This window comes from Coregonus clupeaformis, unplaced genomic scaffold (genome assembly GCF_020615455.1).
Source record: "Coregonus clupeaformis isolate EN_2021a unplaced genomic scaffold, ASM2061545v1 scaf0348, whole genome shotgun sequence".
Lineage (NCBI taxonomy): Eukaryota > Metazoa > Chordata > Actinopteri > Salmoniformes > Salmonidae > Coregonus > Coregonus clupeaformis.
In genome coordinates this window covers 61775-174317 of record NW_025533803.1, presented here as the reverse complement: position 1 = coordinate 174317, position 112543 = coordinate 61775, and the positions used below count along the sequence as shown (strand labels likewise).

Here is a 112543-nt window from a genome sequence, read left to right as displayed (position 1 = left end):
CATTCTGAGTTTTTTACACCACTGGTTTAAGCTGGTCTCAGGAAGAAATGTAAGAGTCGTCGTTGTCCGAGACCGAGACAAGACCGAGACACTCAATATGTGGTCTCGAGACCGGACTCATCTCGAGTTCAACACTGGATAGTGGTAATGGTAGTTTAATAAGAGGTTCGATTCAGATTCAGAAAACGTTAATGTCCTCAAGAGGCAATTCATTTTGCAGCGGTCAAAGTGCATACAAAGGAGATCACATATTAAAATTGAAAAACACAACAACAGAAAAAAAAGCTACGGATATTTACACAATATTTACTAACAAGTACTTGTTTGAGTGGAGCTGGTTAATGCTTTGCATGTATTTTTCTGGACAGATTTATAACCATTTCTTTTTTTCTAGCCTACTTTGTGGTGGGACTTCTGTTCTTTCTTGCCGTTCCTCTCACCATGGCGTTTGTAAGTAAGACCACAAAATTAGAATACTAGAACGGACATGAACCTTCTTATGATGGGATAAAGGTCAGCCATTTTGGTCAGGGAGTTGTTCAACCATGGTGATAAGATAATGTGTAAAGAAATTGAAGCATTTATCTACACTGTATGTTTGTTAGCTAGCTAGCCAGACAATTTTAGAGGAATGATTCCATAAATTTTTCAGATTAACTGCCAATATGCCAACATTCCATTCAAACAATGCAGTCAAACCACAGCCATACATTGGCTGAAATCAGTTGATGATACTGTAGGACTTAGACAAGTTGTAAATGCAACAAAGTACTGATATTGTGTCATATAAAAGCACTCACAGCTTTCTGAGAAAACCAACAATGTTGACATTTATGGTTGTTTACATATAATTTGGAGGCTACTTATACAGAACATTTGCATAAAACCAGTATAAACTGTAGTTAGAATTACTAGTGGCAGCCATCCATATGGACTGTATGTACATCATTTAAATTATTAATTTGATTTAATGCAATCCCCCCTCCTGCAAATCCTAAATGTGTTTATCTGTTTAGCTTTTTGGTCTCTGGATATACCAATATTCTCAACTCCAGAGCATTTAAAAAAAACTCCCTTAGGTCTATTTCCGTGGGATCATGTCACTTGCTTTCTCTTTAAAATGTAATGTTGGCTTTCCATGAAAAGTATTCAGACCCCTAGACTTTTTCCAAATTTTGTTAGGTTACAGGCTTATTCTAAAATGTCTTAAATTGTATTTTTTCCTTATCAATCTAAACACAATAACCCATAATGACAAAGCAAAAACAGGTATTCTTGGGTATGATGTGTGCAAGCTGTCATCAAGGCAAATGGTGGCTATTTGAAGAATCTCAAATATAAAATATATTTTGATTTGTTTAACACTTTTTTGGTTACTACATGACTCCATATGTGTTATTTCATAGTTTTGATGTCTTCACTATTATTCTACAATGTAAAAAATAGTAAAAATAAAGAAAACCCTTGAATGAGTAGCTGTGTCCAAACCTTTGACTGGTACTGTATATATTTTTAAAACGGTATAGGAGGGCTCAGTACTTAAATGTATTCAATAAATTAATTGTTTAATCTAAGATGTACAAGCAGGAATGCATGATACATATATTTTGATTTGCAGTAGGCCTACCTAAACCAGGGATTGGCATGAACTTTGGGTTGACAATTAGGCTAATGTTGCTAAAATTCTACTGTCAAAATAGGGCTCCAGAATTGCAGATGTATTTTGTTCCATAAAGATTAATTTGCGTAGGTGTACATCTTTTTGTGTTCAAATAGGCTATCACATAGGCTTATTCACTTGGGGCTAATCACCGAGGAAAGGGAAACCAAAACCACAACAGTAAATTTGCCTACTGTTTTTTTTTCGCAGGATTATATTTTGAAATGTTGCGTAGGCTAGCTAATTACTGAATCTTTCTCTTTCTTCGCTTCTCTCCAGCTAGGCTACTCCGAGCGCGCAGGGAGAAACAGGGGCAGGCAGGGCAAACACTTTCATCCAGGAATCAGGAACTAACTGTTCGACCAAATTATGGTTTTAGCTGACCCCAAAATAGAAAGTGTTGAGTGAAGTGACCAGCCAAAATTTGTAGCTCGCACGGATGCGAGCACATCCAAGCGTGGAAGTAGGGCCCAATTTCCACCTCTCCACTTTATCTACCAGCTCACGTTTGTTTCCTATGTTTTAGGCCTAGTGCTTAGGCTATATGACGCATTATATATACCTTGCTTTGTTTGACAACATTATTTGAAAGGAGTTGAGGGTTATAAGAGTTGGGTAAAACAGGGCAGCGGGTCATAAGATATGTTGAATATTTTACGCATGTTACCGCCCTAGACTATAAGCGCAGCAGCGCAGTTAATACTGTAGACCAGGGTTCTTCAATTCCGGTCCTGGAGGGCCGAAACACTTCTGTTTTTTATTTCTACCTGGTAGTTAATTGTACTCACCTGGTGTCCCAGGTCTGAATTAGCCCCTGATTAGAAGGAGAGGATGAAAAACAGAGGTGTTTCGGCCCTCCAGGACCGGAATTGAAGAACCCTGCTGTAGACCTATGTGGATTGCGGCATGTTGCAAAATTAATATGACTATTGTGATGCATAATTGCCATGGTAATTTGGAATGTCCAGTCAATGAGCATTATGATTAATAGGCCTAGTCATTCTACAGATCAGATGCTTTATGACAGAAAAAAAAAGTAGTTAAAGTTAGTTAGAAGCGCTAATTTTTCTTTAGAAGACTTTGCAGCCCAAAGGACACTTACATAACCCGGTATGTGAGGGACCTAACGTATCCCTTTGCCAACTCTACTCTTGCGCCTAACGGTTGAAGAATATCGGTATATCCAGAGACCAAAAAGCTGAACAGATAAAAACATTTTTGATTTGCAGGAGGAAGGAATTGCATTGAATCAAGTGTTGGGTTCTATTTTTCTCATAATTGGATCTGTATGTGATGAATAACTTAGAAGGAATGCATTAATGAGGAGCATAGGTTTGTACTATACTGATATAAATTCTTTCACATAACAGGCTGTGATTCATGTAAGGAACGTTAGGGGTAGGACAGATAAGACTTGTATTTCTTACAGATACGAACACTCTCTCTTTGTTGTCTGTGAAACCGTCCTTGAATGTGGGTACATGGAGTACAGATTGGAGGGGTGTCTTTTGGGTGCTGACTCCACAGGTTATTATGATAGCAACTTATGCCTGGGAACGGTGGAGCGCCAAGGGGTGAAGCGCCAAGGGGTGGGACTAACCCGTGCACCAACGGATTGGCTGAGTAAAGTCTAAACCACACTCAGTCCTTTACTCTGATTGGCCAGCAGGGAGCGGGAACTCTCTGTCAGAGTATTTGAGAAAGTACCTGTAAACAATAGTTTAGTTCTCTGTGTGCCCTGCGTGGTATCTCAGCGGACCCGTATATACGAACCTTCATACTTATCATACATACATTTTGCATATAATAAATTAAGCTTGGATTGAAGATCTCTTGATTCTTATTCCAATACCAGATTTGAATTACGCAATTTCTAACAGACCTAACAAATGTAGGCTATTTATTTAAAACATTGATACACATTGGATCCCTTACGGAAGTAATTAATAACTTGTGTTAGAAATTGCGTAATTCAAATCTGGTATTGGAATAAGAATCAAGAGATCTTCAATCCAAGCTTAATTTATTATATGCAAAATGTATGTATGATAAGTATGAAGGTTCGTATATACGGGTCCGCTGAGATACCACGCAGGGCACACAGAGAACTAAACTATTGTTTACAGGTACTTTCTCAAATACTCTGACAGAGAGTTCCCGCTCCCTGCTGGCCAATCAGAGTAAAGGACTGAGTGTGGTTTAGACTTTACTCAGCCAATCCGTTGGTGCACGGGTTAGTCCCACCCCTTGGCGCTTCACCCCTTGGCGCTCCACCGTTCCCAGGCATAAGTTGCTATCATAATAACCTGTGGAGTCAGCACCCAAAAGACACCCCTCCAATCTGTACTCCATGTACCCACATTCAAGGACGGTTTCACAGACAACAAAGAGAGAGTGTTCGTATCTGTAAGAAATACAAGTCTTATCTGTCCTACCCCTAACGTTCCTTACATGAATCACAGCCTGTTATGTGAAAGAATTTATATCAGTATAGTACAAACCTATGCTCCTCATTAATGCATTCCTTCTAAGTTATTCATCACATACAGATCCAATTATGAGAAAAATAGAACCCAACAATCCCCCTTTTGACACCCTCTAGGGTGTCACTCATTAAAATACAATACAAACAAAAATAAACACTTTCATTAATAGACAATTTGATAATAAAAGGCCTTCAGTCCTTCCATCTACACCCAACTTGCAAACGGTTGGCTACAAGTCACCCAGGCACTTCAAACATTTTGGCCCCCTTTAGACACCCTCTAGAGTGTCACTCCACCAAGCCTGGTTTCATTCCTTAGGTCGGAGTCCGGGATTCCAGAGTTCTCAACCAGTTCGTTCGCCAGCGTGGTGAGTCCCTGAAGCGCTTTGGTCACGGACCCGTCCGGTGCTGTGTTGTTGGAGATTAAAGTACAGCACATATATCCAAACAGAACACAAACCCCGTCCCGCTCAGCCAAAAGCATATCTAAAGCTATTCTATTCTGCCATGTCATTAAGCTAGTTGCCGCTGTCTGCTCAGCTAATCCCTTTATTGCATCACGAGTGTGGTTTATAAATCTTTATAATTTATCCAATCTACGTTTTTATTAATTGTTGACCACCAAAAAAGACTTGATTCAAACTCAGCTGCAATCTGATTCCTAGCTTTGAATTGTTCTGGAACCCCTCGAGGTACTGCTATCCCATCAAAGGATCCTTTCATCAAAGGATCCCGGGAGGAGGTCCTACTTTCTATGTGACAACTCACCAGTCTCTGACACGTTTGATTGTTTACATATGTAGGTGAGTTCACAATCAGTTATCACCACACAACCATCAGATGTCAGCACGGGCCTGGTTTTGGTTCCTAAAATCCTCTGGCTGCAACAAAGAGGAGAGATTAGTCATGGTCTCTTTAGTTGTGATATTCTCTGTGTGGGAGCAGGAGCTAAGATGCCCTACCCTGTATCCTATCTTATTAGTCCTAGAAAAACAATAAGACTCCCCTGTGACTTCAAATTGAGGCAACCCAGGTCGGGATGACTTTGTTATGGGGGGATACAGATAGTGCAAGTTACTACAAGACTCTTTCACCACATTCCCAGGTGGCTTGCATGGAGGATAAACCTGACAGAGAGTTAAAGCCTGTCAAGGGGAACGGAGTAGTTGTCAACCTTGGTTTGGCTGTCCTACAGGCATAACAGTCCTCTTTAGACCGTATACTGAATCCATTCCAACCACAGGTTAAAATCTATTTACTCCATCTCCATCTGTACTACTTCCTTCAGGTCTATAGTTTGCACTGTCTCACTACCTCCCTCAGAGAGGTTTACTCTATAGGGTGCCCCAGTTGAAGAAGATATCTCACTTGTCAGGTCTGTAATCTGTTTTAGCATAATTCAGACTTTCAGACAGTACCTACCCTCATATGGGTCGCACTGCCATTTCTGATAATTCCCTACTTTCACAATACTACACCTGTCCCTAAACTGTGTATGGAGATTGACATATCCCCCCCCGCTTGGTATAAGCAACTACATAGTCCCAGGATGTACATGGTGACATACATATGGTGATGTCCTTCCCTAAAGTCCCTAGTACTTCCCCTTTCCCTACTACTTCTGGCTGATCAGGAGGGTCTGTGTGTTAGGAATATGGCCCCCACAATCAGACAGCTACCTACCGGTCGGGAGACCTGTGAATCCCCACCCTCGCCCTGAGAACATGTCAGACGCCAGAGGCCAACCCATTGCTTCACCTTCTATCGAACTCACACAGGGATGATCAGACAGGGTAAGGGAATCTTCGTTAAGGAGCCAACCCCCGAGCCCTAGTGGTGATCGGTTCTTTCTCCTAACTCTGTGTTTGTTCGTCAGGTGTAGCTGGGTTTACCTTTTTGCAGTGAGTGACATGCACCCAGATGGATCTCTCAGCTATTCTGCTGGCAAAGGCAGTACTTGGTAGGGCCCTTCCTGCCAGGCCTGCTTCAGTCTCCTGGTTAGATAGAGTGGGTCACCTTCTCCTTTAGTTCACCTGTGGGGCACAAAACCTCTGACATACGGGTGTGGTTAATAAACTATCTTCACACATACATGTTCAGCTCTCAATTTCGAATCTTTTTTTAAAAAGTATTTTGTCCTCTCCTTCGTATACATTTATTATTTAATCCTACCATCTCCTACCATACCATCCATCCCCCATTTGACACATGATTTGCCCATGTGTCTATTACATTTTAATATTATTTACCTACCTAAACAATCACTTAGGTAATATTGGTAATTCATTATCCAATTGCCATCCCTCCACTCTGTCTTCTGTTATTTAATGGTTCAAATCAAATATATTATTACCAAATTATAATCTTCTTCACAATTTTCACAGTACTATAAATTACCCTCAACTTAGTAAAATAAACGATCTTAAAGTCCTCCTCTCATGCCTTTAGAATTTACTAGTGTGGCCAGCCTCAGTTAATTTGGTAGCTCACTTTTATGACCTAAATACTGCCTAACTTCACTACTGCTCCCCTAGCCCTTGGCAACATTCCAACAAGATGAGCTAATCTCTTTCTCCTGGTTATAATCTAAAGATGGGAGTACACACAAAACATGATACAGATATCCCCAGTCTTAACCCATCAATAATTGTTTGTATCAATCTAATTCCTCATAACTAATCTATAAAACCACTCAAAATTCCTTGAGTATACAATGATTATTTAATTGATTACCCTAACTCAGCTACATGTGATCTCATCTCAAATTATCCATTATCAATTATTTGTTCAACCCCCTAGGAAAATCTGTCTCCCCTTCTATTGTTCCTGTCCCCCCTGTAAATGTCATATTTGAGTTTTTAGCCAATACAATCACGGTTACATCAAATGTTCCCTCATTTAATGGTATTTTCTTCCTAATATAACTTCCCTAAATGAGATTAAATCCCCTGCCTTCCTCTACTATCCTTATATCATTACTGGATCAATGATAATAATTGTAATAACTATTTCACATTAAATTGTGCCTTTTTTCTGATAATGTTATAATTGTAGCCTACTCCATCACTTTAGTTTAAAATATAAGTTTGTTTTATGTAACAATTCCAGAACCCACCACAGGCTGGCGCTATTCCCCCATCTGCGATTCTCTCAAAGTAAATACTTTATTTTCTCACAACCAGCCACGTCATCACGCCACGTCATCACCCCTCCGTCTAGCCAGCCCTTCCGTCTCAAACACCCTAGTAGCAAAAATAAAACACACTCTCTAACATTGTTCTGCATTTACCTCTATCATCGGGTTTAAGAACTAACGTAACAACCTTAACCATTCTCTATTGCTGTAGTAACGTCTTGTTTGGTTCAGTTTATTTATTACGGAGTGTCCATAATACTATAATAACACATAATCGAATTCCCCTCATGCATACAGATTTCACCTTATGCCATTGAAATGCCAAATAAACCATAATAGTTCAATGGAGCCCCCTATTGGCTCTCCCCTACCTATACATTACTTCCATAACCACATTAGTCATGGTCCGATTAGCCATTAAACCTTATCACATGATCAAACAACGCCACAACCTTAAACTCATATGGGGCGGCAGGCAGCTTAGTGATCAATAGCGCCGCACCAACAACCGAGAGGTCGCCGGTTCCAATCCCCGAGCCGACCAGGCGAAAAATCTGCCGATGTGCCCTCGAGCAAGGCACTCAACCCCAATCGCTCCTGCAAGTCGCTCTGGACAAGAGCGTCTGCCAAATTACCGCAAATGTACATATTCTCTACTTTCCCACCCATGACGTACGTCTACGTTCGGATGAGCAAGTTCAGAATATCCATCGTCAGAAACCCCCAGGCACCTCTCAAATAAACACAAGTGGTGTTCCCAGCCAACTCCCAGTCTTTTCTGGCTCCAAAAGCCACACTTTCGCTCTCTCCAGCCCCTCCCCTCGCAACTCTCTCTTCAGCTTTCGGTGGGAGCAGGCTCTTTTGAAGAGCTGTTTTTCGTTTTAGTGTTCCCAATATTCTGCCGTTATTTAAAGTACTTTAGTCTATTTATTTAAATCAAATCATTTCCACCTAATTAGTTAAAGTTGGTGCATATTTATATTTCAACGATAAACCGAATTATTTCAGTCTAATTGTTTAACCAGTATTTTGCAGGGTCAAACATCAAACGCCACAGTTCAATCATATCAGCTCAAACGTTTCAGTTCAGTCACACTAGTCATTCATCACTTTAGCTTTATGTTCCCAATTGTTATTAACGGGTTATATGGTTTAAGCAACCACAAACCCAACAGTTATTCCCAAATTATACAGTTTGGACAGCCACAGATGTTTTAATTCCCAATTAGTTTTCTATCAAGGTATACAGGTTTATCATTCACACGTCACCCCTGTCTTAAAGAATTTTAAGTGTCTCCTTTGAACCTAGTCATATCTAGTCTGAACTGATATGTGCCATAGCGTCGCACTGCCTATTTATTTAAAGTACCTCCTATGGGTGTCTTTTGTTAACGTTTGCACAATTTAAACTTTATTTCCTAATTGTAATTCTCATTATTTACCGTTTTAAAATATTGTTTGTATTCTCAGCCAAAATGATACACAGTTATTACACAGTTAAACGTAGTATACAGTTATCACACTCACTCACAATACACAGTCATAATCCTATCACACAGTCATAAATGACACACTTACACTCGACACACAATCGTAATTCTTTGTCACACAACTAAAGTTTCTTAGGACACACAGATAACAAAGGTATACAATGGGGCACACAGCCTCCTCTACTATGGGGCACACAGCCACCTCTACTATGGGGCACACAGCCTCCTCTACTATGGGGCACACAGCCACCTCTACTATGGGGCACACAGCCACCTCTACTATGGGGCACACAGCCACCTCTACTATGGGGCACACAGCCACCTCTACTATGGGGCACACAGCCACCTCTACTATGGGGCACACAGCCACCTCTATTTCCCATGGGTTTAACCATCACAATTATCAAACATTTGCATAGTACATTATGAAATCGAAGTAGTATACTGTAATTGTTATTTATAGTAGAATAGGGTTCACTTACATCAAACAGGTGCTTCACAAAATTAATTTGGATAAAGCCATTATGCAGAACTTTAGTTATATAAACAATAGGTGTCTGCTTACCAGTGTTTTTAGAAGCCCGGGCACTTTGTGAAACACACAGTTCGATAACAGTGATGTCCAATAGGCTGGGTGAATTCCAGCGAAGTTCCGCTACCAGATCACGTCGGGGTCACCAATTGTTAGAAATTGCGTAATTCAAATCTGGTATTGGAATAAGAATCAAGAGATCTTCAATCCAAGCTTAATTTATTATATGCAAAATGTATGTATGATAAGTATGAAGGTTCGTATATACGGGTCCGCTGAGATACCACGCAGGGCACACAGAGAACTAAACTATTGTTTACAGGTACTTTCTCAAATACTCTGACAGAGAGTTCCCGCTCCCTGCTGGCCAATCAGAGTAAAGGACTGAGTGTGGTTTAGACTTTACTCAGCCAATCCGTTGGTGCACGGGTTAGTCCCACCCCTTGGCGCTTCACCCCTTGGCGCTCCACCGTTCCCAGGCATAAGTTGCTATCATAATAACCTGTGGAGTCAGCACCCAAAAGACACCCCTCCAATCTGTACTCCATGTACCCACGTTCAAGGACGGTTTCACAGACAACAAAGAGAGAGTGTTCGTATCTGTAAGAAATACAAGTCTTATCTGTCCTACCCCTAACGTTCCTTACATGAATCACAGCCTGTTATGTGAAAGAATTTATATCAGTATAGTACAAACCTATGCTCCTCATTAATGCATTCCTTCTAAGTTATTCATCACATACAGATCCAATTATGAGAAAAATAGAACCCAACAGGTCTACATTTAATTGTCAGGGACCGATACAATGTACACAATGTTTTGTTATCCTATCCTACTTATTCAACTCTATACTGACTAAAACAAACTCTAAACCATCTAATAATAAAAATACAAAGTAGTAACTGTTTTAGTTAAATGCCCATTTTTATTTAAGCAGACTTTTAACACCTCTGCGCTACCAGGGGTCGGGTCTGGAAGGAGAACCGGGAGGGGGTGGTTAGGTCAGGTAGGTTACCCGGCCTGTCTAACGCCTCCTGCGGCCTCCTCTCCTGCGACGCTGGGACATCCTGGGGCGACGGCGCCTGCGGACACGGCGGCTGGCTCTGCGTCTTCTGGGCATACTGATTGATAGATAAGACTATTAATGATTTTGAGATGGACCAGGGGTCCATTATATAGGGCTGGAGGGGGCAGGAGTTACGTCATCATGGGATAAATGATGATGCAATAATTATTAATGACAATTAGAATTTTGAAAACTCCTGTCTTACGTGATGTCATAGTAGCATTGGCAGGATGATGAATAGTAACCGTGCCATTCCAAACACAAAAAACGGGAAAATAATCAAAAATACAAAACACAGTGGAATAATCAGATGTGGGTAAATTACAAGCTTCTTTTAAGCCTAAAATTAAGAAAATCAGCCCTAAATTGTAGGAGGAGACATTCCTGCAGCTTAGAATCCTTAGCATAGGCCTATTATAATATAGATATGACAATATGAGGTTGACAATAATTATATTACACAATGTCTGATATATATATAAATTATATATAAAATATTAAAGAAGAAGTTACAGGTCTGTGAGAGCCAGAAATCTTGCTTGTTTGTAGGTGACCAAATACTTATTTTCCACCATAATTTGCAAATAAATTCATTAAAAATCCTACAATGTGATTTTCTGGATTTTTTTTCCTCATTTTGTCTGTCATAGTTTACGTGTACCTATGATGAAAATTACAGGCCTATCTCATCTTTTTAAGTGGGAGAACTTGCACAATTGGTGGCTGACTAAATACTATTTTCCCCCACTGTATATGGGTCAATATCACCATAAGGTGCCTTTGAGACTTCCCCATTTCCCCCCAAAAAAGCTGAGATTTTCCATTGAACTTCATATTCATTGTATTAAGTATATGTTATGCTGTTAGAAATGCATATTGGTCAAGCTCCCACACTTTTTATAAATTAACTGCAAGCAGACAATTTACATGCAAACAGCAAAATATGTCCACCCTGTCATGGACAATTTCAAAGCAGAATAAATACATTGTAATTACATAGTGATTATAAAACGTACATTTTCAGAAAACTATTTAGTCACTTTCTCAACAATATATTTTAGTTTATGGGAAAAGTATTTGGATAATAATGAAATTATGGCAAACTATTTGTTTCTCTATAAAATCTCGAGAGTTGCACTTTCTTTTCTAAATAAAATCTAACAAAAAGATATCTGGTCAAACTTTCAAACAATACTATTTGGCCCTCATTTGTTTATAAAGGAATCACACAAAAGATTTTGCTAACTTGTGAAAATAATTTGTTTATTTTCATAGAACATGAAAATAACAGGGTGGACAGTGACATGACAGGGTGGACCCTGGGCATGACAGGGTGGACACATTGTGAAATGTCATTGAATGGCCTCATAAATGCAAGGAACAATGCAAGAAAATGATGTAAAAAATGCCTTTTCCCATGTAGGGGGAAATTACAAGTTGAACAGACTGTTTTTGATCCACTCTACCTGCATGCAGCCACTGAATAAAGATGCCCAAAATGAGACATTCATGTGGCCTTCTAGCGTTAAACTCTGTACATCATTCTGCACAGTGAAAGTCAAACATTCAACTGTAGAACAAGAAGAAAAATGTTTTTTAAGTGGAGAACAGTTGATTTGAAAAAAACAGAATATTACAGAAAGATCACTTGGACGCATCTCCAAAGAGTCTCTCCCTTTCTGCAGAGACATGGCTCAGTTCTGCAGTTGCTGTTCCACATACTTCCATGCAGACACTTCAATCTGTACAGAGCGCTTGTTCAGAGCCTGTGGTTCTGGTATTAGGCAAAGTACCTGCCAGTCATGGTACCAACAGATGTCGTCCCGAAGACTTGGCCATTTGAACTTGTTTATGCCATGGCGTTGCATACACTTAACTTTCACACTGTGCCCTTCTGCATCCATGATGATACCTGGGTATGCTTCATTGTCATAATTAACGACGCACCACTCTCCAATGTGCTTTACCTCAATCATTTCTGGTCTCCTAGGATTATCTGGTGTCTTTCCACATGCTGGGGACTTGTCAGATGAAACAGGAACATTAGCTAGAGTGACCTCTTGAAGGTTAAAGCAGGGGCAGTCCAAAACACCTTCCTCCCTTTTACACAGACATGAAATGTCTCTGTATTTCATTTGGCCGGGTGTCAGACTGATAGCTTGGTGGATTCTCATAGTGCCTTTTATGGCAGCTATTGCAGGTACCTCAGGCTTTGATTCAATATCCCTCTCTGGGATGAAGAACAGCACGATAGATGTGTCCAGGCTTTTCAGCTTGTTATACAAGCTCTGGGCATCAGGAATGTCTCCTCCATGGGCTACAATCCGGTCTGCTGACCTCTTGAGGGCCCCACCCACACCGTCTGGTGCCCCCTTCCCATGATTAGCCTCAAAGAAATTCCACGTTATTTCTTTGAAGCCATACTTGTAGGGTTCCGTTGAGAGGTAGAAGAAATTTCCCTTTTGTCGATACTGCGTTGCAGGCCCATCGCTGAAAAAATGAAGTGTGCTGACTTGAGGGTGTCGTTCTCTCACTACCTTCAGAACTGGATCAAGGTGGGCCCAGATGGCCACAGGGTCATGTCTTCTGGAGGGTGATATGGAGCAGAAGGTGTGTGGCGCTTGTTCACCAGTGGTGTAGAGCACTCCAGTGTGCAGACTGGCCTGCTTGTGTGAGCCTCCAAAATGCAGAGATTGTATTTCTTCGCTGTACTTACATGAGTAATTTTCGCTAAAATCTATATGCAAGAGGGACTCATTGTGCTTCAGACTCCTCCTGAGCTCCCTGTAGGCATCAAACTGCCATTTAATGTTGAAGACATGGCTCCTAAAATGGAGAAGCCTCTCCTGGAAATCTGTGTTAAGCCAATGATCTAACCTGGAGGGCCCTGGCTCATGCTGATTTTCAGGAGTTTCAGCAGGGGAGTTGGGTGGTGTCTCTGACTGTAGCAAAGCACTGGCCCTGTTTCTGGCTCTGGCTTGACTTTTTGCCTCTCTCCATTTCTTTCTTTTGCCCTCTTCTCTCTCTCACTGAGCTCATTGACACCCTTCTTCTTTCCAGTCTCTCTGTCTTTTTCCATTTGACCCTTTCTTTCTCAAGGTACTTTCTTCTTCTGTCTGGGTCAGCATCACGACGTTCCCGATATCTCCTTGCTATCTCAGCTCCTTTTGATCTCATTCCTTGAAAAAGACGATTCAAAATGTTCCCTTACACACTTTAATTGGCAGTCCCGGTAAACTAGGCTTGCATTATCAAACTAGGTTTGCTGATACCGATATCGCCAAAAAAATTGTCCATATTGTCCATTCTTACTATGTATAGCATGTACTGTTATAAAATGTGTGTAATAGCTGTTGTAATATGTGTAACATTATCAGTATGTGGCCTAAACTATGCACATGTCCTTCCTGTCATGAACCATGTCCACCCTGTCATGGAAGGCTTGCTGACAGGGTGGACAATGACAGGGTGGACATTTTTGGCTAATGTTAGCATTTAATGAGCACATGGTGGACCTTCACTTAGCAACATACTACAGTTAGCAAGCTGACTGTGTACTGTTTTACAAATATATTTCAAAGTTCTGATAGGTTTTTCTATCAATTGATATTTCACTATGACAGAGTGGACATGTTAAGCTTGACAACATCCAACTACACACATAATATGATGAAAATTATGAAACATAAGTGTAAATACTTACTCTGCAACTAGACACTGCTTCAGCCTTCATTGAAGAAAGACAAAATGCTCGTAGTGATGTCACTGAAAACATCAGTGGGTTTCTTAAAGGGGCAGTTACCCCATAATGACAGGGTGGACAGCAATTGCAGGGACACATGCAAAATGTTCAATATGATTATGAAAATACAATATACATGATCAAAATTACTGTTTTATCAAATAACTTATTGTGGACAGTAAAACCATGTAAAAATTTTTTTGATTTAGTATCATTTAACCACTTATTACACACACTGTAGTTAGCAGAGCAGTGTGTGGGACATGCCAAAATCACGTACATCCAATGAATTTTTTAAAATAAAATTAAGGAAACACTTTTTTAGAGACTTATCATTCTACTGATATGTGTGCAAATGTTTGGCCACTTATAATAAGACCTCAGACTTGCATTATTCTGCTACATTTTCATGATGACTGAGTGAGTCTGATGAGGACACCAAAGGCACCTCATAGTGATATTGACTCATATATATATCACATGCCTTACTTTTATTGTCCTGCATAAGTAAAATCAGGATTCTGCCTCTACTGCCATTCATTCCAATTAGACTGGTTTGGATTTCTCCATGACCAGGATGGCTGCCATTTTCAACCCATTCTGGAATTTTCAGGGTTTATGACATACAGTGCATTTGGAAAGTATTCAGACCCCTTGACTTTTTCGACATTTTGTTACATTACAGCCTTATTCTAAAATTGATTAAATAGTTTTTCTCCCTCATCAATCAACACACAATACCCCATAATAACAAAGCAAAAACTGGCTTTTAGAAATGTTTGCAAATATATATATTTTTAATGGAAATATCACATTTACCTAAGTAAATGGGGCGGCAGGTAGTTTAGTGGTTAAGAGCGTTGTGCCAGTAACCGAAAGGTCGCTGGTTCTAATCCCCGAGCCGACTAGGTGAAAAATCTGTCGATGTGCCCTTGAGCAAGGCACTTAACCCTAATTGCTCCTGTAAGTCGCTCTGGATAAGAGCGTCTGCTAAATGACTAAAATGTACAAATATTCAGACCCTTTACTCAGTACTTTGTTGAAACACCTTTGGCAGCGATTACATCTCACGTCTTCTTAGGTATGAATACTTGGCACACCTGTATTTGGGGAGTTTCTCCCATTCTTCTCTGCAGATCCTCTCAAGCTCTGTCAGGTTGGATAGTGAGTGTCGCTGCACAGCTATTTTCAGACATTAAGAGACTTGTCACGAAGCCACTCCTGTGTTGTCTTGGCTGTGTGCTTAGGGTTGTTGTCCTGTTGGAAGGTGAACCTTCGCCCCGATTGCTCAGTTTGGCCGGGTTGCCAGCTCTAGGAAGAGTCTTGGTGGTTCCAAACTTCTTCCATTTAAGAATGATGGAGGCCACTGTGTTCTTGGGGACCTTCAATGCTGCAGAAATGTTTTGGTACCCTTCCCCAGATCTGTGCCTCGACACAATCCTATCTCGGAGCTCTAAGGACAATTCCTTCGACGTTATGGCTTGGTTTTTGCTCTGACATGCACTGTCAACTCTGGGACCTTATATAGACAGACAGGTGTGTGCATTTCCAAATCAAGTCCAATCAATTGAATTTACCACAGGTGGAGTCCAATCAAGTTGTAGAAACATCTCAAGGATGATCAATGGAAACAGGTTGAACCTGAGCTCAATTTCGAGTCTCATAGCAAAGGGTCTGAATAATGATGTTAATAAGGTATCTGTTTTTTGTTTTTAATAAATTTGCAAAGATTTCTAAAAACCTGTTTTTGCTTTGGCATTATGGGATATTGTGTGTAGATTGATGAGGATTTTTAAATATATTTTTTATCCATTTTAGAATAAGGCTGTAATGTAACAAAATTTGGAAAAGGTCTGAATACTTTCCGAATGCACTGTAGACGGAGGGGGGGAGAGAGAGGGAGAGAGAGAGGGGGGGGGGGAGAAGAAAGAGAGAGAGAGAGAGAGAGAGAGAGAGAGAGAGAGGGAGAGAGAGAGAGAGAGAGAGAGAGAGAGAGAGAGAGAGAGAGAGAAAGAGAGAGAGAGAGAGAGAGAGAGAGAGAGAGAGAGAGAGAGAGAGAGAGAGAGAGAGAGAGAGAGAGAGAGAGAGAGAGAGAGAGAGAGAGAGAGAGAGAGAGAGAGAGAGAGAGAGAGAGAGAGAGAGAGAGAGAGAGAGAGAGAGAGAGAGAGAGAGAGAGAACCAGATATGACAGGAAAATTACACCAGATAGGACAGACTGACCCTAGCCCCCCGGCGCATAGATACAGGAGACTGAGACAGGTGGGGTTTGGGGAGATGCAGGTATTGGTTTTGGTACAGTATTGGTTCTATCTAGTTATGTTGGCAAACTAATAGACTATTGATGATGTTTTCCCCTGCAGGTGTGAAGTCTATAGACGACTGCCCTGTTCAGCCAACGATTCCTCTCTACCTGCTGGTGGGTGGGGTTGTTGGCAGCGTAAAGGTAATGTCTGCGTTCCAGATCATAGGTTGTAATGTGTCAGCAGGGTAGTTGAACAGGTTCCAAACACTTCCAGGCTGTAAAAATGGTTGAAAGTGCACAACAATATGTAAGGAAGCCAGGCAATGTCACTCTAGTGTTCACCCCAATCTGACCCGTGACCTCAGACCCTGAACCTTCCAGGTCACGCTGCTCGTGTATGACACCACCCGCATGAGGTCGCTCATCTCCAAGTCGGTCGTCATCGGCGACGACGATGCCGACGAGTATCCGTGGCGACAGAACGCAAACAAGTACTACGTGCACATCGCCCTCAGCCTGTTCCTGTTCGTCTGGTTCCTCCTGGGGAACTACTGGGTGTTCTCTGTGTTCCAGCCCAACTTCATCACACCCTTCCACCAGCCACAGGACTACTGCAGGAAGTCTCTGTACCTGTTTGCTGTGTTTGTGTTGGCGCTCAGCCACACCGTGCTGGTCCTACTGCTCTGCTGTGGGGTCTGTCTACGCGTCTGCTCTCAGACCAGCACCAGGGACGACTATGGGGATAGTGATGACGACTGAGTGACTGACTGGCTGGCTGGATGATTGATTCAGAGAAGCATACAGATGTAGGATCTTAATTTGATCATCCTGTTGTTGCAGGAATTGTCCTGCACAGCAGGAAATGCAAGCTTGTAGTGAATTTGAGGTTTAAAAAGACTTCTGAAGTTTGTCATTTCCACTTTGAAATTTCAGACTTGATTTTCCCTTACAAAAAATGTACTGTATTAACCCCCAAAAAATTTCCATTAATTATAATCCACATAATAATTTACAATTCCTGTTGCTGCAGGATTATTTTCCTGCTGTAGCAGACTGGCTCAAATTAAGATCCTACATCTTTACAGAAGGATTGTATAGCACTGGGGCATTGCAGTTAGATGGTTCTGTAGTTAGTAGAGTAGTAGGGCGTTGCAGTTAGATGGTTCTGTAGTTATTACAACAGTGGGGCGTTGCAGTTAGATGGTTCTATAGTTAGTAGAACAGTGGGGCGTTGCAGTTTGATGGTTCTGTAGTTAGAAGAGCAGAACCACAGGTGAGGTTGAGTGTGCAACGTTGGGGAGATATGAGCGCAGCGAAAGACTCTCACCTTAGCGTATCTAACAGAAGTTATAGGCCTGTATAGGTGACCTAGACACATTAGTCATTCTGATGGCAGCTCCAAAACAAATCTGTGAGTGCTACATGTATCATATGCAACCACACAGGTGGGCCTAGGAGCCTATTGATAACCTGATTGCAACATGTGTGGGTGTTTTTGTGCAATGTAATTGTCATTTTAGATATTATGTTACACAAATGATGCATGTACTACAATTCTACAACTGTTTCATGTATTTTGTAGGGTCTGAAATGCATTTACAAAGCATGTTTTATATACAGTTCCAGATCAACATTTGGGGACAGATGTGAGCATGTACAGTATATTGTGTTTAACTCAATGTAGGATTTTTGCACTAATATTTATTAATTCATGTTTGCACTTTCTGTAATATGTTCAATCATTTTGTTTGTCAGGAGCCAATGTGCACTGTTACATTAGGCTATTGACTTGAGGAAGATCAGTACAGCAGTTCTACTGCACCATCTAGTGGTCAGATCAAGTACTATGAAAGCGTAATCTCATGACAGCTCTTTATTTAGTGTAATTATAATCTTTAGTGGGTGTGATTAATAATCTCTCAATTGAATTGGTATTCAATTTTTATCATAAGGACATTTTAATGCAAATAAATAATACATTTTTCGGAAGTCTTAAATAGTCATTCATTCGTTACATTTATCTTGGAGCGCAGTAGCTAAACATTGATATGTCCACCCAAATTAGTTTTGGACGTGCCTCTAAATCTGATTGGTCAATTCGAAGACGCCTTCTGACGAGCTGTCAAAAGAAACGCCAATCCTTCACGCCATTGGCTATGCGCGCCCCATCTCTGCCCGGGTTGGTCTGTGCTATCTGGGATCCTTGGGACGTCCCTACCCGGTAAGGTAAATGTTATGATTAGGGTTAAGGGTAGGGACGACCCAAGGATCCCCGATAGAAATGGTTGGTTGGTGCTGCTACGTCATCAGAGGCGGTCTCACGCATGTGTGTCTGTGAGCTTGAGCGGTCGAAGTGTCAGCAGCGCCCGTGCCGAAGAACCGTAGCTAGCCACAGGCAGCGGCAAAAGAAAACCAGCTACAGTCCAGTGCTAGTCCCGACCACCGCAAGGACACAGGGCACATGAACAGTAGAATGGCTGCGTCTTCGAACAGGGTAATGCTGGGGCCTCTCGTTGCTGCCATCGACCAGGGAACGAGCTCGACGCGGTTCCTGGTGAGTTACAACCCGCGCAGTCGCATTGAATGGTTCTTCTCGCCTAACGGTGAATGTCCTTTAAATAACCTAGTTAGACACCCGGTTGATTCCGTTATAACTCTCCGATCTCCTTTTATAATGTCGCCTATATAGTCGTACACATTCTATTCTAGTCCTATCGACGGAATGTTTGTGCTTTCTGGATATTTATTGTTTAGTAATCGTTCATTCATGCACGGACACGCAGGCCTGTAGTGGGACTAGTTAAGTGACAGTTCACTCAGTTTTCCTAGCTAATTGATAAATTCTATAAGGGTGGTGTCCAATCTCGGTTGTTGCAGCCACTAGGCCTAAATCCGCAACTGGCTGGTGTGGTTGCAGGCTTTTTCTCCAGCCGAAATACTTGATTAAACACTAAGAATGGTTGAATCTGATGTCAATGTTTTGGCTGGAGCGAAAGCCTGCAACCACACACACCAGCCCTTTGTGGATAGGACCACCCTGTTCTAATGTGTAGCCTATAGAAGTGCTGAGTCTGTCATTCATTCATTGTGCAGACCAGCACATCCTCCAGTACCAGAGGTTTGTGTAACAGTAGGCTTGGAGGGACTCTCTCCCTCTCTCTGTCCCAGTCTTCCTCCCCTGCTGCTATTCCCCTATGGCATCTTCTCACCCCACATTGAAACCAGCTGTTGTCCTACGGAAGCCAGTTTGGACCAGAGTGGACACGTTTTGACAGGTCACCCCTAAAATCTCAAAATGTTACACTAGCACTCTGAAGGGAAGGCAGGAAAGGAGGGGTGTGTGTATCATAGGGAGGAGCCACCCGTGAAAGCTAATGACTAACAAGGACACTTTGATTTGTTAATGAGCTATCAGTGTTATTGTTGTCACATTTCCTGGAGAGGTATCTGCTGTTGAGGATACTACTGTGATGGGCAATGGAGCTGTCTGCCTGTCTGTCTCTCTCGTCTCCCTTAGTGCTGTCCCCTCTTCTCTACTCTCCCACAACTGATACATGATAACTCTGTGTGCTGTCTCTCCTGTCTTTGTCCGTCTCTCCTGTCTTTGTCCGTCTCTCCCGTCTTTGTCCGTCTCTCCCGTCTTTGTCCGTCTCTCCCGTCTTTGTCCGTCTCTCCCGTCTTTGTCCGTCTCTCCCGTCTTTGTCCGTCTCTCCCGTCTTTGTCCGTCTCTCCCGTCTTTGTCCGTCTCTCCGTCTTTGTCCGTCTCTCCGTCTTTGTCCGTCTCTCCCGTCTTTGTCCGTCTCTCCCGTCTTTGTCCGTCTCTCCCGTCTTTGTCCGTCTCTCCCGTCTTTGTCCGTCTCTCCCGTCTTTGTCCGTCTCTCCCGTCTTCGTCCGTCTCTCCCGTCTTCAGCTGTGTTTACATTCGTCATGAGTTCTTTTTCAGTTTCACTCTGCGGTCTAGGTAGCAGAGATACTTTTGTCCAGATGTTCACTCCTGTTCTCTCGTCTCATCCCCAGGTGTTCAATGCTAAAACAGCCGAGCTCCTCAGTCACCACCAGGTTGAGATCAACCAGAGTTTCCCCAAGGAAGGGTCAGTACATGCAGCTGTGTTGCCTCTACAAATCCCCTATTAGTTCCATTCAAACTGGATGACCTGTAACCTCTGAGATCTATTAACCTCTGACCTTTAACCCTCTTATCAGGTGGGTGGAGGAGGATCCCAAAGAGATCCTGCAGTCTGTGTACGAGTGTATGGAGAGAACCTGTGAGAAACTCACCCAGCTCAACATCGACATCTCCAACATCAAAGGTAAGACACACAACACACCCACACACACAAACACTTCCTCATAAAACATACTACAGACTGTCACTTTAACTCATCAAATTTGAACCTTTCTAGCCATTGGAGTGACCAATCAGAGAGAGACCACGCTGGTTTGGGACAAAGAGACAGGCGAGCCCCTCTACAATGCTATCGGTGAGTTATGAATATGTGCCTGTGTTCACATCTCCTTCCTCATGACCTAAAGCCGTTATCTAAGGCCTGGAAGGATTTTAAAGACACAGGTTGTGTTGGTTGTGTGCAGTGTGGCTGGACCTGCGGACCCAGTCGACCGTGGAGCGACTGATCAACAAGACACCTGGGAGAAACAAGAACCATTTGAAGGTGAGACGCCGGGGAACACAGACTGCAGATAACCATGTTTTCATCAGGCCCAGCTTACCCGGAGATAACCATGTTTTCATCAGGCCCAGCATACCCGGAGATAACCATGTTTTCATCAGGCCCAGCATACCCGGAGATAACCATGTTTTCATCAGGCCCAGCTTACCCGGAGATTACCATGTTTTCATCAGGCCCAGCTTACCCGGACGTTAAAGACAAATGTGTCAAAGAAACAATCAAACTATCTGAAGTAAAACAAAAAAACAAAAAAAGTTCCACCTCTCTGAAGTATATGTCCTAATTGTCCCCCCTCTCTGCTCAGCACAAGACGGGTCTCCCCATCAGTACGTACTTCAGTGCTGTGAAGCTTCGCTGGATGATGGATAATGTGGACGAGGTCGCTGAGGCAGTCCGGACACACAGAGCCATGTTTGGCACCGTCGACTCCTGGCTTATCTGGGTAAGACGCAGACACCTCTTTAGATATGGTTTATGATGTCTGTGTGTGAGTGTTAAGGATAGGAAAGGCCCACAATGGCCGTCTGTATACTCCAAGCCAAGTTGTCCTCTGTTGTGTTTCTGAGGAAATCTTACGTGTCCAGTATTTTCTCTGTTTGCCCCCCACAGTGTCTGAGAGGTGTCTGTGTTTGCCCCCCACAATGTCTGAGAGGTGTCTGTGTTTGTCTCCCACAGTGTCTGAGAGGTGTCTGTGTTTGTCTCCCACAGTGTCTGAGAGGTTTCTGTGTTTGTCTCCCACAGTGTCTGAGAGGTGTCTGTGTTTGCCCCCCACAGTGTCTGAGAGGTGTCTGTGTTTGTCTCCCACAGTGTCTGAGAGGTGTCTGTGTTTGTCTCCCACAGTGTCTGAGAGGTGTCTGTGTTTGTCTCCCACAGTGTCTGAGAGGTGTCTGTGTTTACCCCCCACAGTGTCTGACAGGTTTCTGTGTTTACCCCCCACAGTGTCTGACAGGGGGGAAGAGTGGGGGAGTCCACTGCACAGACGTGACCAACGCCAGCAGGACCATGCTCTTCAACATCCACACCCTGGAATGGGACCCAGAGCTCTGCAAGTAGGTGGACATCTAATACGTACTGTGTACACCCTCATGCATACTGGACATATCCATTCAGTGAGACAAACCATATCTTCTGTTTACACTTGTTCCTGTTTTGACACGTTCTTTCAGATATTTTGATATTCCAATGGAGATTCTCCCAAAAGTGAGGAGTTCCTCAGAAATCTACGGCTTAATGGTAAGTCCCCATTGTCTTTGTCTGAATGTCTGTGGGTTGGGAGGAAGGTGAATTATGAAGTGTTGCACTGTCTATTAAACATGCTTATAATGACTATGGAACTGAATCTGTGCTTAGGTGTGCTTCTATCCAGTCATAACCATTTATTCATCATATTCGGAGAGCATTTAGTCTGTTTTTCCTAGTCTGTACTTGTTTGAGGTGTTGTCACAAGCATTATTTTGTGTGCTCCCCCTGTTGTCTATAGAAAATATGTTCTAGCCTGGTGAGTATTGGGGTCTTCATCGACGTCCTCATCACTGTTATCGCTATGTCAGATCATGATCCCCAGTCATCTTGCTTCTCTGTGTCAAAGTGACTGAACCATCCAAAGGTGCATTTCCAAGCCATTGATTGAGATAAGACAATGGTTAGATGTGTTGAGCAAGACTTTTAAAGGCTTTGAGACTGATATATCTATTTTCAGGGAGTTAGGCCTCACCCTAAAATTGACCTATATTGGCTTTTCCCCCCTTTATTGTATAGGATATTAAACATTTAAAGAGATGAAACAGATTTTCATGGTACACTATATATATATATATATATATATATATATATATATATATATATATATATATATATATATATATATATATATAAGACACAAAAGTATGTGGACACCCCCTTCAAATTAGTGTATCCGGCTATCTCCATAGCCAAACATTAGCAGTAGAATGGCCGTACTGAAGAGATCAGTGACTTTCAACGTGGCACCGTCATAGGATGGGACCTTTCCAACAAGTCAGTTCATCTAATTTCTGCCCTGCTAGAGCTGCCCCGGTCAACTGTAAGTGTTGTTATTGCTAAGAGGAACCGTCTAGGAGCAATAACGGCTCAGTCGCGAAGTGGTAGACCACACAAGCTCACAGAATGGGACTGCAGAGTGCTGAAGCGCCTAGCACGTAAAAATTGTCTGTCCTCGGTTGCAACACTCACTACCGAGTTCCAAACTGCCTCTGGAAGCAACGTCAGCACAATAACTGTTTGTCGGGAGCTTCATGAAATAGGTTTCCATGGCCGAGCAGCCGCACACAAGTCTAAGATCACCATGCGCAATGCCAAGCGTTGGCTGGAGTAGTTTAAAGCTCGCCCCCATTGGACTCTGGAGCAGTGGAAACGCGTTCTCTGGAGTGATGAATCACGCTTCACCATCTAGCAGTCCGACGGACGAATCTGGGTTTGGCGGATGCCAGGAGAACGCTACCTGCCCCAATGCATAGTACCAACTGTAAAGTTTGGTGGAGGAGGAATAATGGTCTAGGGCTGTTTTTCATGGTTCAGGCTAGGCTCCTTAGTTCCAGTGAAGGGAAATCTTAACACTACAGCATACAATGACATTCTAGACGATTCTGTGTTTCCAACTTTGTGGCAACAGTTTGGGGAAGGCCCTTTCCTGTTTCAGCATGACAATGCCCCCATGCACAAAGCGAGATCCATACAGAAATGGTTTGTCGAGATCGGTGTGGAAGAACTTGACTGGCCTGCACAGAGCCCTGACCTCAACCCAATCGAACACCTTTGGGATGTGCCTGACCTCGCTAATGCTCTTGTGGCTGAATGGAAGCAAATCCCCATAGCAATGTTCCAACATCTAGTGGAAAGCCTTCCCAGAAGAGTGGAGGCTGTTATAGCAGCAAAGGGGGGGACCTACTCCATATCAATGCCCTTGATTTTGGAATGAGATACTCGATGAGCAGGTGTCCACATACTTCTGGTCATGTAGTGTATTTGTAAAACATATCTTGAGTAGTCAGGTCAGACTGAAACTGATACAGACATTCACAAAACCCTCCTGGATAAGCTTGGAATTGTACAGGATGGGCGTGTGCTTCCTTCTCTGCTCTTGTCGTGGCATGCGCGCCGCTCTGCTACTGTGGATGATGCCGGCATACGCCCTACACCTTATTGCAATGCCACACACCTTGCCCAGGTGTTCAGTGGGCTGCTGTCTACTTCCTGTCTGGCTACTCCTCTTCCTGTTGACGTGTTTCTACAAGCTGTTCGGTAAATCTCTTCACTCTTCTACTCAGTTCCATTTCGGTCGGCTCAGTTCCATTTCGATCCCTAGCCCCTTTTGGTGATTTGTGGGTTATATTGAGTTCAATGGGAGTGAAGATATTTGACTTGTGTGCCTTAAACCATTTGATTGTCTCCAAGACAACTGCATTCCTGTCTCCTTCATGCTCTTTGATTGGCTGTATTGAGAATTTATGTTATTTTTTTTAGACTGTGGTTTGAGAAAAGATGCAATTTGCTGTTGGCTATAGCACCATACTGTATAGTAAAACACTTCTACAGTCTGTCTGTACACAAGCAACACTTCTACGACAGCTTGAAACATCAAACTGGTATGGCGTTTTATACAGTGAAGGGTCTTGCTTTGCTGGGTCTTGTGGTTACGGAGTTGGCCAGAATTAAAGCTGTGAAGCTGTTTCATATTGCTAACATGTTTTGTTTCTTTGACAGAAATCGGGCTCTCTTAGTGGCATACCCATCTCAGGGGTAGGTTTTGAAACATCCTGTCTTACTCAACTCAAGGTCACCTTATTACATTTCTGGATGTTATGAGAAGTGATTGGCACCTGTTCCCACCAATCTGAAGGGTCTTTGTTTGTTTACAGTGTCTTGGGGACCAATCGGCTGCTCTTGTTGGACAGATGTGCTTTAAGGAAGGGCAGGCCAAAAACACGTAAGACTTCTCTCCATAGGTTTGCCATAGCTGGTGATACAGTGCCTTGCAAAAGTATTCATCCCCCTTCGTGTTTTTCCTATTTTGTTGCATTACAACCTATAATTTAAATGGATTTTTATTTGGATTTCATGTAATGGACATACACAAAATAGTCCAAATTGGTGAAGTGAAATGAAAAAAAAACATGTTTCAAAAAATTCAAACAAATAATTAACGGAAAAGTGGTGCGTGCATATGTATTCACCCCCTTTGCTATGAAGCCCCTAAATAAGATCTGGTGCAACCAATTACCTTCAGAAGTCACATAATTAGTTGGATTGCAAGTTTCTAATGATCTCAGTATATATACCCCTGTTCTGAAAGGCCCCAGAGTCTGCAACACCACTAAGCAAGGGTCATCACCAAGCAAGCGGCACCATGAAGACCAAGGAGCTCGCCAAACAGGTCAGGGACAAAGTTGTGGAGAAGTACAGATCAGGGTTGGGTTATAAAAAAAAAATATCCGAAACGTTGAACATCCCACGGAGCACCATTTAAATCCATTATTATTATATATGGCACCACAACAAACCTGCCAAGAGAGGGCCGCCCACCAAATCTCATGGACCAGGCAAGGAGGGCATTAATCAGAGGCAACAAAGAGACCAAAGATAACCCTGAAGGAGCTGCAAAGCTCCACAGCGGAGATTGGAGTATCTGTCCATAGGACCACTTTAAGCCGTACACTCCACAGAGCTGGGCTTTACGGAAGAGTGGCCAGAAAAAAGCCATTGCTTAAAGAAAAAAATAAGCAAACACGTTTGGTGTTCGCCAAAAGGCATGTGGGAGACTCCCCAAACATATGGAAGAAGGTACTCTGGTCAGATGAGACTAAAATTGAGCTTTTTGGCATGAAGTAAAACGCTATGTCTGGCGCAAACCCAACACCTCATCACCCCGAGAACACCATCCCCACAGTGAAGCATGGTGGTGGCAGCAACATGCTCTGGGGATGTTTTTCATCGGCAGGGACTGGGAAACTGGTCAGAATTGAAGGAATGATGGATGGCACTAAATACAGGGAAATTCTTGAGGGAAACCTGTTTCAGTCTTCCAGAGATTTGAGACTGGGACGGAGGTTCACCTTCCAGCAGGACAATGACCCTAAGCATATTGCTAAAGCAACACTCGAGTGGTTTAAAGGGAAACATTTAAATGTCTTGGAATGGCCTAGTCAAAGCCCAGACTTCAATCCAATTGAGAATCTGTGGTATGACTTAAAGATTGCTGTATACCAGCGGAACCCATCCAACTGGAGCTGGAGCAGTTTTGACTTGAAGAATGGGCAAAAATCCCAGTGACTAGATGTGCCAAGCTTATAGAGACATACCCCAAGAGACTTGCAGCTGTAATTGCTGCAAAAGGTGGCTCTACAAAGTATTGACTTTGGGGGGGTGTATAGTTATGCACGCTCAAGTTTTCTGTTTTTTTGTCTTATTTCTTGTTTTTCACAATAAAAAACATTTTGCATCTTCAAAGTGGTAGGCATGTTGTGTAAATCAAATGATACAAACCCCCAAAAAATCAATTTTAATTCCAGGTTGTAAGGCAACAAAATAGGAAAAATGCCAAGGGGGGGTGAATACTTTCACAAACCACTGTACTGTAAGATAATTTTGAGATATTCAAACGTCAGTGACTATCTTTCAGATATGGAACTGGCTGCTTTCTACTCAGAAACACTGGAGCCAAGGTAATTTTGTTCCCTTATTATTTTATTTTTTTAAAGATGTGGAACATTCCTCTGTGACATCACCCGGCCTAGAAAGGCATTTCTTAACATTTGCCTGTCTCTTGAAATTTCCGTTTTAGCTTATCTGTTTAACTGCTTTAACTGTTATCTCTTCGATCTCTTGCAGCCTGTCATGTCGGACCATGGCCTACTAACCACGGTGGCGTACAAACTGGGTCGAGACAAACCTGCCTGCTACGCACTAGAGGTAGCCATGGATCATGGATTCAACTTGTACAGCACTGTTATGCAGTCATTTCTGACCTGCTTGGTCTGATCCTGTCAAGTTGTTGTCAGTTCTATTTTTCTTGATTGGTCCTTTATTCCCCTACTGATGTATGATTGGTCGTTTCCAGGGCTCGGTGGCCATAGCGGGGGCTGTGGTTCGCTGGCTGAAGGACAACCTGGGGATCATTCAGACTTCCACAGAGCTGGGTAAGGAGGAAGTCCTGTCCTTCACAACACTAGTAGAGGGGTGTGTTCCAGAACACCTCTCCTCCATACCTCTCTCTCTTCTACATACCTCTCTCTCTCTCTCTCTCTCTCTCTCTCTCTCTCTCTCTCTCTCTCTCTCTCTCTCTCTTCTACATACCTCTCTCTCTCTCTCTTCTACATACCTCTCTCTCTCTCTTCTACATACCTCTCTCTCTCTCTCTCTCTCTCTTCTCCATAACTCTCTCTCTCTCTTCTCCATAACTCTCTCTCTCTCTCTTCTCCATACCTCTCTCTCTCTTCTCCATACCTCTCTCTCTGTCTCTCTCTCTCTCTCTCTCTCCCTCTCTCTCTTCTCCATACCTCTCTCTCTTCTCCATACCTCTCTCTCTTCTCCATACCTCTCTCTCTCTCTCTCTCTCTCTCTCTCTCTCTCTCTCTCTCTCTCTCTCTCTCTCTCTTCTCCATACCTCTCTCTCTCTCTCTCTCCTCCATACCTCTCTCTCTCTCTCCTCCATACCTCTCGCTCTCTTCTCCATACCTCTCGCTCTCTTCTCCATACCTCTCTCGCTCTCTTCTCCATACCTCTCTCGCTCTCTTCTACATACCTCTCTCGCTCTCTTCTACATACCTCTCTCGCTCTCTTCTCCATACCTCTCTCGCTCTCTTCTCCATACCTCTCTCGCTCTCTTCTCCATACCTTTCTCTTCTCCATACCTCTCGCTCTCTTCTCCATACCTCTCTCGCTCTCTTCTCCATACCTCTCTCGCTCTCTTCTCCATACCTCTCTCGCTCTCTTCTCCATACCTCTCTCTCTCTCTCTCTTCTCCATACCTCTCTTTCCCTCTTCTCTATTTATCTCCTTGGTTTCTCCATCCTCAGAGAAACTGGCGGCTTCAGTGGGCACGTCTTACGGTTGTTACTTTGTCCCGGCGTTCTCTGGTCTGTACGCCCCCTACTGGGAGCCCAGTGCACGAGGGTGAGTACTAGAACAACTTGAATTCAGCATAGTTTTACTTTAAATCAGCTCATTCTCTGTCTCTTACATTTGGTAAAGAAGGAACGGTAAGTCAAGAAGTGTAAAATAAAGTTTCTCTCTCTCTCATACACAGGATAATCTGTGGTCTGACTCAGTTCACTAACAAGAGTCACCTGGCCTTCGCTGCGTTGGAAGCTGTCTGTTTCCAGACTCGAGAGATCCTGGATGCGATGAACCAGGACAGTGGCATCCCTCTGACCCAGCTCCAGGTAGACGGGGGCATGACCTCCAACAGACTACTGATGCAGCTGCAAGCTGATATACTCTGCATCCCCGTTGGTAAGATACTCTCTCTCTCTCTCTCTCTCTCTCTCTCTCTCTCTCTCTCTCTCTCTCTCTCTCTCTCTCTCTCTCTCTCTCTCTCTCTCTCTCTCTCTCTCTCTCTCTCTCTCTCTCTCTCTCTCTCTCTCTCTCTCTCTCTCTCTCTCTCTCTCTCTCTCTCTCTCTCTCTCTCTCTTACACACTATGTTTATGATAATGTCCACGATGATGGTGATGAGGACAATGAGGAAGATTGTGTTGTTTGTAGTGAAGCCCTCCATGCCTGAGACCACTGCCCTGGGGGCGGCCATGGCTGCGGGGTCAGCAGAGGGGGTCAGTGTCTGGAGCCTGTGTCCTGAGGACCTCAGTGAGGTCACCTCTGAGAAGTTTGAGCCACAAATCAACCCTGAAGGTAAGGGACATGTAAAGCACTGTTACCTTATCTCAATGCTAGCAGTTCCTTTTTGTTTGAACACAGACATAGGTCAAAAGTATTTGTCTCTATCAACTCTGAAGGTAAGGGACATGTAAAGCACTGTTACCTTATCTCAATGCTAGCAGTTCCTTTTTGTTTGAACACAGACATACAGTACCAGTCAAAAGTTTGGACACTGCACTTGAAGAAACTTTCAAAGTTCTTGACATTTTCTGTATTGACTGACCTTCATGTCTTAAAGTAATGATGGACTGTCGTTTCTCTTTGCTTATTTGAGCTGTTATTGCCGTAATATGGACTTGGTCTTTTACCAAATAGGGCTATCTTCTGTATACCACCCCTACCTTGTCACAACACAACTGTTTGGCTGAAACGCATTAAGAAGGAAATACATTTCACAAATTAACTTTTAAGAAGGCACACCTGTTAATTGAAATGCATTCCATGTGACTACCTCATGAAGCTGGTTGAGTGAATGCCAAGAGTGTGCAAAGCTGTCATCAAGGCAAAGGGTGGCTACTTTGAAGAATCTAAAATATATTTTGATTTGTTTAACACTTTTTTGGTTACTACATGATTCCATATGTGCTATTTCATAGTTTTGATGTCTTCACTATTATTCTACAATGTAGAACATAGTAAAAAGGAAGAAAACCCCTTGAATGAGTAGGTGTGTCCACACTTTTGACAAGTACTGTAGGTCAAAAATATTTGTCTGTCTCTCTATCAACCCTTGAGGTAAGGGACATGTAAAGCACTGTTACCTTATCTCATTGCTAGCAGTTCATATTTGTTTGAACACAGACATAGGTAAATATATCTGTATGTCTGTCTCTCTATCTCTCTATGAACCCTGGAGGTCAGGGAGCCTATGGTAAGGACAATATAATGAACCCAGCAAACAACTCTGCAAAATGTTTGCTGTTGTTTCCATGTAAATAAATGGGATGATGTATTTATTTCTGTCTTGCTTTCTCTCCCCTTGTATTCCTCTCTCCTTCTCTCTCTTTCTCTCTCCTTCTCTCTCCCTCTCTCCTTCTCTCTCTCTCTATTGTGCTCTGTAGAGAGTGAGTTTCGATATGCTCGCTGGAAGAAGGCCGTACAGAGAGCCATGAACTGGGAAACCACCAGTGGCGGCTGGCCGATAGAGGGCGCTAGGGCGCCGCCCCTTAAATAAAATTATTTTAAAAAATAAAAAAATAAAAAAAATAATAATAATAATAATAAAAACATCAGTATGTCAATATTTGTGTGTTTGAAATATGGAATGCACACAGTAATATGTGTAAGATATGATAGAAAATCATATTCGCAACCTTTCCTCTGCCTGTCAAACGCCTCGTCAGCTCTGGGCGATACAGAAAGTGCCCCGAGGAGGCGGGTCTACGTAGCAGTTAAGCCAATTGCTAATTTAAGATATGAATGTATGACATAAAATGTAGTCAATAAGCGATCTTAAATCGAATCCAAGGAGGGCGATTATTTTACCGCCCCAAGCTCGCCCCTGATAAAATAAGGACCGGGGGTCCAGTGACGCCATTTTTACTAGACAACAATGGCGAACGCAAAGCGTTACTCCTCCAAGACCCAACCCTAACTCGGTGAAATCTCTCCTCCAAGATCCGTTTGAGAGGAGAACTTTGTCAGAGAAAGTTCGGGTGAAAGAGCTGGGCCCAGATCAACCTGACCTCTCAATCAGACAGCAGGCTAGCGAGAAAGGGAAGCAGTATATGCGCGGCTTCTCCCGTAGCTGGTACACCAGGAAGGCTTGGCTAGCTGGGTGCACTGATGCTAATGCTTTATTTTGCTTTCCGTGCTTGCTTTTTAAAACACGAGGGTCAGATTCAGCATGGACAGGTACCGGAGTGAGGGATATGAAGCACCTGTCAGAGAAGGTAAAGAAACATGAGAACACCAGGGCACACATGGACAACTCTGTAAAGCTAGCTGTATTAGGAAGGGTGAACATTGCTACGCAGCTGGATGACGGCCACAGGATTGCGGTGAGGAAACACAATGAGGAGGTGGATAAAAACAGGCACATTCTATCCAAAATTATCGATTGTGTGAAGTTCTGTGGGGCTTTTGAGTTGGCCTTGCGTGGGCACGAGGAGACTGACTCCTCAGACAACCCCGGCATTTTCCGGGGCTTAGTGGATTTTGTTGCCTCCCTCGACAGTGTGCTGGAGGAGCACCTGAAGACAGCTACCGTTTTTAAGGGCACGTCAAAGACGATACAGAACGAGCTGTTGGACTGTATGCTGTCAATGCTTAAGGATTACATCCTGGAGGAAGTAAAGAGTGCTGATTTTATCGCCATTCAAGCTGACGAGACGACTGACGTTTCCACCCACTGCCAGTTGGTGCTTGTGTGAGTGATTATCATAGAGCCGTCACAATTATATTTGTTTTAGTATTTTAAAAGGAAAGAGAAGACACAATCAGACGTTGATAATAATGCAGGAAAGTACTACACAGTTTGTAATAATTATTCAGGTGTCCACCAGGTCAATTTCTAGAAGAGGCCTAGTTGTTATTGAATATTAACTTTATTGCTAAGTGAACAGCAGAACAAAATTATGTTGCATCCCTCTCACAAATGTAATAGAAAAAGGCTTTAAAACGTAATAACATCAGTTAATTATGTACATCACAGGTTAAAAGCAGTTACTAGACATAGTTTGTGTGTATATACACACTGTCTGTCTGTCTGTCTGTCTGTCTGTCTGTCTATATATATATATATAAGTCACTGGTTGTGTGTTGAGGGGGAATTACAGTGAGTTAAGAAGTCTGATTGCAAGTTATCAAATTAAACTTTATTTTTTGGACCCAGGGCCTCAATTCCCTCTTTGTGTGGGGACAGCGCATCTGACGAGCAGCAACAGCCCATCAAGCGACGGAGGATGCTGGGACCAGGAGAACAACAGAGGTTGGCTATAGAGGTAAGTTGTGATGTAATTGTCAGTGTTTCCCACCTAGAACTTTTTTCAGGCCTGGTAGTATGTAGCCAAAACCCTGAACAATCAGCACCTTGGTAATCATATACTTGAGTTGGACATAGGCATGTGTCAGTCAGGATCACTTGCATCAAAATAGCTTAATTGCAAATTAAAGCTGATGATGTATCTTTTACAGGTATGTGATACCATCCTGAGTCATGCCAAAGAGAGGTTCTCCTTCACCCAGCACCTCATCAGCGCAACACTATTGCACGGAGAGTTGTTCCCACAACACAGTGTGAAGTTCCCCGATACAGCGCTTGAAACAACCGTGGAGGCGTACCCCATGTTGAACAAGGCCAAGCTCAAAACCAAACTGTCCCTCATCTATGAGAACAGTGAGTTCAAGGCTTGTAGTGGTGCAGTGCCCCTGTACCAGTTCTTCATGGAGAACAACCTTCAGAGCACTTTCACAGAGACTGCCAGCCTCCTCAAGATCCTCATCACCACACCCATGACAACTGCTGAGTCAGAAAGGTGCTTCTCTACACTGAAAAGGATCAAGACCTTCCTGAGAAACAGCATGACACAGGATCGCCTGAACGCTCTGGCCATGCTCTCCATGGAGAAGAAACTTGTCAGGGACATTCCTGACTTTAATCAAAGGGTCATTGAGAGGTTTGCCACTCAGAAGGACAGACGGGCAAAATTCCTGTACAAATAAGATGACAGACACACACACACAGAGCAGCTCTGGCCGCATGTTTCTTTGTATATAGTTGACCTTAGCATAAAAAATCCAGTTATATATGGTACTCTAGAAAGTCTTAATAGTGTCTTTGCTAATATTACTGTATATATGTTGTTTTGTATCAATTAATTGTTGCAGTTCTGGAGCACATTAACAATTAGTCACATTTAGTATGATCATAAAATACTGTATGCTATTCTTCCAGTCAAAGGTTTGAGTTCATCCACTTGATATCCATTTCTATATTATACATCCTTTCATACAGTGTAAGATTTCCTATAAACTTTATAATAATTTCATGTTATTGTCCACTTTCCACTCTGTTCTGACAGCATGCCTGTTGCGTTGCCTGTTTACTACCAATGGTGAAAAGTTCACTTTAAATGCAAATGAAAGGCTTGGGTTTGTGTAATATGTTTTTGTGTAAGAATGCCTCAACTTTTTAATATTGGCATTAAATAATTACTGAATGTTTCACTGAGCACTGCTGTCCTGCAGTTTGTGTTAAAATATATCGCGATGGTTACAGGAAAAAAAAAGTATGGCACAGCCCCACCGAGAATATTTTTCACCAGCCGCCACTGCATTCCACCTATTCCGCTCCAGCCATTATCACAAGCCTGTTCTCCCCAATTAAGGTGCCACCAACCTCCCGTGATTTTAACCTTTCAAAGTCCTATATCTATGTTCCATGTAAATATAATTAATTTATCTTACTTCCCTCTACACTTCTCAACTTTCTGTTGCAGGTTTTGCTCAACACCAATGATGCAGTTCACTTCAATCCACTTTATTGTAGTGTTAGCATAATTATATCCTTTTTTAAATATTGCTCAAGGCTTTACAGAATACACCATTGTATGTAATGATACAAGCACCACTCTGACTTAAGTGTGTGCCATGTTGTATAATGCTATGTGGGTCAATGTAAAGGCCATCTGTTCCTTGTTTGGTGATGTGTTCTTTGTGCAGCCCATTTCCTATTATTTGTCTGATGGAGATTCTAATGATGATGCATCGCCACACAATCAGCCATTGATCTGAATGGGGAGCCATTTCTGCCAGGCAAAATTGCCATGAAAATTGCTGTCATCAGTTGTTTCTGTACAGCTACATGAGCTGGTTCTGCTTGATCTGCTATGGGCAGTTTCCAGACATAGTCAGACGCAGGAGGATGGGATTGGACACTGCATGATGGCTTTTTCAGTGCATTACATTCAGAGATTTTCAGTTGTTATAGCCACATTGAAGCAGAACAGATTCATGTTCTTTAAAGAGGCACAGTATTCAAAACCTCTCTCTCTACTGAGTGGAATGATCGCCAGGCCGAGGTAAAATATAAACTAAAATATTCACCAGCCTACAACAGTGACAGTGGACTTTCTCAGCAAGCAGCCTGATACATTATCTTTCCCAAGGGGGTTAGCACAATGCTCTCTCAAGCTGAGGTACTCTGTTATGATTAAGTGAATCACTAGAGGGAAACAGACAACATGAATACATAGAGGAGCTTTTCAATTCCACCACCGTCACCTCACCTGTCATCACCCCTCCCTCACTCCTCTCTCCTTTCTCCTCTGTCCCAGTTTTCAGTTAGAATGTGACTACTTTGAAAAGTGTGTATATTTAGATGTTTATACTCCTATTCCCAAAAGACAGGGCCTTGCAAAAGTATTCATCCCCCTTGGCGTTTTTCCTATTTTGTTGCATTACAACCTGTAATTTAAATGGATTTTTATTTGGATTTCATGTAATGGACAAACACAAAATAGTCAAAATTGGTGAAGTGGAATGAAAAAAACGGAAAAGTGGTGCATGTGTATGTATTCACCCCCTTTGCTATGAAGCCCCTAAATAAGATCTGGTGCAACCAATTACCTTCAGAAGTCACATAATTAGTTAAATAAAGTCCACCTGTGTACAATCTAGGTGTAACATGATCTGTCACATGATCTCAGTATATATACACCTGTTCTGAAAGGCCCCAGAGTCTGCAACACCACTAAGCAAGGGGCACTACCAAGCAAGCGGCACCATGAAGACCAAGGAGCTCTCCAAACAGGTCAGTGAGTACAGATCAGGGTTGGGTTATAAAAAAATATCAGAAACTTTGAACGTCCCACGGAGCACCATTAAATCCATTATTAAAAATGGGAAGAATATGGCACCACAACAAACCTGCCAAGAGAGGGCCGCCCACCAAAACTCACGGACCAGGCAAGGAGGGCATTAATCAGAGGCAACAAAGACACCAAAGATAACCCTGAAGGAGCTGCAAAGCTCCACAGCGGAGTTTGGAGTATCTGTCCATAGGACCACTTTAAGCCTTACACTCCACAGAGCTGGGCTTTACGGAAGAGTGGCCAGAAAAAAGCCATTGCTTAAAGAAAAAAATAAGCAAACACGTTTGGTGTTCGCCAAAAGGCATGTGGGAGACTCCCCAAACATATGGAAGAAGGTAGTCTGGTCAGATGAGACTAAAAATGAGCTATTTGGCCATCAAGGAAAACGCTATGTCTGGCGCAAAACCAACACCTCTCATCACCCCGAGAACACCATCCCCACAGTGAAGCAATGTGGTGGCAGCATCATGCTGTGGGGAGGTTTTTCATCGGCAGGGACTGGGAAACTGGTCAGAATTGAAGGAATGATGGATGGCGCTAAATAAAGGGAAATTCTTGAGGGAAATCTGTTTCAGTCTTCCAGAGATTTGAGACTGGGACGGAGGTTCACCTTCCAGCAGGACAATGACCCTAAGCATACTGCTAAAGCAACACTCGAGTGGTTTAAGGGGAAACATTTAAATGTCTTGGAATGGCCTAGTCAAAGCCCAGACCAATTGAGAATCTGTGGTATGACTTAAAGATTGCTGTACACCAGCGGAACCCATCCAACTTGAAGGAGCTGGAGCAGTTTTGCTTTGAAGAATGGGCAAAAATCCCAGTGGCTAGATGTGCCAATGTAATACCCCAAGAGACTAATTGCTGCAAAAGGTGGCTCTACAAAGTATTGACTTTGGGGGGGTGAATAGTTATGCACGCTCAACTTGTCTTATTTCTTGTTTGTTTCACAACATTTTTTATTTTGCATCTTCAAAGTGGTAGGCATGTTGTGTAAATCAAATGATACAACCCCCCCCAAAAAATCTATTTTAATCCCAGGTTGTAAGGTAACAAAATATGAAAAATGCCAAGGGGGGTGAATACTTTCGCAAGCCACTGTAGCTCAGACATTAATTGATATAGGCTAGTCTAACTAGTAAAACTAAAGCACTATGCTTATGCATATTGGTAAACATTAATAGCCTATTATGCTAATATGCACCCCCCCATGATCAGTGGTGATTTTAGCATGTAAATCTTGGTGGGGCAAACTCCCCCCCAAAATTGGGGGATGCATGCCAGCAAAGCCACTACACAACACAACACTAAACAATTAATTGCACTCTAACGGTGACAAACGGTACCTACAAACTGTTAGGGCCTACATAAAGCTGTCCCAACTGCAGAGTTTTCTTTTCAGCACCATGGAGTGAATCCTTACTACTGATATACCTGGCTATCAGCGGAGCCTTGTCTGGCAGTGAAACAGTTCATTCAGCCTCATTTACTGCCTTTTTAAAAAACATAGCTGATATGGCTGACTTGCTTAAACAAATGTGGTTTCTACAGACAATTGAGATGTACAAACTATGGCATAAGGGAATGATGAGCGGATAAGAGGCAATCCGCAATTTTGATCAAGACATTAATGAGTGAGCTAAGACGGACTTAGTCAATATAACTATTGGTTCAGCACTTTTGAAATGTACAGCGACAGAATTCAGAACAAGGGCCGTTCTTACAGTATTCTCCCTGTATACCAAGTCAGAACTGTAGGATAAATAAAGGGGGCATATAAGCAGACAATGAAAGCTCTTACAATATTCGATGAGGACATTTCTCTAAAACAGGCTATAGGCTACATGTGCACCACCAAGTCAGAACAGTAGGCTAAGTTATGAGGGGGGAAAGGGACCAAATTATTAGGGTGAGGCACATGGGCTACTAACAGCTTACTACACAACATAGACTTAGCATTACTTTCTTAGCTACAGTATACATATCTCCCTGGCATATTACATCATTTATGCAGCAGCATACAATACCTTTTTAGACTCACCTTGTTGTGCTGTGCTCACTTCTTGTGGGCAAATTTTGTCATCAAACTTTGTCATCAAAGTCTGGCATTCTCTGGATTTATGGTGCTTTCAAGACAACTGGGAACTCTGAAAAAAACAAGGTTGAATCATGACGTCAGTTATCTTCAGAACGGAGCTCTAGAAAGAGGCCCTAGTTCCCGACTTGGAATTCTGAGTTGGATGAACGTTCAAAACGTATTTTCCCAGTCGGAGCTAGTTTTTTTCCAAGTTCCCAGTTGTCTTGAACTCACTGATGTCTAAGATTTCCCTGTTCCAAATTTCCAGTTGTTTTGAACGCTGCAGAAGTCATGGCCAATGTATTCAACCTTTTCTGGACCATGGTGTTGCATGTGAATGTTTATCATTTTAAGCTTGGAAAAGAGACCCTTAAACCCAGACTTGGTCCACACACGCTTTCCACTGAATAGCAGGCTGGTGATTGCTTTGCAAAGCTTGCAGTTAGCCACTGATTCCTTCCAAACCACTCATTGTTGAATTTGCGATTTCCAACTCGTTGTGTAATGTTTATGTTCAATGGCCGATGAGCACCAATATGTTTTATCTATAATTTCTCTTCATAAGACAAGGATTGAAAAGGATTTGCCAGTAGATTGTTTACTTGATTCATGATGATGACTGATTGTCTAGTGTGCTAGCTAATATTTTGAAAGTATGATGTTGACATGATCAGTCCAATCAAAGCTACGGTAGATATAACGTGATTTGACATCATTTTATCTGTGGCCAATGACCTTGAGCCTTCATGGATGGGCACGTCTAATATAAATCTATGGCAGCACCCAAGGGGCTTGAATTTTCGAGCTCACCCTGTAGATTTTGCAGTGACGTAGTGTCCCCATGAGTGACAGAACACTGAGCCAACCACGGCGCAACTAGAGAACATTACCAACCCCTACGCTCTGTATTTTTCGCTGGCTGCCCCACCACCACAGAAAGCACTGAGCTAGGCTGAAACACCTGCATTTTGGAGCTGCCTTACTCAAGAAAGCAAAAAAGAGACGATGTTTGCATGCGGCTTTATTAACCTCTTAAGGATCGGACCCTTTTTTCCAATTTCGCCTAAAATTACATACCCAAATCTAACTGCCTGTAGCTCAGGAATGAAGCAAGGACATGCATATTCTTGATACCATTTGAAAGGAAACACTTTGACGTTTGTGGAAATGTGAAATGAATGTAGGAGAATATAACACATTAGATCTGGTAAAAGATAATACAAACAAAAAAACATGCGTTTTCTATTTATTAATTTTTTCATCATCTTTGAAATGCAAGAGAAAGGCCACAATATAATATTGCAGTTTAGGCGCAATTTAGATTTTGGCCTTTAGATGGCAGCAGTGTGTGTGCAAAGTTTCAGATTGATCCAGTGAAGCATTGCAATACTGGACTATTTTGTATCAAGTCTGCCCAAATGTGCCGAATTGGTCAATTGAAACATTTTCAAGTACATACAGTGGGGAAAAAAGTATTTAGTCAGCCACCAATTGTGCAAGTTCTCCCACTTAAAAAGATGAGAGAGGCCTGTAATTTTCATCATAGGTACACGTCAACTATGACAGACAAATTGAGAAAAAGAAATCCAGAAAATCACATTGTAGGATTTTTAATGAATTTATTTGCAAATTATGGTGGAAAATAAGTATTTGGTCACCTACAAACAAGCAAGATTTCTGGCTCTCACAGACGTGTAACTTCTTCTTTAAGAGGCTCCTCTGTCCTCCACTCGTTACCTGTATTAATGGCACCTGTTTGAACTTGTTATCAGTATAAAAGACACCTGTCCACAACCTCAAACAGTCACACTCCAAACTCCACTATGGCCAAGACCAAAGAGCTGTCAAAGGACACCAGAAACAAAATTGTAGACCTGCACCAGGCTGGGAAGACTGAATCTGCAATAGGTAAGCAGCTTGGTTTGAAGAAATCAACTGTGGGAGCAATTATTAGGAAATGGAAGACATACAAGACCACTGATAATCTCCCTCGATCTGGGGCTCCACGCAAGATCTCACCCCGTGGGGTCAAAATGATCACAAGAACGGTGAGCAAAAATCCCAGAACCACACGGGGGGACCTAGTGAATGACCTGCAGAGAGCTGGGACCAAAGTAACAAAGCCTACCATCAGTAACACACTACGCCGCCAGGGACTCAAATGCTGCAGTGACAGACGTGTCCCCCTGCTTAAGCCAGTACATGTCCAGGCCCGTCTGAAGTTTGCTAGAGTGCATTTGGATGATCCAGAAGAGGATTGGGAGAATGTCATATGGTCAGATGAAACCAAAATAGAACTTTTTGGTAAAAACTCAACTCGTCGTGTTTGGAGGACAAAGAATGCTGAGTTGCATCCAAAGAACACTATACCTACTGTGAAGCATGGGGGTGGAAACATCATGCTTTGGGGCTGTTTTTCTGCAAAGGGACCAGGACGACTGATCCGTGTAAAGGAAAGAATGAATGGGGCCATGTATCGTGAGATTTTGAGTGAAAACCTCCTTCCATCAGCAAGGGCATTGAAGATGAAACGTGGCTGGGTCTTTCAGCATGACAATGATCCCAAACACGCCGCCCGGGCAACGAAGGAGTGGCTTTGTAAGAAGCATTTCAAGGTCCTGGAGTGGCCTAGCCAGTCTCCAGATCTCAACCCCATAGAAAATCTTTGGAGGGAGTTGAAAGTCTGTGTTGCCCAGCGACAGCCCCAAAACATCACTGCTCTAGAGGAGATCTGCATGGAGGAATGGGCCAAAATACCAGCAACAGTGTCTGAAAACCTTGTGAAGACTTACAGAAAACGTTTGACCTGTGTCATTGCCAACAAAGGGTATATAACAAAGTATTGAGAAACTTTTTTTATTGACCAAATACTTATTTTCCACCATAATTTGCAAATAAATTCATTAAAAATCCTACAATGTGATTTTTAGGATTTTTTTTCTCTCATTTTGTCTGTCATAGTTGACGTGTACCTATGATGAAAATTACAGGCCTCTCTCATCTTTTTAAGTGGGAGAACTTGCACAATTGGTGGCTGACTAAATACTTTTTTTCCCCACTGTACCTATAGAGAACATACAAAAATGATGTGATAATTACAAAATGTAAGTTTACACACTCCCAGGAATGTCATACATGATGGATCATTAGCTTATACACTAACTTTCACACATCTAGATGGCCGGGCGGGGTGGGTGTGGAGCCAGAGACAGCAGGGGTTCCAACTGTACAGTCGTGGTCAAAAGTTTTGAGAATGACACAAGTATTGGTCTTCACAAAGTTTGCTGCTTCAGTGTTTTCAGATATTTTTGTCAGATGTTACTACTGAAGTATAATTACAAGCATTCCATAAGTGTCAAAGGCTTTCATTGACAATTACATTAAGTTTATGCAAAGAGTCAATATTTGCAGTGTTGACCCTTCTTTTTCAAGACCTCTGCAATCCGCCCTGGCATGCTGTCAATTAACTTCTGGGCCACATCCTGACTGATGGCAGCCCATTCTTGCATAATCAATGCTTGGAGTTTGTCAGAATTTGTGGGTTTTTGTTTGTCCACCCGAGGCTTGAGGATTGACCACAAGTTCTCAATGGGATTAAGGTCTGGGGAGTTTCCTGACCATGGACCCAAAATGTCGATGTTTTGTTCCCCGAGCCCCTTAGTTATCACTTTTGTCTTATGGCAAGGTGCTCCATCATGCTGGAAAAGGCATTGTTCGTCACCAAACTGTCCTTGGGTGGTTGGGAGAAGTTGCTCTCGGAGGATGTGTTGGTACCATTCTTTATTCATGGCTGTGTTCTTAGGCAAAATTGTGAGTGAGCCCACTCCCTTGGCTGAGAAGCAACTCCACATATGAATGGTCTCAGGATGCTTTACTGTTGGCATGACACAGGACTGATGGTAGCGCTCACCTTGTCTTCTCCGGACAAGATTTTTTCCGGATGCCCCAAACAATCGGAAAGGGGATTCATCAGAGAAAATGACTTTACCCCAGTCCTCAGCAGTCCAATCCCTGTACCTTTTGCAGAATATCAGTCTGTCCCTGATGTTTTTCCTGGAGAGAAGTGGCTTCCTCGCTGCCCTTCTTGACACCAGGCCATCCTACAAATGTCTTCGTCTCACTGTGCGTGCAGATGCACTCACACCTGCCTGCTGCCATTCCTGAGCAAGCTCTGCACTGGTGGTGCCCCGATCCCGCAGCTGAATCAACTTTAGGAGACGGTCCTGGCGCTTGCTGGACTTTCTTGGGCGCCCTGAAGCCTTCTTCACAACAATTGAACCTCTCTCCTTGAAGTTCTTGATGATCCGATAAATGGTTGATTTAGGTACTATCTTACTAGCAGCAATATCCTTGCCTGTGAAGCCCTTTTTGTGCAAAGCAATGATGACGGCATGTGTTTCTTTGCAGGTAACCATGGTTAACAGAGGAAGAACAATGATTTCAAGCACCACCCTCCTTTTAAAGCTTCCAGTCTGTTATTCTAACTCAATCAGCATGACAGAGTGATCTCCAGCCTTGTCCTCGTCAACACTCTCACCTGTGTTAACGAGAGAATCACTGACATGATGTCAGCTGGTCCTTTTGTGGCAGGGCTGAAATGCAGTGGAAATGTTTTTTGGGGATTAAGTTCATTTTCATGGCAAAGAGGGACTTTGCAATTAATTGCAATTCATCTGATCACTCTTCATAACATTCTGGAGTATATGCAAATTGCCATCATTAAAATTGAGGCAGCAGAAAAAACTCAAAACTTTTGACCACGACTGTAGAACCCAGTTCCTACATTTGAATATAAAAATGGATTTTATCAAACAAAACTATGCTACATTGATCTCTGGGACCCTTAGGATGACAAATCAGAGCAACATTACTGAATGTAATTACCTTATTTACCTTCAGAGGTGAATGTATCAAATCAGTTGCCGTGATACGTTTTTTTGTTGTTGTGCACTCTCCTCAGACAATAGCATGGTATTTTTTCACTGTAATAGCTACTGTAAATTGGACAGTGCAGTTAGATTAACAAGAATTTAAGCTTTCTGCCCATATAAGACATGTCTATATCCTGGAAAGTTTGCTGTTACTTACAACAGTCATACTAATCACATTAGCGCACGTTAGCTCAACCACCCCATAGAGTTTAACTCAATTATATATATATTTTTTAACCTTGTTTGCAAACTGATATGTGACATGTATTAATGCCAAAATAACATGCAAAACAGGCAACAACAACAACAACAAAAATATGTATATATACATTACCGGTCAAAAGTTTTAGAACACCTACTCATTCAAGGGTTTTTCTTAATTTTTTATATTGTAGAATAATAGTGAAGACATCAACTATGAAATAACACATATGGAATCATTCACTATGAAAATGTATGCACTCACTAACTGTAAGTTGCTCTGGATAAGAGCGTCTGCTAAATGACAACAACAAAAAAATGAATAATGTAGTAACCAAAAAAGTGTTAAACAAATCAAAATATATTTTATATTTGAGATTCTTCAAATAGCCACCCTTTGCCTTGATGACAGCTTTGCACACTCTTGGCATTCTGTATCATGTGATGTTTTTTAAAATCACATTTCTATTGATAGTGGTCCTCTGTAGCTCAGCTGGTAGAGCACGGCGCTTTTAACGCCAAGGTAGTGGGTTCGATCCCCGGGACCACCCATACACAAAAATGTATGCACGCATGACTGTAAGTCGCTTTGGATAAAAGCGTCTGCTAAATGGCATATTATATTAAAAGTTAATTTTCACAAAAGTATTTTTTTGCCTTAGAGAGAGATTTGACTACAATAGATTATCTTCTAATATCAAAGGATATGCTCAGTTTCAGTTTTAATCCCACACGATTTTTCATGATATAATGTTATGTGCTTGGTCAGTTTAAATGGCAGACTGTTCTTCTTCTTCTTCGATGAGGTTTAACGGCGGTAGGCATCTGGCTCAATTGAAGCGTTTTTTTAAATACTTGGGTTGACGTCACTAAACTTTTCAAGAAGCGGTGCGCGCTGCTGGCGTTTGTGAAGAAACGACGGAACAGAGCGGTTGATGAACCAGAGAGAGCGGCGGGACACAAGGAGACCATAAGAAACAACAAGGAATCTTTCACTTCATTCGGTGGGTTAATGTTTTCTCTCTCTCTTTTTCTCTGCAGTCTGTTATGAAAAGGGGGAATGTATAGGCTACTTTTTGTAAACATCGTTAGTTATAGGCTATGGCAATTTGGTTGCATTGAATTGTTGGTTCGATTAAACTGAGCACCATGTCTGCTGTTTTTGACAGCGCTACGTTAATCTACTCACGATTTTTATTATGCCGGGATTTATTGCTGAATGGATTCTACTGGAATAGGCTACATTTGCGTTTTTGTTTTCCTTATTTGTCCAACTATGTATGGTAGGTGTCGTTAAAGCGATTTTTCATGACTGATTTGAGACATGTTCTTAGAAGAGCTACACACGTCCTTATTTTTAATGTTTTTTTAAATACACAGTATTTACACATTAGTTAACAGCCAGAGTTCAAAGAAACAACTTTGTACTGTACAGTGAGGGAAAAAAGTATTTGATCCCCTGCTGATTTTGTACGTTTGCCCACTAACAAAGACATGATCAGTCTATAATTTTAATGGTAGGTTTATTTGAACAGTGAGAGACAGAATAACAACAAAAAATCCAGAAAAACACAATGTTATAAATTGATTTGCATTTTAATGAGGGAAATAAGTATTTGACCCCTTTGCAAAACATAACTTAGTACTTGGTGGCAAAACTCTTGTTGGCAATCACAGAGGTCAGACGTTTCTTGTAGTTGGCCACCAGGTTTGCACACATCTTAGGAGGGATTTTGTCCCACTCCTCTTTGCAGATCTTCTCCAAGTCATTAAGGTTTCGAGGCTGACGTTTGGCAACTCAAACGTTCAGCTCCCTCCACAGATTTTCTATGGGAATAAGGTCTGGAGACTGGCTAGGCCACTCCAGGACCTTAATGTGCCACTCCTTTGTTGCCTTGGCCGTGTGTTTTGGGTCATTGTCATGCTGGAATACCCATCCACAACCCATTTTCAATGTCCTGGCTGAGGGAAGGAGGTTCTCACCCAAGATTTGACGGTACATGGCCCCATCCATCGTCCCTTTGATGTGGTGAAGTTGTCCTGTCCCCTTAGCAGAAAAACACCCCCAAAGCATAATGTTTCCACCTCCATGTTTGACGGTGGGGATGGTGTTCTTGGGATCATAGGCAGCATTCCTCCTCCTCTAAACACGGCGAGTTGAGTTGATGCCAAAGAGCTCGATTTTGGTCTCATCTGACCACAACACTTTCACCCAGTTCTCCTCTGTATCATTCAGATGTTCATTGGCAAACTTCAGATGGCCCTGTTTATGTGCTTTCTTGAGCAGGGGGACCTTGCGGGCGCTGCAGGATTTCAGTCCTTCACGGCGTAGTGTGTTACCAATTGTTTTCTTGGTGACTATGGTCCCAGCTGCCTTGAGATCATTGACAAGATCCTCCCGTGTAGTTCTGGGCTGATTCCTCACCGTTCTCATGATCATTGCAACTCCACGAGGTGAGATCTGGCATGGAGCCCCAGGCCGAGGGAGATTGACAGTTATTTTGTGTTTCTTCCATTTGCGAATAATCGCACCAACTGTTGTCACCTTCTCACCAAGCTGCTTGGCGATGGTCTTGTAGACCATTCCAGCCTTGTGTAGGTCTACAATCTTGTCCCTGACATCCTCTTTGGTCTTGGCCATGGTGGAGAGTTTGGAATCGGATTGATTGATCATTAAGAGTGTGCTCCTAATCTCAGCTCGTTACGTGTATAAAAGACACCTGGGAGCCAGAAATCTTTCTGATTGAGAGGGGGTCAAATACTTATTTCCCTCATTAAAATGCAAATCAATTTATAAAATTTTTGACATGTGTTTTTCTAGATTTTGTTGTTGTTATTCTGTCTCTCACTGTTCAAATAAACCTACCATTAAAATAATAGACGGATCATTTCTTTGTCAGTGGGCAAACGTACAAAATCAGCAGGGGATCAAATACTTTTTTCCCTCACTGTATATCAAGTAGTGAAAAATGGGGTTCATTTGTAGAAGGGGTGAGAAATTAATGTAGGGTCACATGTAATGTTTGACTAGCCCTAGGCTATGTTGAATTTAGAGTTTGGTTTTTAAGACCTTCATGTATTTCTTAGGGAGCATCTTCCTTTTAGCAAGGTTTGTCATGTGTAGCACTGTGAGCAGATCTGGCCATTCTAGGTCACTGTGGGTTATTATGTTACACAACATTTTAATAGAGCAAAACTTTGTATTTTAAGTATGTCTCTCTTTCCCATTGTTTGACTGAAGCAGAGCTGGCCCTTGATGATAAAAGTTCTACTTGAGGCAAGAACTTGAATGAGAAGATGTTCCCTTAACTGTATTCACCCAATGATAATGTTCTCTTTAACCCCAAGAACAAGGCTTTATAGCAGAAGTTAGAACAGCTATCAGGAAAAATGCAAAAATAGGAAATATAATTAAGAGTTTCACTGCCATATACATGCTATGATAGCTGATATCTGCAACAGTCCTGCATTCTATTCACACTAATAGACAGAGTGCTGCTTCTTGAATTTCAAACCTAACCACATTTAATGCTCCCGTCTCTAAAGCTGCTGAATTTCACTTTGTTGATGCAACCCACACGGATGACACGTATGCAGCCAGGAGTGCTTTGCTAGAGTCCACATGGACCACACTTGTTCATCTATCAATCAATCAATTAAATGTATTTATAAAGCCCTTTTTACATCAGCAGATGTCACAAAGTGCTTATACAGAAGCCCATCCTAAAACCCCAAAGAGCAAGCAATGCAGATGTAGAAGCACGGTGGCTAAGTCTAGTTCTTACCTTTTAATCAGCAACTGGTTCAGAATAAACTTAGCTGAGTGGGCTGGCTCTATGGCCAATCGATCAGACAATTAGGCTACAAGGAGTTACTGTTACCAGCAGAAAACCCAGACAGTCAGTCTGTAAGCAAGCACTGGAGTTGATTTCTTTACAGATATTGTATGCTGTTACTCTTAGTACAGTTCCTCACTGTCACATGGAATCAGTGCTCTGCTTTGAGTTGTGCTGAGGATGACACTTGCTGCTGGATCCCTGTTTCTCCTTGCTTTAATCAGTAGCAGTACTCTAAGGCTCAAGTGAACCTGCAGCGTTGGCCAGGACAATCCTACGCCTCACTGTTAAATTAAACCCCTCATTTGCTTTGAGGTCTGTCCTGACCACGGAGACGTCAATCCACCTCCGCTCTACAAACAGACATTTCCAGGCATCTCCCAGGGGATGTAGTGACCTTTTTCTGAGGCCCTTCCTACAGGGCTTCTGATGCTGCTGGATCTACCTGCTACCCTCTAGGAGAAGGACCATCACCATCACACCACTCCGTCTGTCTGACAGCAGCACCCTACTCGGCTGTCAGAACACATTGATTCTCAAAGCAGGAGGAAGCTTCAGCAACCTGTGAAGAAGTTGCAACTCCAGTGGATCCATAGTAATACCGACTTGCTAGTTATGGTTCTATACTTTTATGTAACAGCATTAATTTGTGCTTCATAGAACAGTAAATTGAGGCTGTCTTGTTTGGACACAGCAATACACCACATAGCTCCATAATATTTGTCTGGACTTGCAGGCTGTTGAGGGTTTTGCTATACTATAGTTTTGCTGTTCTCGTTAGAAGGATAGCGGTTTAATTTGCTGAGCTTGATTTAAGTGTTATTTCATAAATTGCCATTCATTACGGGACGCGGCACAGTTTGGAGATCAATGCTCTATAATGAAGATGCTTAGGCTAATTAGCTGGTCATATTGACTGGTGAGAGACTCGTCCTGAAATGAATGATAGTAATAGAGTGATGCTCGATGGTGTCTGGCCGGCAGCCAATATGAGCACCCGTATTAAATGACTTTCTCGCTGAAAAGTATTTTGTCCCTCAGCCCAGAGAAAATGGAATCAGATCAGTTTGTATTGAGACTGTTTGCTCATGTAGACTTAGATGGCCTATATGTGTGTGTGCTTAAATCAGTTTTTTTCCTGATTGGTGCAATGTGGCTAGTGGCACACAGTCTGCAGTACCTCTATCTCTGAGTGATTGTTTGAACATTTTGAAGTAAAAAAAGATTGAATTAACAGCCCTGTGTGATGTCATCAGACTCATACTCGAGTTCTAATATTTAATTATATGCTCATATAGAACGATTTGTGACGGGCCATAGAAATATACTGAACAAAACTATAAACGCAACATGCAACAATTTCAAAGATTTTACTGAGTTACACTTCATATGAGGAAATCAGTCAATTAAAATAAATTCATTAGGCCCTAATCTATGGATTTCACATGACTGGGAATACAGATATGCATCTGTTGGTCACAGATACCTTTAAAAAAAATGGGCCTTACAGTGGGCCTCAGGATTTCGTCACTGTATTTTTGTGCATTCAAATTGCCATCGATAAAATGCAATGGTGTTCGTTGTCCATAGCTTATGCCTGCCCATACCATAACCCCACCGTATAGAATCTCTAGATTATATTTCTATGTGATTGGCTCTCTTTCTAGAGTCTGGAGAGAAATATGCTTATGCATATAAATTAAAGGCATTTATTCATCTCCATTTTCCACTTGATTGGAAAGCTTTATTGATTAAAAAAACTAGCAGCACAAAATGGGCAATTTTTCATTTGATATGAATTGACTTGTTTAATGGCATCTAATTAAAAACATCTCAACTGCCTTCAGACTAATGTATTATGGAGACTGCTGCAAGGTTTTGGAAAATGGTCCGTTTAAAGAGTTATTCATATGGTCTGTGGATTAGACATTCACGCAGTCACAGCCTAGTTAAAGGAATCAAATTAAATCAAAGTTTGAAACAAATCAAATACACTTTTTATTTTTTAAAGTGCACAAAAAAGTTCCTCCAGGTTCAAGTTCATTGTCTTTATTTTTTATTCATTTTATTTTAGTACTTTTTAACCATTTTTCTCCCCAATTTCGTGATATCCAATTGGTAGTTACAGTCTTGTCCCATCGCTGCAACTCCCGTGTCGGACTTGGGAGAGGCGACGGTTCGAGAGCCGTGCATCCTCCGAAACACGACCCCGCCAAGCTGCACTGCTTTTTGACACACTGCTCACTTAACCCGGAAGCCAGCCACACCAATGTGTCGGAGGAAACTGTACAGCTGGAGACCTAAATCAGCTTGCCGGCGCCCGGCTGCCACAAGGAGTCGCTAGAGCGAGATGGGACAAGGACATCCCAGCCGGCCAAACCCTGCCCTAACTCGGACGACGCTGGGCCAATTGTGCGCCGCCTCATGGGTCTCCCGGTCGCAGCCGGCTGCGACACAGCCCGGGATCGAACCCGGATCTGTAGTGACGCCTCTAGCACTGATCAGTGCCTTAGACTGCTGCGCCACTCGGGAGGTAAGTTCATTGCCTTTAAAACTAATTCCGTAAATAAAGTGATTTGATTGAATGAGTCTCCTGAACCCTGTGGCTCCACATTGACCCTGCTTTAGGGGAAATACAAGGAGTTTTTACACTTGACTTGTTCACCATCCATGCATGAACGCAATTCGATGTCGTTTGCCAATTTAGCTTGTGCGACTATGTTGGGTTTCCCAGTGAGTGCTTTGAATTAGATTTGATTCCGGCTTGAAATCCACAGTGGGTCAACTTCACTGTTATGCACATATTTCACTGTCTGGGAGACATATACAGTGGGGAAAAAAAGTATTTAGTCAGCCACCAATTGTACAAGTTCTCCCACTTAAAAAGATGAGAGAGGCCTGTAATTTTCATCATAGGTACACGTCAACTATGACAGACAAATTGAGAAAAAAATCCAGAAAATCACATTGTAGGATTTTTAATGAATTTATTTGCAAATTATGGTGGAAAATAAGTATTTGGTCACCTACAAACAAGCAAGATTTCTGGCTCTCACAGACCTGTAACTTATTCTTTAAGAGGCTCCTATGTCCTCCACTCGTTACCTGTATTAATGGCACCTGTTTGAACTTGTTATCAGTATAAAAGACAGCTGTCCACAACCTCAAACAGTCACACTCCAAACTCCACTATGGCCAAGACCAAAGAGCTGTCAAAGGACACCAGAAACAAAATTGTAGACCTGCACCAGGCTGGGAAGACTGAATCTGCAATAGGTAAGTAGCTTGGTTTGAAGAAATCAACTGTGGGAGCAATTATTAGGAAATGGAAGACATACAAGACCACTGATAATCTCCCTCGATCTGGGGCTCCACGCAAGATCTCACCCCGTGGGGTCAAAATGATCACAAGAAAGCTGAGAAAAATCCCAGAACCACACAGGGGGATCTAGTGAATGACCTGCAGAGAGTTGGGACCAAAGTAACAAAGCCTACCATCAGTAACACAATATGCCGCCAGGGACTCAAATCCTGCAGTGCCAGACGTGTCCCCCTGCTTAAGCCAGTACATGTCCAGGCCCGTCTGAAGTTTGCTAGAGTGCATTTGGATGATCCAGAAGAGGATTGGGAGAATGTCATATGGTCAGATGAAACCAAAATAGAACTTTTTTGGTAAAAACTCAACTCGTCGTGTTTGGAGGACAAAGAATGCTGAGTTGCATCCAAAGAACACCATACCTACTGTGAAGCATGGGGGTGGAAACATCATGCTTTGGGGCTGTTTTTCTGCAAAGGGACCAGGACGACTGATCCGTGTAAAGGAAAGAATGAATGGGGCCATGTATCGTGAGATTTTGAGTGAAAACCTCCTTCCATCAGCAAGGGCATTGAAGATGAAACGTGGCTGGGTCTTTCAGCATGACAATGATCCCAAACACACCGCCCGGGCAACGAAGGAGTGGCTTCGTAAGAAGCATTTCAAGGTCCTGGAGTGGCCTACCCAGTCTCCAGATCTCAACTCCATAGAAAATCTTTGGAGGGAGTTGGAAAGTCTGTGTTGCCCAGCGACAGCCCCAAAACATCACTGCTCTAGAGGAGATCTGCCTGGAGGAATGGGCCAAAATACCAGCAACAGTGTGTGAAAACCTTGTGAAGACTTACAGAAAACGTTTGACCTGTGTCATTGCCAACAAAGGGTATATAACAAAGTAGTGAGGAACTTTTGTTATTGACCAAATACTTATTTTCCACCATAATTTGCAAATAAATTCATAAAAAATCCTACAATGTGATTTTCTGGATTTTGTTTCCTCATTTTGTCTGTCATAGTTGACGTGTACCTATGATGAAAATTACAGGCCTCTCTCATCTTTTTAAGTGGGAGAACTTGCACAATTGGTGGCTGACTAAATACTTTTTTTCCCCACTGTAGATTGATGTGCTCCAGAAGTCAGAAGTGTAACCTTTATGCAATGGATAATGAGGGACTGTGTATGTGGCATGTGTATAGTGTGTTCAGCCTGTCTGTGTTTTCTTACACATACTTTTGATACAGAAACATTGTATCGATCATAAAAGATAAGCTATATATCGGCGGAACCAACATGCAGTAATTAAGCAATAAGGCACGAGGGGGGTGTGGTATGTGGCCAATATACCACGGCTAAGGGTGGTTCTTAGGCACGGCGAAACACAAACCCCTGAGTTGCCTTATTGCTATTATAAACTGTTACCGACGTAATTACAGCAGTAAAAATAAATGTTTTGTCATATCCGTGGTATACGGTCTGATATACCACGGCTGTCAGCCAATCAGCATTCAGGGCTCGATCCACCCAGTTTATAATGGTGAATAATGTCGCTTTCTCTCAGTCTCGACCATAGTTGTCATTGAGGTATGAGCACAATACTATTGTTCTACTGCTCTATCCCTAATCAATCAAATCAAGAGAGTGAATAAAATAAAATCTTTATTTTAAGTGCATTTTAAAATGCAACACTTCACAGTAAACCAACCAAATGAAGGAGAAATGAGCTCTTTATTATCGGTTGTTTCCAGTCACCAGTGTAATGATCTAATTAATCCTCATGGTACAGTCAGTCCCTGTACGCTGCTCAGTCATAATTCTCCCCTGAGACAGAAACACATCACCTCATTGCTTTGGTTTGGCAGGTGTCCTTCCTATGACACACACAGATTAATGATTTAAATAACTCCATTTATTTGCGTAGAGTTGGCTAAAAAGACCACGTGTCCCAAAGTAGGCAGAGAAAATAAATCAAATGGAAATGTTGACTGAGAGAAAAATCTGTTAAAACATTAAACTGGCTATTTGAATCTTGTTTTATCTTGTTGCGAAGAACAGTTGCTAATTGTTTTGTTAGTGAGAGTATTGAGAGTCTGTGGTCCCACTGGGCTGTAATCCACTTAGTTTTTCTTTTAAATAGGCCGACCATATTGTTTGAGTGGAAAAGCCTGAAACCCCAAATCCTGCCCTCCTTTGACTCATTCTTTGACTCATATCATTCTAACCAGACTGTGCCTCTAGTTTCTTCAGTATCAAGATGATCCTAACCAGAGTAATATTGCTCTAGTTTCTTCAGTATCATGATGATCCTAACCAGAGTAATATTGCTCTAGTTTCTTCAGTATCAAGATGATCCTAACCAGAGTAATATTGCTCTAGTTTCTTCAGTATCATGATGATCCTAACCAGAGTAATATTGCTCTAGTTTCTTCAGTATCATGATGATCCTAACCAGAGTAATATTGCTCTAGTTTCTTCAGTATCATGATGATCCTAACCAGAGTAATATTGCTCTAGTTTCTTCAGTATCATGATGATCCTAACCAGAGTAATATTGCTCTAGTTTCTTCAGTATCAAGATGATCCTAACCAGAGTAATATTGCTCTAGTTTCTTCAGTATCAAGATGATCCTAACCAGAGTAATATTGCTCTAGTTTCTTCAGTATCATGATGATCCTAACCAGAGTAATATTGCTCTAGTTTCTTCAGTATCAAGATTATCCTAACCAGAGTAATATTGCTCTAGTTTCTTCAGTATCAAGATGATCCTAACCAGAGTAATATTTCTCTAGTTTCTTCAGTATCAAGATGATCCTAACCAGAGTAATATTTATCTAGTTTCTTCAGTATCAAGATGATCCTAACCAGAGTAATATTTATCTAGTTTCTTCAGTATCAAGATGATCCTAACCAGACTGTTACTCTAGTTTCTTCAGTATCATGATGAATACCTACTTTTTCTTTGAAACACTCTCTACCCCTGCATCAGATAGTGAAGAGGTTCTTCAAATGGAGATATGGCCAGCAAGATGGATGGCAGAGCACTATGGATCACTTCTCTAGGGCACTCAGGGAAGAGGAACAAAATAAGTTCACCCCTTGAGCTGAGTCATGTGAATATGATGTACTAGTGTTCCAAAAAGGAACCCTAAGGGACCAGACATTGTACTTCAGACTCCCAAGTACTATGATATTTCATCCAGTGTTGCAGTAGTTCTCCAGGGATAGGCTATATTTAGATTTAGCCCCCAGTGGTTGAAGGTAGGATCTCGGCAGGGGGGGCTCTGATCCAAGACCAGTGCATTAGCGTGCAACTTCTCTTTGAAGCACATATGACGACCTAGGAATGTTGAACTTTTAAGGATTGGGAAAAAGCTGACCTTAGACCAGAGTGCACTGATTGGATTCCCCTCTGCCTGAGGAGCGAGGAGGGCTTAAGGTTGGGATCTGGGTAGAGAAAAATGATCAAGGATCAGTTCAATGTGTTGTTCTCTCTCTGAAGAATGAGATGGGCCAGGAGTGTTCAGTCTTATGACTTTAGAGTCACATTCCCCTCATGACACAGGCACATGCACTACATGACCAAAAGTGTGTGGACACCTGCTCATAAAACATCTCATTCCAAAATCATGGGCATTAATATGTACCTCGGTTTGCTTTGCAACACTGGGTGGGGACCACTGCACCACAGAAAACCACTGAGGGTGCACTTCAATAGCCATAGCTTGGCAGTGTGTGGACACAGACCAGGGTAATGTTGAGGTATGGGCAGGTCTAAAATAGATCAAATGACTCCGCAGTGCTGTATTTGTATTAACGAATGATTAGATCTGTTATTCTGTTAATAAAATAGGACATTACGTGATACACCAGATCAGTATCTCAGCAATTACAATGCTTGTTTTAGACTGGGCGGTGAGCGTGTTGTGCAATTTCCTTTTGTGTTGGAGAAACAGGAAGGGATTTCCGGGGATGGAGGCTGACAGAAATGGGACTTGGGTCTGATTTCCACCAATATCCCATACGCCTGTCTACAGCAGGATATAAAATCTATCTTATCATGCATGGTCTGTCTGTGTGCTTGATCCAGTTAATGGTCAACATCAAGGGCTCACACTTGGATATTGGATATCAGTGGCTTGGTAATGTTTCACAATGATTTAGTAGTCTCATACTGCTTTCACATAGGATTTAAGGTATTTTATCTGTAGAACGTAATTGGGCAAGGTTTATATGAACCTCTTACAAACAGGCCCATTTTTACCACATTCTTATCTGCATACACCTTTTATACCTCGGGTGCAGTAACGACTGGTGTAGTGCTGTGCAGATGTGAGTGGGCATCTATTTTAATAAATCCATTGAATATACACCATCAAAAAGAAATCCATTATGAATTTGTTTAGGCAGATCCTAAGAAACATAAGACTAATAAAATGTATTTTCAAAACAATAGAATGGCATATTTTGAGTTTGTAACGTCCAAATGAATGAAATCAATAGTTCATTATTTTGTTCATTAAATAGACAAGACACACCTACCCGATCACAGTCAACACACATATATTTTGTAGTAAGAATATAATGAAATATAACTGAATAAAACACAAATAATATTTTTCCCACGCAACTTGCGTCACTGCGACGTGTGGAACCGCTGTCATATAAAAAATGGTTGATATTTTGAACAAAGCCCAAGGCAAGCACATGCTTTTTTGATCCATGTTCCCTACCCTCAATCCGCTTTTTTTAGGGAGTAGGCGTAGGGTCTTACATTTGGTGGGATGCTAAATTGGCAGAAAAACGTGTAGGCTAATGGACACATACAGTACCAGAATGCCAAGAGTGTGCAAAGCTGTCATCAAGGGAAAGGATGGCTATTTAAAGAATCTCAAATATAAAATATATTTAGATTTGTTTAACCCTGTTTTGGTTACTACATGATTCCATATGTGTTGTTTCATAGTTTTGATGTCTTCACTATTATTCTACAATGTAAAAAAGAGTACAAATAAAGAAAAACCCTTGAATGAGTAGGTGTGTCCAAACTTTTGCCTGGTAGTGTAGTTAGTCATCACTTCTTGTAGGCTATTTGCTCTTGCTCTTGGTTTTCACTAAATGAACATGAACATGACATCCACTGCCCACTACTAACTGTACCATCGAATGGGCTGATGGAAATAGTGTGTGTTTTCAGTGCATGGACACTACATGTGGTACAGTATGTCCAACAGAAAACACAGAACACTGCTCAGACAGAGCCCTTCTCCTTTGATCTCATTGGCTGTTGTCTGTCAGTGGATTCTAGCGTGGAATCCGCAGGGTTCTAAGGCATTGTTGGATTTGGAATGTGTGACTGTTCAGGCCAGTGGAAGCCTTGTTTATGGAATCTGCTGTGTGATTGTAGTGGTAACGGGTTTGGTTGAGCTTGGTGTTTGTGCAGAAGCTAGATAGCAGGGGCTGGAATAGGGCTATAGTTGGAGCCTTGGCATCCATTAGGAGTTCAATGTTGCAGTCCTTCCCACTCTGGGTTTCTGTCTTGTTCCTACTGCTGCATTGTAAATGTCTACACTACAGTAAAACTGTAGCATACGTACAGGCCAGTAGGGGATTCTCTCTCGCTCCTGCTTTTCAATCGTTTGTATTTACCTGTCGTCTCGCTGACCAGTGTGGTGAGTTTATGCATGATCGATATTCGGCTGGAGCGGGAAGGACCTGCATTACCGAGATATGATGGAATAATAAAGCTGTCATCTCTGTGGTAAATGTGCCCTGGAAATGCATTGTGGCTGGAGAAGACAAAGGAAGCAACCAACGCTGTATTATGTAGGCACAGAGATAAACTGTAGCTTCACCAGGTCATTTATCTTACAGTGAGTTTATAAGGAAAATAGAAGTATATTGTGTGGAGAAATACAGAGCTATACAGTGGGGAAAAAAAGTATTTAGTCAGCCACCAATTGTGCAAGTTCTCCCACTTAAAAAGATGAGAGAGGCCTGTAATTTTCATCATAGGTACATGTCAACTATGACAGACAAATTGAGGAAAAAAAATCCAGAAAATCCCATTGTAGGATTTTTAATGAATTTATTTGCAAATTATGGTGGAAAATAAGTATTTGGTCATCTACAAACAAGCAAGATTTCTGGCTCTCACAGACCTGTAACTTCTTCTTTAAGAGGCTCCTCTGTCCTCCACTCGTTACCTGTATTAATGGCACCTGTTTGAACTTGTTATCAGTATAAAATACACCTGTCCACAACCTCAAACAGTCACACTCCAAACTTCACAATGGCCAAGACCAAAGAGCTGTCAAAGGACACCAAAAACAAAATTGTAGACCTGCACCAGGCTGGGAAGACTGAATCTGCAATAGGTAAGCAGCTTGGTTTGAAGAAATCAACTGTGGGAGCAATTATTAGGAAATGGAAGACATACAAGACCACTGATAATCTCCCTCGATCTGGGGCTCCACGCAAGATCTCACCCCATGGGGTCAAAATGATCACAAGAACGGTGAGCAAAAATCCCAGAACCACACGGGGGGACCTAGTGAATGACCTGCAGAGAGCTGGGACCAAAGTAACAAAGCCAACCATCAGTAACACACTACGCCGCCAGGGACTCAAATCCTGCAGTGCGAGACGTGTCCCCCTGCTTAAGCCAGTACATGTCCAGGCCCGTCTGAAGTGCATTTGGATGATCCAGAAGAGGATTGGGAGAATGTCATATGGTCAGATGAAACCAAAATATAACTTTTTGGTAAAAACTCAACTCGTCATGTTTGGAGGACAAAGAATGCTGAGTTGCATCCAAAGAACACCATACCTACTGTGAAGCATGGGGTTGGAAACATCATGCTTTGGGGCTGTTTTTCTGCAAAGGGACCAGGACGACTGATCCGTGTAAAGGAAAGAATGAATGGGGCCATGTATCGTGAGATTTTGAGTGAAACCCTCCTTCCATCAGCAAGGGCATTGAAGATGAAACGTGGCTGGGTCTTTCAGCATGACAATGATCCCAAACACACCGCCCGGGCAACGAAGGAGTGGCTTCGTAAGAAGCATTTCACGGTCCTGGAGTGGCCTAGCCAGTCTCCAGATCTCAACCCCATAGAAAATCTTTGGAGGGAGTTGAAAGTCTGTGTTGCCCAGCGACAGCCCCAAAACATCACTGCTCTAGAGGAGATCTGCATGGAGGAATGGGCCAAAATACCAGCAACAGTGTGTGAAAACCTTGTGAAGACTTACAGAAAACGTTTGACCTGTGTCATTGCCAACAAAGGGTATATAACAAAGTATTGAGAAACTTTTGTTATTGACCAAATACTTATTTTCCACCATCATATGCCAATAAATTCATTAAAAATCCTACAATGTGATTTTCTGGATTTTTTTTCTCATTTTGTCTGTCATAGTTGACGTGTACCTATGATGAAAATTACAGGCCTCTCTCATCTTTTTTAAGTGGGAGAACTTGCACAATTGGTGGCTGACTAAATACTTTTTTTTCCCCACTGTATATATCCCAAGTTTACCCTCACAGTTCTACCTTACTCTAGAGTCCTTTTTATTGTTCATCTAGACAAGACAGGTATGATACGTCTGGCATATTGAGTTGTCTCCTCAAAGCTTAAATCAGAATTGAATATTAATGAGGAAATATTACAGTTTGGATAATAAACATGTAATAGAATCCCCCTAAATAGGCTACATACAATACAACAATACAAGTACTATATATTCACGTATAACAACAGAAATAACAGCATCCGTCAAGATAATGGACCTATATTTGTAAACAAAGGCAAGAAAAACATTGTTTTCATTGTTTGGTGTGTCCCCCCCACTGTGCTCAGTGTGCTTACTGTGTTATTAACAGTGCTTCACAGTGGAAATATAGGTCAGTCTCTACATATCCAGACACTTTTTCTGACACTCTTGACATGATCACAAATCCTGTTTTGAATAGCTTACTTATCATTTGTCAATGTTTAAGGTGGCTTATGAATCAATGCACAATCATTGTAAGAGAAAGGGATCATTGAGGAAAGGAAAGTTGAAGCTAGGGTTAGGGTTGAGCTGGGGTGTGGACATGAAGCTAGGGTTAGGGTTAGGGTTGAGCTGGGGTGTGGACATTAAGCTAGGGTTAGGGTTGAACTGGGATGTTGACATGAAGCTAGGGTTAGGGTTGAGCTGGGGTGTGGACATGAAGCTAGGGTTAGGGTTAGGGCTGAGCTGGGGTGTGAAAATGAAGCTAGGGTTAGGGTTAGGGTTGAGCTGGGTGTGTGGACATGAAGCTAGGGTTAGGGTTAGGGTTGAGCTGGGATGTTGGCTCCCTCCCTCCCTCCCTCCCTCCCTCCCTCCCTCCCTCCCTCCCTCTCTCTGTTCCTCATCCCTCCCTCCCTCCCTCCCTCTCTCTGTTCCTCATCTCTCTTTCTCTCCCCCTGCTCTCTCATATCTCCCTCTTCTCCTCTTATTCTCCCCCCTCCATCTTCAAGTTCTGTCCTATTTGTTTCTGTATGTTCATTGGTTGAATATCTATCTATAAGGGAAAATGGTTAAGCCATTTACTGTTGTATTATGGGATGTCAGGTTGCTGTGGTGATGCACATTAGATTCTAATGGAAGGAAAAATGTTCCAGGAGCCAAATCTCAGCTGGGATTTCATGGGTGTTATTTTCCCTGGGAGAGAAAGGGAGAAAATACTATTACTCCATCTGTATTGTTTATAGAAAAATGTGACAATGGCTGTCAGGGGGCTTTATACTCTCTACTCTATATTATACTATAATACACTACTGTATATATAAATATTGCATAACCTATTATACTTCATGTTTGAATCCGTGGAGCAATTTACAGTTGAAGTCGGAAGTTTACATACACCTTAGCCAAATACAATTAAACTCAGTTTTTCACAATTCCTGACATTTAATCCTAGTAAAAATTCCTTGTCTTAGGTCAGTTAGGATCACCACTTTATTTTAAGAATGTGAATTGTCAGATTAATAGTAGAGAGAATGATTTATTTCAGCTTTTATTTCTTTCATCACATTCCCAGTGGGTCAGAAGTTTACATACACTCAATTTGTATTTGGTAGCATTGCCTTTAAATTGTTTAACTTGGGTCAAACGTTTCAGGTAGCCTTCCATAAGCTTCCCACAATAAGTTGGGTGAATTTTGGCCCATTCCTCCTGACAGAGCTGGTGTAACTGAGTCAGGTTTGTAGGCCTCCTTGCTCGCACACACTTTTTCAGTTCTGCCCACACATTTTCTGTAGGATTGAGGTCAGGGCTTTGTGATGGCCACTCCAATACCTTGACTTTGTTGTCCTTATGCCATTTTGCCACAACTTTGGAAGTATGCTTGGGGTCATTGTCCATTTGGAAGACCCATTTGCGACCAAGCTTTAACTTCCTGACTGATGTCTTGAGATGTTGCTTCAATATATCCACATAATTTTCCTTCCTCATGATGCCATCTTTTTTGTGAAGTGCAGCAGTCCCTCCTGCAGCAAAGCACCCCCACAGCATGATGATGCCACCCCCGTGCTTCACGGTTGGAATGGTGTTCTTCGGCTTGCAAGCTATCCCCTTTTTCCTCCAAACATAATGATGGTCATTATGGCCAAACAGTTCTATTTTTGTTTCATCAGACCAGAGGACATTTCTCCAAAAAGTAAGATCTTTGTCCCCATGTGCAGTTGCAAACCGTAGTCTGGCTTTTTTATGGCGGTTTAGAAGCAGTGTCTTCTTCCTTGCTGAGCTGCCTTTCAGGTTATGTCGATATAGGACTCTTTTTACTGTGGATATAGATACTTTTGTACCTTTTTCCTCAAGCATCTTCACAAGGTCCTTTGCTGTTGTTCTGGGATTGATTTGCACTTTTCGCACTAACGCACGTTCATCTCTAGGACACAGAACGCGTCTTCTTCCTGAGCGGTATGACGGCTGCGTGGTTCCATGGTGTTTATACTTGCGTACTATTGTTTGTACAGATGAAAGTGGTACCTTCAGGCGTTTGGAAATTGCTCCCAAGGATGAACCAGACTTGTGGAGGTCTACAATTTCTTTTCTGAGGTCTTGGCTGATTTCTTTTGATTTTCCCACGATGTCAAGCAAAGAGGCACTGAGTTTGACGGTAGGCCTTGAAATACATCCACTGGTACACCTCCAATTGACTCAAATGATGTCAATTAGCCTATCAGAAGCTTCTAAAGCCATGACATCATTTTCTGGAATTTTCCAAGCTGTTTAAAGGCACAGTCATCTTAGTGTATGTAAACTTCTGACCCACTGTAATTGTGATACAGTGAATTATAAGTGAAATAATCTGTCTGTAAACAATTGTTGGAAAAATTACTTGTGTCATGCACAAAGTAGATATCCTAACCGACTTGCCAAAACTATAGTTTGGTAACAAGAAATTTGTGGAGTGGTTGAAAAATTAGTTTTAATGACTCCAACCTAAGTGTACGTAAACTTCCGACTTCAACTGTAGATGCAAATGATTAGATCCTAGCTTATCCAATATAAAAATGTGTTCCATGCACACAAACCCAAATCAGTAAGGTCCACTATTCTTCCTCTCGGCACAACATGTTTTTCCCTGAACATTTCATGAAGGTACAGAACCACTCCTGTTCTTCTACATGAAATTGAAACCATATTGCGTGTGTAAAGGACAGGTAACACAGTATTGTTATTCCAAATGGAGCTCTGAGTCTTGAGTGCATCCGTTAGTATGTATTCTTTAGTCCTGTAATTTTCAATGATTGTTCACATAGCGCAGTATGTACTACAGATGCAGGATCGTAATTTTATCACCCCTTTCCTCCAATGCAGCGTATTTGAGGTTTTTAAAGGCTTCTGAAGTTAGTAATTTCCCCTTTGAAATTTCAGACTTTAAATTGATCAAACCCTACAAATATATCCATGAATTATAATCCACAATATAATTCACATTTCCTCTTGCTGCAGGATTATTTTTCCTGCTTTAGCAAACGCGCTCAAATGTAAGATCCTACATACAGGTCTTTATTTAATGGCAGTCTGGTACAGTATGTGCTACATTCATACCAAGTTCAAGGAGCAGAATACGTCTTATAGTAATGGCATAGCTGGGATATCTTCTCCCTCAGTTAGAAAAATAAGGACTCATTCTTAACAGTGCCATCTTCTTTGGCTTTGACAAATGTTTCTCAGAGAGTACTGAACTTGCAAAGTTCTTTCATTTTTTCCATCTCCTTTCTTTCTTTCTTTCATTTTTTCCATCTTCTTTGTTTGTTTCTTTCTTTCTTTCTTTCTTTGTTTGTGTGTTTTGTTTTCTTTCTTTCTTTCTTTCTTTCTTTCTTTCTTTCTTTCTTTCTTTCTTTCTTTCTTTCTTTCTTTCTTTCTTTCTTTCTTTCTTTCTTTCTTTCTTTCTTTCTTTCTTTCTTTCTTTCTTTCTTTCTTTCTTTCTTTCTTTCTTTCTTTCTTTCTTTCTTTCTTTCTTTCTTTCTTTCTTTCTTTCTTTCTTTCTTTCTTTCTTTCTTTCTTTCTTTCTTTCTTTCTTTCTTTCTTTCTTTCTTTCTTTCTTTCTTTCTTTCTTTCTTTCTTTCTTTCTTTCTTTCTTTCTTTCTTTCTTTCTTTCTTTCTTTCTTTCTTTCTTTCTTTCTTTCTTTCTTTCTTTCTTTCTTTCTTCTTTCTTTCTTTCTTTCTTTCTTTCTTTCTTTCTTTCTTTCTTTCTTTCTTTCTTTCTTTCTTTCTTTCTTTTCTTTCTTTCTTTTCTTTCTTTGTTTGTTTGTTTGTTTGTTTGTTTGTTTGTTTGTTTGTTTGTTTGTTTGTTTGTTTGTTTGTTTGTTTGTTTGTTTGTTTGTTTGTTTGTTTGTTTGTTTGTTTGTTTGTTTGTTTGTTTGTTTGTTTGTTTGTTTGTTTGTTTGTTTGTTTTCCCTGGAAGTAAAATGCAGGACCACAGTTCTAAACTTAGTTTAGTCTGTCCTTGCCCTCGAGGGCTTGTATTTTCTCAGCCTCTGGGAGAACCAACACCTCTAGGAAATCAATGCTTGACAGTAAAATATGGTCACATTGTGAATGTCTTGGTCTGGCGTTCCGCGGATAAAAGTCCTTATCATGCAAAAACAGCCATGAAGATTAGAGTGAAATTATAAAAAAGGGTTTAAACCCTTAAACGGTTCACCGGGAATCACTCAGTGAGATTTATAGACCTGCTCATTATACTAGAGTGCTTTGTCTTGTCGTCACACACAACACACACACACACACACACAATACACACACCACACAACACACACACACACACACAACACACACACACCACACAACACACACACACAATACACACACCACACAACACACACATACACACACACACAACACACACATACACACACACAATTCTCTACAAAGCAATGAAACAACTAGCTCAAGAACTTTGAGAGCGGCAGACATCAGTCATGGCCTCAAATCAACTTCACATAGCAGGGCATAAAGGCAATATGCACAGGCTACCCCAAAACAACAGAAATACACTTCCCCTCTTCCTCCTCCCTCCTCGCCATGACAACCATTGAAAGGCAAAGGGAAAAGAAAACGGGCCGTAGAGAAGTGTTTGAAACACCCTCCTCGCCGCCTTGCGCCCGGCACTTGAAACTGCCAATCGGATTTGGAAATTCCCCATGAGTAAAGTAAGGCTGTGTCTCATAGGGCTCTGGTCAAAAGTAGTGCACTATATAAGGAATAGGGTGCCATTTGAGACGCAGTCTAAGTAAGTAGTATGAATGCTATTCTAATCTGGCTAATGAAGGAGCAGAGTAAAATAGGTTAGTTAAAGGGGCAATCAGCAGTTGCTACATCAATTTTTGGACTTATAAATTAATGATGTATACCCATTGATTGTCAAAGAATATAACTTATAAATGCCTCATCGGCTTAGTTCAACTGTTGTACCCCATAAGTAGCCAGAATATTAACTTGTTTTACTCCAAAGTTTGTAAACAATGTAAATGTTAACAAACACTGTATAGCCTCAAAACATGATTAAAACTATAATTTTTATATCATGAATGGTCAGTCCTAGCTCTATGAATTTGAGAGTGATTACATTTTTCCAGCCCTATCCCTCAGCCTTTTACCAAAACAGTGGTTGGGTAACCGCTTTGTTATTGTTTCAACAGCAGATTGCCCCTTTAAGGTGGTTCTGAGTACCTCCTTCTCTCTGGGAGTAGCTGTGAATCTAATAGCCTACATTAGTTGTAATGGGTCCCTGATGGACACACACTGTTGTTGTGTCTTCCTAGGGCACACATTAGTTTCCAGGAAGTGGATCATCATTTGGGTGGATCCTAACTTCCACATCAGCTGAATGTTCACCTAGTCATGCATTGATGTCAATGGGAGACTAAATATACATTTGACCCAAGTGGAATTTAGGATCTGTGCCTACGTGAGAACATTTTCTTGATGACTAATTGCACAAATAGGTGAAAAGTGTTTGAGAAAACCAACCAATGTCCATAAATTCTCTTCAATTCTGTCAATTGGTTTTCTAACTATGCATGTCATGGGTTTTCATGCACCACATAACACATCACATTTTACACTTCCTAGTTTTGAGAAAACGAATTCTAAGCTTGCCTTGGTTTGCAGGATTGTCTTTTGACATTTCTTGCAGTCATTGGTGCCGTGTACGGCCAATTATTTTAAACTGTAATGGTTGCTATGTGACAGCCTCAATCACCCTAGCCTCAATCACCCTGGCCCTGTTTTATTCTGACTGAGGACAGACTAAACTCAGCCACCAACAAAATAAGTTCCCTCAAATTGAAATTCCCTGTGCAGCGTGGAGATTTGATCCATGGGTCCCTATAATAGAAGACATTTAAATAAGATTGGTTCCTGAAGGAAGAAGTCACTCTTTTATTTTTTTCTCTTACCCATCCTTCATTTGTTTCTCATAACTTTAAAATGTCTTCCTGTCTGTAGTATTTTCAATTTAAATTTCTCTGGTGTTACCATGTATCTATAGAAATCTAATTACACTTCCATTATAGTCCATGTGCCGCATTAAAGTATTTTTTCTTGATAAAACCAGCATGTAAATTGAAAGTCTTGCTATCGGTATGGGAGTAATTCACTCTGTAAGGTTTTGAGAGCATGGATATTGCTACTTTGAGACAAATGTCAATGGAAGTGCATGATGAATGTCAAGTTTAATGGATCCTTATGGGTTTATATGGTGTTGGATTGTCAGTGTATGACTGACATTTTATTGAATTGATGACAATGATTTCTGAGGTTGCCTCTTTGTATGCGTGTAATGATGGTTCATTCATTTCTTCCCGTGGCCTTTAACTGAATTTCTTACGGTGTACAATTCACTCAATCTGCAATAAGTGTATTTTTGAAACTTCTGTATATGTTTTTCATGACAAGAATATCTACAATATGGCATGTTGTCTTGGCTACAGCCATTTTTACATAGGGTGTAGTCTCACCAAGAACAATCAACTGTGATGATGATGTCACCCATTGAATGAAATGACAATAACTGACCCTTGACCCTATGACAATGTATGTTCTTTAGCCGTCACTATTCTTGTTCAAAATCAATGTTTTGGCTCCTTTGTGTCCATTGTTAGACCATGCATTGATTCTAGCCCGTGGAGCTTAAGTCCATGTTGTGATTTTGATTCCAACTGTGTTGGCCTTAATTCTTCATCTCAGACCCTGTTAGATTATGTCCCTACAAGACCAAAACAAAGCTGCTTATACATAAGTAATATAACACATACATTAGACATTGTTGTTAAACCTGTCTATTTATCTGTGCCATGAAAAAAAAAAAAAGTGTAATTAAATAAAAGAATGCGGTCATATCACAGAGGTTGGTGACAGTTTTAGTTTCAGGGAGGAAATACTTTTCTCTGTCTAAGAAGATGGAGGAGAAACCATATGAACTATGAAATGTCTTAACTGCATACAGATGTAGGATGTTCATTTGATCACCCTGTTGCAGGATAACTTTCCTGCATTGTAGGACATTTTCAACTTGTAGTCTATTTGAGGTTAAAAAAGGCTTCTGAAGTTTTGTCATTTCCACTTTGATTTTCCTTTACATCAACCCCCTAGAAAATGTCCATTAATTAGGATCCACATGATACTTCACATTTCCTGTTGCTGCAGGATTATTTTCCTGCTGTAGCAAACTGGCTCAAATAAAGATCCTACAGCCATAGCTCTCAGAAATCTCCGTCCTAAGATGTGAGGAATGTGGCAGTACATTGAGAATACTCAAGCTACTTGCAGCGTTTTCAGCCTTCTAGCCTTTTATCTCCATCAGGCTAAGAAGCTGTAGTTAGTGAGGAATATAGGAAGACATTCCAGTTACAAAAGAGTTTATGGCTAGAAGGATATAGGGATTTTCCACTAAGAAGTTATACTGAACATGATAGTGGCCTTGGTTGTACCTTTGGTAACTTTGATGGTAACGTCCATGGTGTGAGAGACAGTTCAGCTTAGTCATCACCAAGCCTCACTGGTTCACGTCTCATGACTTTGTCATATAGGGAAGTGAAATCATGAAAGGTTCTAGAAACCTCTGACCTAATCTTTTGAACTGAAATGAACTGGTCTGGTGATGTGGAACAGGCTACGTCCACAAGCAGACTGTTCACTAGTGTTACTCAAGGCAACATGTTTATTATTGTAACTGTGTTAACAAAGGGATATTGTTGTTTTCCTGTGGGATGACTGGGTTTAAGGCATGACTGTTTAAGTCAAGCGCTGGCTGAAGCTTAGCATGGTTTGAATTATTTGATCCGGATAACGCTGTAGAGGAATGCATTCTAAAGGCTGAACATTTTGTTTTTGGTAGAAGCAGAAATATATTGAAAGAAATGTATTGCATATATTATTCCATCTGCTCAATAGTGTGTTTGTGTGTTTTTGTGTGTAGTTTACCACTAGGTGCATCCATGTGAATGAAGATCACAATAGTCCTCTCCTCTGTCTCCACCCCATGTTTCCTTTACCTCCCAACACCATACCAAACCTCAGTCTAGCTCCTGTTTCCTTTACCCAACACCATACCAAACCTCAATCTAGCTCCGGTCTCCAGTCATTTAGCTTCACATTGATCTCTCACTGCACCAGTTAGCCAAGACAATACAGATGGATCTCTCTGTTGCGTCCCAAATAGCCCCCTATTCCCGATGTAGTGTACTGCTTTTGACCAGGGGCTATAGGGCTCTGGTCAAAAGTAGTGCACTATATAGGGAATAGGGGGCTATTTGGGACGCTGATCACTCTCTCCCCCAGCCGTCCCCTAACCCACAGCCCCTCAATCAGTTGTTCAATGTCCTTGACCTTGACTTTGTGTTGTTGTGTTTTCTCGCTCCAGGCTCCTGATCCACTGCAGAGCCCCAGTCCCAGGACCACCATAGAAGCTACCGCAGTATGAACCGAGCTTTCAACAGGAGAAAAGGTAACAGCTCACTGTATTCATTGATTGCATCTGAAAGGGCACCATGTTTCCTATGCCTACACAGCCCTGTCTTTTGAAAGTATGTTGACCTAAAGTCAGGTTGACCTCAAGTACTTAACCACTGGGTAAGACCTGGTTGAATCAATGTTGTTTCAACGTCATTTAAATTAAATTCAATGTGATGATGTTGAATCAAAGTGGAAAACTGCATTTGCAAAAAGAAATCAACGTAAGGGAATTTCATTTTTTTTTTTGTCCAACTTTTAACCTAAATCCTGTCTGAATTTTTGGGGTTGATTTCACGTTGAAATTAGGTCTGTGTCCAGCGGGTGGAGACATTTCATGTTGTAGTTCTTTATGCAATTTAAGGGTTAATCACAGAACATAAAGTAGAGGCAATTTGTACCTACCTACAATTTCATTCCTGATTAACAAATGTCTCAATCCTCTCATCTCTTCATTAGTATCTCTTTCTCTTTCTCTGGTCGTGCCTACACTTGACACTTACATGCGACTTCTGCTATCAGAATACGAAGCTCACATTGAAAAGACGGGTCTAAATGCACAAAAATTGCTTTGTGGTCTGATTGTGTTCAGATCTGTCTGACCACTTCAGGAGGTGGTCAGGGATGCATTATGTGCAGATTTCTCCTCAGTCTGGACGCAATCAGGCTACCGAAAGCGCATAGAGTGGGCGACATCATCAGCACTCCTCCCACAAATCTCCAGAAAACGCGTGTTTAAATGTAGACGCATGACGTGTTCGGAATTCCATGATCAGAATACAAAAGCTGCATGAACTGTCAAGTCTAGACACGACCTCTCTCTCTCTCTCTCTCTCTCTCTCTCGCGCTCTCTCTCGCTCTCTCTCTCTCTCTAGGCATGGCTGGATACATCTGTCAGTGGGCTGATACAGGTGTCTCTGACCTGATGTTTTATCAGACTAGTGACTTTCCTCCTTTCCTAATATGCATGCATATATGCCGCCTCTGGCCTCCGATGCTCCACAATTACCACACCACCAACGTCTGCCCAGAGTTTATCTCACTTAGTAGACGCAGCAGTAGCTGGGTTTGGTGGTCTGAATATTTCATTAGGATGCTGTGAGGAACATTATATTCTGTTGTGTCAACCCCACTCTACAAATGCCCCCTCACTTTCCTGCTACTGCTTTTAAACATGCATAATAATGTGTATGTACTGGATCATAAAGCAGTCTCTACCCATCCATCCAGTTAGTACTCACCCCCATTGTGTTGACAGTATTTCCAGGATTAGTTAGCAGACACATTGTTACTCTCCCACAGTCTCATTTTATGTTACACGCTTTTGTTTTCTTTTATTGTTCATTTTTTCCATTTGTGATGTCTCCTATCTACATCTCAGAGACAGATTTACATGTAGACCATCTGATGCCACTATAGGCCCTGGTCAAAAGTTGTGCACTATATAGGGAATAGGGTCTCATTTGGGACGCTGTGTCTTTACAGCCTTTCCTGTTGGTCGTAAAATGTAGAGACACATTGGCACTGAATGTGATTGAATCAAGGTGAATGAAAAAAAGATAGTATTTTCTGAGAACTATTCATTAGGAGTGGCTGTTCAATCCATACCTGGTAGTTAGTGTGTGTTATCAGCGTCAAAGTGAGATAGTTAGGATCCATGGAGCTGTGGGCTATCCTCCAGAAACACACATACTGGACGTCTTTTCTCTATCTCTGAACCACAAACACCACTCTCTGGCTTCCCCATTATGTTAATTTGCATTACATTAATGAACATTCCAGATCAACTTCCAGACCCCCCCAAATACTACCTTATGCATCCCTCTATATGGAGGTTACACTAACACTACCTGATGTCTCCCTCTATATGGAGGTTACACTAATACTACCTGATGTGTCCCTCTATATGGAGGTTACACAAATACTACCTGATGTATCCCTCTATATGGAGGTTACACTAATACTACCTGATGTATCCCTCTATATGGAGGTTACACTAATACTACCTGATGTGTCCCTCTATATGGAGGTTACACTAATACTACCTGATGTATCCCTCTATATGGAGGTTACACTAATACTACCTGATGTGTCCCTCTATATGGAGGTTACACTAATACTACCTGATGTATCCCTCTATATGGAGGTTACACTAATACTACCTGATGTATCCCTCTATATGGAGGTTACACTAATACTACCTGATGTCTCCCTCTATATGGAGGTTACACTAATACTACCTGATGTATCCCTCCTATATGGACATCATGGGAAAATCTAAAGAAATCAGCCAAGACCTCAGAAATAGAATTGTAGACCTCCACAAGTCTGGTTCATCCTTGTGAGCAATTTCCAAATGCCTGAAGGTACCACTTTCATCTGTACAAACAATAGTATGCAAGTATAAACACCATGGGACTACGCAGCCGTCATACCGCTCAGGAAGGAGACGCGTTCTGTCTCCTAGAGATGAACGTACTTTGGTTCGAAAAGTGCAAATCAATCCCAGAACAACAGCAAAGGACCTTGTGAAGATGCTGGAGGAAACGGGTACAAAAGTATCTATATCCACAGGAAAACAAGTCCTATATCGACATAACCTGAAAGGCCGCTCAGCAAGGAAGAAACCACTGCTCCAAAACCGCCATAAAAAAGCTAGACTACGGTTTGCAACTGTACATGGGGACAAAGATCGTACTTTTTGGAGAAATGTCCTCTGGTCTGATGAAACAAAAATAGAACTGTTTGGCCATAATGACCAGAGTTATGTTTGGAGGAAAAAGGGGGCTGCTTTCAAGCCGAAGAACACCATTCCAACCGTGAAGCACGGGGGTGGCATCATCATGCTGTAGGGGTGCTTTGCTGCAGGAGGGACTAGTGCACTTCACAAAATAGATGGCATCATGAGGAAGGAAAATTATGTGGATATATTGAAGCAACATCTCAAGACATCAGTCAGGAAGTTAAAGCTTGGTCGCAAATGGGTCTTCCAAATGGACAGTGACCCCAAGCATACTTCCAAAGTTGTGGCAAAATGGCTTAAAGACAACAAAGTCAAGGTACTGGAGTGGCCATCACAAAGCCCTGACCTCAATCCTATAGAAAATCTGTGGGCAGAACTAAAAAAGCGTGTGCGAGCAAGGAGGCCTACAAACCTGACTCAATTACACCAGCTCTGTCAGAAGGAATGGGCCAAATTTCACCCAATTTATCGTGGGAAGCTTGTGGAAGGCTACCCGAAACGTTTGACCCAAGTTAAACAATTTAAAGGCAATGCTACCAAATACTAATTGAGTGTATGTAAACTTCTGACCCACTGGACTGTGATGAAAGAAATAAAAGCTGAAATAAATCATTCTCTCTACTATTATTCTGACATTTCACATTCTTAAAATAAAGTGGTGATCCTAACTGACCTAAAACAGGGAAGTTTTACTAGGATTAAATGTCAGGAATTGTGAAACTGAGTTTAACTGTATTTGGCTAAGGTGTATGTAAACTTCCGACTTCAACTGTATGTGTATGTATGTATGTATGCATGTATATGTGTGTATATATTTATATATATATATATATATATGTGTGTGTGTGTGTGTATATGTGTATATATGTGTATGTATATATGTGTATGTATGCGAGAGAAAAAAAACACATGGGGGATTGGAAGTGATGCAGACAATTACATTGATAGAAGTTACAATCTATCTGCACTATTAATGCTGATCTACCCCCCCCAAAAAAATAAAATAAAAATACTACCTGATGTATCCCTCTACATGGAGGTAAAATCTGTATTCTCTCTCTGGGTGACCTTTCAGTAATCCCCATGGTTCTGTATGGAATATGGAAGGAAGACTTGAGCACATGGGGAGCAATGGCCTTTGAGATGGGAACTCAACTCAGTGGGGCCACTGGTCTAATGCCAATGCTAAAAATGGCTATGTTTATGCTTACCTGTTATGTGAAGGTTAACATAGAGATAGGACTAATCATTGATGGCATGTTGATAACTCCTGATACAAGATACTAGTTCCTCTTCTTGTTGGTGCTTTAATGAAGATTAACAGAATCACAGCAAATGCATCATTGGGTTTCGATTGTCAATGTTACCTATATTTATATAATTTATTGTTTGTTGTACCATCACTTTGTTTATCTAATTATGTAGCTTGTAGATGCTGCAGACACTTTCTGGGGGAGAGGAACCCGGTGCAGAGCTGTTCTAATCCTGTATCTGTTTTAAGGCTTGGATGGCAAAGCATGTTTAAAACTGAAACAAATATGTTACTTTTTTTTCTGTGTCAAATTTCAATACATTTATGTATGGTTTTAACCTTAATTCATTTGTTGTTTGTTTCAGATAAATCTGGAGGGATGACACCCCCTGAGGCTTTGGCCAAGAATTACATAGCGTACAATGTCAAGGTAGGATCTTCTAATTAAACTTCTGTCTGCGTTGAGCTCACAGAGGTGAAGAGCACCATCTGCTGGACAGAAAATGATGTGCCTTTTTATCCTGTTGCAGTTCCTTGGAGTAACAGAGGTTGACCAACCAAAAGGCACAGATGTCGTAAGGGTGGCTGTGAGAAAGCTAAAGGTATGTTCCTAAGACATTCCCACAGTACTCAAACAATTCTATGATTTTTATAAGACCTTAGATTTGTCAATTTCATAACGTACTGTATGACGTTTCAATCCTGCAGTTCCAAAGGCATATCAAGAAATCAGAGGGACACAAAACACCGAAGGTGGAGCTGCAGGTATCCATCTACGGAGTGAAATTATTAGACCCCAAGACCAGAGTAAGTCCACTGTGAAGACGTTCAACTAAGGTCCTTATAATAGGCCAGAACCTTTGGGTCATTTGTAAAGAATAAACTCACCAAGCAGTCAGCCCTTACTAAACCTGTCCCTGTCTTTGTCTTAATGTTTTTCTTTATTAGTAGCATTAGATATAGCTCATTTATCTTCATTCATTTTAGGATGTGCAGCACAACTGTCAGCTTCATAGGATATCCTTCTGCGCGGACGACAAAACAGACAAGAGGATATTCACCTTCATCTGCACAGAGCCAGAGACCAAAAAACACATCTGTTATGTGTTCGACAGTGAAAAATGTGTAAGAAAGAAAATATAATTTAGTGTTTGTGTATTTCATTTGTTTTATATGGATTCTTTAGAGGTTATAATAACCTTATATGAACCTTAGATGTAAATGTATCAAACGTTAGTCCATAGTATGAGGTCACTGTGGTTTGGTAGCACTAATGAATTTATCCTAACTAGTTGTTTCAGGTTTAAAGAGATGTTAGAGGTTTTGTATACCTTTAAGCTAGTAGTTCTGAAAATAAGCGGTCAAGAGCGAAAAAAGGTCCCCGAAAACTGTGTACTATGTTATATATGTGCAACACGTCAAAGGGTACATTCACTAGATGTTTAAGGATACCCATGATGCACTGGATTGCAGGCAGAGGAGATCACCTTCAGCATTGGTCGAGCCTTTGACCTGGCATACAGGAAGTTCCTGGAGTCTGGCGGGAAAGACGTGGAGGTGAGGAAACAGATCATCAGTCTGCAGAAAAGAGTAAGTCTGCATTCCTTTTACAGTGTACTACTTTAGATCAGAGCCCCACGGTGCACTATTGAATCATGGGGAATGTAGTGCCACATCCTGAGATAACTAGTGCATGAAAAATGCATGACAAAATGTGACCTCTTCGATCATGCTCTTGACTTGTGTTTGTTGACTTTAGATTCTGGAACTGGAAACTGAAAATTCCAAGTTGAAAGATCGACTTCAAGATCTAGAGGATCACATGGCAGATTGTCAAGGCTCGCCGTAAATTGGAGGATTAGCTACTAATCCAACAGTCTCCATGCTTGTTCTGTTTCTGTCTCACACTAAGCGCTAGAAATGTCCGCCTTAACAATAGCTTACCTTACTTTCTGACATCAGTGATAACAAATCTCTACCCCTGTTTCTTCTTTCTCTGGCTGATTTCTCCTCAGCTTTTGCATTTGAACTCTTCTAATGAGGCCCACATGCTGCCGAGTCCCTCGTCTATGTTCTGGGGTGACAGTGTCAGCCTGAACGCCCTTTCCTTTCTAGAGATGTCCTCTGTGGCTCTAACCCCAGCCAGCTCTCCAGACTCCAGCATCTCCGCTGGTCTACTAACCCCTCCACCCACTAAACCTGCCCAGCCCAGGCTACCGCTGCATAATGGATGCTGCTTACCTCGCCCGCGAGTAAATAACTACCTCTCTCTCTTTTGCTTTTCCTTACTACAGTACACTGCTAGAAGAAATTGTGCTATATAGAAGCAAAGGGTTCTATGGCTCACTTCATATACAAAGGTTATATAGAATCACAGAAGCGCCCTTATTTTTAGAAAGTGTAGAACGTAGGTCTATGTCTCTCTTTCCCTCGCTTTATCTGTAACTCTTTGTCTCTGTCTCTCTGTCTCTCTCTGTATCTCTCTCTCGGTCTCTCTCTCTCGGTCTCTCTCTCTGTCTCTCTCTGTGTGTGTTTGGTGTTGGTTTTATAACTGTAGCCTTAGTATAACATTCAGCTGCCATTCAACATCTTTGTATTTCGTTGTTCTCTCCCCTCAGGCATGGAGCACCATATCCAGACCTCCCCCCCACGGACGTTTTCGACATGGTTCCATTCTCCTCAGGGTCTCCTATGGCAAGGAAACCTGCCATCAATGGGTCCTCTCCTCCTCCTCCTCCCTCCTTTTCCCCTCCTCCACCTCCTCCACATGTTTCCCTGAAAGAGAGAGGTGACTACTCTGCTGCACTACACTCCTTTTTACATTATGTCGTAATGAAATTGATTGATAAACTGCTGTATTGGTATTTATGCAATTACATACAAGTTGTTCAATTAACAATTGCACACATACAGTATGCTGATTCAACTCCTGTCTTCTCTCGCTCCCTCATCCTTCCATCTCTCCCCTCCATCAGGAACAGATATTTTGGGGGCGGAGTCTTTTGATCCGTTCGTCTGCAACACAACAGCCTTTCCTCCTGACGTCCAATCTAAGCTGGATGAAATGCAGGTGTGTACATTCACTGTAGGAACAGCAGTGTTTCTTGAGCTAGGCTTTGTAATGCTCATATATTTACATTAATAAGAGGCATATTACTTATAACGTCAAAGTACACAGGCATATTATGTGCTCAGTCATTGGTGTAAATAATAGCATTGCCTCTGAACAAATATAGAGCACTCTACCATTATGCTGATTTAGATCAAATACTGTATACTCTGGCTGGGATCCAATCGACATGGATTCTGCCTTTTAGAATGGGGCACAGCCTTTGTTTCTCTGGTAAATATAAATAAATAATATGCCATTTAGCAGACGCTTTTATCCAAAGCGACTTACAGTCATGCGTGCATTTTTTTTTTTGTGTATGGGATCTGGTCATCAGTAGTAGGAGTCTCTCAGAACAGTGATGACGAATTTATAGTTGATCTTACTACCATCCCTTAATAGCATATATTAAGTATATAATCTAACTAGATAATGAACCTACAGTTAATCTAGCTACATATTATAATCTAACTAGATTATAACCTACTCTAACCTACAGTATATAATCTAACTAGATGATGAACCTACAGTTAATCTAGCTATATATTATAATCTAACTAGATTATAACCTACTCTAACCTACAGTATATAATCTAACTAGATGATGAACCTACAGTTAATCTAGCTATATATTATAATCTAACTAGATTATAACCTACTCTAACCTACAGTATATAATCTAACTAGATGATGAACCTACAGTTAATCTAGCTATATATTATAATCTAACTAGATTATAACCTACTCTAACCTACAGTATATAATCTTATTCTCTCCCTCTCTCTCTTCACTGTGCAGCGTCAGCGACGGTTAGTTTACTCTCATCTATATGTATGCATCTGAATGCTTCACAATCCACAATGCCCATCACATCTTTTTTTTCCATTAAAAATGCATTCACATTTTCACTGAGGTCTGCCTCTGTTTGAATGTTTGCATCACTCATAAAAATCTATGATGTACATACAGGCAAACTGTCATACATACAGTATGATTGTAGCCTACCATGTTTGCTACCAGCCTGCTGGTGCTAGCCCTACTAATTTCCTATCAATTAGCCATCATTTTGATTTTGTCATAATATAGATGAAGTATAGTCCTGAATTGAAAAGCAAGGTTTATTGAGAATCTCAATTGAGATTGTGTCTGGGAAACTGCCCCGTAATTACAGTGTTATTCATCATTATATAGGACACACTGCTCTAGACTTCTGTAGTGTCTGGTTGGATCACTGACCTGTATGTTCATTTATTTGTTGTGTGTGTTTCTGAAGGAGGGGTTCAATATGGGACTAACCCTGGAGGGCACCATCTTCTCTCTGGACCCAGTGGACAGTCGCAGCTGACCACAATGCAACCAGAACATGGACAGTTGATGCTGACCCCAACGCAACCCTAACATGGACAGTTGATGTTGACCCCAATGCAACCCTAACATGGACAGTTGATGTTGACCCCAATGCAACCCTAACATGGACAGTTGATGCTGACCCCAACGCTTTCCTTTCCTTTTGTAGACATGAGGATTCATTGGTAAATAAGTATTTTTATGAGAAAACAATTCTGGGACTATACGTCTTTCTATATGCATTTATTTAAATGGAGACCAATGTCATGATAAATGCACTGCAGTATATTACTATTTTTGTACCCCAAAAAATAAAATCGATGTGTAATTTTTTTTGGGGATGAGTTCATTGCTTTTGCGATTTTTGTCATTCGGATTATTGTACAGTCATTAAAATGTGATTAGTGGTTGACGAGATTGGAAGAGCATTAGCTCATCATTGACTAAAATCTCATTTTATAGATGCATGCCCTGCCTCGCACTTTAACAAATATTTTTCTGTATAATTTTGCACCAGGAAGCACTTTTAAAATGACCTTTTACCCTTTCTTTTCATTGTTATTCGTCGATAAACTTTGTAGCGGTATTGTTAGAGAGGGGTACAGATATTTATTCGGGCGGCAGGCAGGTATTAAGGAAAAGAAGAGGATAGAAAGAGGACTGCTACCAGACACACACATCAGCAGAAGAGACGGCCTACCTAGAGGGTAGCCTGTTTGCCAGATATCCTTTCTCTCCACTGGCTAAGACACACCATATAAAACATATGTTACAGCACAGGACGTAACCCAACCAATAATACCTCATACAAGAATAATGGCAGAGCAATTCAAAAGGCAACTTCATAGAAACAATTGACATGAAAGAACCCAGTCATAAACCTTTAGAGAATTTTCAATATTCTGTATTACCTCTCAGTGGAGGAGTGAGGGGGTATGAATGGGTGTGTGTGGGTGTGTTCATAGACAAACAAAGGCCTTAAAATGTCCAAAAATCTTCTTGGCCTAATGTCAATAGTCCCACACAAAACCAATACAGTTCAAACAATAATAAATAAACAAATTCAAGCAACCTTCCTTTAACTAAAATGTCAAACAGTCCTACGGTGCATTAATAGTTCACCAAAGCACTGAACATAAAAGAGAGCAATTATTTCAGTGTAAAGCAAAGAGAGCAATTATTTCAGTGTAAAGCACTGAAGAAAGAGTTATGCCCTGTGTACACTAGCATGCGGTAAACTCCCGCATGCCCCTTCAGCTCCGCCTTGAGTGGCTCAATTGTTGGCGTGCTGGCAGCATTTGGCAGCATATAGCAGCTAGTTCGATTGTGCGTCAAGAAATCAGCATAGCTAGTTTGTATGAAGGTCTGGTTATTCACAGGTAAATAGTAATCTGCTCTAAATCGTTCTGGTAACAACCAAACCTTGCTGCCCTGTTTCCAATCATCCACATGGCTGGGAGAACCTTTTCAAGTAAGTGAATACATTTCAAAAATATAAAACAAACAATGTATTATTAGCTAACTAGCTACAGTGCAGGCTAACTCAAATGAGCTGCTAACGTAGCTAACTAGTTATCTAGCCAACTTTACATACTGTATAGATAGCTAGCTAAGTTCATTAAATTTTACCAGCTACCTAACTTAATATTAGCTAGCTATCTTGATATATTTATCACTGTAAAAACAAACTCCAAATGCATTTGTAGGTAGCTAGCTAACAGCCGTGGAGGAGGGTGAAAGGATAGCAGCCCCATCTGTCAAAGTGAGAGAGTAGGCTATTCTCGATAGGGCAGGTACTTTTGTGTAGTTCCAGTCCCTAGAAGTGAGGACAGTGAACATAATATTCAGTGCTGTATAATTTAGTCTGTTTCTTGTGTGGTTTTCTGTCCTCAGATACAGAGAGCTGTGAAAGCCTGTCTGCAGATGAAGAGGTCCCAATGAAAAGCAGTTGTTCTCAGTCCTGGTCCTGGGGACTCAAAGGGGGTGCACATTTTTGTTTTTGCCTTAGCACTACACAGCTGATTCAAATGATCAAGTCATCATCAAGCTTCAAGTGGTATTTATGTATTCATTTGTGACGCTATCCTTGATATGATCCTTCTATTGTCACATGCTACACATGCACATATTTATCCAATGTTATCATGATTTGTTATTATACTTTAGTAATCCACAATGACCTGGTGATGTAAAAGTCTAATAATGACATTATCTTCCATATTCCTACAGATACCTTTTAACTGGAGATTCCTTCAAAACGATTGCCTACAGTTACCGTGTATGGCACTGAAAGGCTTGTTGTTTAAAACCAGTTAAATGTAATAATAATAAATGTAACTAAGTGTGATTGAAAATGTCATTTACGTAATCCCCCAAAAATAATAATTTATCATAAGAGGGCCATAAACAAGAAAAAGTAATGCTGCAAACTCAAAGAAAGGTTAACATTTCACCTTTCTGGTAAAAATAGTTATAAATTGCTTAAGTGTAGTCCCTTTTGAGGACTTTTGTAGTTCCTATTCAACAGAACTGTATGAATAAGGCTCAAAATGACATATGCTTTCTAAATATAGCATAATCAAATTATAAAACCACTAACTATTAGATTTCACCTTATAACTGTAAAATGCATATTTGTATGTTTAGTGTTAGAGAAAATGTGAATATTTTCTAAAGGTCTCTCTTGATCAAAAAGTCTGCCCCCATCGTCTCACAGAGCTCTAGCTTGGCTTCCTGAACTCATTAGGAGCCTATCAACAACAGCCTGAACAACAAGCCTGAACAACAAGCCTATAAACAGCCTGAACAACAAGCCTATCAACAACACGCCTATAAACAGCCTGAACAACAAGCCTATAAACAACAGCCTGAACAACAAGCCTGAACAACAAGCCTATAAACAGCCTGAACAACAAGCCTATAAACAACACGCCTATAAACAGCCTGAACAACAAGCCTGAACAACAAGCCTATAAACAGCCTGAACAACAAGCCTATAAACAGCCTGAACAACAAGCCTAAACAACAAGCCTGAACAACAAGCCTATAAACAGCCTGAACAACAAGCCTATAAACAGCCTGAACAACAAGCCTGAACAACAAGCCTGAACAACAAGCCTATAAACAGCCTGAACAACAAGCCTGAACAACACACCTATAAACAGCCTGAACAACAGCTTGAACAGCCAGCCAATAAACAACAGCCTGAACAACAAGCCTATCAACAACAGCCTGAACAACAAGCCTATTGATCGAATACTGCTCCCTTCAGGGGTCAACGTCTCGGTAGGTTATTTATATTTTTGGGGGTTGTAATAGGGTTGTCTTAGACCTATGGGTTAGATAAAGTGAGCTATTTTGGGGTGTTTTTTTAAGTATATAGTTATTATAGTGGGTTATAGTGGGTTAGGATAGTAGGGTAGTATGAGTACTATAGCATCATAGTTTTAAGCTTTCAATGTTTAAGTTTGAACATTGTAATAGTTCTGCACCAGTGATTTCAATTTAGAATGTTTAAAGTCTGCGTTCAGCAATTGAAATAAATGGTGGTACAGAAAGCTCTATGGTTTTAAAAGTATAAATGGGAGCATATTGAAGCTACATAAGATGAGCCAGTATGCACATTTCAATGTTGGTTTGGTGTTTGTAGCCTAAACGCTTTTTAGAGAAGTGGTGAATCCAAAAATTTACCATTGTGGCCTATGGAGTCTTTATGCACATTTTAAATGGTTAGAGTTTAAAAAAAAGTATAAACAGTATTAAAACTCTTTTGACAAGCAACTTAAGTTGAGTCAGACTGCACCATTTAAAGTTGGTTTGGTGTTTGTAGCTTAAACAGTTGAAGACTAGGTGAATTTAAGTGAGACCATCCTTTTACTCTCTTCAAACCATTGTCTACTACACTGCTCTCATCACCCCACAGGGGATCATCGACACGGCTGATTAGCCATCCTCAGAAGACCACTTCCAGAACGAGTGAAAGTAAACAGACAGTAAACAGACGACTAAGAAGAAGGACATTGTGACCTCTTGTGGACAATCTAAGCCTTACATCTGAGCCTTACATCTAAAAGGCCATCCGAAAAGAGAAGGCCCAATCGACCCCCTTCCCAAAAGGCCAGTGTCCAACAGAGACGACAAAGACAAACACGTAAATACATGCATTACTTCTTACCAAACGGGCGGCAGTTCTGGCAAAGTATTAGGATTACTATGAGTTTAGGCCCATGTGTATCCAAGTGTTTCTCTCGCTCTCTCTTTAACTCGCCATCTTTTGTAACAAGTGTCATATTGTGTTAGTCTGCTAGGAACCCGTTTTCATTGTATTACGTTTCTAATCCCTACCTATACTGTGTATGTGTTTGTATCTTGTGTTATAATTTTTATTAGTTAGTAAATAAATAATTTAATCAATTTGTGGGGTACGGAATGATCAGTAAGACCCGGGTTCGTGCAGACTGAAAGCCTATGACTTTCAGAATGAGACTGATATGAGGTAAGGAGGAGGAGGAGAGTTGTCATGGGTTAGTTCAAGTGAGTTATTTTAGTGTGGTTTGTCGGTGTGGAATCAGGATCCACTCTGTTCAGTATGGCAAGGAGTGACATGATAACTTGTTCATGCAGGTTTTTACCTAAATATTTATCTCAAGCTATCTTCAGAGGTGTCAATCAAGGCAGACCATGTTGAACCGAACCTTTGCTTTCACTTGCTGTGACACAAAAGGCTGTCCCACAGTAGATGCTCATCATTCATGTTGTCGCCCTAACACGGAAGTGGGACATACTGTGCAGCACTACAGGCTACTACAGATCATCGGTTGAATTTACACAAGAAGCCTCACGACATCACAACAGAGAGAAAGAGCTTAAAGTAAGTTCATATTTGTCATAGGGTCAATATCAAAAGGAGGGGTATTCACAACCTGGTCTCAGAGCATTTCGTATTATTCTGTACGTATATAACCAAAACACTCAATTAGCATGATATGTTCCGTTTCGTACTGTATGTATTAAATTGTGGATATCCATCACCCATTTCGTATGATATGTTACGAATTACAATTCGTATTATATGTTCAGATTTAGCTAAATGTACAATACGTTACGTATCTGCAAAATGTAATAAATGTTACACATTTTCAAAACATATGATATGCTACGAATTCTAGCTAGGTGCCTAATGTTAGCTAGCTGGCTAATGTTAGCTAGGCTAGGACTTAGGGTTAAGGTTAGGGTTAAGTTTATGAGTTAGGTTAATGGGTTAAGGTTAACGTTAGGGGAAGGGTTAGCTAACAGTATGAAAAATGTATGCACTCACTAACTGTAAGTCGCTCTGGATAAGAGCGTCTGCTAAATGACAAAAAAATTAATAAATGCTAAGTATTTGCAAAGTAACTAAAAAGTAGTAAGTAGTTAAAGTTGCTAATTAGCTAAAACGCTAAAGTTGTACATGATGAGATTCAAACTCGCAACCTTTGGGTTGCTAGACATTCGCGTTATATGCCTACCCATCCACCTCAACCAACCACCCTACTTTTGTTATTGCCTTAAGTAACCTTCTGTCTTATGTAACCATACCAAACGTAACATATCATACTAATTTGAGTGTCCCGGATTTACATTTACTATGTTACCTCTAGTCTATGAGACCAGGCTGGTATTCAGGGTGGGTACACATTTTTTATTGGATTAAATAATTTAATTGTGATTAATTGTCAGAAATCATGAATTGATTGTGGGCAAAAGTTGTCTTGATCTTAATGTTTTGCCAAGAGAAATTGTAGTTGAATTCAATCGTTTTTAATTTGTATTCCCCAAATGGAATTGAATGCATACTTGCACTTTATGATTAAAACATTTCATGAATAGGCCTATTGCATTCAGGTTAAAATGTATATTTTAATGTAAGGCTATTAAAACAGCCTATCAAAATTATGATGAATATTAAATGTATTACATTTAATTAAATCTATTGAAAATGAAAGCATTGGTATATTACATTTGAACAGGTTTATGTTAGATATTATTAATGTTCCCTCTAATTTGGTAGTGAGCAAATTTCAGGTCTGCTGAGCGCAAAACTTGAAAGTTGTGAAAATTCTGTGCAACTTCCAGCGCACGTTTACTGTAAACACTGAGGCTGTAACCGCTTTAAGTTACAGTTTTAACAGTGGCCAAGTAGGCATTGTGCTCTTGTAGAAGGAATCACTCCCCTATTGCTGACTATAAATGATCTATAACTGGGCTAATAAGTCACTATCTAGCAAAGGATGTGAACAAAATATGCACCAGGCTACATGCCGCTCTCGCTTTGATCTCAAAACAAGCACATCTACATCAACCGCTCACGCTATCACAGATCCATATATGGCAATAGTCTATTTGCATATAGGCCTACTGCAGCTCTCATTGTTTATGCCGCTCCCATGTGTGTAGAGCGCGTGCTGAGTCGAGCCTGTCAAATCAAATCAAATCAAATCAAATCAAATGTTATTTGCCACGTGCGCCGAATACAACAGGTGTAGACATTACCATAAAATGCTTACTTACAGCCCTTAACCAACAATGCATTTATTTATTTAGTTGAGGTAGTTGAGGTAATATGTACATGTGGGTAGAGTTAAAGTGACTATGCATAGATAATAAACAGAGTAGCAGCAGCGTAAAAAGATGGGGTGGGGGTGGGGGGGCAGTGCAAATAGTCCGGGTAGCCATGATTAGCTGTTCAGGAGTCTTATGGCTTGGGGGTAGAAGCTGTTGAGAAGCCTTTTGGACCTAGACTTGGCGCTCCGGTACCGCTTGCCGTGCGGTAGCAGAGAGAACAGTCTATGACTAGGGTGGCTGGAGTCTTTGACAATTTTGAGGGCCTTCCTCTGACACCGCCTGGTATAGAGGTCCTGGATGGCAGGAAGCTTGGCCCCAGTGATGTACTGGGCCGTACGCACTACCCTCTGTAGTGCCTTGCGGTCGGAGGCCGAGCAGTTGCCATACCAGGCGGTGATGCAACCAGTCAGGACGCTCTCGATGGTGCAGCTGTATAACTTTTTGAGGATCTGTGGACCCATGCCAAATCTTTTCAGTCTCCTGAATAGAATCCTACTCCGATGCTTTCTGCCTACAACAAAATCTCTTGCATAGTTCGTTTTGTTTCGGTATGTCGCATTGAAAGTGGCTAATATTGTGTTGATTAGATCACAATTGCCACAGTAAAGGGAAACGTTGATAGATCTACCGCTCAGATTTTTTGTAAACATGACTTACATGTTTTTATATTTCAACATTTGATGTAGGCTATATGATCCCACCAGTAATAGAGCCTTTGTTGTATTACTTTTGAGGCACAGCTGAGTCAGCATACAATTAAATAATTTGCTTATTTGCATTGGACTGGGCTGATGGTGCCTGCATCTGATGGTCAGTCTCAGCGGAGGGAGACAGCAGAAAACTGCGGGTATGCCTCTCAACATCCCTCTGCTCTCCCTTTCCTCCACTGACACTGACCAAAAAGGGACACATCTTCCAGCTGATGGCGAAACTTGAGTCACACTGCATTATTTCTGCCTTGTGCACAAATGCATTTGTTACTCATATGAACAGAGAAAGTTAAATATTCCTCTATATTAAAAAAGGCCCAAGCTGCTAATAATAACAACACAAGCCTATATATACACGTTCCTACTCATTCATTACTGCGGCAATGCTTGTTGTAGCGCTGAGTGGAAAAAGGAAGAATGGACATTTTATGGTTTATAAAAGTGTTCAATACAGAGTGTTGACAGTGCTGAGTAAAACCTTAAACATGAACTCATTCATAAAAACAGCAGCTCCTTGCAGTATTTGTTGACAGTCTCTCTCTAGTCATGGTTTTAAACGTTTTGAAATATCACAGTATCAACCTCGCTGTAGATTTATTTTACGCCTGCTACATTACTGCAGACAGTAATCTAAGAAATCCGATTAGCCAGCGGTAATCTTATAGTGCATTTGATTTCCTCTCCGGGCCCGCCGGGAATGCAGAGTTTGTACCTTCAGACACATGAAATGGTTCAAAATGGCAACAGTTGCCCAACCCGGCGCGAAGGGCAGCTGAATCGGGTGCACCAAAAACTAACAGCACCAGACGAATAATACATTTTAAAAAAGGTACTCAAGGCTTTATCGTTGGGTTTTTACAGAACTGTTTGGCGATCGAACAGTGAATAGCGATCGATCAGTTGGTGACCACTGCTCTAGAAAGTTGAGTGAAGTTCAATGTCGTGCTTCTCTCTGTGGGCGAATATTTATTCTGCGCGGCAGTCCGGGGGGAGCTGCGCTGGAAGTCTCGATCCCGCAGTTTAGAGGGAACATTGGTTCTTGGTCACAGGGACTATGGTGGTCTGCTTGAAACATGTAGGTATTACAGACTGGGTCTGGGACAGATTGAAACGTCAGTGAAGACACTTATTGGCTGAAAGGGGGTCCCTCGAGGCCAGGCTTTTCTAGTGTTCAAAATGTAATGGATAGACCTATTGCATTCAGGTTACAATGTATATTTCAATGTATTAAAATAGCCTATTGAAATGATGAAGAATGGCCTATTGAAATGTATTACATTTATTGAAATATTTTGAAATATGACAGTTTTGGTATATTACATTTAAATAGTAATATGTTCGATCTTTATTATAATAATTATTATCATAATTAATAATAATAATAATATTGTATTCTTATTGTAATTATTATAATTATTATAAATATGACAATATTGGATGACATGTCACAAGGAGATAGGTTCTAAGGTCTGGGGTTGAAAAGGCAGTGTGAAGTGGGAGCACACAACTGGACAGTTTTCAAAATGTTTATGGTTTCCATTGTAGGCTACTGATTCAGCAGGTTTCAGCACATTCATAATTCCTCTTCTTTAATTCCTTATTAAATCCATATCAAACAATAAGACTAGGCCTTTTGTGTGGAGAAAAGTCAATCAACTGTCTCTGACACATCCAGTCAGTGGTTTTTGTTTGTTTTGTACTCTATTGAATCCAATCCACATCGAGGAAGCTGAAATTTAAAGGCAATGTTCCCACTTTAGCGGAGACTGCATTCACGGTAAATACTCCAGATTTCGGCTAAATCGGAAATAACCTTTACATTTCTATCACGGAATCTGTAACGCTTCAGCTTAGTTATTATTATTTTTTTTTAAATTTGGGGGGTTCTCAATCAGCTTTCTGAATGACCCTAGAGACACCAGAACATCACATTTAAGAACATTTTGAAGTTGTTCCACAAATAAGGTGCAAGAAAACTAAAAGCTGATTTACCTAACTCAGTGGGACTTTTTGTAAAAAGGCTTTAGTAACCTACTTAATTTCAGAGGGCCAACCAACTTTCTGGTAGAGAATGCAGTGATTAGTACTAAAATTGTCACAAATCGCAGTGTGCTATGATAAACGGCATCTAACGGCTTTAATGAAGTGGCAGCTGCATTCATATAGTTTGATGTCGCCATAGTCTAGGACCGATAGGAACATCGACTGAATAATCTGCTTTCTACTATTTAGTGAGAGGCAGGACCTATTTCTATAGAATAATATGCCATTTAGCAGACGCTTTTATCCAAAGCGACTTACAGTCATGCGTGCATATATATTTTTTGTGTATGGGTGGTCCCGGGGGATCGAACCCACTACCTTGGCGTTACAAGCGCCGTGCTCTACCAGCTGAGCTACAGAGGACCACGAAGAAGCCCATTTTTATTCTCAGCTTCTTAACTAACTCATCAATATGTTTTTAAAGACAACTTTTCATATATCCAGATGCCCAGATATTTGAAAGCACAGACACGATCAATATGGACACCATCCAAAGTATATGTGCTTAAATCAGACTTATTTTTTATGTGCTCTAGGGAACAACATATCCTTAGTTTTACATGCATTCAGTACTAATTTCAGGTCAATAACGTTGTTCTGTATTACAATGAAGGCAGACTGTAGTTCAGATAGAGCCTGGTCAACCGTCGGGGCAATAGCATACACAACAGAAACAACTTTATAGATTGAATGTAGCCCTTAACACTAGAACTGTTAAATTTGCTAAATTTAAACTTGCTAAATTTGCACACACTGTATATTATATGTATTTCTGTTGTATTTTTGACTTTGTTTTGTTTTACCCCATATGTAACTCTGTGTTGTTGTTTTTATCGCACTGCTTTGCTTTATCTTGGCCAGGTCGCAGTTGTAAATGAGAACTTGTTCTCAACTGGTTTACCTGGTTAAATAAAGGTTAAATAAAAAATAAAAATAAAAAAACTGCTAAAGCAGTCATTTTGACTGCTCATGTTTTATTTTTTTTGTATTACTCTGCTATGTTTTAAGTCATGCCCCACTCTGTCCTTCACTTTTCCTAAATAAGTCTATATAACACACTATCGGTGTTAGAATATTAATATCACAAACAGAACTGGAGTTATAACCAGTTTTAGGATGGCATGTAATTTTTGTTAAGGTTTTCCGCAAAGTATTCCAATTTTGAACCATTTATTGTCTGAAAAGACAAACTCAGCCTACCCCGTGGACCGGATTACTCAAATCACCGTGCCTACCCACAGCTTCCAAGACACCCGCCTCAGCAAAGATTGATACTAGCCTACCTGAGATTTCATAACTTTTAAAACCATAACCAGAGAGAGACTGTCAAATAATACAGCAAAGAGATGCTGTTTTTATGGTTGAGTTAATATATACGTTGTATTCAACACTATTACAAAACATACAACGCGCTTCTCTCTTTTTGGACGACATGGTTCCAGTAATGCCTGGCGAAAACCAAACTCTGCATTCCACAGTAAGAACATCATACCAAAGGTCAAGCGTGGTGGTGGTGTGATGGTTTGGGGATGCTTTGCTGCCTCAGGACCTGGATGACTTGCCTTAATAGAAGGAACCATGAATTCTGCTCTGTATCAGATAATTCTACAGAAGAATGTCAGACCATCCGTCTGTGAGCTGAAGCTGAAGCGCAGCTGGGTCATGCAGCAAGACAATGATCCAAAACACACAATCAAGTCTACATGAAAATTGCTAAAAAGCAACAAATTGGACGTTTTGGAATGGCCTAGTCAAAGTCCAGACCAAATTTCCAATTGAGATGTTGTGGCAGGACTTGAAACGAGCAGTTCATGCTTGAAAACCCACACGTCACTGAGTTAAAGCAGTTCTGCATGGAAGTGTGGGCCAAAATTCCTCCACAGCGATGTGAGAGACTGATCAACAACTACAGGAAGCATTTGGTTGGAGTCATTGCAGCTAAAGGTGGCACAACCAGTTATTGAGTGTAAGGGTGCAATTACTTTTTCACACAGGGGAATTGGGTGTTGCATAACTTTGTTTATGAAATAAATATGTAATTATTGTGTTATTTGTTCACTTATGTTCCCTTTATCTAATATTAGGTTTTGGTTGAAGATCTGATAACATTCAGTATCACAAATATGCAAAAGTAGAGAAAATTAGAAAGGGGGCAAATACTTTTTCATAGCACTGTACATGTTGAATGGCTTTCAATAGCTGGGAAAATATCAATATCGGCAGCAGTTGAGCGAGTGTCGGAGAATGTGGTGAGGCTTGTTGAACTTTACCTTGGCAAGATAACTGTCACCATGGACAATTTCTTCCTTCATTGTCATTGGCGAACAAGTTGCGTGCAAAGAAAACAAGTCTGACCGGCACCATGAACGAAGTGAGATGGTATCTCCCTCCCTCTGCTCAAAATAAGGCACCTTGGCAATTGTTGTACTCCACAAGTGCTGAAGGATGACAAGACAACTGGAACACAAAATAAAGATAAAACAGGAGACTATTATGCACTACAACCAAACAAAGTTATGTCGAAGTGTGACGAGCAAGTGAGCTACGAAAATTGTGCCAACTGTTAGGACAGCTAAATGAAATCCAACTGATGCCATTGCGTGAAGACGCACAGAAGCACAAGCTGACAATAATGGACTATTTTTGACTGCTGTCATATCGACACTTATATTCATTATAATATCATTATTGAGTTTCACTATTTATCAAGGCCACTTGGCCCTTCTAAAGATGTGGTCCTCTGTAGCTCAGCTGTTAGAGCACGGTGCTTGTAACACTAAGGTAGTGGGTTCGATCCCCGCGACCACCCCCATACACAAAAAAAAAAAATGGATGCACGCATGACTAAGTCGCTTTGGATAAAAGCATCTGCTAAATGGCATATTATTATGTTTAGGCTATTGATGTCATCATTTGACCGCGCGTCTTGACTGCTCTGGGTGGTTGAGGTATTTTACTTTTATGTTGTCTTTATAAAAATAACCTGTTACAATGTTCCAACACATGCTTTCTATTTCATAGTTTTAACAAAGTCACTCCACAAATAAAATTGATTGAACACTTTAATGTTTGTGTTTTTTTGTTTGTACATATAACCTACAGTAACATAAACTAATTAAAATGCTATCGTGTTAATTGAAATAAAATAAAAATGGTATGCTAATGTTGTTACCCAAGGCCTTCATGAACACAACCAAATGATTATGTTTTGCTATAGCATACTGTATATGAAATGTATTAATTACACCGTTGGAATGTTGCTGTCAGAATGACTGCTCATTATCTGAAAGTGGGGACCTTGAGGCCCAGCGCTTATAGTGTTAATGTAGCCTCTGTTGTTTGGCCATCAGAGCCCCCCTTCATTTTCCTGAAGATGTTGAGAAGAAGAGCAGCAGGGTCATCTGGACCAGAGCCTGAAACGCCTGACTGCCCCCCTGAAACACCTGACTGCCCCCTGAAACGCTTTGACTGCCCCTGAAACGCCTGACTGCCCCCTGAAACGCCTGACTGCCCCCCTGAAACACCTGACTGCCCCCTGAAACGCTTGACTGCCCCCTGAAATGCATGACTGCCCCCCTGAAACGCCTGACTGCCCCCCTGAAACGCCTGACTGCCCCCTGAAACGCCTGACTGCCACCCTGAAACGCCTGACTGCCCCCTGAAATGCCTGACTGCCCCCCTGAAACGCCTTACTTCCCCCCTGAAACTCCTGACTGCCCCCCTGAAACTCCTGACTGCCCCCCTGAAACGCCTGACTGCCCCCCTGAACCTCCTGACTGCCCCCCTGAAACTCCTGTCAACAGAGAGATGAGAGACTCCCCCACAGCCCCACAGACTGACAGAGCAGACCAGGAGGTGGAGGATCCCACAGCCGGCAGGTAAGTATGGAGATATCAGGAGATATGTTTGGGGTGGACCAGATGGATTAAGCTGATTGAAAGCTAGTTTGACTTGATTTTCTCTGTCTGATTGTTCAGTGCATCACTGATAATACTCCTGTGTATGTTTTGATTATGACAGGGACAGTGGCGGCTCCTGAAAAAATTCTCAGGGGGGGCAATTTTTCTGATGATTTAGGTGACCTACACACATTTTTAAAAAGATATGTCCAGCAACAATATGAAGACAGGGGCAGCATATAAGTCAATACCAGAAGCATTTATTGACTGATCTCAAAAGTGTTGGCTTACAAAATCAAAATAAGTTATCACAGTAAAAATAATCAAGGGTGTTCTTTCACATTCCTCAACACTGCATAAACAATATGCATTTCCATAAACAAATGAAATATCAGCTGAAAATACAGCATCTTGGTATTTGTTCAGATTGCAGGATCAACAAGAGCTTTTACCACATTTTTTGCCTCATGGTTGAATTGGAAATATGTGCACCTGAGCATAATTCACAACAAGCAAGCAGGAGCTTTTGATAGAGGCTACTGAAAACATTGATGCAAGTTATTGGTAATAAGACATTTTATAGACTTCCATATTCTGCCCTCTTGTATAGATTTGTGAAAATGAACAGTGATAGACATTTTGCCTGAAAACAGAATTTGAAAGTAATTTCTAGAAAAGGTAAACACAGCTATCTGTATGGCTTTGTAAAAATGAACAACCATATTCTGGCCAGAGAAAGAGAACCTTTCTTTGGTGTGATCCAGGATGGTGTTGCAGACCTCTTCAGACAGCCTCTGCTTCTCCTCTTCTCTCAAAGCTGTTCTGGGTCTTTTGGCTCCTGTTGCTTCTTGCAGCTGCTGTTGAGAGGAGTCCCTGAAGGCAAACAGACCAATGTGTTTGTTGGCTTTGTACAGTATTGTTGTCTATGTGATGCACAGGTATATGCAATGTATCCATGTATAGTACAAATACTTCAGTTCCACTTAAAATGGGCAGGGATGCATAAAGTCTTTAGTGTTTAAGTTAGCCTTTGTGTCTCACATAGCCTGGATGTTCAGCACAGTATACAGTGGTGCTCATAAGCTTATGATCCCATGCTAAAGTTGACTAAAAAGAGGAATAAAAAAGAAAATAAAATTGGTGTCCTTAAAGGTTGGATTTTCCAACTTTTTTAATTAAGTCATTAAGATCAATTTCCAAAAGATGATTTTTTTATTTTTTTATTCCTCTTTTTAGTCAACTTTAGAATGTGTTCATACACTTATGAGCACCACTGTACAGTACACATAGTATATAAAATAAGCTAGATTACACCACTGGCCATATATAATGAGAATAATGTAATTTCAAACACAAATGCAGTCTCCTTTCATGTATACATTTTCAAATAAAGCTCTGCTTTGAGAAAGATCGAATGATATTGTTTAATCTTACCTTATGGCCTGCACACTGCTTGTGAAGCTGTCGAGGGCACGTTTGATAAAGACAGCATCGATGTCCTTCTTCTGTAGCTTCTGGTACAGAATGTCGACGTGGGGCATGATTTTGTGAAAAAGCCGCAGGAAAAAAATAAAATCTTCATCATGTAGCATCCTCACGTAGCCAGATGCCTCTCTCACGGTGGGCTGGTCAAATGAACCCAATGAACCCGTCCGAATGGCTTCAAAACATTCTATGAGGTCGTCTCGATTCTCGTAGACAGTGTTCACGACTCTGCTTAGTAGAAACCTGTTGAATTATTAAATTTGGTCTGGGAGGTCCTAATTGTTTCGTTGCCAATTTATCTTGATTTGTTCGCCGACAAAAGGAACTTCTTTCAAAGAGACAATCGAGTTGCACTGAAGGCTAGCCATTTTGACAGTAGTAGTGAATTGATTGATGAGGCTACCCGCTCTTTTCTTAGTTACGTTCATGGTTATGTTACGTATGACGAAAGCGGCGTAAGTGCAAGCCCTCAGAAACCCATAGAGATTGTATTGAAAGCTCTGATATTTGAAAAAAATTGATTTTACATTAGAGGCTATGAGAGACTTCTGGGCGATTTTCAACCTGACTGAAATCGCCCCAAAACGGGCGGGGACATTTGAAGCACGACTTTAGCCTGATTGGACATTTAGTGGCAGATCAGACGTCTAGATTAGAACACTGATAACTACTGTTGCCGTGATATAATTGATTAGAAAAAAAATCCCTTCCTTTTCCCGTTTGGCACTGCGTCGCCCATATCGCCCTAATGAACACACCGCCCCTGGACAGGGATAGTGAGGATGTTTGTGATGATGATGACGGTTGTTGTGGTTACTATCGTTGTGTTATCATCATGATTGTTGATTGTGACATGATCCTCCTATAGGTCTCCAACAGATCAGATGGCTGACGTGCACCAAACCAGGAGTCAGATATGGAAAGTCAGTTTGATCATCCTGTGTCTGTCTGTCACAGTATCTGTCACAATGTCTTACCCATTGGTGACTTTCAGATCCAACTCTACTGAAGTACGCTGCCTTCCTCCCCCTGATCTCTCTACCTGCCCTCTTCACACAGCCAATGAGACTGTAACACCAGTCAAGGGTTCAATGCATCTAATGGTGTCTGCATACCAGGACCACAGGAAAGGGGGAGCCACGCGCATCGTTGCCATGGTCAACAGGGACCGACCCATGTCTCTGTACTGTGTGTTGTGCTGCTCTGGACACGCCCCCCAGGTCGTTCCAGCTGCTGTCGTAACGCACAGCGTCCACTATGGATACCCGTATGTGGCTGCAGACATTCTTTGCCGCGAAGGACTAGGATGCAACGCCACGCACGTCACTCTCAGCACATCTCTCTACAGCCAGGACGCCCTCAACCGGCCGTTTCTGAGCATCCAAAACCGGGAGAGACGGGAGGAGGACTTCCCCTTTTACCTCACCGTGTGTATGTCCAGCATGTTTGGAGACTACAACAACGTCCAACAGTTTGTCCAGACCATGGAGTTTTACAAGCTCCTGGGGGTGCGGAGGGTTGTCCTCTACCTCACCAGCTGTGGGCCTGACCTGGAGAAGGTCCTCAAGCACTACGCAGAGGAGGGCACTCTGGAGGTGATCGGCTGGCCCATCAACCACTTCCTCAAGCCCTCTACTGGGTGGGAGGCCCAGGAGCTGGAAGGGGATATCCACTTAAACGGCCAGCTGACTATCATGAACGAGTGCATCTACAGGAACATGTACAGGTCGCGGTACGTCCTCCTGGCTGACGTTGATCAGCTCCTGGTCCCGGTCTCACACAGCTCTCTGCTGCCCCTCATGGAGGACCTGCAGGGGCAGCACCCCGACGCAGCCGTGTTCCTGATGGAGACGCACCTCTTCCCTGCCACAGCCGGTACCGCTACGCCAGACCATTCCGCACAGAGGAGGGCGCCGGGGGTGGATCTGCTGGACTACATCTATAGAGAGCCTGTTCTTGAAGACGCCTTCCGCTCCCACAAGATGGTGGTCAACCCCCGTTTGGTGCTGCAGACGGCCATGTTTGAGGTGACACAGAACTATGGGGACACTGTGAGGGTTCCGTCCGACGTGTGTAAGATCATGCAGGTGAAAAAGGCTCAGAGAGAGAGCTGGACCAATGAGCAGCTGGTCCTCGACAGAAGCCTCTGGGAATTTGGAGATGATCTTGTGCCCACTGTTGATGAAGTTTTACAGAAATTAGGAATACAGACATCTCCTTGGGAGTGGGAGACTTTAGTTGGTTAAAAGTTTTTCTACATTTTGCATTTGATAGAGATGAGAGAAACCGTGGACTGTTACCTGCTTCTGATCTTCAGTCTATGTTGTTCCACTCAACCCTGAACTTTTATTTTTCTTTGGATGTGTGGTCATTTCCTGGGGAATTTGACTTAATTAATTATGCCTATAATTGTTACTGCTTGTTCTAAACTTTCTTACAGTTTTTAATGTTGACTTTAATATAAGAGCTCTTGTAAGATTTATTGCATGGCAAATAAACTCAGTGCCATGTTCATCTACTGTTGCGCTCTAATATATATCGGCACCCTTGCACTTTACAATGGAGTGCAATAGAGCAGAATATTCTGTTTTCAATTTTCAAAACTGGTTGAATGGCTATTTTGACCCTGCAATTTACCACCTTTAGTCTAGTCCATTTTTCTTAACGTTGAAGTGAAAAATCTAAATTTCAGTTTATAATTCTTTTCTTGGTCCTGTGCAGTTATAAATCAAACAAATACATGCGTGAACACCAACGTTCTTTAACTTTCAACAAATTATTTTGAAGAAATAGTGAATCGTGCAAGTGTGCCAATATATTAGAGTTCAACTGTATGGATGTTAATCAAGGAAGAGCATCTATATCTCTCCAAAAAATATAGGCTTTGTGAAAGTTGACCGACCAGGATTTCTATGTAAACTGTCATTATATCCTTCTTTAATTACAAATTAGACAGTATTTTAATAAAGAAATCAAACATAAATAGTCTGTCTGCTCTTGTTAATTTTTCCTTCTGGGATTATTGGTGAAATGACGTAAATGTAAATGTAAATATCCCCAACTCGTACTTCCAGGGGCGCAACTTTCACTGGGGAAGGGGGGGACATGTCCCTCCCACATTCTGAAATTGCAAAAAAAATAAAATGATGTCCCCCCACTTCTAAAACCAAAGTTGTGCCCCTGCATAATTCAAACGCTGTTATTGAATAGGAAGGTATGTTTTATTCATCCTGACCTGAACCTTAAACCAGATTGACTGAAAAGGGCATGAGATTCATTTTATTGGGTGTAACACCATCAGTCGAAAGAAGAAAATATAATAATATCAACAATAAACAGGAATAATAAACGTGTGAAGGGCAATTTACATTCTTATGTTGCATTTACATTTGAAAAAGGAATACAATTGTTGTTGTTTTGTCTCAACATCAAGTGAAAGTATATCTATTTAGTGGCATTCACTGAGAAACTGTATGATGGAACGTCATACAACACTGACACTCATAACTTAAGTTCCATAAATTGTCACGTTTTCAACAAGCTTAAACCTTCAGGACCTGAAACTCCATTATGTCACAATAACCTTCTAATACAATTCACCTGCATTCCTCAATAATAATTGCTACCAGTACCATTGCACTAACAACTTTAGTTGTATCTTGGAAAAATGCAATAAATAATTTAGTAGCAGGCAGGACATGTTTCTCCGCCCGGCCTTTATGTACAACGCTGATTGCTTCAGCAGGTAGTCCAAGAGTCTTGGGAATAATTAACCCTTTGGAGGAGAATGGACGACAACATTCTAACCGATTCTAATTGATGACATCACAAGGGGTTGTTGTTCATTATACAACAGGTGGGTCTAATCATTATTAGTTATTGAACTGAAACCTAATTCTTAAAGGGGCAATATTTTAAATGAATGATATATAGCCATTGATTCTTGAAGAATGTTTGAAATCCAGATTGCCTCTTTAAACTGAGAACTGAGGATGGCGTTCTAAAAAATGCACTCCTCAAAGGGTTAAAGAAATCAATCCATCCATGTGTGTTGGGTTTAGGAGAAACACACAGGTCCGATGTCCAGGCCAAATTCCTGATCCTCCTTGCCTATGTCCATGGGGGCCAAGTCTACGATAGGTAGTCTGGCTGGCGTCTGAGTCCTGTACTCAATCACAGTCTTGCCCCAGTCTCCATTCGATATCTGCGGACACAGGAGGATAAGTAGACATATCTATACTTCTGAATTCAACTCATTGTCCTATACAACGTAAACAAGTAAATAATAGGACAGAACCACAGTTACATGACTATGAAGTCATAAATGTATGAACGCTTGTCTACTTATTTTAAATGTATGTAGTTCTGTCCTTGTGATGTACTTGTCTATTAATGTTCTGTATTATGTTCTGATTTATGTGTTGTGTGGACCCCAGGTAGAGTAGCTGCTGCTTTAGTACTAGCTAATTTGGATCATAATAAAATATTCAATACTAAAATACTTCTGTTCCCACTTCCCAGACCAACTTTGGCACACCTGATTCAAACATTCAACAACTTATGTAGGTAGATGGTTGGTTGGTTGGTTGATTGGTTGGTTGGGCGGGCGGGCAGGCAGGTAGGCAGGTAGGCAGGTAGGTATAGATGGGTAGTAGGGCTGTGGCGGTCATAATTTTTTTTTCAATCACCGTTAGTGTTTGATGTAGGGGTGTAACGATTCGTTTTAACAACGATTCGATTTGTATCACGATTCGTGGTTGTCGATACGATTCAAGGACGATATTGGTTCATTTAGAACGATACGATCCGAAACGATTCAGTGACTTGAAATCGATTCAGTAACCTTTTAGCCAAAAATTCAACCAGTGTGACTGAAATAAATACCTGGTAACCAGTTGCATTTTAATGGCTGGCAATAGTCTTGATATTTTTAACAGTGTTTCATGACTCCATGCAGACCATCTGGTATTATGAAACTTACCAAAAGTCTCACAAGTCCGTCTGTTATGGCCTGTGCGGTTCGGTCAGCACCCAATTCAATCAGTCCAATAAAGTCTGAAGTAAACTCTCCGTTGCTGGACACAGACACAATGTAAACTATTTCCTGCTCAGTTTTTGTGATGTCCTCAGATCCATCAAAAAGCATTCAGTAAATGAACATCCTCAGAATAGGAAGACATGGGACGTGCGTGTTTAGCTTTATGGAAAGAGAAAAATATTAAACAGAGCTTGCCGCTGTTCTTCATTCAGCTTGTCTCGCCATGGGCGACTGGACATTTATTCTCGGCTAGCTTTTAGCAATGGCTTGCGCCACATTCGTGTGCTCCTTGCTCTTTTCATGTTTGTCAAATAAAGGATGGTTGAAATTCTTTGAGCCTTTATAAAATGCACCTGTTTTGTCTGCTAGATGTGGATTTGAGCGGCAAATCTTGCACCACATTTCAGTGCGCTCATCGTTAGCTTCAAGCCACTTTTCCGAAAAAAGTACTTTCTTCGGCTCTGGCTCCAGTTGGCGTTTCTTTGTAGGTGGCGAAACGCCAAAGAAGCTTCTTAATGTCTGTTGCTTTTTGGACATCCCTGACAGTAGTTGACAAGCAACATGTCATGTGTAAGGTTAGATGAGAAGATCGGTCAAGTACGCAAAGGCGCGTAGTAACACAAGTGGCATTACGCATTCCTGATTTTTGTCGCGCTTGCGTATCTGCGTACCAGTTATGTGCACCCCTGCATATAAAGTCTGACGTGCTTAAATCCAATGGGTTATTTCCTAGTATCGATACAATCGATTTATTACATTTTAAAACGATGTTAGATCGATATATGTTGTCCAAAAGGCCAACTCGCCGAGCACAGATCGATGTAGTTGGATCATATGAATATAAATCGATACATCGATGTAGTAGATGGATCGTTACACCCCTAGTTTGATGTGATTTTCGATTGCATTTGCATTGATGTCAGAGTGGTTAGAGGGACAATAGACCCTGAGTACCAGGCCATTAGTGACCTGATGATCGTTAGCGAGTTGGGAACTACTAATCCATGTCCAGAGTGCATAAAAGGAGATTACCATGACTCAACAGTCACGCTGAATTTTACTTTCTGTCATATCTCATGACTGCCGGTGTGGCGGTATTACGGTCACCGAAACAGCCATAGTAGGTAGGTACACTATATATACAAAAGTATGTGGACACCCCTTCAAATTTGTGGATTCGGCTATTACAGCCACACACGTTGCTGACAGGTATATAACATCGGGCACACAGCCATGCAATCTCCATAGACCAGCATTGGCAGTAGAAAGGCCTTACTTGAAGAGCTCAGTGACTTTCAACGTTGCACCACCTTTCCAACAAATCATTTCGTCAAATTTCTGCCCTGCTAGAGCTCCCCTGGTCAACTTTAAGTGCTGTTATTGTGAAGCTGAAACGTCTAGGTGCAACAACTGCTCAGCCATGAAGTGGTAGGCCAAACAAGCTCACAGAACGGGACCGCCAAGTGCTGAAGCGCGTAGCGCGTAAAAATCGTCTGTCCTCGATTCCAACACTCAACACTCAAACTGCCTCTGGAAGCAATGTCAGCACAAGATCTGTTCATTGGCAGCTTCATGAAATGGGTTTCCATGGACGAGCAGCCGCACACAAGCCTAAGAAACAATGCGCAATGCCAAGCATCGGCTGGAGTGGTATAAAGCTCGCCACCATTGGACTCTGGAGCAGTGGAAATGCGTTCTCTGGAGTGATGAATCACGCATCACCATCTGGCAGTCCGATGGACAAATCTGGGTTTGGCGGATGCCAGGAGAGCGGTACCTGCCCCAATGCATAGTGCCAACTGTAAAGTTGGGTGCAGGAGGAATAATGGTCTGGGGCTGTTTTCTTTGGTTTGGGCTAGGCCACTTAGTTCCAGTGAATGGAACTCTTAACACTACAGCATACACTGACATTCTAGACGATTCTGTGCTTCCAACGTTGTGGCAACAGTTTGGGAAGGCCCTTTCCTGTTTCAGCATGACAATGCACCCGTGCACAGCGAGGTCCATACAGAAATGGTTTGTCGAGATCGGTGTGGAACAACTTGACTGGCCTGCACAGAGCCCTGACCTCAACCCCATCTAACACCTTTGGGATGAATTAGAACATTGACTGCAAGCCAGGCCTAAATCGCCCAACATATTAGATTTTGGAATGAGATGTTCAGGTGTCCACATACCTTTGGCCATATCTATCTATCTATCTATCTATCTATCTATCTATCTATCTATCTATCTATCTATCTATCTATCTATCTATCTATCTATCTATCTATCTATATATATATATATATATATACAGTGGGGAGAACAAGTATTTGATACACTGCCGATTTTGCAGGTTTTCCTACTTACAAAGCATGTAGAGGTCTGTAATTTTTATCATAGGTACACTTCAACTGTGAGAGATGGAATCTAAAACAAAAATCCAGAAAATCACATTGTATGATTTTTAAGTAATGAATTTGCATTTTATTGCATGACATAAGTATTTGATCACCTACCAACCAGTAAGAATTCCGGCTCTCACAGACCTGTTCGTTTTTCTTTAAGAAGCCCTCCTGTTCTCCACTCATTACCTGTATTAACTGCACCTGTTTGAACTCGTTACCTGTATAAAAGACACCTGTCCACACACTCAATCAAACAGACTCCAACCTCTCCACAATGGCCAAGACCAGAGAGCTGTGTAAGGATATCAGGGATAAAATTGTAGACCTGCACAAGGCTGGGATGGGCTACAGGACAATAGGCAAGCAGCTTGGTGAGAAGGCAACAACTGTTGGCGCAATTATTAGAAAATGGAAGAAGTTCAAGATGACGGTCAATCACCCTCGGTCTGGGGCTCCATGCAAGATCTCACCTCGTGGGGCATCAATGATCATGAGGAAGGTGAGGATCAGCCCCAGAACTACACGGCAGGACCTGATCAATGACCTGAAGAGAGCTGGGACCACAGTCTCAAAAGAAAACCATTAGTAACACACTACCCGTCATGGATTAAAATCCTGCAGCGCACGCAAGGTCCCCCTGCTCAAGCCAGCGCATGTCCAGGCCCGTCTGAAGTTTGCCAATTACCATCTGGATGATACAGAGGAGGAATGGGAGAAGGTCATGTGGTCTGATGAGACAAAAATAGAGCTTTTTGGTCTAAACTCCACTCGCTGTGTTTGGAGGAAGAAGAAGGATTAGTACCACCCCAAGAACACCATCCCAACCGTGAAGCATGGAGGTGGAAACATCATTCTTTGGGGATGCTTTTCTGCAATGGGGACAGGACGACTGCACCGTATTGAGGGGAGGATGGATGGGGCCATGTATCGCGAGATCTTGGCCAACAACCTCCTTCCCTCAGTAAGACATTGAAGATGGGTCGTGGCTGGGTCTTCCAGCATGACAACGACCAAACACACAGCCAGGGCAACTAAGGAGTGGCTCCGTAAGAAGCATCTCAAGGTCCTGGAGTGGCCTAGCCAGTCTCCAGATCTGAACCCAATAGAAAATCTTTGGAGGGAGTTGAAAGTCCGTATTGCCCAGCGACAGCCCCGAAACCTGAAGGATCTGGAGAAGGTCTGTATGGAGGAGTGGGCCAAAATCCCTGCTGCAGTGTGTGCAAACCTAGTCAAGACCTACAGGAAACGTATGATCTCTGTAATTGCAAACAAAGGTTTCTGTACCAAATATTAAGTTCTGCTTTTCTGATGTATCAAATACTTATGTCATGCAATAAAATGCAAATTAATTACTTAAAAATCATACAATGTAATTTTCTGGATTTTTGTTTTAGATTCCGTCTCTCACAGTTGAAGTGTACCTATGATAAACATTACAGACCTCTACATGCTTTGTAAGTAGGAAAACCTGCAAAATCGGTAGTGTATCAAATACTTGTTCTCCCCACTGTATATATATACAGTGAGCTCCATAATTCATTGGACAGTGACCATTTGTTTGTTAATTTGGTTCTGTACTCTAGCACTTTGAGTTTGAAAGGATACAATGACAATGAGGGTGAAGTGCAGACTGTCAGCTTTAATTTGAGGGTACTTTCATACATATCAGATGAACCGTTTATAAATGACAGCACCTTTTGTACATGGTCCCCCCATTTTAAGGTACTACAAGTATTTGATAAATTGGCTTCACAGATGTGTGTCTTTAGGCAGGTGTATTCATTTGTGTCGTTAGTGAATGCAGGAGAGCTGTTGATGAATAGTATTGATTCTAGACTTTGCTATTGCCTTTGGAGGTTGTTGTTGGGGTGTGACAACATGAGGAAGACAGCAGTGTCGATGCAAATGAAGCTGGCCGTCATAAGGCTCAGAAATGATAATCAATCAATCAGGAACATTGCAAAAACCCTGGCCATGCCCAAGTCAACAGTTTGGTTCATTATTATCAAGAAAAAAACAACCGGTGAACTCAATTATGTCAAAAGACCCGGTAGACTGAGGAAGACCACTGTAGTGGATGACCGGAGAATACTCTCTATGGTGAAGAAAACCCCCTGACAACAGCCCAACAGATCAAAAACACTCTCCAGGATGCAGGTGTAGATGTGTCAAAGTCTACCATACGTAGAAGACTACATCAGCAGGACTACAGAGGGTACACTACAAGATGCAAACCACTTATAAGCCTGAAGAACAGAAAGGCGAGATTACAGTTTGCTAAAAAGCACCTAAAAAGAGCCCCAAGAGTGCTGGAAAAAAGTATTGTGGACAGATGAGACAAAGATTAACATGTACCATAGTGTGACACTCTGGCTCCATGGACTTTGATATTTGAGCCAGGGTTGTTCATTGTCATTGGTTTGGGTGTATTTCATTTGGTGGTGTTGGGGATGGGTGAGTTTCATTTTGTTTGTGTCTAGTGGTGATTGGTCTATGACTCCCAATCGGAGGTAACGAGTGTCAGCTGTCGGCTCGTTATCTCTGATTGGGAGCCATATATATTCTGTGTGTTTTCTCCTTTGTTTTGTGGGTTATTGTTCCAGTGTTGTATGTTCTGTCGGTGTCACAGAGGACTTCACGTATTGTCATTTGTTGTTTTTTTTCGTGGTTGCTTTAATTAAATAAAGTCATCATGTTCACTCCACGCGCTGCGTATTGGTCCGCTCCTTCAGACGATCGTGACAGAATAACCCACCAAAAAAAGGACCAAGCAGCGCGTCCAGGAGCAAAGGGTCTGGACATGGGAGGAACTGTTGGACGGTAAAGGGTCCTGGACGTGGGAAGAAATCCTGGACGGCATGGATCGCCGTCCATGGAGCGAAACAGAGGAGAGGCGACGGAGAGAGGAGCAACGCGTCGGCAGAGCCAACGTCGGAAGGACGAGAGGCAACCCCAAGAAATTTTTGGGGGGGCACATGGCTTGGGCGACGGAGCAGCAGGAGGCTGCCACAAGGCAGAGTCAGAGGGCTGCCAGGTTAAGGGGCTGACGGAGGCAGAGAAGGACGGATTCAGTGGGCTACCAGGTCAAGGGGGCTACTGGGTAAAGCAGGGAAGGAAGGTGTTGAGGCACGGCGTGAGGTACTGGGGTGTGTAACCAGTTCGGTCCGGCCCGTTCCTAGTCCCGAGGTGCAGCCAGTAGTGTGTGTTCCCCGTAACGGTACGGCCTGTTCCGGTCCCTCGCACTAAGTGTAAGGTGCGCGTCGCCAGCCCGGTTCGGCCTGTTCCTGCCATACGCACCAAGTATGCGGTGCGCGTCGCCAGCTCAGCCCGGCCTGTTCCTACTCCACGCACCAGGGATACGGTGCGCTCGCCAGCCCAGCCCGGCCTGTTCCTACTCCACGCACCAGGGATACGGTGCGCCCGCCAGCCCAGCCCGGCCTGTTCCTACTCCACGCACCAGGGATACGGTGCGCCGCCAGCCCGGCCCGGCCTGTTCCGGCCACTCGCACCAGGATACGGTGCGCGTCGCCAGCCCCGCCCGGCCTGTTCCTGCTCTCCGCACTAGGCGTGAGGTGAGTCCCCAGGGTCCAGCATGCCCTGTTCCGGCTCCCCGCACTAGGCGTTATGGGAGTCCCCAGGGTCCAGCATGCCCTGTTCCGACTCCCCGCACTAGCCCTGAGATGCGTGTCCTCAGCCCGGTACCTCCAGTTCCGGCACCACGCATCAGGCCTACGGTGCGTCCCCAGGGCCAAGCATGCCCTGTTGCTGCTTCCCGCACTAGCCCTGAGATGCGTGTCCTCAGCCCCGGTACCTCCAGTTCCGGCACCACGCATCAGGCCTACGGTGCGTCCCCAGGGTCCAGCATGCCCTGTTGCTTCTCCCCGCACTAGCCCTGAGATGCGTGTCCTCAGCCCGGTACCTCCTGTTCCGGCACCACGCACCAGGCCTACGATGCGCCTCAGACGGCCAGAGTCTGCCGTCTGCCCAACGGGGCCTGAACTGCCCGTCTGCCCAAAGCCTGCAAAGCCGCCCGTCTGCCATGAGCCATCAGAGCCGTCCGCCAGACCGGGAGCCGCTAGAGCCTTCCGCCAGACAGGATCAGCCAGAGCCTTCCGCCAGACAGGATCAGCCAGAGCCTTCTGCCAGACAGGATCAGCCAGAGCCTTCTGCCAGACAGGATCAGCCAGAGCCTTCTGCCAGACAGGATCAGCCAGGAGCCTTCCGCCAGACAGGATCAGCCAGATCCGTCAGTCGGCCATGAGCAGCCAGATCCGTCAGTCGGCCGCGAGCAGCCAGATCCATCAGCCAGCCGCGAGCAGCCAGATCCGTCAGCCAGCCATGAGCAGCCAGATCCGTTAGCCAGCCATGAGCAGCCAGATCCGTTAGCCAGCCACGAGCAGCCAGTTCCGTCAGCCAGCCATGAGCCGTCCAGCCAGGATCCGCCAGAGCCGTCCAGCCAGGATCCGCCAGAGCCGTCCAGCCGGGATCCGCCAGAGCCGTCCAACCGGGATCCGTCAGAGCCGTCCAGCCAGGATCCGCCAGCCAGCCAGGATCCGCCAGAGCCAGCCAGCCAGGATCCGCCATTTAGTCAGGTGCTGCCCCTTAGCTCGGTGTTGCTCCTTATCCTGTTGCTGTCCCTTATCCTGGTGCTGTCCCTTAGCCTGGTACTGCCCCTTAGTCCGGTACTGCCCCTTAGTCCGGTACTGCCCGTAGTCCGGTGCTGCCCCCTTAGTCCGGTGCTGCCCCTTAGCCCGGTGCTGCCCCTTGTCCCGGTGCTGCCCCTTATCCCGGTGCTGCCCCTTATCCCGGTGCTGCCCCCTTAGGCCGATGCTGCCCCTTAGTCCGGTGTTGCCCCTTAGTCCAGGTGGGGTTAGTTGGAGGGTGGTCATTGGGAGGAGGCTACCCGAAGCAGGTTGTGACTGTGGTGGGGTGGGGATCACGACCGGGGCCAGAGCCGCCACCGTGGACAGACGCCCACCCAGACCCTCCCCTAGTCCTGATATTGGTGCGCCCGGAGTTCGCACCTTTAGGGGGGTACTGTGACACTCTGGCTCCATGGACTTTGATATTTGAGCCAGGGTTGTTCATTGTCATTGGTTTGGGTGTATTTCATTTGGTGGTGTTGGGGATGGGTGAGTTTCATTTTGTTTGTGTCTAGTGGTGATTGGTCTATGACTCCCAATCGGAGGTAACGAGTGTCAGCTGTCGGCTCGTTATCTCTGATTGGGAGCCATATACTATTCTGTGTGTTTTCTCCTTTGTTTTGTGGGTTATTGTTCCAGTGTTGTATGTTCTGTCGGTGTCACAGAGGACTTCACGTATCGTCATTTGTTGTTTTTTTCGTGGTTGCTTTAATTAAATAAAGTCATCATGTTCACTCCACGCGCTGCGTATTGGTCCGCTCCTTCAGACGATCGTGACACATAGTGATGGAAAGCGGAAAGTGTGGAGAAAAATAAGAAATGCCCATGATCCAAAGCATACCACCTCATCCGTGAAATATGGTGGAGGGGTGTTAGGCTTGGGCCTGTATGGCTGCCAGTGGAACAGGCTCACTTGTCTCTGTGACTGCAGACAGAAGTAGAACAATGAATTCTGAAGTCTACAGAAATATTTTATCTGCTCAGATAAAACCAAATGCCTCCAAACTCATTGGACGGCACTTCATCATGCAACAAGACAATAACCCTAAACATACTGCTAGAGCAACGAAGGGGTTTTTGATGGCCAAAAAGTGGAAAATCCTTGACTGGCCGAGCCGAAAAGGTACTCAAGGCTTTATCGTTGGGTTTTTACAGAACTGTTTGGCGATCGACCAGTGAATAGCGATCGATCAGTTGGTGACCACTGCTCTAGAAAGTTGAGTGAAGTTCAATGTCGTGCTTCTCTCTGTGGGCGAATATGTATTCTGCGCGGCAGTCCCGGGGGAGCTGCGCTGGAAGTCTCGATCCCCGCAGTTTAGAGGGAACATTGGTTCTTGGTCACAGGGACTATGGTGGTCTGCTTGAAACATGTAGGTATTACAGACTGGGTCTGGGACAGATTGAAACGTCAGTGAAGACACTTATTGGCTGAACAGGGGGGTCCCTCGAGGCCAGGCTTTTCTAGTGTTCAAAATGTAATGGATAGACCTATTGCATTCAGGTTACAATGTATATTTCAATGTATTAAAATAGCCTATTGAAATGATGAAGAATGGCCTATTGAAATGTATTACATTTATTGAAATATTTTGAAATATGACAGTTTTGGTATATTACATTTAAATAGTAATATGTTCGATCTTTATTATAATAATAATTATAATAATTAATAATAATAATAATATTGTATTCTTATTGTAATTATTATAATTATTATAAATATGACAATATTGGATGACATGTCACAAGGAGATAGGTTCTAAGGTCTGGGTTGAAAAGGCAGTGTGAAGTGGGAGCAGATGTGGGGAGCAAAATGTTTATGGTTTCCATTGTAGGCTACTGATTCAGCAGGTTTCAGCACATTCATAATTCCTCTTCTTTAATTCCTTATTAAATCCATATCAAACAATAAGACTAGGCCTTTTGTGTGGAGAAAAGTCAATCAACTGTCTCTGACACATCCAGTCAGTGGTTTTGTTTGTTTTGTACTCTATTGAATCCAATCCACATCGAGGAAGCTGAAATTTAAAGGCAATGTTCCCACTTTAGCGGAGACTGCATTCACGGTAAATACTGCAGATTTCGGCTAAATCGGAAATAACCTTTACATTTCTATCGCGGAATCTGTAACGCTTCAGCTTAGTTATTATTTATTATTTTTTTATTTGGGGGGTTCTCAATCAGCTTTCTGAATGACCCTAGAGACACCAGAACATCACATTTAAGAACATTTTGAAGTTGTTCCACAAATAAGGTGCAAGAAAACTAAAAGCTGATTTACCTAACTCAGTGGGACTTTTGTAAAAAGGCTTTAGTAACCTACTTAATTTCAGAGGGCCAACCAACTTTCTGGTAGAGAATGCAGTGATTAGTACTAAAATTGTCACAAATCGCAGTGTGCTATGATAAACGGCATCTAACGGCTTTAATGAAGGGGCAGCTGCATTCATATAGTTGATGTCGCCATAGTCTAGGACCGATAGGAACATCGACTGAATAATCTGCTTTCTACTATTTAGTGAGAGGCAGGACCTATTTCTATAGAATAATATGCCATTTAGCAGACGCTTTTATCCAAAGCTACTTACAGTCATGCGTGCATATATATTTTTTGTGTATGGGTGGTCCCGGGGATCGAACCCACTACCTTGGCGTTACAAGCGCCGTGCTCTACCAGCTGAGTTACAGAGGACCACGAAGAAGCCCATTTTTATTCTAAGCTTCTTAACTAACTCATCAATATGTTTTCTAAAAGACAACTTTTCATCTATCCAGATGCCCAGATATTTGAAAGCACAGACACGATCAATATGGACACCATCCAAAGTATATGTGCTTAAATCAGACTTATTTTTATGTGCTCTAGGGAACAACATATCCTTAGTTTTACATGCATTCAGTACTAATTTCAGGTCAATAAAGTTGTTCTGTATTACAATGAAGGCAGACTGTAGTTCAGATAGAGCCTGGTCAACCGTCGGGGCAATAGCATACACAACAGAAACAACTTTATAGATTGAATGTAGCCCTTAACACTAGAACTGTTAAATTTGCTAAATTTAAACTTGCTAAATTTGCACACACTGTATATTATATGTATTTCAAATCAAATCAAATCAAATCAAATTTTATTGGTCACATGCGCCGAATACAACAGGTGCAGACATTACAGTGAAATGCTTACTTACAGCCCTTAACCAACAGAGCATTTATTTTAAACAAAAAAGTAAGAATAAAACAACAACAAAAAAGTGTTGAGAAAAAAAGAGCAGAAGTAAAAATAAAGTGACAGTAGGGAGGCTATATATACAATAGAATAAAGTGACAGTAGGGAGGCTATATATACAGGGGGGTACCGTTGCATAGTCAATGTGCGGGGGCACCGGCTAGTTGAGGTAGTTGAGGTAATATGTACATGTGGGTAGAGTTAAAGTGACTATGCATAAATACTTAACAGAGTAGCAGCAGCGTAAAAGTATGGGGTGGGGGGGCAGTGCAAATAGTCCGGGTAGCCATGATTAGCTGTTCAGGAGTCTTATGGCTTGGGGGTAGAAGCTGTTGAGAAGTCTTTTGGACCTAGACTTGGCACTCCGTACCGCTTGCCGTGCGGTAGCAGAGAGAACAGTCTATGACTAGGGTGACTGGAGTCTTTGACAATTTTGAGGGCCTTCCTCTGACACCGCCTGGTATAGAGGTCCTGGATGGCAGGGAGCTTTGCCCCTGTGATGTACTGGGCCATACGCACTACCCTCTGTAGTATTTTGTTGTATTTTTGACTTTGTTTTGTTTTACCCCATATGTAACTCTGTGTTGTTGTTTTTATCGCACTGCTTTGCTTTATCTTGGCCAGGTCGCAGTTGTAAATGAGAACTTAAAACATAGCAGAGTAATACAAAAAAATAAAACATGAGCAGTCAAAATGACTGCTTTACAGTTTTTTTTTTTTTTTCCACCTTTATTTAACCAGGTAAACCAGTTGACGTATATATTAACTGGTTTACCTGGTTAAATAAAGGTGGAAAAAAAAACTGCTAAAGCAGTCATTTTGACTGCTCATGTTTTATTTTTTTTGTATTACTCTGCTATGTTTTAAGTGGTTTACCTGGTTAAATAAAGGTGGAACAAAAAAAAAAAAAAAAAAAAAACTGCTAAAGCAGTCATTTTGACTGCTCATGTTTTATTTTTTTGTATTACTCTGCTATGTTTTAAGTCATGCCCCACTCTGTCCTTCACTTTTCCTAAATAAGTCTATATAACACACTATCGGTGTTAGAATATTAATATCACAAACAGAACTGGAGTTATAACCAGTTTTAGGATGGCATGTCATTTTTGTTAAGGTTTTTCCGCAAAGTATTCCAATTTTGAACCATTTATTGTCTGAAAAGACAAACTCAGCCTACCCCGTGGACCGGATTACTCAAATCACCGTGCCTACCCACAGCTTCCAAGACACCCGCCTCAGCAAAGATTGATACTAGCCTACCTGAGATTTCATAACTTTTAAAACCATGACCAGAGAGAGACTGTCAAATAATACAGCAAAGAGATGCTGTTTTTATGGTTGAGTTAATATATACGTTGTATTCAACACTATTACAAAACATACAACGCGCTTCTCTCTTTTTGGACGACATGGTTCCAGTAATGCCTGGCGAAAACCAAACTCTGCATTCCACAGTAAGAACATCATACCAAAGGTCAAGCGTGGTGGTGGTGTGATGGTTTGGGGATGCTTTGCTGCCTCAGGACCTGGATGACTTGCCTTAATAGAAGGAACCATGAATTCTGCTCTGTATCAGATAATTCTACAGAAGAATGTCAGACCATCCGTCTGTGAGCTGAAGCTGAAGCGCAGCTGGGTCATGCAGCAAGACAATGATCCAAAACACACAATCAAGTCTACATGAAAATTGCTAAAAAGCAACAAATTGGACGTTTTGGAATGGCCTAGTCAAAGTCCAGACCAAATTTCCAATTGAGATGTTGTGGCAGGACTTGAAACGAGCAGTTCATGCTTGAAAACCCACACGTCACTGAGTTAAAGCAGTTCTGCATGGAAGTGTGGGCCAAAATTCCTCCACAGCGATGTGAGAGACTGATCAACAACTACAGGAAGCATTTGGTTGGAGTCATTGCAGCTAAAGGTGGCACAACCAGTTATTGAGTGTAAGGGGGCAATTACTTTTTCACACAGGGGAATTGGGTGTTGCATAACTTTGTTTCTGAAATAAATATGTAATTATTGTGTTATTTGTTCACTTATGTTCCCGTTATCTAATATTAGGTTTTGGTTGAAGATCTGATAACATTCAGTATCACGAATATGCAAAAGTAGAGAAAAATTAGAAAGGGGGCAAATACTTTTTTCATAGCACTGTACATGTTCAATGGCTTTCAATAGCTGGGAAAATATCAATATCGGGCAGCAGTTGAGCGAGTGTCGGAGAATGTGGTGAGGCTTGTTGAACTTTACCTTGGCAAGATAACTGTCACCATGGACAATTTCTTCCTTCATTGTCATTGGCGAACAAGTTGCGTGCAAAGAAAACAAGTCTGACCGGCACCATGAACGAAGTGAGATGGTATCTCCCTCCCTCTGCTCAAAATAAGGCACCTTGGCAATTGTTGTACTCCACAAGTGCTGAAGGATGACAAGACAACTGGAACACAAAATAAAGATAAAACAGGAGACTATTATGCACTACAACCAAACAAAGTTATGTCGAAGTGTGACGAGCAAGTGAAAGCTACGAAAATTGTGCCAACTGTTAGGACAGCTAAATGAAATCCAACTGATGCCATTGCGTGAAGACGCACAGAAGCACAAGCTGACAATAATGGACTATTTTTGACTGCTGTCATATCGACACTTATATTCATTATAATATCATTATTGAGTTTCACTATTTATCAAGGCCACTTGGCCCTTCTAAAGATGTGGTCCTCTGTAGCTCAGCTGTTAGAGCACGGTGCTTGTAACACTAAGGTAGTGGGTTCGATCCCCGCGACCACCCATACACAAAAAAAAATGTATGCACGCATGACTAAGTCGCTTTGGATAAAAGCATCTGCTAAATGGCATATTATTATGTTTAGGCTATTGATGTTGTGACACTCTGGCTCCACGGACCTTGATATTTGAGCCAGGGTTGTTTAGTTTCATTGTTTGGGTGTATTTCTATGTTGGGGATTTCTGGTTGTGCATTTTCTATGTTTGGTTAATTGTTCTTGATTAGTCGTATGACTCCCAATCGGAGGTAACGAGTGTCAGCTGTCGGCTCGTTATCTCTGATTGGGAGCCTATTTATACTGTGTGAGTTCACTTTGTGTGGTGGGTTATTGTTTCTTTGTTGCTGTTAGTAGTATTCAGTATAGAACTTCACGGATCGTCATTTGTTGTTTTCTTCGTGGTTGCTTTAAGTTAATAAAGTCATCATGTTCACTCGCAACGCTGCGCATTGGTCTCCTCCTTCAGACGATCGTGACAGAATAACCCACCAAAAAAGGACCAAGCAGCGCGTCCAGGAGCAAGGGGTCTGGACACAGGAGTTATGGATGCCTCCTAAGGACTTTTGGACATGGGAGGAGATTCGGGCTGGAAAGGGTCCTTGGGCACAACCGGAGGAACATCATCGCCCTCGTGAAGAGCTGGAGGCAGCTGCAGCCAGAGGAGGTGGTCTGAGGAGGAATATCACCGCCCTCGTGAAGAGCTGGAGGCAGCTGCAGCCGAGAGGAGGTGGTATGAAGAGGAAGCGCGGAGTCGAGGCTGGAAGCCCGTGGTTACTCCCAAAAATTTTTTTGGGGGGCACATGGCTTGGGCGCCTGGGCAGCAGGAGGCTGCCACAGGGAGAAAAGGAGAAGGCTATCGGATTACGGGAGCCATTGGCGAGTAGAGGAGGGAAGTTGTTGTGGCACGGCATGAGAGACTGAAGTGTGTTCCCAGTCTGGTCCGGTCCGTTCTTGATCCCCAGTTAAGGCCAGTGGTGGGTGTTCCCGGTACGGTCCGGCCTGTTCCTACTCCACGCACCAGGTCCACGATGTGCGTCGCCAGCCGGCCTGAACTGGCCGTCTGCCAACGGCGCCTGAACTGCCCGTCTGCCCAACGCCGTCTGAACTGCCCGTCTGCCCAACGCCGTCTGAACTGCCCGTCTGCCCAACGGCGCCTGAACTGCCCGGCTGCCCAACGCCGTCTGAACTGCCCGTCTGCCCAACGCCGTCTGAACTGCCCGTCTGCCCAACGCCGTCTGAACTGTCCGTCTGCCCAACGCCGTCTGAACTGCCCGTCTGTACTGAGCCTGCAAAGCCGCCCGTCTGCCGAGCCTTCAGAGCCGTCCGCCAGACCGGAGCCGCTAGAGCTCTCCGCCAGACAGGATCAGCCAGAGCCTTCCGCCAGACAGGATCAGCCAGAGCCTTCCGCCAGACAGGATCAGCCAGAGCCTTCCGCCAGACAGGATCAGCCAGAGCCTTCCGCTCAGACAGGAGCAGCCAGAGCCTTCCGCCAGACAGGAGCAGCCAGAGCCTTCCGTCGGACCGGATCAGCCAGAGCCTTCCGCCAGACAGGATCAGCCAGAGCCTTCCGCCAGCCATGAGCAGCCAGACCCGTCAGCCAGCCATGAGCAGCCAGATCCGTCAGCCAGCTACGAGCAGCCAGATCCGTCAGCCAGCCACGAGCAGCCAGATCCGTCAGCCAGCCACGAGCAGCCAGATCCGTCAGCCAGCCACGAGCAGCCAGATCCGTCAGCCAGCCACGAGCAACCAGATCCGTCAGCCAGCCACGAGCAGCCAGACCCGTCAGCCAGCCATGAGCAGCCAGACCCGTCAGCCAGCCACGAGCAGCCAGATCCGTCAGCCAGCCACGAGCAGCCAGATCCGTCAGCCAGCCATGAGCAGCCAGATCCGTCAGCCCGCCAGGATCCGCCCGATCCGTCAGCCAGCCAGGATCCGCCAGAGCCGTCCTGCCAGGATCCGCCAGAGCCGTCCAGCCAGGATCCGCCAGAGCTGTCCAGCCAGGATCCGCCAGAACCGTCTAGCCAGGATCCGCCCAGAGCCGTCCCAGCCAGGATCCGCCAGAGCCGTCCAGCAAGGATCCGCCAGAGCCGTCCAGCCAGGATCCGCCAGAGCCGTCCAGCCAGGATCCGCCAGAGCCGTCCAGCCAGGATCCGCCAGAGCCGTCCAGCCAGGATCCGCCAGAGCCGTCCAGCCAGGATCCGCCAGAGCCGTCCAGCCTGGATCCGCCAGAGCCGTCCCCGCCAGGATCCGCCAGAGCCGTCCCGCCAGGATCCGCCCAGAGCCGTCCCCGCCAGGATCCGCCCGAGCCAGCCAGCCAGGATCCGCCATCTAGTCAGGTACTGCCCCTTAGTCCGGTACTGCCCCGTAGTCCGGTGCCGCCCCTTAATCCAGTGGGGTTTAGTTGGGGGGTGGTCATGAGGAAGGGAATACGGAAGCGGATAGTGACTAAGGTGGGGTGGGGACCACGACCTGGGCCAGAGCCGCCACCAGGGACAGACGCCCACCCAGACCCTCCCCGAGACTGTATGCTGGTGCCCGGAGGTCGCACCTTTAGGGGGGTAATGTGACACTCTGGCTCCACGGACCTTGATATTTGAGCCAGGGTTGTTTAGTTTCATTGTTTGGGTGTATTTCTATGTTGGGGATTTCTGGTTGTGCATTTTCTATGTTTGGTTAATTGTTCTTGATTAGTCGTATGACTCCCAATCGGAGGTAACGAGTGTCAGCTGTCGGCTCGTTATCTCTGATTGGGAGCCATATTTATACTGTGTGAGTTCACTTTGTGTGGTGGGTTATTGTTTCTTTGTTGCTGTTAGTAGTATTCAGTATAGAACTTCACGGATCGTCATTTGTTGTTTTCTTCGTGGTTGCTTTAAGTTAATAAAGTCATCATGTTCACTCGCAACGCTGCGCATTGGTCTCCTCCTTCAGACGATCGTGACAGATGTCATCATTTGACCGCGCGTCTTGACTGCTTTGGGTGGTTGGGTTATTTTACTTTTATTTTGTCTTTATAAAAATAAGCTGTTACAATGTTCCAACACATATGCTTTCTATTTCATAGTTTTAACAAAGTCACTCCACAAATAAAATTGATTGAACACTTTAATGTTTGTGTTTTTTAGTTTGTACATATAACCTACAGTAACATAAACTAATTAAAATGCTATCGTGTTAATTGAAATAAAATAAAAATGGTATGCTAATGTTGTTACCCAAGGCCTTCATGAACACAACCAAATGATAAATTTTTGCTATAGCATACTGTATATGAAATGTATTAATTACACCGTTGGAATGTTGCTGTCAGAATGACAGGTTTAAGCTGATTGAAAGCTAGTTTGACTTGATTTTCTCTGTCTGATTGTTCAGTGCATCACTGATAATACTCCCTGTGTATGTTTTGATTATGACAGGGATAGTGAGGATGTTTGTGATGATGATGACGGTTGTTGTTGTTACTATCGTTGTGTTATCATCATGATTGTTGATTGTGACATGATCCTCCTATAGGTCTCCAATAGATCAGATGGCTGACGTGCACCAAACCAGGAGTCAGATATGGAAAGTCGGTTTGATCATCCTGTGTCTGTCTGTCACAGTGTCTGTCACACTGTCTTACCCATTGGTGACTTTCAGATCCAACTCTACTGAAGTACGCTGCCTTCCTCCCCCTGATCTCTCTACCTGCCCTCTTCACACAGCCAATGAGACTGTAACACCAGTCAAGGGTTCAATGCATCTAATGGTGTCTGCATACCAGGACCACAGGAAAGGGGGAGCCACGCGCATCGTTGCCATGGTCAACAGAGACCGACCCATGTCTCTGTACTGTGTGTTGTGCTGCTCTGGACACGCCCCCCAGGTCGTTCCAGCTGCTGTCGTAACGCACAGCGTCCACTATGGATACCCGTATGTGGCTGCAGACATTCTTTGACGCGAAGGACTAGGATGCAACGCCACGCACGTCACTCTCAGCACATCTCTCTCTACAGCCAGGACGCCTTCATCCGGCCGTTTCTGAGCATCCAAACCGGGAGAGACGGGAGGAGGACTTCCCCTTTTTACCTCACCGTGTGTATGTCCAGCATGTTTGGAGACTACAACAACGTCCAACAGTTTGTCCAGACCATGGAGTTTTACAAGCTCCTGGGGGTGCGGAGGGTTGTCCTCTACCTCACCAGCTGTGGGCCTGACCTGGAGAAGGTCCTCAAGCACTCACGTAGAGGAGGGCACTCTGGAGGTGATCGGCTGGCCCATCAACCACTTCCTCAAGCCCTCTACTGGGTGGGAGGCCCAGGAGCTGGAAGGGGATATCCACTTAAACGGCCAGCTGACTATCATGAACGAGTGCATCTACAGGAACATGTACAGGTCGCGGTACGTCCTCCTGGCTGACGTTGATCAGCTCCTGGTCCCGGTCTCACACAGCTCTCTGCTGCCCCTCATGGAGGACCTGCAGGGGCAGCACCCCGACGCAGCCGTGTTCCTGATGGAGACGCACCTCTTCCCTGCCACAGCCGAGTACCGCTCGCCAGACCATTCCGCACAGAGGAGGGCGCCGGGGTGGATCTGCTGGACTACATCTATAGAGAGCCTGTTCTTGAAGACGCCTTCCGCTCCTACAAGATGGTGGTCAACCCCGTTTGGTGCTGCAGACGGCCATGTTTGAGGTGACACAGAACTATGGGGACACTGTGAGGGTTCCGTCCGACGTGTGTAAGATCATGCAGGTGAAAAAGGCTCAGAGAGAGCTGGACCAATGAGCAGCTGGTCCTCGACAGAAGCCTCTGGGAATTTGGAGATGATCTTGTGCCCACTGTTGATGAAGTTTTACAGAAATTAGGAATACAGACATCTCCTTGGGAGTGGGAGACTTTAGTTGGTTAAAAGTTTTTCTACATTTTGCATTTGATAGAGATGAGAGAAACAGTGTACTGTTACCTGCTTCTGATCATCGGTCTATGTTGTTCCACTCAACCCCTGAACTTTTATTTTTCTTTGGATGTGTGGTCATTTCCTGGGGAATTTGACTTAATTAATTATGCCTATAATTGTTACTGCTTGTTCTAAACTTTCTTACAGTTTTTAATGTTGACTTTAATATAAGAGCTCTTGTAAGATTTATTACGCATGGCAAATAAACTCAGTGCCATGTTCATCTACTGTTGCGCTCTAATATATATCGGCACCCTTGCACTTTACAATGGAGTGCAATAGAGCAGAATATTCTGTTTTCAATTTTCAAAACTGGTTGAATGGCTATTTTGACCCTGTAGCCACCTGCAATTTACCACCTTTAGTCCAGTCCATTTTTCTTAACGTTGAAGTGAAAAATCTAAATTTCAGTTTATAATTCTTTTCTTGGTCCTGTGCAGTTATAAATCAAACAAATACATGCGTGAACACCAACGTTCTTTAACTTTCAACAAATTATTTTGAAGAAATAGTGAATCGTGCAAGTGTGCCAATATATTAGAGTTCAACTGTATGGATGTTAATCAAGGAAGAGCATCTATATCTCTCCAAAAATATAGGCTTTGTGAAAGTTGACCGACCAGGATTTCTATGTAAACTGTCATTATATCCTTCTTTAATTACAAATTAGACAGTATTTTAATAAAGAAATCAAACATAAATAGTCTGTCTGCTCTTGTTAATTT

General features: G+C 42.4%; 2 protein-coding genes, 1 long non-coding RNA gene and 1 pseudogene across 3 annotated transcripts; 3 read left to right on the top strand and 1 right to left on the bottom strand.

Annotated features, from left to right (window-relative positions):
- Window positions 1-16741: 16741 nt before the first annotated feature.
- Window positions 16742-17153, top strand: LOC121535933 (transmembrane protein 272-like). Its single transcript, XM_041843149.2, has one exon. It carries the CDS (start codon window positions 16766-16768, stop codon window positions 17111-17113), a length of 348 nt encoding a protein of 115 aa, XP_041699083.1. The 5' UTR covers window positions 16742-16765; the 3' UTR covers window positions 17114-17153.
- Window positions 17154-18560: 1407 nt separating this feature from the next.
- On the top strand, window positions 18561-65525 carry LOC121536052 (glycerol kinase). The gene is made up of 20 exons (XM_045214994.1): window positions 18561-18908; window positions 20372-20445; window positions 20558-20664; window positions 20758-20835; window positions 20945-21024; window positions 21347-21484; window positions 21982-22091; window positions 22209-22275; window positions 22523-22540; window positions 24784-24819; window positions 24939-25006; window positions 26699-26741; window positions 26908-26988; window positions 27137-27215; window positions 28095-28191; window positions 28325-28530; window positions 28781-28924; window positions 29808-29822; window positions 30013-30078; window positions 65518-65525. The coding sequence occupies exons 1-20, from the start codon at window positions 18816-18818 to the stop codon at window positions 65523-65525; spliced, it is 1608 nt and encodes a 535-aa protein (XP_045070929.1). The 5' UTR covers window positions 18561-18815.
- Window positions 42785-74390, top strand: LOC123484522 (annotated as a pseudogene).
- Window positions 74391-92061: 17671 nt separating this feature from the next.
- LOC123484530 lies at window positions 92062-93816 on the bottom strand. Its single transcript, XR_006658567.1, has 2 exons — window positions 93779-93816; window positions 92062-93001 (listed from the first exon to the last, which is right to left on the bottom strand). It is a non-coding gene; the product is annotated as an uncharacterized LOC123484530 (long non-coding RNA).
- Window positions 93817-112543: the final 18727 nt, after the last annotated feature.

Excerpts from the sequence above, each read along its gene's own strand:
- LOC121535933 (XM_041843149.2), top strand. The coding sequence starts at position 16,766 with ATGAGGTCGCTCATCTCCAAGTCGGTCGTCATCGGCGACGACGATGCC.
- LOC121536052 (XM_045214994.1), top strand. The coding sequence starts at position 18,816 with ATGAACAGTAGAATGGCTGCGTCTTCGAACAGGGTAATGCTGGGGCCT. Across the intron at positions 18,909-20,371 it reads CGAGCTCGACGCGGTTCCTG|GTGTTCAATGCTAAAACAGC; the intron begins GTGAGTTACAAC and ends TCTCATCCCCAG. Across the intron at positions 25,007-26,698 it reads GAAGGGCAGGCCAAAAACAC|ATATGGAACTGGCTGCTTTC; the intron begins GTAAGACTTCTC and ends ACTATCTTTCAG.